Raw genomic sequence first — 121,489 nt, 5'->3', positions numbered from 1 at the left:
TGTATCATAGATACAGTCCCTTTCACTGTCCAGAGATGTCACTAAACCCGCCCAAAGATATAAACAACCATGCATGAGCAGCACCTATTAGATGGAGGGGGTCTGGCAGCCAATCAGTTTCAGTCATTCCACCAGGAAGTAGGTACACGGCTCATGTTGTCTGTAGTTCAACAATGCCTAGACGATCAATACCGCAGTTCGATCGCGTCTGTATTGTTACTTTGTGCCAGGACGGGCTCTCAACAAGGTAAGTGTCCAAGCATCTTTGAGTGAACCAAAGCAATGTTGTTTGGATATTGAGGAGATACAGAGAGACAGGATCTGTTGGTGACATGCCTCACTTAGGCTGCCAAGGGCTACTACTGCAGTGGATGACTGCTACCTACAGATTATGGCTTGGAGGAGCCCTGACAGCAACGCTACCATGTTGAATAATGCCTTTCACGCAGCCACAGAATATCATGTTAAACTGTGCACAACAGGTTGTGATGCGCAACTTCACACCCGACATCCATGGCAAGGTCCGTCTTTGCAACCATGCAGCACAGTACAAATGGGCCCAACAACATGCCAAATGAACTGCTCAGGAATGGCATCATGTCCTCTTCACCGATGAGTGTCACATATGCCATCAACCAGACAATTGTCGGAGACATGTTTATATGCAAGCTGGTCAGGCTGAACGGCTTACACACACTGCCACGTGAGTGAAGTAAGGTGGAGGTTCCTAGCTGTTTTAGGATGGCATTATGTGGGACTGACGTACACCGCTGGTGATCATGGAAGGCGTTGTAATGGCTATACGATATGTGAATGTCATCCTCCGATTGATAGTGCAACCATATCGGCAGCATATTGGGGAGGCATTTGTCTTTCTTCATGGACGACAATTCGTCCCCCCCCCCCCCTCATCATGCATATCTTGAAAATGACTTCCTTCAGGATAACGACATCACTTGACTAGAGTGGCCAGCATATTATCCAGACATTAACACTATCGAACATGTGTGGGATAGATGGAAAAGGGCTGTTTATTGACAACATGACCCACCAGTCACTCTGAGCGATCTATACCGAATCCCCCCTTACCCTTAACGATTTCACCCACTTCATTACTGTTTTCGTCCATTTTGTTTATGTCACCACACAATGGAGATGACACTTTTACCATCTCATGTGCAATATGACTTTTTGAAGTTACATTCATGTCTGTTAATAACTACTATTGTCTACTGAATCAGTCCCCATTAAGTCTTATTGTTCATTTAAAAACTCAACTCAACTCTGCAGCTTTGTCATCAATCACATAGCTCCCCTGTTGTCCATTCTACCCCATCACACTGTCTTGCTCGTTAAAGCATCTCATTATGTATCACTTAATATATAACGTCTTTGAATACGAATTACCTTATTTTTATTCACTCGTCTCCTGCTAATGCTGCAATTACTCTCACTCATTCAAAACATGCTTGTTTACGTCAGGTGGGTTGACTCCACCTGGAGGGAGGGGGGGGGGGGGGGCTTCTCTTCATAATGCCTGGCCCGATGAGCTTGATTCCTAGTTGGCTGCTGCAGCTGTCCTCCATAGTGGCTGTTCTGACGAGCTTGCTTCCATATTGGCTGCTGCATCCAACATTTGTAATGGCTGCCTCCATAACCTCAGCCAAAGATCTTCTGTTGTTTTGCAGTGTTGTTGACGCTTCCTATCGCACTCCTTGTTCATGTGCGATCAAACTTTTGGAATACTGTAATTACTTTTCACTGTCCTTTAGTGTGTCACTGTCCTCATGTACTTTAAATTCACTCCAATCAAACTGCAGTGTTCACTGTTCGAAGTTCACGAGTTTTTCTTTATTGTGTCCAAATACTATATTCTTCACCCGGGGCACCATATGTGACGTTCGCCTGTTTCATTTCTTCGTTGATAGTCTTCAATGTCAATGTACTGCATTGTTATACCGGCTGAAACTGGGGACGGGGGGGGGGGGGGTTTAGTTCCACATTGAATACTGTAAATGATACAGCTGACAGTTGCACAACTTGGCTTCACAGTTCTTCACTTTCTCTGTTCACAACCTCGTCCCCCCCCCCCCCCCCCCAAATTTTTACAATTATATGGCCAGTTCACTATTATTAAATGGTGATAAGCCTCATTAATATGTTGCACACATCATCATCTTACTGCTACAATAGTTTGCTGTTGAACATCTACGTCCAGTACAATCCTAACCACACAGTTCATAGTTCTTGCAGAATAATATGGTGCATGTGTCACTATTTTTCAAATAAACTAAACAGACATTGCCATTAATTATTCTAACACATGGCCTATTTGTGTTACACTTATTCCACTGTTAAGTTGATGCACTGTTGTTAATCTAACCGATACATGCTTCACATCTGAAAATTGGCCATGGACTGACTGTCTTGGGACCAAAAATCGGTCCTTTATATAGCCTCAGAATAACAGACACTGAAACTATACACTGTTCAATGTTTAAGTTACAGGAGTTACAATTAAAACATAACTCATTCAATTAACCAAATACATTGAAAAATTCCTTCTTTTTAACAGTTCCTTCTGCCATAAAGGTTAGGCCAAATTATTTGTTTAAATAATGAAATTAACAGATATAGTTATACAAACAATACTTTTCACAAACTTGCTAATTATTTTGGAATTAATTAAGGGCTGGCTTTGCTAATACATTTACGAATAGACCCAAATAAATACTTTAAGAATCCTAGTAGTAGTTCTTCCAAAAGTTTGTAATTAGTACAGAATTTATGTTTGTTTATAAGTCTACAATAGAATCTAAGTCACAAAGAAATTACTGATTTCACCCTATAATGATCTGTTGTAAAGGATATTAACTAGGAATGGTCATTAGGGAATTAGTTACATACACAAAAGTGAGCAAAAAATTAGACCTGGTGGTGTATTCCTTAAGCCTGAGGGCCAACCTTTCTCTTTTATGGAAATGCAGATTATATTCATACATGTTAATGGTAATTAGGCAAAAATGAAAATAAAATGAATTTAAGGGGGCAGATGGCAAAACGAGAGAGGAAGTAAATATATCCCATCTTGCGCACATACAAAATTTTAGAACTTAAACTGGAAGGATGGTGCACATACACACGATGTTTTGTTGTTAGTTTTTCGTCTTTCTTTGCTGTAAGTTTATAAATTACCTTGTACAAGACAAGGATGCAATTAAAACAGGAAGTTTTGTTCAAAAACACACTCCAAACTGAATCGTATCACACTATAGTATACCTACTCAACCAATTGTACACAAATGGTGTATGGAATTTTTTTTTTCTTTTTTGTTTCTTACAAATTTATTGATATATGTAGGTACATTGGTAATTCAGTAGTGGCACTGGCATTGCTAATCATAGCTCTCAAACAAAATCTGTATCACATTTTTACAGCTAATGACTTTCTACACTTTGATACTGGAAAAAGATCAATAAAATATTTTTGGATTACAGTTTCTTAGGAATCTTAGCAAAAACTGAAGTAATTGTACTATATTTTCTTTTCTCAAGATTTTTCTGAATGGTTTCCACCTCCTTTTCTTTCACTGGTTCTTCTACTTTCATAATTTATGCACCACCACACATTTGTCATAACGGCGAAGTGCATAGCTACAACACTAGAAGGAAGGATGATATTTACTATTCTGGATTAAATCTCACTTTGGCACAAAAATGGGTGAATTATGCTGCCCCAAAAATCTTTGGTCATTTGCCAAATAGTATTAAAAGTCTAACATATAGTCAACCAACATTTAAAAGCAAATTAAAAGAATTTCTGAATGACAACTCCTTCTACTCAATAGATGAATGCTTAGATATGAAGTAGTAACTGTGAAAAATAAATAAATTAATTAATTTGTGTAAATAAAACATGAGGTAAAGTGACATGTTCCAAATCATTTCAAAATGTCATGTTCATGATGTATGGAACAAGGATTAATGAATCTACATCTACATCTACATCCATACTCCGCAAGCCACCTGACAGTGTGTGGCGGAGGGTACCCTGAGTACCTCTATCGGTTCTCCGTTCTATTCCAGTCTCGTATTGTACATGGAAAAAAGGATGTCGGTATGCTTCTGTGTGGGCTCTAATCTCTCTGATTTTATCCTCATGGTCTCTTCGCGAGATATACGTAGGAGGGTGCAATATACTGCTTGATTCTTCGGTGAAGGTATGTTCTCGAAACTTTAACAAAAGCCCGTACCGAGCTACTGAGCGTCTCTCCTGCAGAGTCTTCCACTGGAGTTTATCTATCATCTCCGTAACGCTTTCGCAATTACTAAATGATCCTGCAACGAAGCGCGCTGCTCTCCGTTGGATCTCCTCTATCTCTTCTATTAACCCTATCTGGTGCGGATCCCACACTGCTGAGCAGTATTCAAGCAGGGGGCGCACAAGCTTAGTGTAACCTACTTCCTTTGTTGTCGGATTGCATTTCCTTAGGATTCTTCCAATGAATCTCAGTCTGGCATCTGCTTTACCGACGATCAACTTTATATGTTCATTCCATTTTGTATGTATGTATGTATGTACGTATGTATGTATGTACCCTGGGTCAGTTTTACATCCTTTAATTTTTTTCTTCTCTAAGTGCTTTCTTCAGTTCAGCTGAAGTTTCAAAAATTTTTTCTCATACCATCTTAGATACTTTGGGCTCTTTTTCTTTCTGAGCAATTGTCGCGAAATCTACTTTTTTTCATGTTATTTTTAATCTCTCCTTTAAGATGCCATTTGTTTTACTTTTCTTCTAATTCAAGTTTTCTTTTCCTTCCACTTTCTTCTTTATAGGCAGTATGATTTGCACATTCTTGCTAACCATATCGCATGAGCTGAGAGTCACTGAGGACAGAAAGAAAATGTGGTTATTGCCCAACCATCCCTCAAAGTCATAACACTGTTTAAAAAATCTTTTAGTCAGTGCTGCCTTGTCTTCTCCTACTTTGTGTTCCAAAATGGAATATCATCTCTCTATGTAAATATTTCCAGGGGACAAAGTAAGCGAAGTCTTACAGTTTGAAACAGTTGGATACTTTAACTCTATGGATAATGAGTCTGCCTGTTGTACTGCCGCCAGTAATTGTCAATACTTTTGCGATATAAAATTGGGTTTTCTTATTTTTTTTCTTTTCCGTTTTTTTTCCCAAACTACAAAACCTTTTACTTGTCCAATAAGTAATCTTGCTGGACATATTTTTTGAAATACATTTTCTGTTTCTGTTGCAACTTGTGAATCAAAGGGGTTCTACTTTAAAAACGTTGAGTGCATTTACTGAACAGTTCTGCTCTCATTGGAAGTTTTTTGAGAATTCACAATGGCATTGTGGGATTTGTACAGTTTTGATGTTTACAAGTTGTTTTGGGTTCCTTGGACATCTCTATCTAAAAGCCGAAACACTCTTGACTGTAGGCCCATCTGATTCCAGGATAAGACAAGTTGGCCTTAGAAAGTACTTCACATAATTTTTGATGTAACATCTTACTACCTGCTTTGCTGATAAAGTGAGTTCTTAGGTTACTTGTTCTTACCCAACATCAGCCAACATTTAATGCTTGTTTGTCATTCTTTCCTATGTTTAAAAACAAAACTCAATATGTAATATGATGAACGTGTGTCTTCTAACACGTTCCCAGATATATGGTGCCAGTCCATCAGTTATTAGGTATTTCACTTTCTTTGAGGAATGTGAAAAATATGGGTCATCATATTAAAAATGTTACAAAGATCAATCCTTGCTACTTAAACATTGGAATTGTTGGTGCTCATATCAAACTTGAAGGTTGTGTCTGAGATTAGAGTTCTAAATGAATTTTATGTGGTCCACACTTAATTTGAAAGATAGACTCATATTTTGTTGAAAGTAAGTGGTTACAAACTTCCTGAAAACCTTTGGTCTCAAAATTAATTGAGTAAGAACACACACTGCAAAATGGTTCACTTTTACAAACTCTTTTCCCCCAAGCAGCGACTTTACTTTTCAAATTGTCTTTTCAAGTCAGTCACTATTGAATTTGCATGTCAACAAGTTTATCAGAGCAACAGTTTTGTTACTACAGCAAAACTATACTCTGAACAAAAATAGAATCAGCTGTAATAGAGGAATCTTTGACACTAATAACAGCTGTGTAAAATATAAAATAAATAAATAAAAACAATCAAAAAGGAATAATCTTTATCAAATTTTAGAAGCCCCTCAGCTTAGATTTCATCTACTTTCATCATTGGAGCATTCCAAAAAGTTAAATGAATGAACAAGATTACATAAAGTTGGATATGAAAGTAAATAATTATTTTAACAATGTCTGAATAACTGCAACTGGTGACGATCTTGCAACTGTACTAAATTTACTTGTAGTTTTAGAATCTTTCTGATATTAGCTGCAGAAGGTTGACAATATTACCTATTGGGGACAAATGTTAATTTGTGCCAGATTGGCAGTTAAGGCAAACATTCACAACAAGCAGGAAATCCAGGTTTGAGTTCCAGTCTGGCACAAATTTTCATGTGTCGCCAACAGGTAACATCAATTATTGAGTTATTGCAACAAGTAACATCTTCATACCTAATGCAGGTAATGTCAGAAAGATTTCTAAATTGCTAAAACAAAACAAGTAAATAATTTATTTTCTTTTATTTATTTTCTTTTTAAAAGAACAATGTAGCTAGAAAAATGTTACAACATTTAAAAAACTGGCAATGTTTAAAAAAAAAGGGAGTGACTAAATATGAGAAAGGTGACTGACTCCTCACCTCCCATCTATCAAAAACATCTTGTTTATCTATCAGCTAATTTTGCTACTTATCCTTACACACAGCTACATGGAGCTGCCACCTCTGACATTAGTAATGACTCCAAACTAGCTGCGTATAGAGTTGAACTGACATGGGAATGGTCCAGTCCGACATGTTGAAGCCTACCCTGGAATTTTGTACACATGAAGAAACCACTAAATGAAACTCAATATCAAAATTTTAGCTGCTCAGATGCACTGCAAGTAATTTTTTAAAAAACGTTGAAGGTACTCATTTTTGCCACGTGAAAACTGGTTACAAAAGCTGTTTTTACAGCCCTTCCTGCCTTGCGTGCGACTCAATGAATAAGCCAAAGCAGTCTTTACAAGACAGTGTAGCGCAAAAATTCAGAGTGCGCACTTGCAAATTTTAAGCAACTAAACCATACCAGAAGTGTCACATATCATAATTTTTTTTGAGTAACTTGCAGGTTAACTGTTTCAGATGTAATGCTTACAAAGGCGGCTAGCACAAGGGAGGGAGGGTATAAAAATTAAGCCCTTGCTGTTTGATGTTACATTACAGAGGACTTCTCTCGATCGAGACTTTAATTTGTGGAAATGAAATATTTCTTACACATTCATCATTTTATAATAATTCCTGTTACGTAGTTCTTATGATAATATTTCATAAGGTATATTTTACTAATGATGACACAGTTTATTCCCAATAGTTGTCAAAAAATGTGAAGTGTCTATTAAAATGTGAAAACAAACATTTTCCTTACTAGAGGAACGTCGGACAAAAGAAAAATTAATGTGTTCAGGTCAGAATTACTGGTTTTATTTAGACAGATTGGGAATGGATGCTTTGGTTCTGCATATTTTGCTGTGCACCAGGCATAGTTGCTCAAATTTGTAAAACGTGGTGACACGGCTGCTAATGCACAAATGACTGAAGTTTGAGAATATCGTTCCAAACCAGAAATGACAAAGAGTTATTGGATATATTAGCCAACAATTTCCGGAAAAATGTTTTTTAGTGCCAAAAAAAATTATTTTGTGAGAGGTTCTCTCACATTGTTTGTTCCGTTTGGAATCCGAATTAGATCAACAGTCTTTTTATCGTTGTCTTCCTCAACGAAAGAGGTGTCATTAACTCCAGGCAAAACGCCCAACAAAAGAAATGAATGAATAGTGCAACTGTTAAGAAGACGTTTCGAATAAAATATCTAAAACTATTCTATCCCTAACCCCGCCCCCCCCCCCCCCACCCCCTCAAGTTTGATACGTCCATTACAAGATTTTTGCAGCTAAAGACTTATTTCTTGTTATTTGTGGTCCTAATTTGCCTTGAGGTTTCTAACAATACATATAAAGTCACATAAATAGTAATCCCATCACACTTATCACTGACATTACTGTATACAAATGTGTCATACCATTCATCAACTGCACAAATCTCCTTAATCAGGTTGAAGGAACTTGGAAACCATCAATTTTCATCTCACTTACAATTCAGGAGATGCGGTCTTGTAATATGAATCAACCACAGAGTTACTGAAAGCACATATTATCAGCATCCAACTCTGTCCTCTGTGTACTCACTTGTCCCGAGGCTTCACTATCACAATTTTCTGCAAGTTCCAACACACCCAAGTGCCATGCGCAACTCTAGACAAAATTTATGGGAAAAGCTGTTAGTTTTGACCTTCCAAATATGTTCATTCCTGCATGTAAGACTGATGCTCTGACCCAGCTCTCCACCAACTGAGTTATCCAGCCTCACCTCACAATAGACACCTCAGCTTCCACCTCCCTCTATAGTATTTACTACCCAAGGGATGAACTTACTGCAGTGTTAGCAGGATAGACTCTGCAACATCTGAAATTCACACATATGGCAGCACATTAAGAGCCTAGTGTCTATGAGGCTTGTCAAGGTGACTCAATGGGAAAGGACTGGCATACAAACTGAAGGTACCTTGGACTCAAGTCTTCACCTGAAACACGGTTGTAATGTCACTAATGATGAACTTAACAAATATTTACTGACTAGAAGCTTTCTCACAAATTAAACTTGGCAATATACCCTTAACCACTTTCAATGAATCACTTACTGTCAAGCATCTAAAACTGCCATAATATGAGAAACTTGTCTCCTATCTGTAAAATAGCTTTCTCACACTTTTCACCACCTGACAACCACTTAAGCCTAAATAACCAACTTCATCCCAGAATGATTCAAAGTTGTTTCTCATAAATTTAATAGAAGTTGCGAGAGTGGAAATTATCTTATTGGCCTCCTCCAAGTGTAGGGATTTCCTCTGTAGTGCTATGTTTACGGTATCAATATGAACAAACAGTTTTACCAAAAGTGATAACATGAAAAAGAAATCATATGTCTGCATATTAATCAAAAAGCTGTTTGCTTTGGCCCCAGTGTCTGAATTGTCATTTCTTGAAACATGAAGAAAAAAATTCCTGAAGTTCTGTATAGTCGAACAAAACTGAAGACATTGCCAAGTATCTTACGACCCACCTTGTAGGACAGAGTGGTTTCAAATTTGTAGAGGCATCTGCCTTCAGGTGAGTAAAAGGATCTAATATTTTAGGTGACTCTCTCACAAAATGTATTAAGTCCTTCATAACATTCAATGCATTTCGACATTCTGGAACTGCTTTCACAGAGTCTTGTAGTGTTAGATTTAAACAGTGTGCAAGGCAGTGCACAAACATAGCTCTCTTCTCCATTTCCATAAACGTTGCCTGGACACTGTGGTGTCACCACCAGACATCACACTTGCTAGGTAGTAGCCTTTAAATCAGCCGTGATCCGTTAGTATACGTCGGACCCGCGCGTCACCACTAACAGTGATTGCAGACCGAGCGCCGCCACACGGCAGGTCTAGAGAGACTTCCTAGCACTCGCCCCAGTTGTACAGCCAACTTTGCTAGCGATGGTTCACTAACAAAATACGCTCTCATTTGCCGAGACGATAGTTAGCATAGCCTTCAGCTACGTTATTTGCTACGACCTAGCAAGGCGCCATTATCAGTTACTATTAATACTGTGAATCATGTAATGTCAAGAGCGACGTTCACCATTAATGGATTAAAGTTAAGTATTCCACCAGCTACGTCCGTTTTTCTGAAGTCTAATTTCCTTGTCCTGTTCCAGACCTCACGCCAGCCTGCGTGAGCTAAAACACGTGCCTTTCGGTCTCCTCTAGTAACATGGTGTTGGCTCTCCTGCCAACCACAACAGACACTATTATATAATCCAGCCATATTAGATTAACTGTCAAAGCGTTGGCCTCTACAATTAGATGTAGGCAAATCAAATCGTCTTAAAATGTCGACAATAATAGCAAACAGAGCCTTAGCTGTGGTACTTTTTATTGAGTACTATCTCTAGTGCAGCATCAACAAATCTTATACATATACTAAATTTCTCTTTGGTGGCTATGTCTGTTGTTTCGTTTACTATTATTGCAAAATACTCTGCACTCTTGATATCCTCCAATAATGTTCTAAGAAGTGTATGACTTAAAATAGCCAAAATTTCATTTTGCCCATTATGGGATGTCCATTTGTAAGTTTCGCACTGTAGCCATTTTAAAAGTAGCTGGTTATTTTCACATCAAAGGCATAATAAAATGTCAAAGTTACTTGTTTCATCAGCATGCCCACGTATTGCAATCCCGTGCACTGCTAAATAACGGAGGGAAGATATGATTTTTAGTAAAAAAAACTCGGTTTTCTTTCATTTGTGTCAGTTTTTCTTTGGAAATCCGGCTAAATAAATTGACATTAAATTTTAAGGATTTGAATTTCAGTACAGCTTCTCTGTGGCAGCCCAATGCTTCATGCACTTTCAACTTTTCTACCCCTTTCTTCCAGTTTGAAAAACCAGTTTCCATGAAAGTTTTTTCCATTTTGTGAGAAAACTGAAAACGATTTTCTTCAAACATTTGACTGCAAATTTTGCAAAAAATAACATCTTTTACTTTATTGTAATCGATCCATGCAAATTGCTGTTTCCAAGAGGGCTGATAACAGCATTGTTTTTTTCCAGGAACAGTGTTTTTTGTCACCGCCACAATTCTGTCATTATCTGTGTCTTTGTTGTCACACACAGCACCACTAACACTGGGTCTAGCTTCACCATCGCTAACACTTGCCACATTGTCACGTTTCTTCCTAATTATAAACATGTCCATTTTAAACTGGATAGTAAAGGACGAAAGATTAAAATCTGAACCGGGTCACAGTGAGACTAACTGACCACTGGCAATGCTCAGCTGTGGAATATTTATGTTTGCTGCCAACATTAGCTGTGGCCTGTGTAACAGTACTGCGTGCCTAACAAGGAGTAGCTATGTAACAATAGGGGTGATTATTGTCAGGGCCAGCTCTAGGGAGGGGTGAACCTTGCCATCGCCCAGGGCAGCAGATTTTGGGGGTGGCAAATCAATCTTGCGTAAATGGAGGAATGTGAGTTGGAAATACAAGTTATTCATAAAATCAAGGGTCTTATTGAAAATTATCTCGGGTACAGAAACAGTGTGCTCCGATTTACGAAAGAAACATTTCCTCCAATAAAAATGGCTTAAAATGTATTGCACTGTAAACGTATCAGTGACTGCTGCTTTTATCTTAAAGACATATTCACAACAAAGAGAAGAATGAGTGTGATATGTGGAGCCGGTGCTGATTTGAGTGGTGTTGTACATAGTGATTGTCAATAGAATTTACAAAAATGAATGAAGAGTCTTTAACGTTACCTAGTCCTTCTATCGATCGCCATCAAATTAGGTGTCACTGTTGCTCATTAGTTTCTTTTACAACCTGCCAGCAGGCTGCTGTGGGAGGAAGTGGAGTTCGTCCTAGCAGCCAAAGCGCTGCGAGCTCATGGTGAGCTTTCGTTCCCACATACCTCCATACAGTAAAAGTGTGTGAATAGTACAGATGCAGGGGACAAACCCTGTCACAAATACGCAATAGCTCGTAAGATCAGTATTTTTTTCCTACATAATCACAACAGTGATTCCCAGTAAATGATGAGGAAAGGGGAGACAGTGGTGAGAAATGCATGTTTGAATATTAGGGGGGGGGGGGGGAGGCTCCTAATTTTAACTATTGGGGGGAGCACAAAGTACCTTGCGGCCTCCCCCCCCCCCCCCCCCCCCCCCCCAAGTCGGCGCCACTGTATGTATGTATGAAGTCTTCAACCCATTGCAGTTCCATAATGATTATTAATCGAACACATGTTTACAGGACTTTTTTGGTTTATTTTCACATTTAGAATGACTTCGCAAGTTATGTGACATTCCTCCTGAATAACCCCGTATGTATAGCAATCGGACTATGTTTAACTAATAGAAAATGTTGAAATGTGTGTGAAATCTTACGCTACTTAACTGCTAAGGTCATCAGCCCCTAAGCTTACACATTACTTAACCTAAATTATCCTAAGGACAAACACACACACCCATGCCCGAGGGACAGTGTGCGATTTGCAGGGGGGGGGGGGGGCTGGGGTTACTCCCCCCCTCCCCCCCTTTGCATCAGATCATCCCCTCCTCTGGTTTTAGTTTATCCGTCCCAACCTGGGATATTTATTTCCCACGCACTGGAGTAAAACTTTACATATAATTTAAATTTGTGGAGCCGAACACTGAAAGATTTTAATAAGTCTTACTATTAATATGTTTCAGTTTTCTATCATCAGAATAAGTACAGCTTTTCACAAATGTGCCTTTACTTTTTGTATTCCCCTCGTATAAATAGCTGTTTAACCATGCGTAACACCACGGTCCAAGCTAGTAACATATATAATTCTAATAACCCCCTAAGACATCCCCCCCACTGGTAAAAGCACAAATTGCCCCCTGACGAGGGAGGACTCAAACCTCTGCTGGGACCAGCCGCATAGTCCATGACTGCAGCGCCTTAGACCTCTCGGCTAATTCCGCGCGGCTTAACTAATAGATGCCACACTTATCTCTTATCTGTGCTTCAAGCACTGTACGTTATGAACAAATCTGGTGGTAACATTTTCAGTTTCCAGACATTTGTATCGTATGTATGCAAGTGCATGATCCATAAGATCTGTAATGATTTATTCTGGAAAGATTTTAAATGAACTATACTGCATTTACAATGTTTTCACATTTTTAACAAGCCTATGGTGGTCATTCTGAAGAAACTGGTTTATATAAATACTAAATAAAGTCAAACAACCTTTTATCCTCTGCATATTCATACAAAGGAACTGTAGATCTATTTATTCTACTTATTTTAATTTCCCCATCTCTGGGAATTAGTTTATGATTATAAACACTCGAAACACTAAAATTCAATAGGCTACAGAAACAAAAAAACTGTATTTTAATTACTGTACCTATTCAAGTTAAGCAAGAAAAACAAGATAGTGACTTAAATACTCTATTCCAAGGCAATCAAAATGTTTATCATTTAGAGTGGCGAATAAAGATGCTTTGCGCGATTCTATATATAAAACAAAACAAAAATGATAAATCAGGTAAAGCTGGGACACTAGTTTCCAAAAACTATTATGCTAAATAATTTCCATCATTTAGCAGTTGTGAGGAACTGTACACCTCTGGTCCCAAGTAGATTTACATGCAAAGACAGCTGAAATATGTGCCTACTTAAAACTGTCATTTTATTTCTCTCTCTTGAAATTATCTCATAGCTCACAACAAACTTTACTCTCTGTGTAAGGTGGTTTCATTGTTAGGATAATGGGTAAATATAGTCAGTCAAAGATGGAGATTGTTTCCAAGACACTAATGAGACCCATTGCAGAAATTTGCTCAAGTTTGTGGGATCAATACCAAATAAGAATATCACATACAATGAAGGGCATCACCAATTGTCACGAGTTTATTTGATCCATTGGAGGTGATCATGGAAATGCAGAGAAACCTGAGCTGACAGGTTGAAAATAGACACAAACTATCTCTCAACAGGCTACTTATAAATTATCAAGTACCGATTTTTAGTGAATCATCTAGGAACATATTACAGCCCTCCACATTTTGCTCTTACAGTGAGCATGAAGACAAGATTAATCAAATGACAGCTTGCAAAGAGGCATTTATGCTATTTTTCCTGTGCTCCACACGTGACTGGAATGGGAGGAAGTCTTAATAATACACACAATGGGAAGAACTCTCTGCCATGCATGTTGGTTTGTAGAGTACGGATGTAGGTGGAGACTTGGAAGTAGATGGATGGTGTTAGAGACTCCACTTTAACTATGCACAGTCATCTAAACAATGGTGGCACTAGAGTGACCTTGAAGTAGACAATTACAGCACAAGTTTCAGAATTGGTGGTGATGGTCGCAGCTCCAAATAAATCAGCTGATATCCTCACCTGGCGAGGATCACTGGGAGTGTGGTGTGCAGCAATGGTGCAGGTTAAGTGCAGCTGCAAGACAGTGAGTTAGATTCAACAGCACTGTGCAATGCTAGCAAGTATCTAGGTTGCAACGTAAATGCTTACTACCAAAAAATTACAGCTATGTTGATAGTACCATACACAATGTAACTTTCAAAACATATATCCCCTAATAACATGTGAATTTGTTCATAATAAAATAAGTTCTGGCACGCACTGTGTCATGGCTCTAGCACATTTCATCCAACAACACAGGTATTTAGTCAAGAGCTCCTATGTGACTCCTATTTAAGGCTGCTCAGCATCAAACCAATAGCAACTGTCCCAAGTTTATTTTAAGCATTATTTACCCTACCTTTCTTCAACTTTACAACAATCTCCAGTGTTGCAAGTTTCCTACAGTCAGAAGCAAAGATTAAGTATGGTCTGTAGAATATGCCCTTTCCCCCTTTATACATATCCAGTACCTCTCACAACTGGTTCTGATGTGTCTCTGATTGAGAAAGTCATGTTTTCTAACAATACTTACACTTTCTATCATCTGCAACTAGACCTGAAAAACCTAATGGAAACCATACTTAAGACCTTGCATGGTATGCTGTTTGTTGTGCGTATGAAAATGTATGTATAGTGATAGCTGCACAATTTGGCTGAGCAGGAGTCAACTGGCCACTTTTACAAAGTTGTTGAGGCAACCAGAAAGAGGTCATGTGCTATGAATGCTGCCATTCTGCGAACAAAATTTGCTACACTCTAGTATTCAAAAAGTCATGTAAACATTTGTATGCTCATACAAGTCTTATGTTCATAGAATTATATTAGTGTAATTAATGTGTTAAGACCACACCATGTACAGAACAAATATATGTCTACTGGGTTCACTGTGTGTTCACTACTTCTGCATGCATCAAACAATGCATATCACAATGCAATATTGCACTAACTGCTACACAAGTAACAAGTTCTTGATCAACTTGCCCAGTGAAATTCTTATAGCTCCAGATGATGATGATGATGATGATGATGATGATGATGATGATGGAAGAAATCCCTGAAAGCTTGGGATCTTATCTGAATTTGACACAACACATTAACCAAGAACTTTTTACTCAAGGACTCTGTCATGAAATGCTTCATATTCATGCTATACAAGTGTTTTTCTTGTGTCACAAAGCGGATAGAAAGCTGTTCTCAGGTACTGTTGTTCAGTTCAACTGTAAAATGTCCTATGTTTTTATTACTTACATGCAACACAAAATGTACTTCTTGTAGTAGAGACTTCCTTGTCTGCATCATTTAGAACAAGGTGTTAAATCATCACAGCCAAGCTCTTTGGCATTGTTAATGTCAAAAATGGACATCATCTTTTATAAATGGAGTTTAATGTAAAACCCCCAGTTTTTTAAAAGAAATTTGTTTTCACTGCTGTTGCAGCCTGCCATCTTGCAGTGATGCCATAAAAATATCTTGACTTCTTTCTTACAAATGATATATTTTACAACATTTTGTCAAAGAGAAATTTGTTTTGAAATTCAAGACATAAGTAATTCATCAAATATGCTCTACAAAAATTCACTCACACAGGGTTACATAAAAACTATTGGCAAAATCATCATAAGTCTTGTAACGCAATCCTCCGACACTATCAATGATTAGTACACAGTTCTAGTTTAGCAAAATTCACAAAAAATTAAATAGAAATATCTGATATTCAAACTATTATCATCAAATAATCATGTTATTTTCGAAAACTGGATCACCTCTAAAGTTGTTGAAATCAAATTGATGAAAGACTTTTCAAACATTAATAATGAGGCTGAAATTCCTACTTCACTAAATCACAATCCAATCGCTTTTTTCCTAAAATAATATTATTTCAGACATCCAATTAACCAACATGTAAAACTGTCAGTGAACACTCACTGATTTCCAAAATAGTACTTGTGAGAGTAATATTCATCACTTTGCAGGGAGGGTCTGATATTTTGTTGGCAGCCTTCCTGTTAATGCGAGTTTACCACAAACTATTTATACGGAGTAAATAAACTAGGATGGAATGCAATTATCTAAAGTAAATCTAAGTCATTGTCACCATTACCAATTATTTCAGACTGTTCGTCCGCCCCGGTAGCTGAATGGTCAGCATGACAGAATGTCAATCCTCAGGGCCCGGGTTCAATTCTTGGCTGGGTCGGAGATTTTCTCTGCTCAGGGACTGGGTGTTGTGTTGTCGTGATCATCATCATTTCATCCCCATCAACGCGCAAGCCGCCAAAGTGGTGTCAAATCGAAAGACTTGGATGAAGCGAAAGGCCTACCCGATAGGGGACCCTAGTCAGACATTATTATTATTATTATTATTATTACTATTATTATTATTATTATTATTCAGACTGTTCATTCACAAGAGCATAACAAGTTCACTTACGTCCATCTAGGACAGGCCTGGCAAAGCATGATTCCCAAGTCATTCCCCTGTAGCGAGAGCTCCCCCTCCAGCTCTAGTTGCACTGTGTGGTCATGGCCATGCCGCGCTTGTTTATCTGCAGTCAAGAGGGACTGTCTCTTCCTTCGACCATTTTCTCAAAGCATACCGGTACAGTTGATATCAGTAATAGGTTGTCATTTTGGTTGCTACTGTAGCTATTATGCTGGTTTTAAGTTCTGTTTATTACTATGGCTAAAAAAAAAACCACCCACTGAAATCTGTGTTTTCAATGATGATGTGGGGGGGGGGGGGGGGGGGGGGGGGAATGCAAGTTTGTAATGTACACAATTCCGATGAAAAATCCAGACATTTAATATGTAAAAAATGCTTAAGTCAAAACAGAGGTAGAAATCTTGCTCACCATTTCTCTTCACTCCATGAAGGAACACACAGGTGTTACTCTCATGATGAACAACATGGTTTAGCAGCTAAGTTGAAAATAAAAATAGAAAAGCTACCTGAACCATCAAGTCTTCGAGAAAAGTGTTTAACGACTTATGCGGTATGCTCAATATTCGGAAAAGATTTGAAATGCTTCAGTAACGGCACATTTGTGAAAGAATGTCCAATACATATGGCATAAGCATTTGGTCATGACTATGTTGCTAATATTTAAGATAGCTGCTTTGTGATGTAATGCTGTAAGAAGTCTAGTTTTTGATACGGGTCATAGCAGGAAACTAAACAATGTAACTGCAAATTGTTTGTCAAGAGTACTGATCAAACAGATCTTATTCAACAATTGATTTTTATTCACATAATAATAGACTACTTTCCTGTGTATGGAGAATCATTGCTTCAGTTCCGTTGTTACGAACATTAGCTTTGGATATTTTTAATGCTGTTAAAATGTATGCTGACAAAATTGGTGGCTTCAAAAAATGCTCTGCAGTTTCTATAGGTAGTACACCAGGTATGATCAGTAGCATAAATAGTTTCATTGGTCAATTATGGAAAAACTTAATAACTTACTTAACTTTTCGTTGCGTCATGAATCAGGAAATGCTACACGAGAAAAGCGTTAGAATGCCGTCTGCAGTGAAAAATGTAACAAAAGTAACGAATATAATTTGCTGAGGAAATCCATCACTGTTTCTTCAAAAGTTTAAGCAATTTTTGGTAGAAGATTATGCAGAACATGAAGATAGAATTCTTCATTCCAAAAACCATCAACAGTTGAGTGCAGGAAACAGCTCAGTTATCTTCTTCCCTTACAAGGTTTTGAATAAAAAGGTAAAATCTGATTCTTCAGAATGTTAAAAGGAACTTAAGGGTTTTCTTTCCTGGTTTGTAAGCCACACTTTGCCAGGCCAGATCTAGGATGTGAATGTCAGGATGTTATAAAATGAAGTACATTCCCCAAAATACAATTGATGAAACAACTGCAAATAGTCAATTATTATTGGTTTCCCCATCATAAGCTCACTGCAATTAATTAAAGAGAAATTTACGCCAGACACATTTTGCTGTTTATAAAGCATCTCTTGTGGTCATTGGTCTTTCTCCCTCTTGTTCACATACTCCTCAAACCATCACTTCTTCAGTCATCGTTAATGGAACAGGGGGCAGAAACATACCAATGACCATGGAAGATGCTTTGCAAATAAAAGTGAAATGCATCTGGTGTAAAATTCTCTTTAATTAATTACAGTAAGCTTAAGACAGAGAAACTAATAATAAACTGTAACAGCTGCAGCAGAAGATGGTCATGGAAACAAAACATTGTGATAGTGTTTTATTTTTCTGCAGAAATATGGTCTTCTTCAACTACAACTAATTCTGTACCATCTAGCCTTACATCAATTAAATCTAGTCTGCTGCTATCTGGAATGCTGTAACAAAACATGCAAAAGCCAATAAAATGCTTAAGTTTCATTACTTCCTCCCTCCTTATGCACGATTTTGTCATCTGTACAACACACATGTTGGTTAGTTGTGCTGTCAGCAGGATGAAACAAAACATTAAGGGGTTCTTTTTTCTGTCGAAGACATTGATTTCCTCCTAAACAGGATATGTTTTCACAGAAGTACACTGCAAAAAGAGTTCAATTTCATCTACACTGAAAATGTTCCTGGGATCATAGCTTTATCAGTCACTACAAAGTACTGATTTTACAGTAGTCCACACTGTCCAGATTCACAGGCTCACTCTCTCCACTTACATTATGCCACAAGAGGTTTTAACATCTAACATTCTAACAAACTCCACCAAAACTACATTTCATTTTAGTTTTTGGAAACTTTTGTATTTATTTTTGCAATGGGAACTTTTTTTTAGAGCAGTGTTTGTTCAAAATGGATTTAAGTAACATTGTTCTGGACAGTTTCATCGAGTCCTATTCAAAATATTCATTAAAAGCATGAATTTCTGACGAACAAGTTTGTAAATACTCACTCAAAGCAGGCAAATAACAAGGCTGAGTAACAAGGTCAAAGACAACCCCCCCTCCCCCTTCCAAAATGGGGGAATCCAGGGGACCACCCCACATTGGAAAAGAAAGAATAGGTAGTAATTTTGGAGGGGGGGGGGGGGGGGGGTGAGATCAAGCACAGTTACAGTGGAAACAAAAAGTAAAGAAAACAACACATATATCAATGTACTTCCATGAAAATTCTTGGCTTGTTGCCAGTAAGCAGCTGGATTTTGGACCTAGAAACCTGAATGTAAGCTAAATGAATTTTCATATATTCAAACTTTGCAGATCGCTCACAAACAGCTATAAGGAGGGATGCTTTATTCCCAGCAACATACCAAACTAAGAGAAAAGAAGCATTCTACTTCATGTACATTAAATTAGAGTAATATATGGACCATAAAACTATGTTCTTTTGCCACAGAATAAAATGTGAACTAATGCAACAAGGATTTCTTACAAAATTTATAGTTATGTGGGAAGGCGTGAGGAAAATTTTGTAAATGGTTAGAAAAGGAGACAAGTGTGATTTTTCAAAACAAATTAATCTCTCCATTTGTTTGTTTTCCAGCATTCTAAGAGAAGATCATTTAATTTACCCACATTGAACATCGGTTAGTAGTAGGACCAAATTCTACAGAAGAAGGAAAATTACACGTTAACATCCCAACAAAAATATGTTAATTAGAGGTAGAGCAAGATTTAAGATTGTCCTCAGACATGGAGGAAAATCGATCTTACTTACCTCAAGTTATTTAGAAAAACTGTTACTTGCCTGAAATTACTTAGAAAAACTACAGAAAACTTGATTTTGACAGCTAAATGAGAAACTGAAAACCAATCCTTTCAAATGTGGGATCAGTCTTAATCAGTCCAAAACCTCTCTGTTAGATTCAGCTGAACGAAATGAACTCTATCCAAATACTAAGAGTCATTTTCACTGGAGTTCATATTTTAACAACGATATTTACACATATTAAACTGTGTTTTCCAGCTTACAACACACTATGAAAAACCACTGTACATGTGTTCCTGAGTGAAAACTCCACAATATTTCATCAGCGCAACTGGCCGACATCTTCAGGTGCGACGAACACACTGCTAAGGCATGACTAGAGCCCCCTATTTATGCCAGACTTACGCAGGAAGTGCGCAAGCGTGGAGGCACCAAATTCGACGGCCAATAGCAACGATATCAACTGATAACTGGAAGGGCAGCAACGCCAACTGCAAGATGTAGAACCAAATACTTCTGCACATGCGAAGAGGCTGCCGCTGCTGCTCTGCACTGCCATTGGCCGCCCCAGCGACCTCTGTCAGAAGCCACAAGCAAAAATGCGCATCTGCATAGGCGCATGACTCTCCTCCCGTTATCAACAGAATATTTATGTTGCTGGTGAATTGTCATCCGTCGCGTGACCAATAGTAATCCTCTCAGCTCGATGTGACTTCAATATGGCCACTGCTGGATCCCAAGCTGTACTGAGCTGAAAGCCCGTGTCTCTGCTTCTTTAATAACACTTTCCCAGTATGAACTCGTCGACGCGAGAATTGATTGGCATCTTAGGAAGCATGGAACATTCCAGCTTATGACTCACGACTGGGGAAGACCTAGAACGACAAGGGCACCTGCAACGGACAAGACAATTCTTCGTGCAGTTGGCAATAACCCTAATGTCAGCGTCAGAGAAGTTGCTGCTGTACAACGTAACGTTGACCACGTCACTGTATGGAGAGTGCTACGGGAGAACCAGTTGTTTCCGTACCATGTACAGGGTGTGCAGGCACTATCAGCAGCTGATTGGCCTCCATGGGTACACTTCTGCGAATGGTCCATTCAACAATGTGTCAATCCTCATTTCAGTGCAAATGTTCTCTTTACAGATGAGGCTTCATTCCAACATGATCAAATTGTAAATTTTCACAATCAACATGTATGGGCTGACGAGAATCCGCACACAATTGTGCAACCATGTCATCAACAAAGGTTTTCTGTGAACGTTTGGGCAGGCATTGTTGGTAATGACTTGATTGGGCCCCATGTTCTTCTATCTACACTCAATGGAGCACGTTATCATGCTTTCATACGGGATACTCTACCTGTGCTGCTAGAACATGTGCCTTTACAAGTATGACACAATATGTGGTTCATGCACGATGGAGCTGCTGCACATTTCAGTCGAAGTGTTCGTACGCTTCTCAACAATAGATTCGGTGACCGATGCATTGGTAGAGGCGGTCCAATTCCATGGCCTTCACGCTCTCCTGACCTCAACCCTCTTGACTTTCATTTATTGGGGCATTTGAAAGCTCTTGTCTACGCAACCCCGGTACCAAACATAGAGACTCTTCGTGCTCGTATTGTGGACGGCTGTGATACAATAGGCCATTCTCCAGGGCTGCATTAGCGCATCAGGGATTCCATGCGACAGAGGGTGGATGCATGTATCCTTGCTAACAGAGGACATTTTGAACATTTCCTGTAACAAAGTGTTTGAAGTCACGCTGGTAGGTTCTGTTGCTGTGTGTTTCCATTCCATGATTAATGTGATTTGACGAGAAGTAATAAAATGAGCTCTAACATGGAAAGTAAGCGTTTCCGGGCACATGTCCACATAACATATTTTCTTTCTTTATGTGTGAGGAATGTTTCCTGAGAGTTTGGCCGTACCTTTTTGCAACACCTTGTATACACCACTGTACATTTCGATAACTAACTATGTGTTGTAAGTTTTTTTAATGCATTTTTATTGTAGTCTTTCCGAATGTAAAATGGTGGTTGTTTCAGTGAAATATAGGTATTCATGAAAACTGCTTTGGTATTTTGTTAGAACTTAATTTTGGCATCATGGATTTTTCCCCCTCTTCACCTCTTGCTAAGTGGTGTTCCTGCCACCCAAGCAACCTATGTAATGATGCCACTACTGTGAAGGGCCCCAGTTGTTAAGCACACCCCATATGTCGTATCGTCTCCTGGTCCTTTCTTGTCACCAGCATTTCCTAGTCCATCTCCAGCAGCAGCCCTGGGAAATCAGTTAAATCATCAACTAAGTTAACTACCATCACTGAAAAATTAATCTGCTCATGTAAGTCATCACCATCAAAGTTCTGCCAAAGGACAACTGGAGCATCCAGCTGTAGAACACGCTGTTCAGGACAGTACAACTGACAGGCTGATACAACGATCACAGCATTCAGATAAACAAGCACCCAAAAACCAGATTTTAAGAATTGTCAAGTTGATACCATCTCTCCTACAAATTCTTCACGTCTTTCTTTGCCTCACTCTCAATCCTCCACCTTCTTCCTGGTCATTTTCTTAGCTGTCCCTACCTTGCTCCTTGACTTTTAAGTAGATGTCAACTACCATACCTGTATGATCTATCTCAATGTCCTCCACTATTGTTGTTCTCTTCCTCACTCAACGTATTTCCATGCCTTTCCAAGTCCCCCCTCAACCCATCACAGCAAAGATCTCTACTAGACACAGTTGGGCCACAGTGACATGACAATCAGAGGGTCATCAGATAACACCAGAAAATCTAGAATAAGTGTCATAACAACAGATCTCTTCATTTCATTTTTCATTACAAATTTTCTTTTATACCACTTAATCTTCTGAGATGTTCTAATCTCACCACCTCAGACATTAATTTTAATGTAAGCATGCAACATCTGCACAGGGTGACAGAGAATAACATAAATGTTTGAAATAAGTAGTGGCAGCCATGGGCAGGTGGCAGCACTGTGGGTTCGTGACAGCAAGTAAACAGTCCGCCATTTCAGTAATCGTGGATCAGTAGAATGGACAGCAGCGCAGACATTTTTATAATTTAGGGCATTATGATGCCATTCTGTTGAAACACGTGATACAATGTTGGATTAATAACTTTGAAGAGACTGGATCTGCCTTCAAGAAGAAACCAACAGGACGATCAAGAAGTGTGTGTTCTCCAGTGAACACTGATGTTGTATATGGGTCTGCCTTATGGAGCCTATGGCATTCAATTCATAAGCAAGCTGCAGTGGTTGGAATGTCCCGGGAGTGTTCTCAGAATTCATCTTGATTTAAAATTTCATTCATACAAACTTACAAACTAAAGATGGTGCAACAATTGAAGGACAACGATTACAGGTTACGACTAGGATTCTGTCAACAAATGATAACAAAAATAAACAATGACAAATTTCTAAACAAGTTGCAGATGTTGGATAAGGCAAATTTTCACCTCATAGATTACGTCAATAAACAGAACAACTGTTACTGGGCGAACAAAAATTCCAATGACGATCATGAGCACCCTTTACATGCTAGTAAAGTGACAATATGGTGTGCTGTTTATCAAGTGGGATTATCAGACCATATTTTTTCACAAATAAACAGGGAAACACAACAACTGACAATACTGGTAATTATAGGAGATGTTACGAACTTTCATTACACATGCATTGAACAACTTTCCAAATGTTCAAGAAGCCTCGTTTCAACTGGACAGAGTGACATCACACACTGCACAGCAATCAATGGCATACGTGTGAGAATTGTTTGGCAACCTGTAACACTTACATCGATTAGAAGTAGTTTTATATTATGTAACTGTGTATCTGTAATTATGAAGTGTGTATTCTTTGTTGTTAAGGTCATTGATTTGTAACAGTAAATTTGAAGTATTGTAACTTTTATATGGAAAATACTCCACAATGTTTAAAATAATGAAATTTTATAATATGCGCATACTTAGAAGAAAAACAGTGTATATTGGAAGTTGGTTCATGCTTAGGGCACTTGCACTGTAAAATGTAAAAGATGTAGGAAAGTCCCTCCGCAACAGAAGTGGCTCAGCGCGATGTAAAGGGTGGTTTTGGCCGTCGAACTGGGCGGCTCCTTGGTGTGAACAGTACACAGTCAGTGGCTACCCGATGCACAGTACACATCGACGGTGCCAAGGGAGGCAACCGGAAAACGATTTGCAAGGAAGTTTGCCTCGGATGTGGATTTGGCTGTTGCTTGGCACTCCTGGCAATAAGGAATGGCTTTAAAACATTAAAAATCCATCTCCAAAAAGAAATTTTATAGAGCATTCAAACATTAAGGGCCGTGAGTACAGTTAGTTGCCACCACAACTTCGCCACTGCTCCACGAACTTCATGCACACAGGTATGTACAGGGTGTTTCAAAAATGACCGGTATATTTGAAACGGCAATAAAAACTAAACGAGCAGCGATAGAAATACACCGTTTGTTGCAATATGCTTGGGACAACAGTACATTTTCAGGCGGACAAACTTTCGAAATTACAGTAGTTACAATTTTCAACAACAGATGGCGCTGCAAGTGAAGTGAAAGATATAGAAGACAACGCAGTCTGTGGGTGCGCCATTCTGTATGTCGTCTTTCTGCTGTAAGCGTGTGCTGTTCACAACGTGCAAGTGTGCTGTGGACAACATGGTTTATTCCTTAGAACAGAGGATTTTTCTGGTGTTGGAATTCCACCGCCTAGAACACAGTGTTGTTGCAACAAGACGAAGTTTTCAACGGAGGTTTAATGTAGCCAAAGGACCGAAAAGCGATACAATAAAGGATCTGTTTGAAAAATTTCAACGGACTGGGAACGTGACGGATGAATGTGCTGGAAAGGTAGGGTGGCCGCGTACGCCAACCACAGAGGGCAACGCGCACCTAGTGCATCAGGTGATCCAACAGCGGCCTCGGGTTTCCGTTCGCCGTGTTGCAGCTGCGGTCCAAATGATGCCAACGTCCACGTATCGTCTCATGCGCCAGAGTTTACACCTCTATCCATACAAAATTCAAACGTGGCAACCCTCAGCGCCGCTACCATTGCTGCACGAGAGACATTCGCTAACGATATAGTGCACAGGATTGATGACGGCGATATGCATGTGGGCAGCATTTGGTTTACTGACGAAGCTTATTTTTACCTGGACGGCTTCGTCAATAAACAGAACTGGCGCATATGGGGAACAGAAAAGCCCCATGTTGCAGTCCCATCGTCCCTGCATCATCAAAAAGTACTGGTCTGTGCCGCCATTTCTTCCAAAGGAATCATTGGCCCATTTTTCAGATCCGAAACGATTACTGCATCACGCTATCTGGACATTCTTCGTGAATTTGTGGCGGTACAAACTGCCTTAGACGACACTGTGAACACCTTGTGGTTTATGCAAGATGGTGCCCGGCCACATCGCACGGCCGACGTCTTTAATTTCCTGAATGAATATTTCGATGATCATGTGATTGCTTTGGGCTATCCGAAACATACAGGAGGCGGCGTGGATTGGCCTCCCTATTCGCCAGACATGAACCCCTGTGACTTCTTTCTGTGGGGACACTTGAAAGACCAGGTGTACCACCAGAATCCAGAAACAATTGAACAGTTGAAGCAGTACATCTCATCTGCATGTGAAGCCATTACGCCAGACACGGTGTCAAAGGTTTCGGGTAATTTCATTCAGAGACTACGCCATATTATTGCTACGCATGGTGGATATGTGGAAAATATTGTACTATAGAGTTTCCCAGACCGCAGCGTCATCTGTTGTTGGCAGTTGTAACTACTGTAATTTCGAAAGTTTGTCTGCCTGAAAATGTACTGTTGTCCAAAGCATATTGCAACAAACGGTGTATTTCTATTGCTGCTCGTTTAGTTTGTATTGCCGTTTCAAATATACCGGTCATTTTTGAAGCACCCTGTATCAGAGCACAGGTCAGTTAATTTGTGTGAGCAATTTCAATAATAATCCAAGTGCTGTAAATCTGTGTTTGGAGCCATATCTTCTATCCTGATCATGAACCTATGCAGGGTCCTCTCCTAAGTGTTCAGAAAACTGAGTATCCTGTTTCAAATGAAGAAGTGATTTATTTATCAATACCAGAGAAGGAAAGTTGCTACTCACACCATATAGCGGTGATGCTGAGTCGCGGTGTACACAACTATAGCTTTTGGTCATTAAGGCCTTTGTCCGCAGTAGGAGCGGGCACGCACACTAGGTACACCCCTGCCACCTCTTACTATGGCAATGGTGATCCATCCACTACCATGTGAGACCCCCCCTGCGGGTCCGGGGGTTAGAATAGGCCCGAGGTATTCCTGCCTGTCGTAAGAGGCGACTAAAAGGAGTCTCTCCCCCTCAAGGCGGTAGTTAGCGCCTGCGTCCAGAGACGGACGGTTTCATGACCTATATTTGCGTTCATTCTGGTTTTTCGCTTCTTCTGGTTTCTTCCTTCCTTTGGTTGGTTCCTTTCTTTGTTCTTCTCCATCTCGCTGTCTTACTTACTCTTCTCCTTGCCTTCTTCTCCTTCTCTGGTCTCCGCTTCGGCGTTTGAGACAGTATGTCCTTTCTTTCCCTCTCTCCTTTCTTTTTCCTCTTCTTCCTTCCTCCCTGTGCATGCCGGAAGGCCGACCGACGCGTTTGCACGTGTAGTCGGGGACGGGGTAACGCGTAATTCCCCGCCCTGGGTAGACAAGTAAGGCACGCACGTACCCCCTGGTAAAGGCCAGGCCCAGGGAGGGGTGATTGCCTGAGCTGACACCTTCCGACCGTGCCGATTGGTCCCTCCGTCCGTTTCTCGGGAGGTGTGACCTGAGGTGTGAACAATCACCTAAGGCAGGAGTGCCCTCTGAGAGGGTCCCCACAAGGAAGGGGCGCGCCATCGGAGACACTGGCAATCATGGGGGATTTCTCCGCAATGGATTTCTCTTCTTCTTCTCTCTCGACTTCTGCCCACAAACGGAAACTTGACCAGCCACCAGTGACAAAAGTACTACTGCCTGCCCCACAGTTCCTCATAGTTTCTCGATCTGAGGACGGAAAGGATTTTTCCTCTGTCAACCCTTTCGTTATCCAGAAGGGTGTAGATGCCATAGCCGGATCTGTCAAGTCTTGTACCAAGTTGCGTAATGGTACCTTGTTACTAGAAACTGAAAGTGCCTTTCAGGCACAAAAACTGCTTCGGGCCACACTCCTGTACACGTTCCCTGTCCGGTGGAGGCTCACCGCACTTTGAATTCGTCTCGTGGAGTGGTCTATACTTGATAACTCGATGGATTGACTGACGAGGAGATTCGGTCTTTCCTCGCTTAGCAGGGCGTGATGGCTGTCCATAGGGACATGAAAAAGGTCAACAATGACCTTGTACCGACCCGGACACTTTCCTTGACCTTTGACAGTGTTCAGCAGCCGTCACGCATCAAGGCGGGCTACGAGGTTATCTCTGTTCGCCCCTATGTCCCGACACCTACGCGCTCCTACCAGTGTCAGCGTTTCAATCACACTCGCCATTCTTGTACCAATGCGGCTACATGTGTGACTTGTGGAAGGGCTGCCCATGAGGGTGACTGTCCACCTCCGTCTCCTCGTTGTGTGAACTGTCGCGGTGACCATGCAGCGTCCTCCCGCGACTGTCCCATCTACAAGGAAGAACGCGGTATCCAAGAAATTCGGGTCAAAGAGAGTCTCCACCTCGGCTGCTCGCAAGCTATTTGCTAGTAGGAAGCCCACGTTGCTCCCAGCGGGGAAGTACAGTACTGTCCTTGCCTCTCCTCGGACTACCAGGGAGGTGGCGACGCAGACATGCGATATGACCTTCAGCACTACCGTCGTCCGTTCGTCCAGTGCTAAGATCGCCCGATCAACGTCTCCTCTTCCTCCCGTCGCCCCTCCGACATAAGCACTTTTATCAGATTCTGCCAGGATGAAGACCCAGAAGTCAGAAGCACGGGCCTTCAAGAAAGAACCATCTCGTGCAGACCTTCTACATACCTCGAACCCTCAGCCATCGACCAATCCTTCCACAAAACGGCCTTCCAAGAAGGCTCATATGAAGCACAGTTCTCCTTCCCCGCCACTGCGCATTTCTCCTCCTGCGACCCCCAGCGGTTGCCGCCCCAGGCCGTCATCCATTTCGCCCGGCCGCAACACTGGTAGCCGAACATCTGGCCATTCACCAGCGGAGGAAGCTCCCCCTCCCGGCCATCTTCGCAAGATGGCCGATGAACCTATAGAACAAATGGACGATGACTGTCCGCCTCCTGCCAGCGGCGGCAGTGTTCGCTCGAAGCCGGGCCCTCAGTGGCCTTCTCGATGACCCCCTCTTGCACCTTCTTCTTCTCACGATGGCACTTATTCACTGGAATATTCGCAGCATTTGTTCCAACCGAGAGGACTTGAAATTGCTGCTCCGCTCGCACCGTTCTCTCGTCGTAGCCCTCCAGGAAACGAAGCTACGCCCATGTGATCAAATTGCCTTGGCACACTACACCTCTGAGCGTTTTGACTTACCCCCTGTGGCAGGTATTCCGGCTCATGGAGGGGTTATGTTGCTGCTCCGGGATGATATCTACTATGAACCCATCATATTGCACACCGTCCTACAGGCAGTTGCCGTCCGCATTACTCTCCCCAATTTTACATTTTCCATCTGTACCATTTACACTCCATCGTCGTCTGCCGTTACCAGGGCAGACATGCTGCAAATTAGTGCTCAGCTCCCTACACCATTTTTGTTAACTGGAGACTTCAATGCTCACCATCCTCTTTGGGGCTCTCCAGCATCCTGTCCGAGGGGCGCCCTGTTAGCAGACGTTTTCAACCAGCTCAATCTAGTCTGCCTTAATACTGGCGCCCCTACTTTCTTTTCAGACACCTCTCACACCTACTCCCATTTGGACCTCTCTGTCTGTACTACCCAACTTGCACGCCGGTTTGAGTGGTATGCGCTTTCTGATACATATTCGAGCGACCACTTCCCGTGTGTTATCCATCTCCTGCCTCATACCCCCTCTCCGTGCTCAACTAGTTGGAACATCTCCAAAGCACACTGGGGGGCCTTCTCTTCCAGGGCGACCTTTCAGGATCAAACCTTCACGAGCTGCGATAGTCAGGCCGCACATCTCACGGAAGTCATTCTCACTGCTGCTGAATATTCCATCCCTCACACTACTTCTTCTCCACGCCGCGTACCAGTCCCCTGGTGGACCGCAGCATGTAGAGATGCCTTACGTGCTCTTTACGCACCTTTAAACGCCACCCTACAGTGGCGAACTGTATCACTTACAAACAATTACGTGCACAGTGTCGTCGTATTTTTAAAGAAAGCAAGAAAGCCAGCTGGGCTGCTTTCACAAGCACCTTCAACAGTTTTACTCCTTCTTCTGTTGTACGGGGTAGCCTGCGCCGGCTATCTGGCACTAAGGTCCACTCACCAGTTTCTGGCTCGACGGTCACGAATGATGTCCTTGTGGCCCCTGAGGATGTCTCCAATGCCTTCGGCCGCTTTTTCGCAGAGGTTTCAAGCTCCACTCATTACCCCCCTGCCTTCCTCCCCCGAAAACAGGCAGAGGAGGCTCGGCCACCTAATTTCCACTCCTGGAATTGTGAAAACTACAATGCCCCATTCACCACGCGGGAACTCAAAAATGCATTTGCCCGGTCACGGTCCTCCGCTTCGGGACCTGATTCTATTCATATTCAGATGCTGAAGAACCTTTCTCCTGCAGGTGAAGGTTTCCTTCTTCGTACTTACAATCGCATCTGGATTGAGGGACATGTTCCCGCATGCTGGCGCGAGTCTATTGTTGTACCGATTCCTAAGCTGGGGAAGGACAAGCACTTGCCTTCCAGTTATCGACCCATCTCGCTTACCAGCTATCTCTGTAAGGTGATGGAGCGAATGGTTAACTCTCGTTTGGTTTGGCTGCTCGAATCTCGACGCCTACTTACCAATGCACAATGTGGATTTCGTAGGCGCTGCTCTGCTGTTGACCATCTGGTTACCTTGTCGACCTTCATTATGAATAACTTCTTGCGGAAGCGCCCGACCGCGGCTGTGTTCTTTCATTTGGAGAAGGCTTACGACACCTGTTGGAGGGCGGGCATTCTCCGCACCATGCATACATGGGGATTTCGCGGTCGCCTCCCTCTTTTTATTCGTTCCTTTTTAATGGATCGACAGTTCAGGGTATGTGTGGGTTCTGTCCTGTCAGACACCTTTCGCCAGGAAAATGGGGTGCCACAGGGCTCCGTTTCGAGTGTCGCTCTCTTCGCCATAGCGATCAATCCAATAATGGATTGCCTCCCAGATGATGTGTCAGGCTCCCTTTTCGTGGACGATTTTACCATCTATTGCAGCGCGCAGCGTACATGTTTCCTGGAGCACTCTCTTCAGCGTTCTCTTGACCATCTTTACTCCTGGAGTGTCGCCAATGGCTTCCGTTTTTCTGCCGAGAAAACGGTCTGTATTAACTTCTGGCGCTACAAAGAGTTTCTCCCACTGTCCTTACGACTTGGCCCCGTTGCTCTCCCATTCGTGGAGGCAACAAAATTTTTAGGTCTTACATTTGACAGGAAACTTAGTTGGTCTCCACATGTGTCGTATTTGCCTGCCCGTTGTACCCGTTCTCTAAATGTCCTCTGTGTTCTCAGTGGCACGTCGTGGGGAGCGGATCGAACCGTCCTACTTCGCCTATATCGGTCGATCGTCCGCTCCAAGCTGGATTATGGGTGCTTTGTATACTCCTCTGCACGGCCGTCCATACAACATCGGGGTTTACGGCTTGCGATCGGAGCATTTTATACTAGTCCCGTCGAGAGTCTTCGTGCTGAAGCCGGTGAATTGCCACTCACCTACCGGCGCAATATACTGCTTTGTCGTTACGCCTGTCGGCTGCTGTCAATGCCCAACCACCCATCGTATCATTCCTTTTTTGAAGACTCTCTTGACCGTCAATATGGGTTGTATGTCTCTGCCCTGCTACCCCGTGGAGTTCGCTTTCGTCGTCTCCTTCAACACCTTGATTTTTCGCTTCCTGCAAACTTTAGAGTGGGCGAGAGCCACACGCCACCTTGGCTCCAGGCTCAGGTTCGCATTCACCTTGACCTCCGCTCACTCCCCAAGGAGGTTACCCCCGGTTCGGTATACCACTCCCGTTTTGTCGAACTTCGTTCGAAGTTCATTAATATGACCTTCATTTATACGGATGGCTCTAAGACCAATGACGGAGTTGGGTGTTCTTTTATTGTCGGTGCACAAAGTTTCAAATACCGGCTACATGGCCATTGTTCGGTCTTCACAGCTGAGCTCTTTGCCCTCTATCAGGCTGTTCTTTACGTCTGCCACCACCGACATTCTACTTGTGTCATCTGCTCCGATTCTCTGAGCACCATCCAGAGCCTCACTGATCCGTATCCGGTTCACCCTTTCGTGCACCGGATCCAACGCTCTCTTCAGCAGCTGGTGGACGACGGGTCTCCAGTTAGCTTTATGTGGGTTCCTGGCCATGTCGGTATCCCTGGGAACGAAGCTGCAGATACCGCGGCCAAGGCTGCGGTCCTCCAGCCTCGGACGGCTTCTTGTTGTGTCCCTTCATCAGATTGCAGCACGATCATTTGTCGACGCATTTTATCGCTGTGGCATGCCGATTGGGCTGCACTTACGGACAACAAGCTTCGGGCCTTGTAACCTCTTCCCGTAGCTTGGACATCCTCCTCATGTCCTTCTCGGCGGGAGGAGGTCGTTTTGGCCCGGCTATGAATTGGACACTGCCAGTTCAGCCATCGCTATCTGCTGACGGCAGCGCCGGCGCCGTTCTGTCCTTGTGGGCAATTGCCGACGGTCCGCCACATTTTAACGTCCTGTCTGGATTTTACTATGCTGCGTCTTGATCTTGGCCTGCCATGTACTCTGGATGCCATTTTAGCGGATGACCCAGGAGCTGCTGCTCGCGTTCTTCGTTTTATCAAGCTGTAGTTTTTTAATCCTATGCCTGTTAATACGTCTTTCATAGTGTTGTCCCTTTTAGTTGCTGTTTTAACCTTGTGCCTCGTGGTACACTCGTGGTACATTCCTAAATTAGTCAGGGCGCTAATGACCATTGCAGTTGTGTGCAAAAAAAAAAAAAAAAAAAAAAAAAACCATGTGAGAAACTATCGTTTATATCCAAGCTGGAATTAAGAGAAGATAGAAGAAATACACAAGGTCCATCGATGAGGGCGTGGGCTGCAACACTCTTCACTGGAATACGATTTTTCTTGTCTCCTGACGTCGTCGTAAGTTCAATGTTTTCTATGGTTTTGTAAACAGTTGTGCGGGTATGACGACACCTCCTGTAGGGCATGTTGGCGGCATTCAATGCAGTTGGCTGTGCAGCAGCAAGACACAGACTGAGCGTAGCGCAAGAGCGCGCTCACTTATATGCTGTGCGAGGACTTTGACCTTAGATAAGGACTTAAGAGTTTTCGCAGTGGCCAGCGGAATGTTATCCCAGACGCACACACTAGTTGTTCTAGGTGTGCGCGTCCCGCTGGCGCGCCAACAACGTCAAGCAATAAGAGTGTTTACATAACGCGCGCGCGCACGCACACACATCTGCAGTCTCAGATAAATGAAAGCGCACTGTAAGTAGCAGCACCAGTGCATGATGGGAATGGCAACTGGGTGGCGGAAAGGTGGAGACTGAGGTGGGGGAGGGGGAGGGATGGTATGGTGGGAATGGCGGACAGTGAAGTGTTGCAGTTTAGGCAGAGGGCAGGAGAGAAGGTGCGGAGGGGGTAAATAGCGGAAAGGAGAGAAATGATATTAAAATATTGGGTGTGGTGGTGAAACAACGGCTGTGTAGTGCTGGAATGGGAACAGGGAGGCGGCTGGATGGGTGAGAATAGTGACTAATGAAGGTTAAGGCCAGGGGGTTACAGGAACGTAGGATGTATTGCAGGGAAATATCCCACCTGCGCAATTCAGAAAAGCTGGTGTTGGTGGGAAGGATCCATGTGGCACAGGCTGTGAGGCAGTCGTTGAGATGAGGGATACCATGTTTGGCATAGTGTTCAGCAACAGGGTGGTCCACTTGCTTTTTGGCCACAGTTTGTCGGTTGCCGTTCATGCGGACAGACAGTTTGTTGGTTGTCATGCCTACATAGAATGCAGCAAAGCGGTTGCAGCTTAGCTTGTAAATCATATGACTGGTTTCACAGTTAGCCCTGCCTTTGATGGGATAGTTGATGTTAGTGACCGGACTGGAGTATGTGGTGGTAGGAGGATGTATGGGGGCAGGTCTTGCATCTAGGTCTATTACAGGGGTATGAGCCCTGAGATAAGGTATTGGGAGCAGGGGTTGCAAAAGGATGGATGAGTATATTGTGTAGGTTCGGTGGACGGTGGAATACCACGGTAGGAGGGGTGGGAAGGATAGTGGGCAGGACATTTCTCATTTCAGGGCATGACGAGAGGTAATCTAAACCCTGGCGCAGAATGTAATTCAGTTGCTCCAGTCCAGGATGGTACTGAGTTACGAGGGGAATACTCCTCTGTGGCCGGACTGTGGTACTTTGGGAGGTGGTGGGAGACGGGAAAAGTAAGGCATGGGAGATTTGTTTTTGTACAAGGCTGGGAGCATAGTTACGGTCAGTGAGATCCTCGGTAATCTTGAGAGGAACTGCTCGTCACTGCAGATGCGACGACCAAAGGTGGATAGGCTGTACGGAAGGGACTTCTTGGTATGGAATGGGTGGCAGCTGTCGAATTGGAGGTATTTCTGGTGGTTAGTAGGTTTGATATGGATGGAGGTACTGATGTAGCCACCTCTGAGGTGGAGGTCAACATCTACAAAGTTGGCTTGTTGGGTTGAGTAGGACCAGGTGAAGCAAATGGGGAAGTAGTTGAGGTTCTGGAGGAATGTGAATAAGGTGTCCTCACCTTCAATTCAGATAACAAATATGTCATTAATGAATCTGAACCAGGTGAGGGGTTTACGATTCTGGGTTTTTAGGAATGATTCCTCTAGATGCCCCATTAATAGGTTAGCATAGAATGGTGCCATGCAGGTACCCATAGCCGTACTGCGGATTTGTTTGTAGGTAATTCCTTCAAAGGAGAAGTAATTGTGGGTGAGGATATAGTGGTCATGGAGACTAGGAAAGAGGTAGTTGGTTTGGAATCCATAGGGCGTCTGGAAAGGTAGTGTTTGATAGCAGTAAGGCCATGGGCATTAGGAATGTTAGTGTACAAGGAGGTGGCATCAATAGTGACAAGCAGGGCACCCGGGGGTGGGGGGGGTTAAAGGGACAGGAACTGTGGAGAGTCGGTCGAGGAAATGGTTGGTATCTTTTATATAAGAGGATAGGTTCCGAGTAATAGGTTGGAGGTGTTGGTCTACGAGAGCAGAGATTCTCTCAATGGGGGAACAGTAACCGGCCACAATGGGGCGTCCTGGGTGGTTGTGTTTATGGACTTTAGGAAGCATGCAGAAGGTGGGAGTGCAGGGACTGGAAGGGTAAGTAGAGAGATGGACTCTGGGGAGAGGTTGTAGGATGGGCCTAAGGATTTGAGTAGTGACTGGAGATACCGCTGGATTACTCGAATGGGATCGCAGTGGCATGGTTTGTAGGTGATTTATTTATGCTTGTCAAATGTTCAAGGATTAGCGCGAGTTGAAGTTAGTTAGAATGTTTCTAAAGTGCTCTCAGTTTATTGCAAAGTATCGTTTTGCAAAAATTTAGCGCAAGACTGTGTAAATGTTACTGTCTAAAACACCTGCTTCACAAGTGATGAAAAAGGTACACAAGTTAAACTTATTTGAAACATAATTTAGCCTTGATTAAGTTAATTGAGCTCAGTATTGAACAATTTGCCTTGAAAAGTAAGAACATAAACCATTCCAAGTGAAGCTAAGAATTAACTTTAGTTGAATTAAATTTTTCTACTGAAATAATCTTAGGGTTTGATTAGTGATACTATACCAGTTTATGGATCCCCACAATATTCTTCTCATATTAGAAAGATAATTGGAATATTATTGCTACTAAAGAAATCTGATATATTTCTTTAAAATGGTAGTATAAACAGTGTAACTGTGATATTTTTTTTTCTTTAATTAGTGGTTGTTACATGTTGGTTAAGTCAAAAGCCCCTCCTGGCCACTTTTAGTTCTGAAGTTCTGGCAGGAAGATGTCAGTACTGATCCAAGTAACAACATTTGAGTGTAGCTCTTATTAGTGTGAGTTTGGTAGTACAAGTTTTCTTTCTATGATTACTAGTATGTGCATTATTAGTAACTACTGCTACCTACGGCTCAGAATGCCCTGTGTCCATTTGTAGCCTGTGTACTATTCAAAGGGAATATCAAAGAAAGCAACTTCAATAACTGATGTTCAGTTTTCTTAAAAGTATATTTCCAAATTAATGTGCCTAATTAGGTTGGTGACCATTCGTATTTTCATTTACATATGCATTTTACTATTTTCATTAAATCCCAAAGTTAGAGCCTGTTTAGTTTTTCTGTTAGTTTCAATATATTCAAAATTACAGTCCGATACCTTTATCCATTAGACACACGCACGGTCAAAATTATAAATCCTCTCAGAGGGTAACAGTTTGTGTCACAACAGGTTAGTGTTATAAACTGTGTGATCTCACAATTCGTTAACATACCCCGGCCCCCCATATAGCCAGTGGGGCTACCTCAAGAGCAAAGGCTGTAAAACTCAATCAAGAACTGTGGACGAGTTAAAACATAGAATTCGGGATGCAATTCACGGTATCCCAGCTGAGATGGTGCAGCAGTCAATGTGGAATCTCTACAGCAGATTTCACGAATGTATTCGTACAGGACGACGCCATCTAAAGGATGTAATTTTTTTTAAAAATGAGAAATGCCATAAATGTTTCATAAATGCCAAGGATGTAAGGTTTCAGTTATTATGAATGCAATTTCTTTCCTTCATCACTTCTAGTTTTATTTTAGTTGTACAGTACCATTCAGCAAAATATGAGATACATCATTTCCATTTTCTTTACTATCTGCAATTTTTGACCCAAATTGCATAGCTCTCTTAGGTAGTCTTGCTATTTCATGGAGGCCAAGCTTGCAGGCTGCCAGTCTTAATAGGAGCTTGTCACCAACTCCTGGAGGGCAGTTCTCCACAGGAAAGCACCTGAAACATGGAAAGAAAGTTCACTGCTTTGCTTGCAACTTTGAAACATATTACACAATTATTTTAGTTTAAATTGTATAAATTAGAAATTACAATGCCTTGGCATCTAAAATGACCTTTATTTCTTTTTAATGGAGAACTAGCAGAAGGTAAAAAATTAAAATCTTCTTTTAAGCTGATTGTAATATGAGAAAATAGGGAGACTTCATTTAGGAAACTAAATCTATACACAGCAAATGTGTGGCAGACTATGTTATGTATTATCACCATTTATCTCCTTTTGTACGTGGATAGTGTGTAGGAAGAAAGAATGCTGATGAGTCAACTTAGAAGCTCAAACTTTTCTGATTTTACAGTCTTAGTAATTTCATGGGGTATTTTTAGAATAAATTAACACATTGTTAGGTTTAGCTTGGAACACATGCACTCATAATTCTTACAGTTATTTCCTCTGTAATGCTCAATGTCTCGTTTGTAGTTCCTGCCACTTGTGTTTCATGACCACATTTGTGATTCTTTCCAGTTTATTAGAAATAAATCACGTGAAATTCTTCTCCTTCCTAGCCTTATTCTGTGTCTTCACAGTGTCAACATCATATTTATTGGAGATGCCAATGTTAGATGTGGTCAGATGCCCTTCTTGTGACCACCTTTTCCCCTCCAGGATGTAACTTGTGGTGCACAATTTCTGTCTGGGCCTAGTGTTAGCTCATGTGAAACTGTGACAATGTTTTCTAAATTAAAAATCATGGGAAACATTGCTAAGCATTCACTTTGGATCTTACCCATCTCCTCTACTAATCCTACCTGGCAAAGGTCCCAGAAACTGTTGAACAAGTGTTTTGTAAGCTATGTCCTTTGTGGATGATTAAATTTCCTTAGATTTTTTTCCACTGAATCTCAAGCTAGCATTTATCTTCCCTACAATTAGTTATATGTGTATATTCCCACTTTACATTGCTGCTGATGCACATTCCCAGCCATTTAATGGTTGTGACTGTTTCCAGTAATAGAATACCAATTGCAAAATCAAATAATAGCAAATTTTCCTACATTTCACAACAATTTTCTAGTGTTGCAACATCCCTATATAAAACAATGTCATCTGGTAAAAAAGCATCATGGAGCTTCCGACATTATCCACTTGATCACTTATACATATCATGAACAGTTACAATGTTACTCTGCTCCAAAGATACTTTCACGCCTGACAATTTCATCTGATTAAAAACGATACACCAATTTCTACTGGGTAAGAAATCTTTAATCATCTTACAAAGTAGATCCATCAGTCTGTCAACCCTTATTTTGTTCATTACAAAAGGGTACATAACTGCATCAAATGGATTCTAGCAGCTAAGGAATACAGCATCAACCCCAGGGCCACAACTTACTGCCTTTTCGAACTCGTGAATGGACGGAACAAGTTGAGTTTCACTAGACAGCTGTTTATAATATCCCTGTGGATTCTTTGAGAGAAATTTTGGTCTCCAAAAAGTTATCAAAAATATTAGAACAACCACCACTACTTCCCTCTTATTTGTAATGCATCATTGCTCCAACAACCATTGATAAACATTTGCTAGAAGTGGAGCAAATTCTCTGTCATATTATAAATTTCTGGAAAACATTATGCATCACCCTCATGACTTGCATAGTTTGTGTTTACTTCTGACAATAGGAAAACACTATTTACAATCACCTGTGTAACGGAAATAGAAGAAAACCAGAATTCTTAGTGCAGTTCAGTACAGTAGGGTGGGCCTCCAATGATTACTGGGATAATGTGGCTTGTAGACAAGGTTCAGTCCATCCAAATAATACCTTGAAGGCTCATGTCAGACTTAAATCATGCATGCACTATCACTTAATGTGAAGGGTCGTCAGCATGAGAAGTTGCCTGCTGAGTCTGAACACCACGGTGACCCCGTACAAACATTCAACCACTCTCATCAGATCCAAAACACTTCAGATCTGCATGATAATGGTCTCCTGTGGTCAGCACCCACTGATGACCATTACCTACAAATTATGGCTCATATGTTCCCCAAGGAGAATGCAACAGAAATGGCTCGTATGTTCCCCAAAGAGAATGCAACAGGAAAGTGTGCTGCTTTTTTTGAGGCAAATAGGATTGCTTTGGTACTCCAGACATTACACAACCATCTCCACATGTTCCACATGTTTAATTCAGCCTCTTGGTGTCCATCATGAACAACACAACAAACCCACCACAAAATGATGAACAAAGACTGTCGGGAAGAGAACACCTGGAAAAAACCTCAATCAATTATGTCAGATTCCCTTGACAGCCAAGTGCAAGATTTGTCCAAAACCTGATAATTGTCACAGGAAAGTATGGAAGTGGTCAGGTATCAATGCACATGACAGGTATAGAGTCCCACAGGTTCAGCAGGGATATGAGTCAGTCATGTTTTGGGCTAGTGTCACGTACAGATGTTTGACACCTCTCATGAATATCTAAAATAATTTGAGAGCTTTGATGTATCGGGAATAGATCCTTAACCTATTGTCCAGCTATCCAACAATATTTTAACTACACATTCATCGTCACCTTGTGAACAGTGTGCCAAGGAAGATCTAAACATGTTACAATGCACAGGGTAAAACAATGCCGTATTCAATGTTACCCAGCAGCAGTGATTGATTTCACAGATTGGAGAGGCCAGAAGGATTAGCCCCTAGTTCCTGAAAAGGGACAGCACCCTATTCAGTAGTTTCAAGGGTAGCAGTTGCAAAGATTGACTGATCTGACCTTCTAGCAAATATGACTTTCCTATACTGGTGGTGGTTTTTTGGTGGTTAGTGTTTAACGTCTCGTCGACAACGAGGTCATTAGAGACGGAGCACAAGCTCGGGTTAGGGAAGGATTGGAAAGGAAATCTGAAGTGCCCTTTCAAAGGAACCATCCCGGCATTTGCCTGAAAAGATTTAGGGAAATCACGGAAAACCTAAATCAGGATGGCCGGAGACGGGATTAAACCGTCTCCTCCCGAATGTGAGTTCAGTGTGCTAACCACTGCGCCACCTCGCTCGGTTCCCTGTACTGGTAATGCAAACGGCTAAAAGCAAGAGGAACTACAGCCAGGATCATTTTCCCCCAAAGGCATGCAGCTCTATAGCATAGCTGAATGATGACGATATCCTCCTTGGTAAAATGTTATGGAGGTAAAAGGGTCCCCCCCCCCTCCCCTCCCCATTTGGATCTCTGGGCAGATGGTTACTTAGGAGGATATCATCAGGAAAACTAAGACTGGTATTTTACGGGCCACAGTGTGGAATTTTAGATCTCTTAATTGAGTACAAGAATTTACAAAGGGAAAAGGATAGGGATGGGTTGAAATTAGATATAGTACAAATTAATTACGTGCTTCGGTAGGATGAGCAGGACTTTCGGTCAGGTTAGTACAGGATTGTCAAAACAAAACCAGATGGGGGCATTTGCACGAGCAAGCCTAATAATGAAAACAGGAATGCAGGTAACCTCCTATGAACAGCATAGTGAAATCATCATCATAGCCAAAACAGTCAAGAAGCTGACACCCACGACAGTAGTCCAAGTTTTTATGCGCAACAGCTCTGCAGATGAAAAAGGGATTGAAAGAATGTATGATGAGATAAAGTAAATTACTCTGCTCATTAATTTATCGGTGATGAGTGACAAATTTGTTATCAGGAAAATGAAGGCAAGGAAAACTAATAGAACATGGACTGGATGAAAGGAATGAAAGGGAAAACCACCTGTAAAATCATGTACAGAGTATAATTTATGCAATGCTAACACTTGGTTCAAGAGTCATAAAAGGATGATGTATACATGGAAGGGACTTTGGAACATTGGAAGATTTCACACTGATTACACTGGGTGAGCCAAAATGGACTGTACAACTTTGGAATGATGTAGAAATTTACTGAGGTAACTTACAGAATCAGTAGATGTGTCACGTGTCACTTTGATCCAATGTGATTACCATTTGTGATGCGACAAACATCCAACCAGTAATCAATTTCTTCCCAGACTCAATGCAGCAAATCGGTTGTAACTTGTGCAATGGCACTGTAGATTCGATTTTTCAGGCCAGCTAAACTGTTTGGTAGGGGAGGAACACACACATGGTCTTTAATGCAACCCCAGAGAGGTGGCCATGCAACTGGACCTTTACGGTAAATCCACCAACCTGGGAAGCAATTATCGAGGAAACCTCAAACTTCCATGAGGAAACGACGCGATGCACCATCTTGCTGATAGTAAACCATCCCATCTCGGTCATCTTCATCAATCTGTGAAATTAAAAAGTTTTCAAGCATATCCAGATACACAATACCAGTGACAGTTTTCTCCATGAAGAAGAAAGGGCTATATACTTTCAATCTGCTAAGGCCCCAAATTAAAAAAAAATAACAATAAAAGAATTACAATAAAAAAATTAACTTCAGCGCTGTCACGAACATGTTCCTTGGTTGCAAGTGAAGTTTTGCTGCCCAATATTCTGCAATTGTGGGTGTTCACTATGCCATTGACATTAAATGTTGATTCATCGCTGAAGATTATTGTGTTCACGGATATCTCATTGTCCTCTATCTGATACAAAACTTCTGCACAGAATTCCCTTATGAGCAACCCCATCTGCATCACTAAGGTGCTGTGCCATTGTGAATCTGTATGGTTTCAAGTGTAAATATCTACATATTACTCACCAAACAGTCTTTTGTGGAATGCCAATCTTGCGAGAGGCAAGTTGCACTGAGTTATGTGAACTGCGGACAAAGTCCTTCCAAACCTTTTTGACATAATACTCAATATGCAGGTAACCTCATGATTTATCATGTCACAGCAAACAACCCACCTCAACCAAGTTCTCGTGCAAAGAGTAAATTGTAGGCCTGATTGGAGGTTCTTTAATGTATTGGGTAGGAAATTTATGCTGAACAGTTATTGCAGAGTTTGTTTCTTAAAACCGAAACACACAGCGAGCACACTGTGCACCAGCTAAAGTAGTCATTTTAACTGTGCACTGTTCTGGCACTCACTGTGGCAGAATGGGGTACTGATGTACTATGTGAATCAAACTTGAGGTTGTTTGCTATAAAATAACACATTTACTGATTCTGTAAGCTACCTCAATGAATTTCTATAAAGGGTGTTTCAAATAGACTTTATAACTTTAAAAATTCATATCAATTTATTGAAAGAAGATATAGAGGCGGGTTTAGTGTTTTTTTTGTAGGGAAACACATCAAGTTTTGTTTACCTTAAACTAAAGATGTTGTATGTGGCTTCCATTGATTATCCTGCACACATCCTAAATTGAAAGTCAGTTTCTTCCAAAACTCGCTGTAGCATTGCAGGTGCAACTTGCTCAGTGGCGGCATAAATTCTTGCTCTAAGTTCAGGTAGGGAAGCCAGCACAGGATGTACAAACACAGTATCCTTGATGAATCCCTATAAGAAAAAAAAATAAGAGTGGTGTCAGATCTGGAGAACAAGGGAGCCATGCAATTGTCACATCACAGCCAATCCATTGACCTAGAAACCAGTCCCAAAGAAAATCCCACGACGTAAGCCAGATAGTGGGGTGGTGCACCCTCTTTCTTGAAGTAAAGATTTTGTTCTTGGTCATCCTCCTCAATCTGTGGTATCAAAAACTGTTTGTTGTAGCATATCCAGGTACACTATCCTGTTTATGGTTCTCTAAAGGAAAAAAGGGGCTGTACACTTTGTTCTTGCTCAGTGCACAAAAAACATTCAGTTGAGGGTTATCACGAACATGTTGCAATGTTTGATGTGGATTTTCACCGCCTGAAATCCTACAGTTATTTGTGTTAACCTTGCCACTTAAGTGGAAAGTCGACTCATCAGAAAAGATGATTTTGTACAAGAAATGTTCATCCTCATGTAATCAATTTAACATATCCACACAGAAGTTCTTGGGAGCAATTTTGTGTGTCATTGCTTGTACAATCATCAATCTGTACAATTTCAAATGCAAAGTTTCTCAACACATGGGATTTGCAGTTCATGAGATGCACAGCGGGTCGATTTCGTAGGGCTGTTGACAAAACGTTTCTCACTCGCTCAACGACTTTGTCAGGTATGCTTGGGTGACCTGACTATTTTCCACCCTGTTTCTACAAAACATTTATGCCACTCATACATTGTAGGCCTACTAGGAGGATCTTTAGTGTACTTGGTACAGAAATTACACTCAACTATTTTTGCCAACTTTGATTCTCCACACCAAAACATACAGCTAGCACACTCGGGTCCAGTGAAGGCATCATATTTAATGCAACTTCCACTAGCACCCCTTACGGTGCAATTCTGCACAAGCGAACTACGCAAGTCAAGACCTGATGTACTTCCCTACAAATTGACACTACAGTCACCTCTGTAGGAACTATGAATTAATTTATATGAATTTTCGAAGTTGTTAAGTCCTTTTTGAAACATCCTGTACTATTCCATAGTTGGAAAGTCCTTTTTGACTATTAAGAACACATATTCAAAATAAATAAATAAAACCCCGATTAGAACCATTCCAGTACTGATAGTCAAGTGCTCGGCAGCTAAAATGCATCTGGCCCTACATTTGTAGCCCAGGTGCCATATTTAGGTTGAGGTGGTTGCCACTATGTATCGTCTTTACTGTGTGCAGCTTTAGATACGCAACAACAAAATGCACTCTGTCTCTCTCCTGTATTATTGTTTTGGCAAGGCTTTCAAAAAAAGAACAGCTATAGTGATCCTGAGTTTGACATTGAATTTAGCAGCTCAGACAGTGAAGAAGAATGATGTTACTTCATTAGAGACTGAAAGCATCAATAATTCATCAGTTGAGTGACAAATGCTCACCAGTGGTAAAAAAAAAAAAAAAAAAAAAAAAATAATTATCCACTGTGCTCCAGCCAGCTTCTCCAAGATTTATGTTAACAGGAAATAGTTGTGAAATACACGGTTAGACTTCATTGCTACACAGAAAATAAAAAAAAAAATTAATTCAAGTTTCAGGATATTTTATTCATGGTCCAGTGAACGTGCATACTCAGGATTTCATTATTGGTGGTCTGCAAAATTTAGTAACTCATTATTTTGAGTTTTGAAAGCTCTCTTTATATGTCTGTGTATAATGTCATTCATAATTTTTTCATTAATAAAAAATATTTTCTGGAACATAATTTGGAAAAATATTATTCTAAGGAGTTACAGAGATGGGACCTGGATAAACTGAAGGAATAAGAGAGAGCTTAGAGTTTCAGAGATAGTATCAGGCATACTGAATTGGACTGAATCTAAGGAAAGGAGTACAATAGAAGAAAAATGGGGTAGCTCTGAGAGATGAAATAGAGAAGGTAGCAGAGGTTGGATGTAAGTGATAAGACAAGGTCTAGTAGAAATCCCTGGTTAACTCAGGAGATACTGAATTTAACGGATGAAAGGAGAAAATATAAAAATACAGCAAATGAAGCAGCAAAAGAGAATGCAAGTGGCCTAAAAATAAGACTGACAGAAGCAGAAATTGCTATAGAACAAATGTAAGGCTGTAGAAGCATGAATAAGATTAATGCTGCCTATAGGAAAATTCAAAGAGACCTTTGGAGAAGAGAGAAGCAACTTTATGAATATCAATAGCTCAGATGACAAGCCAGTCACAAGCAAATAGAGGAAAGCTGAAAGGATTATACAGAAGGTATATATAATGGAAACAAATTTGAGGACATTATAGAAAGAAGAATAAGATGAAGAAGAAGAGGAGGAGGTATGTAAAGATGAGACAAAAGATGACATACTGCGAGAAGAATTTGACAAAGCATTGAAAAAGCTAAATGGAAACAAGGCCCTTGGAGAAGAAAACATTCCCTCAGAATTATTGAGGTCCTTGAGAGAGCCTGGTGTGACAAAATTATACCAATAAATTTGTTTTTGGATTAGTTCCACTTTGAGCAAACATAATTTTTCTTCTTTTTACCCAGACATGTTTGCTGGAGTTACAGCATCATTAGCAGATTTTTCATTTTCCTTCTATTTAATAACTGGAAAATTGCTATTTACTATCTGTATACATACTGAAATTTCAGTTTTTAAGAAAGGTATTCTCAAATTTAAAAATAGACAATTTTAAAAATATGACTTGTTCCTACATGCTGTGATTTATATGGTTTACTGTATTTTGCATTAACTTTTTGCTTTCAAAGAGTTTGTGATCTACAAATATACACAACTTAATGCAGAAGTTACTTACATCACTAATTTTAAAACTGGAAATGTTGTGGTTAACATTATTTTTGAGTGGAAGAACTCTCTCTCTCTCTCTCTCTCTCTCTCTCTCTCTCTCTCTCTCTCTCTGTGTGTGTGTGTGTGTGTGTGTGTGTGTGTGTGTGTGTGTGTGTGTTTTTTACGGGTTCTTCGAGGGCAGAGAACGTCGTTACAAGGCAGAGAGCTCTTTGTCCATTTATTTATTTTCCTTCAACTATGGCTTCCTGTATTTCATATTTTTCCTCTATTAGTATTTTTTGTGCAAGCTGTTGCCACATTTGAGAATTTTTGAGTTGGTGTCGATTTCTGTTGGTCTCTGGTCAAGACCCATGAGATATTCCGCAAATTTAGAATTGACAGCTGTTACTTTTCACTGCTCTTCTGTTTTCCGTGCACCTTATACTGAAACTTCTGCTTTTCTGACCAATATAAATTGAATTGCAGTCCTGACACGTCAGACAAACACTGCTCATCTGGTATTTATCAACTGTGTTTGTATTGGCTGTCCTTAGTTTTCTCTGCATTGAGTTACCTGTTCCGTAGGCTACTTTTAGTCCTTGATTTGTGAATTTGTTGCCTATCCTGTTAGCAGCTTTGTTGAGGTAATTGAGGTAAGTGGCAGTGTACCACTTTGTTTCTTCTTGTGGGAGCTTCTGGTTTGTGTGTGTGTGTGTGTGTGTGTGTGTGTGTGTGTGTGTGTGTGTGTGTGTGTGTGTTTTCTTTTCTTTTTTTTTTTGGGCGCACAACTACAATGGTCATTAGCGGCCTGACTAATTTAGGAATGTACCGCGAGGCACAAGGTTAAAACAGCAACTAAAAGGGACAAGACTATAAAAGACGTATTAACAGGCAAACACTATAAAAGACGTATTAACAGGCATACGATTAAAAAACTACAGCTTGATAAAACGAAGAACGCGAGCAGCAGCTCCTGGGTCCTCCGCTAAAATGGCATCCAGAGTACATGACAGGCCAAGATCAAGACACAGCATAGTAAAATCCGGACAGGACGTTAAAATGTGGCGGACCGTCAGCAATTGCCCACATGGACAGAACAGCACCGGCGCTGCCGTCAGCAGATGGCGATGGCTGAACTGGCAGTGTCCAATTCGTAGCCGGGCCAAAACGACCTCCTCCTGCCGAGAAGGACAGGAGGAGGACGTCCAAGCAGCGGGAAGAGGTTTCAAGGCCCGAAGCTTGTTGTCCGTAAGTGCAGCCCAATCGGCATGCCACAGCGATAAAATGCGCCAACAAATGACCGTGCTACAATCTGATGAAGGGACACAACAAGAAGCCGTCCGAGGCTGGAGGACCGCAGCCTTGGCCGCGGCATCTGCAGCTTCTTTCCCAGGGATACCGACATGGCCAGGAACCCACATAAAGCTAACTGGAGACCCGTCGTCCACCAGCTGCTGAAGAGAGCGTTGGATCCGGTGCACGAAAGGGTGAACCGGATACGGATCACTGAGGCTCTGGATCGCACTCAAAGAATCGCAGCAGATGACACAAGTAGAATGTCGGTGGCGGCAGACGTAAAGAACAGCCTGATAGAGGGCAAAGAGCTCAGCTGTGAAGACCGAACAATGGCCATGTAGATGGATTTGAAACTTTGTGCACCGACAATAAAAGAACACCCGACCCCGTCATTGGCCTTAGAGCCATCTGTATAAATGAAGGTCATATTAATGAACTTTGAATGAAGTTCAACAAAACGGGAGCGATATACTGAACCAGGGGTAACCTCCTTTGGGAGCGAGCGGAGGTCAAGGTGAACGCGAACCTGAGCCTGGAGCCAAGGTGGCATGTGGCTCTCGCCCACTCTAAAGGTTGCAGGAAGCGAAAAATCAAGGTGTTGAAGGAGACGACGAAAGCGAACTCCAGGGGGTAGCAGGGCAGAGACATACAACCCGTATTGACGGTCGAGAGAGTCGTCAAAAAAGGAACGATACGATGGGTGGTCGGGCATTGACAGTAGCCGACAGGCGTAACGACGAAGCAATATATTGCGCCGGCAGGTGAGTGGCAGTTCACCGGCTTCAGCATGAAGACTCTCGACGGGACTAGTATAAAATGCTCCGATCGCAAGCCGTAAACCCCGATGTTGTATGGAGTTGAGGCAGCGTAAGATGGACGGCCGTGCAGAGGAGTATACAAAGCACCCATAATCCAGCTTGGAGCGGACGATCGACCGATATAAGGGAAGTAGGATGGTTCGATCCGCTCCACACGACGTGCCACTGAGAACATGGAGGACATTTAGAGAACGGGTACAACGGGCAGGCAAATACGACACATGTGGAGACCAACTAAGTTTCCTGTCAAATGTAAGACCTAAAAATTTTGTTGTCTCCACGAATGGGAGAGCAACGGGGCCAAGTCGTAAGGACAGTGGGAGAAACTCTTTGTAGTGCCAGAAGTTAATACAGACCGTTTTCTCGGCAGAAAAACGGAAGCCATTGGCGACACTCCAGGAGTAAAGACGGTCAAGAGAACGCTAAAGACAGCGCTCCAGGAAACATGTACGCTGCGCGCTGCAATAGATGGTAAAATCGTCCACGAAAAGGGAGTCTGACACATCATCTGGGAGGCAATCCATTACTGGATTGATCGCTATGGCGAAGAGAGCGACGCTCGAAACGGAGCCCTGTGGCACCCCATTTTCCTGGCGAAAGGTGTCTGACAGGACAGAACCCACACATACCCTGAACTGTCGATCCATTAAAAAGGAACGAATAAAAAGAGGGAGGCGACCGCGAAATCCCCATTTATGCATGGTGCGGAGAATGCCCGCCCTCCAACAGGTGTCGTAAGCCTTCTCCAAATGAAAGAACACAGCCGCGGTCGGGCGCTTCCGCAAGAAGTTATTCATAATGAAGGTCGACAAGGTAACCAGATGGTCAACAGCAGAGCAGCGCCTACGAAATCCACATTGTACATTGGTAAGTAGGCGTCGAGATTCGAGCAGCCAAACCAAACGAGAGTTAACCATTCGCTCCATCACCTTACAGAGATAGCTGGTAAGCGAGATGGGTCGATAACTGGAAGGCAAGTGCTTGTCCTTCCCCGGCTTAGGAATTGGTACAACAATAGACTCGCACCAGCATGCGGGAACATGTCCCTCAATCCAGATGCGATTGTAAGTACGAAGAAGGAAACCTTCACCCGCAGGAGAAAGGTTCTTCAGCATCTGAATATGAATATGAATAGAATCAGGTCCTGGAGCGGAGGACCGTGACCGGGCAAGTGCATTTTTGAGTTCCCGCATGGTGAATGGGGCATTGTAGTTTTCACAATTCCAGGAGTGGAAATTAGGTGGCCGAGCCTCCTCTGCCTGTTTTCGGGGGAGGAAGGCAGGGGGGTAATGAGTGGAGCTTGAAACCTCTGCGAAAACGCGGCCGAAGGCATTGGAGACTGTCAAGCCAGAAACTGGTGAGTTGACTTTAGTGCCAGATAGCCGGCGCAGGCTACCCCAGACAACAGAAGAAGGAGTAAATCTGTTGAAGGTGCTTGTGAAAGCAGCCCAGCCGGCTTTCTTGCTTTCTTTAAAAATACGACGACACTACGCACGTAATCGTTTGTAAGTGATACAATTCGCCACTGTAGGGTGGCGTTTAAAGGTGCGTAAAGCACGTCGACGAGCACGTAAGGCGTCTCTACATGCTGTGGTCCACCAGGTGACCGGTATGCGGCGTGGAGAAGAAGTAGTGTGAGGGATGGAATATTCAGCAGCAGTGAGAATGACTTCCGTGAGATGTGCGGCCTGACTATCGCAGATTGTTAAGGTTTGATCCTGAAAGGTCGCCCTGGAAGAGAAGGCCCCCCAGTGTGCTTTGGAGATGTTCCAACTAGTTGAGCACGGAGAGGGGGTATGAGGCAGGAGATGGATAACACACGGGAAGTGGTCGCTCTAATATGTATCAGAAAGCGCATACCACTCAAACCGGCGTGCAAGTTGGGTAGTACATACAGAGAGGTCTAAATGGGAATAGGTGTGAGAGGTGTCTGAAAAGAAAGTAGGGGCGCCAGTATTGAGGCAGACAAGATTGAGCTGGTTGAAAAAGTCTGCTAGCAGGGAGCCCCTCGGACAGGATGCTGGAGAGCCCCAAAGAGGATGGTGAGCATTGAAGTCTCCAGTTAACAAAAATGGTACAGGTAGCTGAGCAATAATTTGCAGCATGTCTGCCTTGGTAACAGCAGACGACGCAGTGTAAACGGTACAAATGGAAAATGTAAAAGTGGGGAGAGTAATGCAGACGCCAACTGCCTGCAGGCCGGTGTGCAATGTGATGGGATCATAGTAGATATCATCCCGGAGCAGCAACATAACCCCTCCATGAGCCGGAATACCTGCCACAGGTGGTAAGTCAAAATGCACAGAGGTGTAGTGTGCCAAGGCAATTTGATCGTATGGGCGTAGCTTCGTTTCCTGGAGGGCTACGATGAGCGGACGGTGCAAGCAGAGCAGCAATTTCAAGTCCTCTCGGTTGGAGCGAATGCTGCGAATATTCCAGTGAATAAGTGCCATCGTGAGAAGAAGAAGATGCAAGAAGGGGTTATCTCGAAGGCCGCTGAGGGCCCAGCTTCGAGCGAGCACTGCCGCCGCTAGCAGGAGGCGGACAGTCATCGTCCATTTGTTCTATAGGTTCATCGGCCATCTTGTGAAGATGGCCGGGAGGGGGAGCTTCCTCCGCTGGTGAACGGCCAGATGTTCGGCTACCAGCAGTGCGGCCAGGTGAAACGGATGACGGCCTGGGGCGCCAACCGCTGGGTGGCGCAGGAGGTATGTAGAAGGTCTGCACGAGATGGTTCCTTCTTGAAAGCCCGTGCATCTGACTTCTGGGTCTTCGTCCTGGCAGAAGCTGATAAAGGTTCTTGTGTCGGAGGGGCGACGGGAGGAAGAGGAGACGTCGACCGGGCGATCTTAGCACTGGACGAACTGACGACCGTAGTGCTGAAGGTCAGATTGCATGTCTGCGTCGCCACCTCCCTGGTAGTCCGAGGAGAGGCGAGGACACTACTGTACTTCCCCGCTGGGAGCAACGTGGGCTTCCTACTAGCAAATAGCTTGCGAGCAGCCGAGGTGGAGACTCTCTTTGACCCGAATTTCTTGGATACTGCGTTCTTCCTTGTAGATGGGACAGTCGCGGGAGGACGCTGCATGGTTACCCTGACAGATCACATAACGAGGAGACGGAGGTGGACAGTCACCATCATGGGCATCCCTGCCACAAGTCACATGTAGCCACATTGGAACAAGACTGGCGAGTGTGACACTGACACTGGTAGCAGCGCGTAGGTGCCGGGACATAGGGGCGAACAGAAATAACCTCGTAGCCCGCTTTGATTCGTGACGGCAGCTGAACACTATCAAAGGTCAAGAGAAGTGTCCAGGTCGGTACAAGGTCATTGTTGACCTTTTTCATGACCCTATGGACAGCTGTCACGCCCTGCTCAGAGAGGAAAGACTGAATCTCCTCGTCAGTCAATCCGTCGAGTGATCTAGTATATACCACACCACGAGACGAATTCAAAGTGCGGTGAGCCTCCACCCGGACAGGGACCGTGTACAGGAGTGTGGCCCGAAGCAGTTTTTGTGCCTGAAAGGCGCTCTCAGTTTCTAGTAACAAGGTACCATTACGCAACCTGGTACAAGACCTAACAGATCCGGCTATGGCATCTACACCCTTCTGGATAACGAAAGGGTTGATAGAGGAAAAATCCTTTCCGTCCTCAGATCGAGAAACTACAAGGAACTGTGGGGCAGGCGGTAGTACTTTTGTCACTGGTGGATGGTCAAGTTTCCGTTTGTGGGCAGAAGTCGAGAGAGGAGAAGGAGAAGAAGAAGAAGAAGAAGAAGAAGAAGAAGAAAAATCCATAGCGGAGGAATCCCCCATGATTGCTAGCGTCTCCGATGGCGCGCTCCTTCCTTATGGGGACCCCTCTCAGAGGGCACTCCCGCCTTAGGTGATTGTTCACACCTTCCGAGAAACGGACGGAGGGACCAATCAGCACGGTCGGAAGGTGTCAGCTCAGGCAATCACCCCTCCCTGGGCCTGGCCTTTACCAGGGGGTACGTGCGTGCCTTACTTGTCTACCCAGGGCGGGGAATTACGCGTTACCCCGTCACCGGCTACGCGTGCGAACGCGTGGGTCGGCTTTCAGGCACGCATAGGGAGGAAGGAAGAAGAGGAAAAAGAAAGGAGAGAGGGAAAGAAAGGACATACTGTCTCAAACGCCGAAGCGGAGACCAGAGAAGGAGAAGGAGGCAAGGAGAAGAGTAAGTAAGACAGCGAGATGGAGAAGAACAAAGAAAGGAACCAACCAAAGGAAGGAAGAAACCAGAAGAAGCGAAAAACCAAAATGAACGCAAATATAGGTCGTGAAACCGTCCGTCTCCGGACGCAGGCACTAACTACCCCCTTGAGGGGGAGGGACTCCTTTTAGTCGCCTCTTACGACAGGCAGAAATACCGCGGGCCTATTCTAACCCCTGAACCCGCAGGGTGTGTGTGTGTGTGTGTGTGTGTGTCACATGTACCTTTGTTTTAATTTAATTCAATTTGTCTGTAACATTTGTGTTGTACCCATTCTCCACAGCTATTTGTTTGATTTTCTGTAGTTCAGCTTTGTAGTTGTCTTCGTTGAGTGGAGTATTATTCAGTCTGTGTGTATCTGCATTTTTTGTTGTTGATAATTTTGTGTTGGGTCAGAGGTTAGCTTTACCCTGTTGCTGTCTTCCAGAAATTTTAGGATTTTATTTTTGTATTCCTCCTGTTCCATTATTATCATGGTGTTACCCTTGGATGCTTTTGTGATGGTAGCTCTGTTGTTTCTAAGTTTATTAATTACTCTCCTGGATTCTTTTCTTCACTTCTTGTTCCTGTCAATATGTTTTCCTTTACTATGCATCTAAGTTGTTCTGCAACTAACTCTCTTGTCACACCTGCATCAAAGTGTAAGTTACTGTTCCTTTCATCATTCTCTTGTGTGTAGTGTGTGCGTGCTGACACTGTATTTAGGTCCTATTTCTAGTTCCTGGTTGGTGACTTGTATGTCAGTAAGGATGAGCGGATGTTTATAGAATGCATGTGGTTTGTTTGCCTTCTGTTTCTATAATAAACCATTTTGTTCTGTTTTAAAAGTGTGTTTAGTTTTCGTTGTTTTGTGTCCATTTTATTTTTATTACCATTTCTGTATTTTGTTTGCCTGTTTTCATAATGTCATTAAATATTTCAGAGATTCTGGTGAGATTCCCAAGTTCCAGATGAATTTTGAACAGTTTAGCACTAAGTTCCTGTTTACTGGTATGTAAGCATCAAACTTTCTTTTTCAGTGCAGCCAATTTCCACTTTGTGCTTGACTTGTTGAGCTACAGGTAACATACTGTTCACACTGACATCTATAAATATAAATATTACACTATGTGAAAGACAGATTCTCTTGAATCTTATGCTTAGAACACTTTGATGCAGTTTCAGAATTTGTTGTAGAACTTACTCAGAAATCTCTGGCATGGCACTGAAATACTCATCTTGAGCTTTAAGTGCACACTCGTGTTCATGTTTGCTTACAAATAAATTTGGTTTTCGATAAGTTCCACCTTGAGCAAATAGGTTTTTCATCCTTTTATCCAGACACGTTCTACTGAAATTACAGCACTATCTGTTGGGATTTTATTTTCTTTCTATTTAATAACAGGAAAACTGTTCTTTACTAACTTTATATATAGAAATTTCAGTTTCGAAGAACAGTTTTCACAAATTTGAAGACATACAATATTTTTTATATTTAAAGTTTTACCACGTTATGGTTCTTGTGGATTTCTGTATTCGGTATCTTTCTTAAAAAGTGAAATTTAAAGAACAATTGTCCTGATATTTAATCAGAAGAAAATAAGAAAATTAACTGGTGATGCTTTACTTCAGCGAAATATATCTGCATAAAGACAAGAAAAAATTGTGTTTGTTAAAGGCGGAACTTGTCCAAAAACAAATTTATGTCAGCAAACACAGACTCAACAGAGAGCTACAACTTGAATACCAAAGTTATTCCACTTGCGCAAGATATACGAGACAGGTGACCTACCCTCAGACTTCAGGATGAATACAATAATTCCTGTTTCAAAGAAAGCAGGTGCTGACAGGTGTGAATACTACCAAACCACCAGTTCCATTCATAATCAAGGTTGCAAATTCTCATATGAATTATTTACAGAAAATGGAAAAACTGGTAGAGGCCAACCTTGAGGAAGACCAGTTTGAGTTCAGAGAAGCAAAGCAGTTCTGACCCTATGACGTGTCTCATAAGATAGGTCGGTGGTGGTGGTGGTGGTGAGGGGGGGAGGGGGGGGGGGGGGGGGGAACTGTGGTTACTGCTTTTGTTGATTTTGAAAATGTTGACTGGAAAACACTCTTCAAAATTCTGAAAGTAGCAGGGCTAAAATACAGGTAGCAATTAACTTAACTTTCACAGAAATCAGATGTCAGTTATTAGTGTCCAAGGGTATGAAAGCGAAGTGAAGGTTGTATACTATTCCCAATGTTATTCAATCTGTATATTGAGCAAGCCGCAAAGGAAACCAGAGAGAAATTTGAAGCAGCAGCAGCAGCTGCTGCTGCTGCTGCTGCTTGTCGGCTGTACACAGTTTGTTTACATCATTTAGTCTGGTGCTGTGCTAACTTACTTCTGAACGGAAGTGAACAGTAACTGACTATTTAGCAGTTTTTAGTAGTGCTATATATTTTTGTTGCAAGAATTTGCATATTGTTCAATCTTTTGTTTTGAATGAGTTTACTTTCTAGTGTAGTTTTCTGCTGCAGAAGTCACTAGTGCCACTTTATTTACTCTATTCCATGATCCTTGCAAATAGTAAATATTCAGTACACCTCTAGCCTCAGATACTCGGAGTTTAATCTCGCATTTTGTATGTGTTTATTCAATTAGTCAGTAGCGCAGTAGTTACTCAGCTGTTTGTTTTGAGACTTGTGACCATTGTAATCAGCAGTTAGCCGGCCAGTTCAGTGCCAGCTATCACCAGTGACACATCTCCAACAAATCAAGTTACATATTTAGCTTGTTCTGTGTTTTCTTAATAGTATAATTTGTTTGTTTGTGTTTGGGTATTTAGGAAGTTTTTTGCTAGCTGTAAGACTGAATTCAAGCAGTATGTAGCTCAGCTGTCATTTCTTCTGAACAGCCAGCTATATAGTTCATTGATGTAGCAGCACCACTTGGTCACACATCAGGGGGGTAACAAGTTGCTTATCTAGTTTTCTGCCAGCATTTACTGTTTATCCTTCAGTTAGTACTGTTAAAACGAGTAGGATGTGTGCCTGCCAAATGCGGATGCAGGAGGAGCTGGACACAGTTCGCGAACAGTTCAATGTGTTTTTGACTGTAAAAGTCATATTCAGGCTACTGCCTCGAGGTGTAGTAGTGGCGGAGATTCTGGGGCGTTGCATGGGACACCTCAGGCATCACTTGTTTCGCCCACGGGCTCTACTGCCAAGTCACCTTCTAGTGTACCCACAGGGAAGTGGCAGGTGGTAATGTGTTTGCATCCCTCGAGACGGGGGGGGCCAACATGGAGGATGGCCGTATGTCCTCGCCTATTCACCCTGTGAGAGAGCAGGTGGCTGTTCCTTCAGCGGGGTCTAAACAAGCACACGTGGTCAGGGGTTTAATACTTATCGGGAGCTCCAATGTTACACGTGTTACAGAGCCCTTTAGGAAGATAGTGTTCGAAGCTGGAAAGAAAGCCATTGTTCTCTCGGTATGTCTGCCGAGGGGCCTCGTCTGCGATGTGGAGGCAGCCTTGTTGCAGCTACTGAGCATACAGGGTGTAATTATATGCAAGTTGTGGCTCACATTGGCAGCAATGGCACCTGTCGCATGGGTTCCGAGTCCATCCTCAGATCTTACAGGTGGATGGCAAAGGTTATAAAGACGGCTGTCCTCGCACGCAAGGTGCGAGCAGAGCTCGCAATGTGCTGCATTTTTACCCAGAGCTGATTGGGGTCCTTTGCTGGACGGTGTCAACCGAGGACTTCGCCACCTCTGCGACTGTCTTGGCTGCGGATTTCTGGACCTGCATTATTGGCTGGGGTTTGTAGGACTCCCCTTGATAGGTCAGGGTTGCACTACACAAAGGGAGCAGCTACTCGTATAGCAGAGTACTTGTGGAGTCCACAAGGGGTTTAATAGACTAGGCAGTAGTTTGAGGTACTCTCAATAACACACTCTGGTCCACACGCATCTGGGGAAATCAGATTGCATTCAGAGTAAAGACAGTTCAAATGAAAATGTTTTATCAGTAAACTGTTGAAGTATTCATAACAAAGTTCTCAAATTTACTGCTCTCCAGGAAAGTTCCCAACCTCAAATTATTCTTGGGACTGAAACTGGCTAAAACCCAAATAAAAAGCTCCAAAATATTTAGTGAATCTTGGAATATTTATTGGAGAGAGAGATTAGATGCTGTAGGAGGCGGGGTGTTCATTGCAGTTGGGAAAAATATTCTCTCTGAGGTTGAAATTGAGTGCAATACTGACATTATCTGGTCACACATAACAGGTCTAGGAGAAACCAAGTTAATTGCTGGATGTCTTTACTGCCTACACTACTCCACTGTGATAGTTCTAGAGATGTTCAAAGAAAGTCTATGGTCAGTTGTGCATAAATACCCAGATCTTGATATATTAGTTGGTGGCAACTTTAATCAACCGAGTATAGAATGGGACATGTATGGATCCATTGCAGCGCTCACAGAAAGACAATCTTGTGAAGTAGCTTTGAACACATTTTCCAAAAACTGTCTTGAGCAGCCCACACGCAATAGGAGTACCCTGGACCTTGGAGCTAAAAATAAGCTGGACCTTATCGATTGTGTCAGTATTGAGACGGGGATTAGTGATCACGATATCATCATAGCAACTATGGTTACGGAAATTAATAAATGAGTCAAGATGCCTAGGAGAGTGTTTCTGCTAGAAAGAGCAGATAAGCAGTTGTTAGTAGCACACTCAGACAATGAACAGCAATTATTTAGTTCCAGAAAGTTGCCTATAGAGGAATTGTCGGAAAAGTTTGAACAGATTGTAAATCATGCATTGGACAAGTATGTGCTTAGTAACTGAATTAATGATGAAAAGACCCACCATGGTTTAATAAAGAAATTCAGAAACTGCTGAGTAAGCAAAGGCTGTTGCACTCTAGCTTCAAAAGAGGATGTGCAAATGGCGACAGGCAAAGATTAGTACAAATTCATGTGTCTGTGAAAAGATGTATGTGTGAATCATCCAACAGCTACCACCATCATACCTTGACTAAATATCTGGCAGAGAACCCGAAAAAATACCCAACCTATGTAAAATCTCTATACCTATCCAAAATCTCTAAACGGGTCTAAGGCTTCCATCCAGTCACTGACCAGTCTGGTTTGACAGTAGAAGACAACAAAAGGAAGGCTAAAGTTTTAAATTCCACTTTTACGAAATTGTTCACGCAGGAGAAACGTACAAATATACCAACATTTTACCATCACACAGAGTCCCGTATGGATCCCATAGTAATAAGCATCCCTAGTGTAGATAAACAACTGAAAGAGTGGAAAACAGATAAGTCACTAGGTCCGGATGGAATCCCAATTCAGTTTTACAAGGTGTACTCTGTGTCACTAGCCACTTAATTTGCATATATCATGAATCTCTCGACCAGCACAAAGTGCTAAGCGACTGCAAAAAAGTGCAGGCGGCTCCTGTATATAAGAAGGGTAAAACAACAAGCCCACAAAATTTGGTTTGCTACAAAATTTTAGAGCATATTCTGAGTTTGAATATAATAAATTTCCTACAGATCAAAAAGCTCATGTTCAAATCGGCACAGCTTTAGAAAGCATCACTCATGCAAGACCCAGCTCGCTCTTTTCTAGTGATATACTGCAAATTATGGATGAAGAGCAACAGGCAGATTCCGTAGTTCTAGATTTCTGAAGACCATTCGACACTGTACACCACAGCAGACTGTTAATGAAGGTACATGCATAAGGAATAGGCTCCCAGATATGTGACTGGCTCCCAGACTTCTTAAGTAATGGAACACGGTATGTTGTCCTCGAAGGCGGGTGTTCATTGGAGATGGGCGGGGGAAGGGGGGGGGGGGGATATCAGGAGTGCCACAGGAAGTGTGATAAGGCCGTTGCTATTTTCTATATTCGTAAATGATCTGGCAGACAGGGTGGGCAACAAGCTGCAGTTGTTCACTGATGATGTTGTGGTGTACAAGGAAGGTGTCAAAGATAAATGACTAAGTTGATACAAGATGACCTAGACAAAATTTCTAGTTGGTGTGATGAATGTCAGCTGGCTCTTAATGTAAAAAAAAAAAAAATAAAATAAATAAAAAAATGTAAGTTAATGCAGATGAGCAGGAAAAACAAACTTGTAATGTTAGGATATAGCATTATTATTGCCCTGTGTTACATAGTCAAATTATTTAAATATCTGGACATAACACCCTGAAGCAAGATGAAATGGAATGAGCATGTGAGGATTGTGGTAGAGAAGGCAAATGGTCAATAATATGTAATAGTTCATCACCATTCTTGACATTATGTTGACTGCTACCTTCTTCCAGTAACAAAGTTCTCCTCTCATCCAAAAGTGGACAAGAAAAAAGTACTGGATTCTTCCCAGATTTCCTGGATAGAAAAACACTTCACTGGGTGAAAATACACTTTTCCACCATAAGTGACAGTATACATTCCCATGGTGATGTAAAACTTACGAATCATACAAATGGTACAGGTTTTATAAACCTGTGATGTACTTTTGTCAGCCAATTGTAATTCATGTCACATGAGCTCACAGCCAATGACAGCACATATTCAGAGCATAGGACACGTGATGTAGTCATCCAATAGCAATGCCACTGTTAAGTAACACGAACACACAAATAGGAAAAGTTCGTCGTTTATATTAATATAGCTACAAGAAAAGCTAAGATTTCACAAGTAACATTGTTTTTTTTTTTCTTGCAAGTGTTATTCATTAAGATATATCAAACATATATGTGCCAGCAAAATTTTAAATAATGACCTAAATAGCTGGTATTCTACACCCGAAATTTTTTTTAAGTGGCTGGTTCTCAAAAAAGTGCTAAGTTGTGAAACAGACTCAAATGATCTGTGAGTTAAGAAATTCATTGCATGTTCTCACACATAATGTAATTCATATTGAGTAAAAGGACATTTACTTTTAAAGTAATGCTTCTTGAATCACCAATCGCAATATTTTCCTGCAACCTGTTAGAAATAAATTCATTTGAGCAGTTGCCAGAGAGCATCAAAAAATAGACGTTACTGCGACTACACAGCTAAGATGATGTACTCTTCGTGTGTACTGGTGCATCATGTGACCATGTGCACCATTGCAACATGCTGTTTGGAGGGGACATACCAAGTAATTCTACTTAAGGCAATTGTTTTATCATGTCCTATCCAGACAAGGAATGCAAATTAAGAAAGCTGTCCTTGGCATAACATTTATTTCAAAACTACACTCTACAAGTCACAGTACCTTAATGTTTTTCTATGTGGCGACTTTAACGTAGGTCTTTTTTGTGCAACCTGAAATAACTGTTATATAGCATTTCCTATCAGGCTTACATCCTCACAGCACTGCAAAAAGATAGCAAGAAGGAATACAGCTTTCTTGCCAAAATAAAAAGTAGTTTGTATACACCAGAACTAAGGACAATGTTTGAGATGACTTTTCAATCTTTACAAAAAATTAAAAATTTTATCTGGGAAGCCAAGAAACTGTGTAAGTGGCAGTTTTTGTTTGACTCCAGCAGTAAATATTAAGCCTTGTGGGGAGTTACAATGATAAAACATGGTGTGCTGCCATGTCTATACTTTATTGAAGAATGGTGTTCTGTAAATTTAAGGCATAAACAACAGAAATTAAGGAATAACATCAAGCCTTGAGGAGATACTGAACAGGTGTTGAAACACGTCTTGTGATTGAAAAACAAGAGGTTCACAGAAAGCAGGTTTTTAAAATCCAGCTAGAGTTGTCAACATATTTGAAATAAAGCATTTTATTCAATTCTACTGGCCAAAGTTGCATGCTTAGTCACCTTCAGGTGAACACTTACATATGTTCATACATATATAGCATTGAGACATCTTACATTATTACATAAAAGAAACAGGACATCAGTGCATACTCCACAAGTACTGAAATGTGCGATTTGGCTTAAAGTGCATATTTGTCTGTCCAGGTTCACACTGATGTACGTCCCTACTTGGTATTAAGCTTTTCAGGACGCCAATTTTCTCGGTGTATCAGTACTACATTACCTCATGTTTGATTCTTTGTTATGGAGAATGTCATACATATCAGAAGATGAAAACATGCACTTGACATTCAGCAAACAGCTGAACCTAGCCAATAGCGTGTAACGAAACACTTCATTTCAAATAAACTGACTGTCTTTATGGAAAAGATCAATACAAGCAAACTTCCTTTAACGAACTGAAAAAAAACTTTTTTGTTCTGCAAGACAATTAATGCTTGATTGCCAGTAATGTGGAAATAAAATAAGAATCAGTAAACTGAAACTAACAACATATTTTAGCCTTCTGAAATTATGTGGATGTACTTTAATTCACTTAATAGCTCCCAGCCACAAAAATGTGTTTTGTTTTCATTTGACGTGAGAGCTGTAAACAAAGAGAAAACAGCATAAAATCACGAAACGTAAAAACGGGTCATGTGGCTACTACTCCCCATTATAACTCTGACTGCTCTGTGCTTGTGCAAATCTGGCAGACTGGGCATGGCAGAAACACATTTCTGGGTGGCATCTGACAGCTCGCTGCTATTGCTTATACTACTAACAGCCATACTTCAAGTAGCCAGAAGTGGGAGAAGGTGTCACCCATACGTAACTTCAGCCCTGTGCATGTGCATGAGCCTGCTGGCAACTGCTCAGATGAACCTAATGTAAACAGTTGTGGCGCCAAGCTCATCGGAAGTAGTTTCTAGTTATGAAGTATTGCACAGTCTTCGTCTTAAAGCCTTTGACACACTTTGCTGCCGACAGACATTTCTGTGTGCACTGTGTTTTGTTGTTGTAAATAGCATATTTTCATGGACATAACATTTTTAATTTATTGTTATTTGCTGATTTCTGTTTTATTGCTGCAGCATTATTCTGCACTACTGGGCTAAAGTAAAATTCATTGTTAGCATATCAATCCTTACCAGTCAAAATTACAAAAATTTAACTGAAAACTAAAACAACGAAAAATTTCTGTACTTCTAATAAACTCTCAAGTTTTTCCCAGTTTTCTCCCAGATGAAAGACTTCTCGAACATTTCCCATTTGTCCCAGGACACATATACACCCTGTCATAGCACGATCAGGGCATTCTGCAAACATTTCCTGAAGAATTTCAGCTACTATTACAGCTACTCAACCAACGATCAATAAAAGCACCCAATTACCATGTTTGATCTATCACTGATACCTCGGGCTAAATTATTTCAATTTCGGAATCTGTAAAAACCCTACTAAATATGAGGCCTTTTACAGCAATAATTAAGTTTCCACCACTAGAGTCTAGCCTATCTCTTAATGTATATTCCCAATGGAATTTAAGAATTCTCTACTATTCACTCCTTGTTTCAGCCTATTTTCTGATCCAATAACTGCATGTGCATAGTTAATACATGAAATTAATTCTGGGACATTATCTTGGATGCTCCTGCAGTTCATTAATGCTCTTTCTGAACTGTATGAGTGACTGTACCATTCTAGAAAAAAATCCTCCTTCCCCACTCAGATTAATAAAAATATAATAAATCAATACAAAGAAGTAAAATTTTCACCCAAAGTGTTGATCATCAATTTCTTAAGCACTTTTGTTCCATACACTGTGTTCCTTTCAGAACAATTACACTTAGTTTCAGAAACTAGATTTCTAATAAGTACATACTTTTCCCACGGGTGGAGTGATGTGAGGAAACTAACAACAGCCTCATCCAGAAAAGGGAAGCGAGCTTGACAGCCATGATCAGCAACAACCCGATCGTCTCTTCCAAGATTCCGAGACGAAATATTGTCTAAATCTGACTTCAACATCTCTTGCAATGCTGGCCATCCACCAGTCCTGAGTGCGGATCTGTGTCGACGATAACCACCCAGTTGTTCATCTGCACCCATGCCAACTAGAAGGATCTGCAACATTCAAGTTGAATCTGTTGGTCTAAATCACATCCTATTTACATAAAAATGTAAGCAAAATAATTTTAACATACTAGCTTTCCACTGTTACTTGCAGTATCATTTTCTGTGAGCTCATGAAAAAAGAACCCACACAGAACTTCAATCTGAAATAAACAGCTAATAGGGCAAAAATTCTTGACCACTTTTTAAATGTTCTCCACTACTCGTGTTATATTGTATTTTTTTATTTCTTCTACAACCCTTAATTAATAATCATAATAAAAGGAGAAGATATGCATGATGAGCAGTTTAAAAACAGAAAAGAAGGAAGAAAGAAAAAAATCATTGTACAATTTCAGTTTTAATTCTTATGTTACAAAATCGGGTGAGGAAATGGTTTCTTGAGTAATGTTTGGATGATACTGGTATAATCACCAGCTTTATTAATTATTTATTTACTTCAACCCTTTTAAAAATTACAGACAGAGTTTTCTCAAACACAAAAGGAATTATTCATATTGATTATCTTGCAAACAGGAAAAAATAACTGGTGAAAACCCATAGTTAGTCAGTCTCATGTGCCACGTGGATCATTTGTACAATTAATTGTAATGATGAGGAACAAGTCATTTACACACGCATTACACATTCATATCTAAATACAAAGGGTACTAAGAAAGTTTTGCAATATGATGCAACAATAAGTCGCAGGAGGATGATTGTTGCTGTGTTCTGGGAATACTTCATACTTTCATTGTAGCCGCTGTGCCAGTCTGTGACAACAGTCATTTAGCAGGGTTAGTTTGAAGTGCTTCTTATGGCATCATGGTCAAGAAGTGAGACTCTGGCAGTTCTGCAGTACAACTTCATGCTTGGTTTAAACGTAGGCCAGTGCTTTGAAGAAATGACTCTTGCACTAAGTGATGTGTGTCCAGATCGCACAACTACATTCAAGTGGTACAGAAAATCCCAAGAGGAAATTTCACTCTAGAGGACAAGGAAAGGACAGGTATGCCACGATCATCGGTTACGAAGGAAAACATTGATTCTATGAGGAAAATGGTAGACAAACACAGGCGAGTGACCTATAAGCAGGCAGAGGATATTTTATGGCTAAATGCACCAGCAATTTGTTCGATTCTGCATGATCATTTGCAAGTAAAGAAAGTTTGTTGTCTCTGGGTGCCACATAGACTGACGGAAGTGCAGATGACCACAACATGTGACTGGGTGCCAAGAGATGTTAAAGAAGTTTTCTAAGGGACAATCTCAGTATGCAAATAACATCATGACAGGTGATGAGACTTGGCTGTACTACTATAGCATGCTGACTAAGACTCAAAACGAAGTCTGGGTCTTTAAGATGACGACACACCCATAGCTGTCAGAAAATCCTGATCAGTAAAGAAGAAAATGATAGCTGTTTTTTATTTTTATTTTTTTCCCAAATCAAGTACATTTGTAAAGCATGATGTTTTGCACACACAGAAGAAGTCACAGCTACGTGGAACACTGAACAGTGTCTGCCCAAGTCATGCAATCTTTGAAGAGTCTGCAACCGAAATCAAGAATGGATACTTGGTTCCTCCACCACAACAATGCTCCAGCTCACCATGCCAAAGCACGCACTAAATAATTGCAAGGTACAGGACTGAAACTTCACACGTGTGAGTTAGAATTAGTAATTCCTACCCACCACATTTATACATTACAAAAATAGGAATTTTCAAATGGAATAGGAGGAGTTGTGAAGAATTTTTTTTTTTTTTCAGTTTGTTTTCAAATTTAACTTTCCTGTCTCTCAGACATTTTGTCTTCAATCAAAAACTTTGGTGACAGCATTGTGTACCTCTTTTTGTGCAAACAGTACCTTAATGTAGAGTAATGACTTTTTTTTCTCTTGGTATTCTACTTATGCATATTATTTTCCTTTTACTTACTTCACTTAACAGGGACTATTTATGGGTTCACAATAAGAAAAGAAAATGATTGTAAAAATCATCAGATGGCAAACAAATGACAACGATCAAGGGGGAAAAAAGCACATTACCAGGTAATGACGAAAGTAAAAATACTTGCAAAACTTTTAGGACGTGTGAGAATATTTACTGTTTCATGAATGAAGCATTAAATTTAGAAATAGCTTTACATAATTCTGATAGTGTTCCTTGTATTTGTACACTAGTACAAGGCCAATGAATTAAGTCTGATAAATGTAAGCAACATTAAATTTGCATCACATTATTGCTCAATGTTTTTAAAACAGTGGAGCATGCATTTACTGGCTATCTAAATACAGAAAAACATTTGGAATCATGTGCCATATAGATAAAGTCAGAGGAGAAGAGCAAAAAGTTCTCTCGTTGAACTGGAAGGTGGGGGGAGGGGGGACGGGGAGAGGGAGGGAGGGAGAGAGAGAGAGAGAGAGAGAGAGAGAGAGAGAGAGAGAGAGAGAGTTTGGCAGTTTCCTTTAATATCTAACTAGCTCTCTGCTTTCCTTTGTAACTATTCCTGATAGATTTTATTTTATTATCTAAACTGTTAATTTTAGATATTATACAGAACTTTTTTCATTTTTAATCACTTTCCTCAAGACAGCACAGAACGCCTTGCAATATGAATTTAGTTCTATCTCTTTGTTTGTCCTAAACTTTTCACATTTGATTTTATTTATCATACAAAGAATCTCACAATGACATACAATTAGTTGTCATAATGCACTGAAAATAAAAAGCTAGAAGTACACAAATACAAAACATATAAGAATGCTTTTAAGAGCACAGGACAGGTGGTCAGCTGTGATCATGATGAAAGAACCATCCCGACAATTGCCTGGGACAATTTGAGAAAACTAAATCAGGATGGCTGGACAGCGCACATTTCATTCTGTCAAATATCAGGTCAGTGTCTTAATAACTGCACTGATTCGTTCAGTTTGTTCCTACTATATAATGTTTTCTTTTCCTTGAACATAATATTTTGAATCCTTCATTAAGGGGGGGTTTATTATCTTTTGGTTCAAAAAAATCTATTTTTTTTAATTGCATATTTGGATCCATAAAAGTGTTTAGAATCCACCCCTGAAACAGTTTTTCCAAATACGGAATGGACATGTTTGTTATTCGCAGTTGAACAAAAAAATGCACCTGCCTGAATCGGCCTTTTTCATGCATCAGTTTTTTATATTGGAGGACGAGTTATTGCACCGTTGCTTGGGAGGCAACACCAAATTCAAATGACAATTTGAATGTGTGTGTTTGGAAGTTAGCCCCCAAGCATTTGCATTCTGGTGCAAAGACTGTGGAGATTGCAGCTTTCCTGTCAGTGAGCAGCTTCAACGAAGGGTATTAAGCAATTCTGAAGATCATGACAACGATGGACGTCACCCTGGGACTCTATTCGACACAGTTCACAAAGCATTCTGACGACCACCGGATTCCAAGAGCCAAAAACCGCTTCTCACCAGCCGTACAAGCGGCTCTGGAGCAGCACAGGATGGCCCAGATCGAGCAGAACACCCACTACGAGGACTAGGAAGGACTAATTTATGGAACCGGAACAGCAGATTGAATGTATGTTGCATAATGTTGCATTTATATGTAGTCAAAACTTCAAACACATTTTTTTCAAAATGACTTTTTTTATTGTGCGGTACGGTAACTTCAAGTCTACAGAACCAATTGGCATGATTCTTTGTTTCTGACAAAGCTAACTAAATTGTCTAGGAGTTGTGCCACTTTTATTCCAATCCATCAACTAGAAATATTTTTACTTGGTCGACGAAGTAGAAAAATTGATGAAAAAAACCTTTTTTTTCAAATGGCTGCCATTTTGTTTCCTATGGTCCAAATAACTTAAGAGAGGTACAACTCCTAAGGAATCTTATATACTTCGCTAATGTCAACTCAATTTTGATTTCAGACAAGCTGGCTGACCTGTGACATACCGTGCACTTAGGTCTAAATCGAAATTTTGTTTCGTTCCGATGGCACTTCCACCTTTGCTCTTTGACATTTCCAGTCGACAAAAATTCCAGCTTGTACAGGAAATATCATTAAACATTTTGATCAAATTTGACATTGATATCTATAACACATCCCAAGAAAAAAATTCTCAAAGAACATGCTTTTTTCAGGCCAAAGATAGTAAACCTCCCCTTAATCCATGTTTTTGTCTAGTGCTTTATGTTTCTGTACAGACAAATTGGGAGAAAAAAAATGTTTGTAGGTGCCTAGATTGCAAAAGAAGCATGTTGGGACATCCATACTATTCACTTGATGTGAAACTTAAGACTTTCACTGATTCCTGCATCTAAAGTAACTAGTAGCTCTCAAATACAATTAAAGGTTATGGTAAGCATAGGAAGATATTTTTCAGATCTTCCAGAACTGCACTTAAGGGATGGAATCATCTATTGGAGGAACCTTTTACAGAATTATATGGCCTAAAAGTGTGCTGCATCTAAAAACGTAAGCATTTTACGTAGGAAGTGAAGTATTTCTCTGTCAGGACAAAATATTTTATCCTTTGTACATGGTAGCACAGCTAAAATTAGGAGAGATATATATGCACTGTAGCCTGAAGTTCAAGTTAACAGTTCATGTCACTCCATTAAACCATTTATTAACTGCTTGTGTCGTAGGACAGTACATGTATACTAATCCAACAGATTAAAGTTATGTTACAGTTAGCATCCCCCATGCACAGAAAAGGCACTTGGCATAACTAATAATATATACTCATGTTTAACTGTATCTGGCTTATAATTAAAAAAAAAAGACAAATTATATTTACTCTGGATGGTGATGAACAGAGCATATTTTGGTCACAGTCAAGCAGACTTCCCTGTCCTCTACTGGCAAACCATAAAGCACAGCCCAGTGATTCATCTAAAACAGTTTTAAGAGGATGTATGAGATCAGAAATTCTTTGGAGACATCTGTCCTTCAACTCCTCTCTTGTCACATCCACCTACAATCAGAAACAAAAACAAATTAATTAAGTGCTAAACTATGTCAGGTTGTAACATCAACATTGATTGGTGGGCGTAGTTACGAAAAGCATGGTAGCGTTATTAACTTATAAAAAGCCATTAACAAACAAAAAAGAACAACAATAATAATTAACTTACTGACTGGAGTTTACACTTAACAATTTACTACTGACAATGCATGGCTAATAACAGAAATGTTTAATTAATGTTATTATACACTAGAAGCAAATGTCTCATCCACTAAAAGTACGTCCAGTGTCACATTTTTAAAAAATTGCACCAAGACGCTTATTCAAAGTTCCTTTACTTATGCTAGAAAATGAAGAATGAACATCTCTAACAAGTGACACAAACACATTACTTGCATGGGGCACTAACTGAGGGCAGCAAAGGCAATTCAAAGCATCATGCTGTGGGCTTCATGGAAGCAACATACGGAACCCATACCAACTGTACTCGACTTGAAAGAATGGTTTTTTGATGCAAATATACAACTGGGATAGTGACATGCTCCTACAGCATAAACAAAAACTATTAACAGAACTACAGTTAACTGGTAATATGAGATAAAATTGACTTTTTGTTCCATAGATCCATAGTGAGGAGGTGCTCAAGGATGCAGAACATGTCATGGCCTTAAGGAAGTTGATGGTCCTTCTGAAGAAATGGCCAACACATTGGAAATGAAGTTTAACCTGTGTATTAACACTAATATCTGCAGTCCAGGTAAGGTACATATGCTCTCAACAGCCTGGTTCCAGATACCCAGTATGTACATATTCACATCTGTATTATCACATCATAAAAACAACTATTCCTAATTTCACTGCAACCACTTTGTAAATTAGGACCAATGATGCACCTAGGACTATCAGGAACTATTTTCTGAAATCTGGTTTACAAATAAGGATTTTGAATGCCTACTTCTCTCTCAGTAGCTGTTACATACATTCCATCACCAATTGTACAGTGAATGAAAACTGAAAGGAACAATTATGCAAACATGTGTTAACTGTTAAGAACAGCTTCTACAGTAGCCTCATTTACGGCCATTTGCAGCTATGGCATTAAACAGGAGACGGACAACTACCCGATTTTATCAGGCAGTAATGTCCACAAGAAACTCTAACCAATAACATTAATATAAGGCGGTTTGTAGAATACATACGTAAAAGTAGTAGAGCCTTGTGTGTTGGACACAGTTTCTAGTGACCCTGAAACTCTGGTGTCAGTCATGTGGACACAGATGTTATGAGTTTTTTCCAGAGTGTCACACCTCCTATTACTATGTTGGGGAGATGTGCTCTTCCAATAAAATTACCTATCACACAGTCCAAGATTACCGTCAGCTTTCTTGGCCAACATGATCACCAGACCTGTTCCTAACTGAGATTGTAAGTGGCATATAACCATCTGGTCTGGTTTGCAGGATTGACGTAGTGAGGAATACCATCTTCTTAGGTGATATCATAAACCTTCAAGATTGTCTGGGCTGTTAATGAACTGTTTTGTAGCTGATTAAGACTACACAAGATACTAAAATTTTTTCCTTAGATACCTGTCCAGTTATGATTATTGCACTTGCACAAGTTAAGAATAAATCATCATTCACACAGGAAAATTGCTTCATTGAGTTCTAGTTTCATTTTCCATGGATGATGATGATGATTGTGGGGTACTCAACATTGTTGTCATCACTGCCTGTACAAGTTCCAAATCTTTCCATTTCTAGTCTTGGCACTTCCCGAATGATTACTAGGTTATCAGGACAACACAAACACCCAGTCCCTGGGCGAAGAAAATCCCTGACTTGGCCGGGTATCGAACACGGCACCTTGTGATCGAGAGGCAGCAATGCTAGCCAATAGGATTCCTGTGAAACACAATAGCTCTTTATTCACATGAAGTGTTGAATGCTATTGACAAGGAATTTAAGACTGATTCGGTATTTCTGGATTTCCGGAAGGCTTTTGACACTGTACCACACACGCGGCCTGTAGTGAAATTGCGTGCTTAAGGAATAACGTCTCAGTTATGTGACGGGGATTTATGATTTCCTGTCAGAGAGGTCAAAGTTCGTAGTGACTGACGGAAAGTCATCGAGTAAAACAGAAGTGATTTCTGGCATTCCCCAAGGTAGTGTTATAGGCCCCTTACTGTTCCTTATCTATGTGAATGATTTGGGAGACAATCTGAGCAGCCGTCTTAGGTTGTTTGCAGATGATGCTGTCATTTATCAACTAATAAATGTCATCAGAAGATAAACACAAATTGCAAAACGATTTAGAAAAGATATCTGAATGGTGTGAAAATTGGAGTTGACCCTAAATAACGAAAAGGGTGAGGACATCCACATAAGTACTAAAAGGAATTCGTTGAACTTTGGTTACACGATAAATCAGTCTACTCCAAAAGCCATAAATTCAACTAAATACCTAGGCATTACAATTACGAACAACTTAAATTGGAAGGAACACATAGAAAATGTTGTGGGGAAGGCTAACCAAAGACTGTGTTTTACTGGCAGGACACTTAAAAAATGTGACAGATCTACTAAGGAGACTGTCTACATTACACTTGTCCACCCTCATTTCGAATACTGCTGCACGGTGTGGGATCCTTACCAGATAAGACTGATGGAATACATCGAAAAGGTTCAAAGAAGGGCAGCACATTTTGTATTATCACAGAAATAATACAGGATTTGGGTTGGGCATCATTAAAAGAAAGACATTGTTCATTGCGACGGAGTCTTCTCACGAAATTCCAATCACCAACGTTCTCCTCTGAATGCAAAAATATTTTGTTGACACCAACCTACATAGGGAGAAATGATCATCATGATAAAATAAGGGAAATCAGAGTTCGTACGGAAAGATATAGCTGTTCGTTCTTTCAGCGTGCTATACGAGATTTTCACTCTGCAGTGGAGTGTAGGCTGATATGAAACTACCTGGCACATTAGAACTGTGTGCCGGACCGAGACCTTGGGACCTTTGCCTTTGGTGGGCGAGTGCTCTACCAACTGAGCTACCCAAGCACAACTCATAACCTGTCCTCACAGCTTTACTTCTGCCAGTATCTCATCTCCTACCTTCCAAACTTTACAGAAGCTCTCCCGTGAACCTTGCAGAAATAGCACTCCTGAAAGAAAGGATACTGCGTAGACATGGCTTAGCCACAGCCTGGGGGATGTTTCCAGAATGAGATTTTCACTCTGAAGCGGAGTGTGCGCTGATATGAAACTTCAGAGGCGAACCTCTGTAAAATTTGGAAGGTACGACATGAGATACTGGCAGAGGTAAAGCTGTGAGGATGGGGCGTGAGTCGTGCTTGGGTAGCTCAGTTGGTAGAGCACTTGCCCGCGAAAGGCAACGGTCCCAAGTTCGGGTCTCAGTCCGGCACACAGTTTTAATCTGCCAGGAAGTTTCAATTGTGAAGGTCGTTCGATGAACCCTCTGCCAGGCACTTAAATGTGATTTGCAGAGTATTGATGTAGATGTAGACCACGACCTGTGGACGATGAACATCAATGAATATCTCTTGTTTGTATCCATATTCTCTTTAAATGACCCTCACAGTGTGCTTTTGAGTCATCCATGTTTCATTTACTGTTGGATGGAAAGAAAAGGAGTGTGAATGGAATGGGGAAAATTCTGTTTCATTAACTCTTTTAATTTTTGGTTTGTCTTAACATCTCATCTGGTCAAATGGCATATTTTATTCCTTATTTTGCAGCCTAGAGAGACAAACACAATACATATGAACCTTTCTATTATCACTTTGTGTTCAAGATTCTTTATTCATTATTAACCCCATGTAACCAAAATGGCTTCCCGATATAATATTTACTGTTATTAAAAAGGTATGATAATTTTTAAATATGGATTCTTAAATATTCAGATTAATACTGCACATATCCATGAATTCTATTCCACTGCAAAATGGATGTGCCAACACCCAACAGTACAGTTTAACTCTACAAGCATTTAAAGGGTTTGGACTGTGAAAAAGGGCTGAGTTTGTTAACTGTAGTACACAGTGTGTAATTGGGATGTCTAACATAACTTTCCACGTGGTACTGTGTTGTTTGCTGTCGTCCTTTACGTCAAACTCCTTCATGGCAGTAACTAAGTATATTCAAATAGAGAGAGATAGACAGAGAGAGAGAGAGAGAGAGAGAGAGAGAGAGAGAGAGAGAGAGAGAGAGAGAGAGAGAGAGTAGCAGTATTCTGTGGGACCAACTTTGCACACCATTCTAACGAAGTGTGCAGGACAAAAAAATAAGTCACTCCCAGACTTCCAGGAGACACCACCCTAATACTGCGTAACATGCCTCTAGCCTTGATTACGATCCCAATCAGTCAAGAAAGAAAGCCCTTTAGTTTCTTTAGACATGCCGTACTCAATTGAACCCCAAGATCCTACAAAGCTACCAAATGGTACAGATGCTGACTGCTATGTTTCACCCACTATTCCATGTAGTCCCAGACAGTTTCTGTTCCGGCATAACCACAAACGCCAGAATGAAGAGGGGGAACACAAGAGCAGAGAAGGCTGTGAGGAAACGGTGGCCAATGTTGCGAGGAATCGGACCGCGCAGCACCAGGCATGCCAGCCTGCAACAAGTGCATACAAATGACACTCCTGCTAGTTTTGGCCACGCAGATCAGCCCAAGTCTGCAACGTGATTAGTGCTATGCTGTCATATCTGAATCAAGTGTTTCCTTGGGCTTTGCGTATAACAGGAACTGTACTGTTTTCATGTCACCTCTCCGTAACGACATTTGCTACAGTCAAGTTAAATACTGTCAATTTGCTTTCTGGAAATAAAACGACTAATGTTATGTGTTTGAGTTGTTGTGCTGCATTCCGGGAACACTGCACCCCATAGACACACTAAGTAGTGATGAGTGGGCAAGACACCACATTTTCTATGGGATTAGATCCGGTGATTTAGTAAATAAATAAATCGCATGTGACGAGGGCGTCCCGTCGGGTAGACTGCCCACCTGGTTCAAGTCTTTCGATTTGACGTCACTTCAGCGAATTGCGCGTCAATGGGGATGAAATGATGATGATTAGGACAACACAACACCCAGTCTCTGAGCGGAGAAAATCTCAGACCCAGCCGAGAACCAAACCCGGGCCCTTAGGATTGACAGACTGTCATGCTGAACACTCAGCTACTGGGGGCGGACAGGTGATTTAGTGGGTCAGGTGAGATGCAATAAGATGTTCAAGTGCCCGCCAAACCAGGAATTACACGTGTAGCCCTGGGAACACAGTTGGTGATACTGGATGAAAGAAGCATCCACTGCATACCCCTCATGAATATTTAGAAGAAGGGGGAAACATGTATTCACCAAGAATATTTAAACAAACATCTTGTTCATGTTCACAGCAACTTCAATTAGTGGGCCCAGGTCGCAGTACAAAAAACACCCTCAGAACATTAAAAAAACTGATTTGGCCTGAACTACACCCTCCACATCCCCCATTAGGCTATCGGTGCACTGAACACATTGCATCATTTCAGAAAGGCATAAATGTGACTTTGGTCCACATTATGTGCCCCCCAGTCAGCTACTGTCCAGTTTCTACACTGTTTGGCCTACTGAAGCCTTTGATATTCTCTGTCAGCTCTGTCCTATGACATAGTGGTGTTGTGGCAGGGTTGGATTATTTTGCTTGGGAATGCTGGTGGCATAAGCTAATGCAATGTTTTGGTTTGTAGAGGCCGTTGTGAATTGTGATGGTGTGGGTATATTATAAAATCTTTAAGTACTTTAACATAAGAAAGCAGGCTTATGCTCCTAACCAACACAAGCTAACACATAATCTTTAGTTGTCTTAGTAATGAGCATGAACAGTGCTCATAATTCAAATGAACTTGGCATTTTTTTATGAATACATTTTCATTTTAACACTATTTTTCTCAAATGGGAACAAACCTGCAACATGATGGAATTAATACTACTCAGTAAATAATAATATCACTGAACTAGAAATAGCTGGTACTTCGACAAATGTGTAATATGCAAGTCTGCAGAAGTTTAACCACAAATGATGACTGAATCCTTTAACATCAAAGTGTATCGAAAGCATAATTAATAACTGAAAGAAATGTACTGAGGTGTACCAGAATTAGATGAGATGGGGGCAGACAACATGTTCCACAGTGATAGACTAAAGTAAAACATGACTGCTTGGCTTGCCTTAGTGTGTACCAATCACATATAAATGTTATAAAGTGTAATTAGGTTCTGCAATTTTGAGAATTTTCAGCTAAGTACATTGCTACCTGTTTTTGTTTTCTGTACTGATATCCAGTTGAGCTACACAAGCCAAGTGATGTTTTCAATACCACATTTCTTTAATTGCCTCAAGTTTTGGGTAACTGTCTTGGCACCTGTTTTTGTCTTTCTGTGGCTGTAATTTTAGATTTAATTTGTCGCTGCTCAAAACCCCCAATTTCCCAAGGTTTGCACAATAAGTTCAATATTTATTATTAACAATTCGCACAGTTCCATAATTGTTGTGCCACAAGAAAGGGTGATAGCGATGTAACGGTCACCACTTTGAAATATGTTGTGATGCATTTTGGTGCCAGTGACGACTTAGCTGGTTACAGTCAACAGTTGGCATCAAAGGTTCTGGTTTACCCACTATACGTGCCACTGTGAACAACAGCCTTTTGGGAGGCACCTGAGTCAACATCCCCAATGTGTGAAGTTCCCTAAGTAAAGTTCACTTGGAAACTGGTTGAGATTAAATGCCGTCACTAACAGCAGCAATCACTGTCATGTTCAAAACCAACTGTCATTGCCAAGATGTGATACTGGCTTCTAGTTCTGTCAGTTAGAATCTTTTTACAATCCGTTCATACACCATGTTGCACAGCCATGAGTGGTACACCATACCTTGAACACATGTTGGACAGTCCATGTTTACACATCAACAAATAGCGCTAATTTATTCACAGTGTAACCATGAGCATGTCTACGGACGATTGTTCCTTTCAGCCATATTCACATCGATCCATCAGCACACAACATCCTGTCAGTAGTTGAGGATCAAGAGTGCCTTGTACCAGTTCTACAACACCTACAGCACTCCAAAGGCAACAGTATGCTCTTTTAAGGGGGTAATCTAGTGGATTTACTTATTGTGTGTTCTCAAAATTCTGATGTGGCAGGCATGGCCCATAGCAGCCAGTCATAAGGAACACGAGGCCGAAAGAATTATACTGATCTGTGACCCAATTTTCATATTGGAGAGGATGTTCATGCTATTTTCCTACAGACATGATTAATATGTCACTCCCAGTTTAGTTTGGAATCGATATGAATCCCTAAAAGTTTTAGTGGCTTCCTTTCTACCTCTCTTTTTTTAATCATAGCACTTTTGGGGCAGCCTGCACATAGTCAATGGGAGCAGCATTGCCAGTTTTTAGTTCAGTCAGTTATTTCATAAAGCTTGAAAATGAGAGAGCAGATTCCTTATAAGCCTCCATCGACTTTCGATGGATTTCTTTTTAGAATAATCCTTCAAAACGAATGAATTTTATGACAGCACAGTATTCCAGTATATCTATTTGAATAATGTCCTGTGTAGGGTCAAAAGCTGACAACAGTATGGGCATTTTGACAGCTGCCACCACTGGACACAAAAAATTTGCTCCCACACACCCTGGCCACCTGTGGACTGAATATCTGCAGTGATGAAAACTCCCTCGCCCAATATGCTGAAGGTTCCACAAAGACCTTCACAGACAGCCACTACACCCAAAACTAGACCGCTAACAAATTTCCTTTCCTACACCCTCGCACACCACTAATCCTTCCACTACCCCTGAAGAATTCGCTACAAAAACACGCACCCTCATCATCCAATATCAGCCCAGACTGGAGCAACTGAACCATACCCTTCGCCAGGGCTCTTATCTATCATCATGCCCGCATGCAGCCGCAGAGCGGAGCAGGAGGAGGACGACTGTCATTTGGGAGCCACAGCGACATTGAGGTGGGTCCTCGTGACAGGGTAGGTAACCATGCGTTAGCCACGTATGGCCAATGTGCAAATGGCAGAGGACGACTGACTCCCCGTGGGAGCCCTGCATGGAAGACTTCCACACACTCATAGTCTCCTTAATGACACACAGTTTGTTGTGGGTGCTATGCCATTCCATCTCCCAAAGCCAGAAAACCCTGCGGTGTAAGACAGAGCGCAGGTCAGCTTTAGAAATGCCTATCTCCAGAAGTGGTTTCCGCGTCGCCTGTTTGGCCAGCCTGTTGGCATGTTCATTGCCGGGGTTTCCGATGTGTCCTAGGGTCCACACAAACACCACAGAACGGCAGGACTGTTCCACAGCATAGATGGACTTCTGAATTAATGCTACCAGAGGGTGGCGAGGGTAGCAGTGGTCAATAGCTTGTAGGCTGCTCAATGAGTCAGCACACAGGAGAAATGACTCGCCAGGGCACGAGCAGATGTACTCAAGAGCACAAGATATGGCCGCCGGCTCTGCAGTGAAAACACTGCAGCCAACTGTCAAGGAGTGCTTCTCAATATGTCCTCCATGAAGATATGCGAAGCCTACGTGACCATCAGCCATTGAGCTGTCGGTGTAAACCACTTCAGAGCCCCAGCACACGTCAAGAATCAAGAGGAAGTGACAGCGGAGAGCGACGTGGTTAACGGAGTCCTTGGGGCCATGCAAAAGGTCCAGACGAAGCTGCGGCCGAAACGTACACCATGGAGGCGTATGTGAACGGACCGCAAGTACAGGTGGTAACGGGAATGACTCTAGTTCGGAGAGAAGGGACTGCACACAAACCGCAATCGTTAGCACCAATGCGGGAGATGGACTGCCGCAGGTGGGAAAAGGAGACAGTAATTTGTATCATCATTAAGGTAAAGTGCGGGTTCTGGATGAACGGTACGAGACTGACAGAAGTGCATGGCAGACGACCTTGAGGCTGAAAACTGGAAGCCGTGGGCTAGAGCCCATGACTGCGCCTTGTCGATGGCTCCCTGGAGGTGCCGCTTGGCAATAACAGTACTGGAGCAGCAGTACGAAATGCAGAAGTCGTCTGCATACAGAGAAGATAAGACGGAGGGCCCGACATCTGCTTCTAAACGGTTAATGGCCACTAAAAATAGACACAAACTCAATACAGAACCCTGCGGGACTCCATTCTACTGGATATGGATGTAACTATCTGAACCACCAACTTGGACACGGAAAGTACGGAGCGATAGGAAGTTTAGGATAAAAATCAGGAGTGGTCCCCGGAGACCCCACTCCTACAATGTGGCAAGGATATGATGTCGCCAAGTCATGTCGTATGCTTCACATAAGTCAACAAAGACGGCAATCAGGTGTTGTCGTCTGGAAAAGGCTGTTGGGATGGCAGACTTGATGGACATAAGATTATCAGTGGTAGAGTGTCCCTGGCGGAAGTCGCCCTGACATGGAGCCAGCAAGCCACGTGACTCCAGGACCCAACCCAACTGCCGACATTCCATATGTTCCAGCAGCTTACAAAGAACGTTGGTGAGGCTGATGGGCCGATAGCTATCCACATCAAGCAGGTTCTTACCGGGTTTGAGCACTGGAATGATGGTGCTCTCCCTCCATTGCGATAGATATACACCATCGCAACACAACCGGTTAAAGATGACGAGAAGATGTAGCTTTTAGTCAAATGAGAGATGTTTAATCATCTGGCTGTGGATGCAATCAGGCCCAGGACCTGTGCCGTGACAATGTGCATTGGCACTGAGGAGCTCCCACTCTGTAAATGGGGCATTATAGGATTCACTGCAGTGTGTAGTGAATGAGAGGACGTTCCCTTCCAGCCGTCCTTTGAGTGTGCGAAAGGCCGGGGAGGGGGGGGGGGGGGGGTTAATTCTCCGAGCAAAGTGCTTGGCAATCGCGTTTGCATCGGTACATAGCTTGCCATTTATGGTAACAACGGGGATAGCTGTTGGGGCCTGGTACCCGAAAGGACGTTTGATCTTCACCCAGACTTGGGAAGGTGACATGTGGCACCCAGTGGTGGAGACATATCTCTCCCAACACTCCTTCCTGCGTTGTTTGATCAGGTAGCGAACACAGGCACTGAGCCGTTTAAAGGCTATGAGGTGCTCCAGGGAAGGGTGCCACTTATGCCGACACTCCTTAATTGCTTCAGCGACTTCCGGAGACCACCAAGGGACTGTCTTATGCCTCGGGTACCCTAAAGAGCGAGAGATCGTGTTTTCTGCCACAGAAATGTTTGTGCTAGTCACCTGCTCAACCATCACATCGCTGTTACTGTGTGGCGGAGATTCAGCAGTGACAGCAGAGGCGAAAGATCCCCAGTCCGCCTTGTTCAAAGCCCATCTGGGCAGGCGTCCCGTGTGCCTGACGCTGGGGCAGTGACAGGAAGATGGGGAAGTGGTCACTACCACACAGGTCGTTATGTGCTCTCCAGTGGGTAGATGGGAGAAGTCCTGGGCTGCCAATTGATAAATCAATGGCCGAGTAACTACCATGAGCCACAGTGAAATGTGTGGCAGCCCCAGTATTTAAGAGGCAGAGGTCAAACTGCGACAGTAAAGTTTCAACATCTCTGCCTTGGCCAGTAAGAATGGTACCACCCCACAAGGTATTATGGGCATTAAAATCTGTTTAGGAAAGGTTTAGGGAGTTAATCAATCAGTGCAGCTAATACATTCAGGGGTACTGCACCATCTGGAGGATGATATACATTGCAGACAGTTATTTCCTGCAACGTCCTTATTCTGACAGCCACAGCTTCAAGAGGGGTTTGAAGGGGCTCAGATTTATTACAGACCAAGTTTAGGACATAAATGCAAACTCCACCAGACACTTGACGGTTCCTGTAATATCCCTTATACCCACGGAGGGCAGAGGTCCGCATTACTGGGAACCAGGTTTCCTGGAGGGCAATGCAGATAGCAGGTGTAAAGCTTGACAGTTGCCGTAGCTCAGCCAGGCAGTGGAAAAAACTGCCACAATTCCACTGGAGGATGACATCATGAGACTGGGAAGGCATGGAACATTCAATGAGACAGTTCAAGCCACAGTGTCGCCTGCTGCCACCGTCTTATTGTCTGAACAGTCTATATCCATTGTGTCTGAGGGTATGGCGAGATCTAGGTCCTCAGCAGACGCCAAAATCTCCACCCCATCCTCAACCGCAGAGCTTGTAGGTAGTGGTGGTGTGGGTGCCACCACAATTTCTTTGGTCTTCAAGGTTTTCTTTTTGTATTTCTCTTGCGGCTGCTTGGGTTTCCCTGGCTGGGAGGACTTCACTGGCTCAGTCTCCGGGACCGAGGATGAGCGTGAAGCCCTACGACCAACTGCTTTTGGGCTCTTCAGCCACTGGCGGGTTTCGTCTTTCCCACTAGAAGAAACCTGGGAAGTGAGTGACCCAAAGGACCCCTTACTAGTGAGAGAAGCCAAAGAAGACCTACGCTTCTCCAGCTTAGAACTGGGGACGGATGTCCCAGATGGTTTGGGGGAGGGGGGGTGCTCCCGAAATATGTGGTGCACGAGCAACAGGGAGGGAAAAATGCAGCCCACCATCATGGGGGCAGGTGTAGTCTTCCAGCACTGAGAGGTGACCTGGGTTGGCTGAGCTGATGGTGCCCAAACTGTTGTAGCAGTGGCGTAAGACTATGCCATACGCACAGGATGCAGGCATTCAAATTTTCTCTTAGCCTCAGTGTAGGTCAGTCTGTCCAGGGTCTTGTACTCCATGATTTTCCTTTCTTTCTGGAGAATCCTGCAGTCAGACGAGCAAGGCAAATGGTGCTCTCTGCAGTTGACACAGATGGGAGGCGGGGCACATGCAGTACTGGAATGTGATGGGCGTCCGCAATCTCGGCATGTGACGCTGGAAGTACAGCGGAAAGACATATGGCCAAACTTCCAGCACTTTAAGCACCGCATCGGGGGAGGGATATAGGGCTTTACATCACACCAGTAGACCATCACTTTGACCTTCTCGAGCAATATATCACCCTCAAAGGCCAAGATGAAGGCACCGGTGGCTACCTGGTTATCCTTCGGACCCCTGTAGACACGCCGGACTAAATGTACACCTCACCACTCTAAACTGGTGCACAAATCTTAGCTGGACTGCAAAAGAAGGTCTCTCTCAAATATGATACCTTGGACTATATTTAAGTTCTTATGGGATGGGATGGTTACAGAAATATTCCCCAATTTGTCATAGCGAGTAACTCCCGTGACTGGGCTGAGGGTGCTGTTTTGATCAAGACTGACCCAGATCTCATTTTGGACAAGCCTTCCACCTCCTCGAACTTTTCCTCTAAATGCTCAACAAAAACCTGAAGCTTCATCATCATGAAAGATTCCCCATCAGCTCTCTAACATGCAAGGGACCGGGGCAAATAAGATCTGATGCCATCGTTAGCCAGATGTTCCTCCCATTGTGTGGCCAGGGAGGGGAACGATTTGGGGTCATACTTCTGTGCGTTGAATTGAGCTTGTGATCGCTTACAGACTGCTGGTGTTTCATCACCCGCAAGAGATGATGGACTACGCTTCATCGCGTGTGATCTGCCCCGATGCCACCCACTCTGACCAGGGGCCCTCCCCACAGGCACCACCCAGCCGCAGCATAGGCCATAGGCCACCTGGCAGGATGGCCACTGCCGGGAGTCTCAATGCCCCAGGGGGATGGGCATCTACTCCTTGACATAAGTGGGGAGATAACAGTGAGGGCATCGGCAGAGGGATCCATGTGCTGTCATAGGGCTACAACCAACAGGGAACATGGCGGCCCCATCAGAATGGACTGGCTACCGTGCTGGATATCACGTGCAAAGAGGTCCACGGTCATCGTCGACGCAGAAATTGACAGTGCATAGTGCATGGTGGATGGTGGATGGTGGAAAACGCACCCAGGAAGGTGTCCTCGCCCAAGAGATGGAGAATGTGCAGGACTGCAATGCATCAACAAGAAAGCGGGCTAAAGATCTCAATGTAAGATGGACACGAAGCACCTTGTAAGGCACCCTTCCCCAACTGGCTCGCTCTTCAGGAAAATTTTGAAGAATGGAGGTTAAACCCTACAGGGGACCATCACATAAAGGCCGAAACATGTGAAACTCCTTTTAGTCGCCTTGTACGACAGGCAGGAATACCTCGGTCTTATTCTAACCCCCGGACCTGCAGGGGGAGTGCTGAATAGGTCGCTAGAATAAATGGTCATCTGCTGTTCGAAAATTCTTGCTTACTGATGCGTTTTGGGCACAGCCCATCACAAGAATATAAAAAATAAAAGCCTTCATACAAAGTCACATGTGTCAACTGTCAGCATCAGAGCTCAACTAAATCAACTGAGTTCCGATGCTGATAGATGCGTCTCCCTAGTGTGAATTAAGACTTATTTTTGAGGTTCTGATGAGCCTGTACCCAAAACACATCAGTAAATAAGAGTTTCTGACCAGCAAGTGAGTGACCAGTTACAATAGCAACCTATGCAGCAGTGGCATAAATCTCCCCAAATTTACATCAGGGTCACAGGCCCCTGTGCAAATTCATGTCATACCTTAAACTATATACTCATTCCCTCTTTATCATCACAAACCACTGCATTTCTCTTAATTATATTCACAGCTATGTTTAATAAAAATTTAGCATTCTTTTACAGAAACCTCACCTGAATAAAATTCCATTTTCTTTCTGGATAGAGGGCTTGGAGTTGTCTGTATGATTGAACTCCTGTCTTTCTGTCAGGAACATTATAATCTGCACGATTCACAGCTGCTTTTTTGTTTCCTCTACAAATTCTTTTCTTTGGTTCAAAAGCCACATTTATTAAATCAATAGGTTCATCTTTTGGAATACATTGACTTGCAAGGGCTGCTATAACACTTGAATCTAGACCTCCAGAGAAGAGAATCCCAACTTTTGAATGTTTACAGCATTTTTTACTGCTGAACTGCTTTACACAGTTTTTACACAGCTCACACTGTTTACCGCATCGCACTTTCACAGAAAAGTTCAATAAGTTTAGAAGCCTGTCGACATTCTTGCAGACTGATTCATCCATGAGTAGTGTTGTGAAGAAATCAGGTATGTTCTCACTGTTACACTTCAGCCAGTAAGATTCAAGTACTGAAGACGGGATGGAGTCAGTATTCATATAACAACCTGAGAGCGGTGATTCTATGAAACACTGATCAATATTTAAGTCGACGTGATAGAGATCCACTGCAGCAGACAGTCTAGTCTCAGAAATTCCAGACCATGGATAAAGTTTGATTGATATACTGCCTGTAAATAAACATAAACTTTCAGTAACAACTTGTTATTAGTAATTGTTTGCTTTGACTATATTTAAACAATTTGTAATAAAGTAAGTGATATATACCTCTCTCATGGAAATATTACAAAAGGTAAGATCAAAATATATTTATAAACAAAACCATTTTAAATTTTTTCAATGTACACAGTAACTATAGAACATAACCCAACATTATCTCATATCACCTGCACCAAATTTTGATTTATCAAGTTACTTCATTTAATTAAGATACTGATATAGTCAATCAGTGAGTGACACTGATTTGACAGGATGTATGCACTTTTTTTTTTTGATTTAGCTAGTTCACCTGACCTGAGGATTCAGGATTATCTTAATGCAGAGTGTCTAGTGTTTATGACACTGGCTATTTCTGATGCCAGACCGAGTCAACAATTTTTCTTTAACTTGCCGAGTGATGTAAGTAAACTCAGGATTCAGCTAAGTCTTCCACGATTTTAAGATTTATCCAAGTTCAACATGAATAAGCATTGTAGATTCTAATATGTTAAGATATAAGTTGTGTTTTCTGGATGGGCAGGATTTAAGCTGTGTATAAAGAGTAGAATGTGGTTTTCATACTGGGATATGTCTGGGTTATTCATAAGAAGGTGGTGAGGCATGCTTGCTTTTAAGCACTGTGTCAGTCTGCATGATGGTGATCTTTCTGCACGATGATCTATCTGCAGGTCAGACATGAGAAACATATCAGATTTGGGGGGATGTTAGTACATGGAAAGAGTTGTGTGGACTTTTTACATGCAGAAGTTATGCCAGTATGTGATGAAACACGTGGAGGAGCCGTGACTTCCCGAAAATGGATGCAGATACTTCTTTGTTGTGTGGGTGATACTGGATTCCAGACTGGTGCGGCCAACGATTTTTGAGTAGATCAGATAACAGTATGTAAAAACCATTAACAATGTTATGGATCACACAGTTTTAAAAGCTCACAATTGGATATGATTCCCATCTAAAATGTGGGAAATTAATATGGCTAAACTAGAATGGCAAAAAATATTTCAGTTGCCAACTGTCATAGCAGCTTTGGACTGCACCCAAATAGAAATTATAAAATCAACGATACATTGTGATGAATGCATCACAAAGGATATGCCTCTATTAACATGCAAGCCACCATAGATACTAGTGAGAAATTTACAAGCATAAGAGCAGTATGACCTGGTGGTGTGCATGATGCTAAAATATGGAGACTTAACCCACTCAAAAATATAATTCCAGGATACAACAGGGATGCTCGCTTACTTGGTGATTCAAGGTATGGAACATCCCCATTGTTAGTCACTCCATTTAAATAGCTATAAATACTGATCAATGATGATTCAGTTTGGTCCCTGCCAGAGAAACACCAATAGTGGAGAGAGAGCTTTTGGTCACGTGAAGCAACAATTTCCCACCATTGGTAACTGTGTAAGACTGTTTGGAGAGTGTTCCCAAACTAATACTAACATGTGCTGTACTGCACACTGTCAACACCTGAAAGATCACTTTGAGCATCATTTTAAGGACAGGAAAGATACAGAAGAAAAAGGAGACTACAAAAGTCAGAGTCCTGATGAAGACGAGCCTACCAACAGACAGCTGTAAAACAGTGGAAGCAGGGTACACGGTAAACATAACCAGCATTAAAGACACTGATTTATGTACATGTTTTTTCTTTGTTCAATTGTGTACTATACAAATGCAATAAACAATGATTATAATAGAAATTACAAGAGAGCAAGAAAAATGTACAAATTGCTTTTATTTATTTCTTTTTGACAATTAAGAAATGAATGGAAAGGACGATGATATGAATCATTCAACAATACAATATTTATGTTTCATATTAATAACCTGTTCATGTAGATTTGCCCTCAGCAATTATTTAGCTTTTCTTTTCATTTTCCATGTAGTCCCTGAAGCTGTGATAAGCAAGTCTTTTGTTCCTTCAGTTCCACATGCTGAACAGGTTTTTTGCTTCAGGTTGACTTTATGTTGAGGTTGTTGGTTTTGTTGTCACAGGAGCACCAACCAGGCATGTAAAGATTATCTCCAATATTCATTTGTATCACAGTTTTTAGCAATGTTTGACAACTGCTTGACACACACCGAAATAACTTCTGGGGCCTTTCCAAAAACAGGATTAACTTCCTGGGAGAGCAATACAAACAAACCCTTTCCCAATCTTTAGGTTTAACTGGTTTATTTTCCATTTCCTCCAGTTTAGGTTTCTTTCTTATTTGACTCTTCAAGCTGTGCAGCACTGTACTGCTTGTCACTTCTTTGGGAGTATTCCTGTCCAACAGTATTCCATGTATTATTCTTTTCTGACACTGCTTTTGGTAATCAATATTTTTGTAACAAAATCATGTGCTCAGCTATCAAACTGACGAACAGTGCCATGTTCACTGTTGTCTTGCAGTATTTCCACTTTCACTGGAAGCCAAGTAGCTAACTGACTTTTAAAACAGAATGACCTGCATATCACGAACCTCCACATGCAACTACTTGGAATGAGAATAATTCGTCAAGAGGCTAGGGGGAGGGGATAGATGCAAAATAGCTGTGATTTGTCATGAGCAGGTGAACACTGACCCAAAGTGTAAAACAAGATGTATCTTGACCATGGGTTGTATCTATCCCTGTACAATCTGCTTGCATATTCCAACTGAACGGGATACCTCTACCTAGACTTTGCTTCTAATTATTCACTTCACAAATAGTCGGTGCTAAATCTAGACCCTAGAGACTATTATGTGGACTCCATGTTTTATTCACATTGCTCACTGCTTCCCAATACATTTATTCCTTAATGAAATTTGTCATTAATAATGTATCTCTCTTTCAAACCTCCAGAGTTCATGGAACCAATATTAGAAATAAGAATAATCTTCACAAGGATTTAAAGTCATTTACTTTGGTCTGGAAAAACGTCCATCATTTTCAATAACTTGGCAGCAGCCAAAAAAAGTGTAACTACTAAGTTCACTTTAAGAGCAGCCTGAAAGATACATTTATGCCTCTACTCCACTGATGAATTACTTGGCAGAACAAATTGATGTGTTCATGTTATTAATAATGTCAAATAATGCAAGTATTACAAACAAGCTGACTCTTGTACATATTCAGTGCAGTAATGCAATCATTATAAGTAAGCCTTGTAAAATGATTTTTATATCTTATGCTGCACGACTAAAATAGCCTAAGAATTATCATATTACCTACATTACTGAACATATTTTGTGTCAAGTTTGGTACTATTTATTAAATGAAAGTATGTTAAAGACTTCTTGAATTATTCCACATCTTTGAGGACCATTTCACTTGGAACTTCTGGACGAAACATTAGCATAGTGTATTCTCGTTTTCTGATATTTTCTGCATCCTGGAGGATCTCCTCAGTATGGATCTACTGGAACGAATAGTGAATTTGATTTAATCTAATCTTATTTATACATGTCATAGTATTTCTTTCCTTATAGGAAGTTTGTTATACTGTCAGTCACAATGCTTTCAAAAATTCCTGACCCCCCTGCCCATTTGATTCAAAGCTAAGACAGTTTTGGATCTTTTTTAAGTCATTAATTAGTATAAGGAATCCTTAAGTTCTTGCCTTCATTCATGTGCTACCTGTAATGTGTCACAGAAAACAGAGAGAACCACATCTGAAAGTAATTAAAACAGAGTTAAAGAGGGATGACCAAGGCAGCTGGTAGAGAAAGAAGAATCTAGGGTCTCCCAGGTCTAGCATGTAACAGACACATGCACATTCCAACCAACATGCCCCTACCCTGAAAGTAATTTAAAACAGTGTATCCCACAACAAAAACCACTTTCTTAGAGAAAACGAAGAACAAGTTCAACTCTAAGTACATTGACTAATAGTACTTGAGACGAAGAATCTGGAAGACCATGCTTAGCATGGCAAGCCAGAATGAGGAGGCATTCTACCAGGATGTAAATTACTGTCTGTGAGGCTCAGCAATCTCCCTTCTTTTTTTTTGGAGGGGGGGGGGGGGGGGGGGGGGAATGGGGAGGGGGGTTGACTCACTATGTAAGATAAATTTAAGGGTTAATCTGGTACAAGGTGACATAGAATGGTGGATTACTTCTGGGAGGAACAGAAGGCTCAGTGGTCTACAGCAATAGTCTCCCTGATAGTGTGGGTTTTATTAGCAGACTTAACAGCCCATCAGATGTTGTTCTGTCTTCGAGTGAGGAGAAGTCATATTTGCACCCGCAAATCCGCACTTAGGACTGTCAAAGTGATTGTTGGATGAATAATCTATTCTAGCCACATTATTGGCCAGTTTATTCCCAAGGATACCCACATGACTTGGGACACAGAAAAAGACAATTGGGCAGTCACTGCAACCAAGGCCACAGAGATGATCATAAATAGCAAATATTACAACACAGGGTGACAAGTGTAACACAAGTCAATAAACTGGAGACTGCTCATTGAGTCACTTCAAATTGCAATATGATTGAGGAAGGTCTGCATAATAAAATTTAGGGCTCTGTTAATGTCTATTAGCTCCACTGTAAAAACATTACACAGTCCTGGCAGCAAATGATGTTCCTGTTCCTGGCCGGCAGTCAGGGACTGCATAGTCTAAGAGGTTATGTGGAGATCATAGCAGAGTGTCTCAAGGTTTAATCCAACTGTTACTCCCCCCACGTTTGGGTGTCAAGGGACTGATGCGCTTTGTTGCAAAAAGAATTCGATACGTTGGATGATTTTGAAATTGCTGGCTGGTGATTGTGTATGTGAGGAACTGTTGGCACATTCGGAATGGAAGACCCCCTTCAGTGAGTAAACTCAGGGGCTAGACAGGAAGGCACCATTGGCCAGTCTTACTCCATCAAGATGGAATGGATTCAGTAATTTCAAGACCAAGGTGCCACTGAACCATACACCTGGCAACCATAGTCCAGTTGTGTTCAGAGCAGAGGCCAGTAAATATGAAGTACAGTAGTGTGATCCACATCCCGAGAGGTGCGGGCAAGGAAGCAGAGGGTGTTTAGCTTTTTCATGCAGCTAGTCTTTAGTTGACAAACATGGGGTAGTCATGTCAACTTTTTCTCAAAGAGAAGTCTCAAAAATCAGGACTGTGCAACAACATCCAAGCACTGGGTACACAAGCAGAGTATTGGGTCTGGATGGACTTCAGGACAATGACAGAAATACATGAACTGTGTGTTCATGGGAGAGAACTGGAATCAATGGGCGAGAGCCCAAATGTAGGTCCTATGGACACTGGAGTTTAGCTGGGGCTATACACTGAAACCGTATCAAATGCACAAGTCATCAACACATAGTGTGAAAGTGACCACTGGACCCATGGAGGTCACTACCTCTTCTTGACAAGAAGGAGCAGTGTAACACTCAGCACAGAGCCCTGAGGGATGCTATGCTCTTGGGTCCACGAGAGGCTGAGTGACATAACAACTCTAACCCAAAACAACTGGTGGGATAAAAACTGACACAAAAATTGGTAGGGAGTCTCAAAAGCTTCAGTCACAGCATCAGGCCTTACGTAGGTCAAAAAAGACTGCAACAATGTGGTGTTTAGAAGAAGCCTGCTGGATGGCTGTTTACACTGATAGGGAGACAAAGGGCTCCATAATTTGAGAACCCAGCATAATCGCACAGCTACCATCCTCTCAACCAATTTACAGAGCATGTTCATCAGGCTAATCAGTCACTAGATGTCAATGGACAAGGCGTGTTAGCCTGGTTTAAGGATTGGAACAATGACACTGTTTCGCCACTGCAAAGGAAAAACTCCTAGCCAAATACAGTTGAAGATCCTAAGCAGATGGAGTCTGAGTCATGTTCAGATGAGGACCATTTAATTTTGAATCAAATTAGGGCCTGGGGCTGTATCATGTGAGGAGCTTGAAAGATTTCCCATCATTGTACCTCAGTGTCAGATGATCAGAGAGATGTCTTCAGTGTCTTTTATGTATTTGTAAGGTAGTCGGGCAAGAGGCACAAGGCAAAACTGTTGCAAAGTGGCTCGTAAGGTGTTGAAGCAAGAACCAACACACAGGCAGAAATACCACTATGAAGGAGCAAACTCTGAACAGCTGTTCATCCCTGGCTCAGTAGACCATGGTTCTTGGCCTTAACATGGGATGAAGAGGCACGCATTCCCAAGAGGACATAGCACTCCCAGCATTCCTTCCTACTCAGTTTAATTACATAAAAAGCCTAACCACAGAGCTGCTTAAAAGTGATGATGCTGATTTGAGTAGGATGCTGCTCAAGATGTTGCACGGTCCTTTCATAATCCCAAACAGCTGTTAAAAATGTCTTTTGTCCACCATGGTACTGGCCAGTGATGGATAGGAGATATATGAGAACAGCAGTTCCAGCTAGTGAGCATATTGCTGTGGTGGAGGAGGGGTGGGGGAGTGAAACAGAGGGAGGGATTAGGTAAGGGAGGAATTGGATAGGGGAGGGTTGCCCCTGAAAAGACATTGTACTATATGAATTTTCCTACAGATTTAATAAGAGAAACACGCTGGCCTTCAGAAATTATTTTACACACACACACACACACACACACACACACACACACACACACACACACACACCTGCATCTTGCCACACTGCCTAGATACTACTGCAGTGGTATGCCAGTTTGTCCAACACTTCAAACACCAGGGGGGTCCAACACAATCATACCGTGTCCCAGAACATGATCAACCAGCAACTTGTTAATGGCTGGGATATGGATCATTTTGCCTTTAAACCCATGGTTATGAGAAAAACAAATGCACTATCTCCAAAATCTTACAGGTCATTGGACAGGTGTTCTTCCAAAGACTCCACCCAAGTGGGTTCAGAGGTGCTGCTCATTCTCTCCAGTCTATGCCCTCTTTTACAATGCTCATCAGTACGTAGTCCACATACAGTAGTTTTCATTGTTGCTATTATATTTTTGCATATGCTAATGCCACCGTAAAAATAGTGAATCAACAATTTTAAACTACCTTGGAAGGGGGAATGACAAATACATCCTGGAATTGAATAACTGCAAAGCCAATTAACAAAGGCTGATATTTCGTGTATTTTACGGTATTGGAATATCAACAATTGGAGCAGGAAGAGGCAATTGACTCTGAACATAAATAAATGGGTGCAGGAACTGCCAGCTGAGCCCCAGACATAAATAAATGTTAAGTATTGCATACAAATAGACAAAGGAACCTGCTATTACTCAATTACATTATTGCTGATAAATCACTGGAAACAATAATTACCACAAAATATTTAAGATTAACCACATGGAGACACTAAGTGGAATGGCCACATAAAAGAAACTGTATGAAAAGCAGATGCCATGATGAGAGACACAGGGGATCTTAAGGAACTGTCTTCATCCACAAAAGGAGCAGCTTCCAAAATACTTTTTCATCCAAATCAAGAGCATCATCACTTCTGTCTGCACCTCTTAAATTAAGAGAAGCAACAGAGAAGACCCAATGATGGGACATTTCACCACAGTATTGTTTAGTAGGCGTGACAGCATTACAAAGCTGTTCATTGAGCTTCATTGGGAGGATCCTGCAAGAGAGGCATTGTTTAAATCCTCAAGATAGTACACTTAGAGAAGAGATGGGCAACTAATAACTTCCTTCAACATACGCCTCGCAAAATGATCACGAAGACAAAACAAGAGCAATTACAGCTCATATGTAGGTTTACTAAAATTGTTCTTTGCACGCACCATTCGTAAATGGAACAGGGAAAGAGAGAAAACTTAGTGGTACCAAAGGTACCTTCTGTAAGGTGACTTGCAGAGTAAAGATGTAGATGTAGATATACATGCACAAAATTAATCTTCCATCAATTCATTACAAACTGTTGACTCTGTATTAGCATATTATTTTCTTAATTATAACCAGTAATATGAAACTATTTTGGTTGGTTAAGTCACCTTTGTCAGTCAACTCCGCCAGGAAAACACCAACTGCTGGAACCTCTTGACAATGCAGTTCTTTTCTTGATACTGATGTTATCACAAGCGAGTTGTTACTGCTGTGTGAAAGTAAGCTGTGACGGCCCAGAACATCTCTGCCGAACCAGAGTTGTCTAGTTGTAGGATTCAGATACACAAATGAAAATGGACCTCTGAATTTGCTTATTGTTTGAATGATCATTTCATTGTTGTGGCACTTGCTCAAGTTTTCGACAACACTTAAAGTGTCTGAAGTTGAATCATCAGGTGCCTGAAAAAAGTGCAATAATATACTATTATTCAAGCTTAGTAACAGAATGGACTAAAGAGTGTGCGTGCAGCCCCCCCCCCCCCCCCCCCCACACACACACACACATACACACACACACAGACAGAGACAGATATAACAAACAACAATGAGTTAACAATAACAAAAAAATATTTTCTACAATTCTAGATGCATATGTAAATTTCAACAACTCATTTACACCATACTGTTGATATGTGGAGTGACAATACAGGCATGACACGTAATTATAGAACAACGTTGTTAGTAACTTACTGAGAGTAACACAGAACAGCTAACAAGTGACTTTAAACCTTGCACATAACAACATCTATACACACACACACACATATAGGCACCAAAATGGAGGCAAAATTTGAATCTCAACAACAATAACAACAAAACATAAAATCTACAGTCATTTCTTAGTTGATACTCAAGAACAGACATAAAACATACATAATTGTGGCTCCAAATAAATATACCAAGAAGCAGTATTACCGGCACTACCCAAAAGAATATGAATAATTAAATTATTGAAAATGCTTCTTTCTTAATTTAAACATTAAAACTTCTGATACTTACAGACAGACATTATGCATGTACACTGTATCTCAACCAGCACCCACCCCTAATATAGATAATGTGATGCAGATTCTCCAAAATCTGAGCAATGCAAGAATTATGAGTATTTTTGAAGACACTGAAATATAAAACTGCTTTCACATATAACAGTACAGCATTCTGAAAGAACAAACTGAGGTAAAGAAGAAAACATTCCTGGAGAGTCAAATACTATGTAGGGCCTAACACTTTCGAAGCTTGGTCTCTTAGTTCCAATACAATTTTAGGTCTCCATGGTGCTTCTCAATGCTGTTGCTGTCTCAATGCACAAAGCCTGACTCCTTGACCTCAAAGTGGCATACCTTGTTTCTACTTAAGGCATTCATTTTTCATATACCTTTGTGCTAATCATCCACCAAGGCCCATTCAATTTATAGTAGGACTGTGCAATTTGATCATGACAGATATACTACTTGTTATCTTCCTTTTATAATTCCTGGCCTTTTAATTTATAACATCTAGAATCATCCTGTAGATTGTTTGTGTGTTTCATTTTGCTTATCATGATAACTTCATATTCCAGTATGCATTAAATTATTTCAGCAGCCTTGTTCTATATCATTATATCTTTCCAACCCAAGCTCAAGTTGCCTCCTCTTCACTCTTGAGGGGGTAAAAAATCGCGGAAAAGTTTTCCTTTTCACAAACTACAAGCATGACACAAATGCATTTTTTGATAGTTCACTACAGCATAAATGGAGGTTCATGTATGTTGATCTCAAGTCTTTCTTACTGTGACAATGTGCTAGTCTTTGCTCTGTAATTTTGTTCCCCATTCTTCAAAAAAAAGTATCTTATTCAGCACTATATACAGGGTGAACATTAATAAAATTGAAAACTGCAGGGATGGGGTCCCCACTGGAAATGGAGGAAAAGACATCATATGAACACATGTCCAGAAATACAAAGTTGCCACGGTAGATGGCACTGACAAATGAAAGTTCCTTTGACCACCTGCCACGTGTTGCTTGTAGTGATGCAGGATGCGTGATTGACATAGCGTACTGTAAGGAGCAGAAAGGTCTGGTATTCATGTCGGGAACAAGTCGACAAGCCAAATTTTGAAAGAAAGGAAAAAAAAAAAGAAAAATAACAAACCTAATAATACAACATATGATTTTTTAGGTTTTTACTATGTTATGTTTATATATATTTCTAGGTTTGCAACTCAAAAATGGCTTCACAGCCATAACTGTTCTGTCAAGTAAATGAAAATGGAGTAAAAATGAATTTTTCTTCCATTTAATAATAGCTTTTGTGGAATAATGTTATCATTTACTATGACCTACTAAATCTCTGAGGAGCAGATATGCAAGTAGTTCAGGAGTACAGCCATGTAACTGAGAGCGGACATGTCATGCCAATCTTTTCATGGTTTTCTTGGATATAATATCATCAGAGTTAAGGAACTGTAGGTTAATTATCTTGCTCAAATACAATAGTGACATTTCACCACCAAAACTTGTGAGCAGATATTGAACATTCTTGGAAGTTCAAGACATTGTCTGAGATATGATTTGTTTCATGCTTTCTGTATCCCCTAACTTCCTCAATGTTGACTTCTATTTTTCTCACAGCTAATTCTAAACTCCCATACATTTTATGCCAACTGAAAAATATCTCACAAGTGAAAGTTGAGGAGGAGCAAATAGAGAGATGGGCAGGGAGGAGATGGACAGAGAGAGAGGGGGGGGGGGGGGGGGGCGGCAAGAGGAGGTGTGGGGAGAGAGAGGGGGAGGGGGGGAAGAGATGGACAGAGAGAGGAACAGAAGAAAATTATGATCTCCATCAAATTCCTATGTATATTTAGCAATTGCAAAGCACTGCCGGGTTCACTAGTTTATTATAAAGATAGAGGTTTTTGCTGAAATTCTGCATGGAATCTTGCTCTGTCCCTGGTCGAACAGGATGACAAGGTTAGTGCTAATTGTTCACCCCATTGCTAATAGATATTTCACTTTCAATGTCTTATGTTGAATGTCTTTGTGTGGTGGCACTATACATTAAGTGTGTGTTTTCTTCCTACGTACACTGCCTGGACTCCTGCTCTGCCCTGGTCAAACAACAGAGGGACAGAGATAGTGCAGTTTTCTCATTTATTGTTTGTTACTAAATGAATATAAAAAATATATGACAGTTATGCTACATCCAGTGACTCAGATAAGGAGAATATTATTTGCTCACCACAATCATTGTTATCACATACATGCAGCAAGCAGCAACACCAAAATGGAACAAAGACACACCCTCTTCCACCAAACACAGCATGTGGTGCGACCCTGATCTCCAGACAAGCATAAAGCTGTCCACACAGTACCAACAACTCAGCGTCATACTCATTACACATGTTGGCAACATATGTGCCCTTTACTCTCTGCTGATGACCCACATCGTGAGCCTGGACTATGTCAGGCTTTTGTCTTTGGCTGAATTTCTCTTAGTAATACAACAGACTTGAGCTTTATTCATGGACTTTTATTATTTCACAGTTTTCATTCCTTGTGTAACCACAGACTGCCAGAAATGTGTGTTGTGCCAAGCACTCAATCTGTACCAAACTTGTAATTAGTGTTTCTGATCAAATAAACGAAACAGAAGCACCACTCCAGTAGTGAAAAGGAAGGTTATATGTACCCATAATGTTGTACGATGGATCTTTGGTTCCTGAAATTATAATGATAATGACAACAGTGCAACACCAATGTGACACTATGTAATAGCAATCCATCACAGCAGCAGCCAATGGTATGTCTGGGTCATCCTCAGTGGAATCAGCTATGCCTCAGTTACTACCATTCCAATAGCTATGCTACCACTTCACAGTGTTTAAGGATAATAATGTAGAAATTCCAAAGTATCTTTTTGTTCTTGTCCTCACATGTATTTGAATTTGCTTCACAAGCTCCATTGATTAGAAGACGTGGATAGCATTTCATATTGTAGAATGTGGAAACTGTTGAGAGATTACATAATTGCAAGACCCACACAGTGTTCAATAAGTTTGAATTTTTACAGCATCACAAATCACTTCCGAGTCATATTGGGAGTGGATCACAGAACTAAAAGATTTAAGTTGGCTTTTCAATTTCATATCAACCAGTAAGAAATCCAAATGATCCTAGGCAGACACACTCATTTAAGACTGCTTTATTCGGTATGCCCCAGACTCTGAGGTTTGCAAGCAGGCTTTAAAAAGTTCAGATCCTTTTTGCACAAAGTTTTGAATTTGCACAGGAAAACAAATAAGATTGGCAAAAACATTCTGCAGTATTCTCCTTGACTTTGACAGGGACAGACATATAACCATCTTGCTCAGGGAGAGAACAGCTGACATGTATTGCTCCAAATAACCAACCCTGACCCTCATAAGACTCGCAGAGGCATAAGCAAACAACCTCCAGGCGAACTGGTTCAAGAGGTATCCTAACACACTTCATACAACTACAAACGGCAGCTGCTGTCCTCCCCCAATTGTTTTTGACACTATCCTCACTGCCAATGGCCCTTGTAAGAGTAACAGTGGTTTTTGTGTCATGTTTACCATATAGGTAGTGTCTGAATTTCCTCCATTTGTAGAATTACTGCAAATGATCAAGAACAACATTCTGTATATAAAACTGAAACCATCAAAAAACTGAGACACTGATAGTGGTTCAAGCTGACATAGGGACTGCAGCTTTCCTGATAAACTGGAACATATACACAGAGCTTGGGACACCAGTGTTGCAAACTTGTTCAAAAGTTACACTGTACATTGGGCACACACTTTCGATTCAAGGAACTTTCCAACTGGAAGTGACATACAAATTCCACCAACACATCACCCTTATTGTTATTAGTTCACTTGCAACAGACAATAGTTTTGGTCCCAACACATTTAATCAGTTTGTATTTCCACCAATGTAAGAGCACAGCTTGTTGCCAGAGTTCCCTTCCAAGCCATTGATAACTGCTGCATAATTTTTTTTAGTTATTTTCTACATCTAGGATACACCTCCAACCCAATACTAGCTCCCACTTTGTGCAGAACATCCTTTACACCACTGTCTGCTTGAAAAAATTAAAAACAGAGTTCATCTGCCTGCAAAGATGACATGCTATCTCACCTATTTTATCTATTTGAAGGCACTCCCTTTAATAGTGTTCCATAAACCAAACAGCTCAATCAGAATGAAGAGAGATTTTAAAGCAGTGAATTTGAGAGTGGTTGACACCTATGTTATTCTATACAACAAAGACTTTTTTTCACAATGAAAAGGTGGGAAATGTCACTGCAAAATTGATCAGTCAGATATGTGTAGACAACTAACTCTGTATCTGGACTCCAAAAACACCCTGTTTGACCTGATCAATAACAGCAGCCCCATTTTGGCATTTCTAGTGCACCTCCCCCCCTTTTTTTTTTAAATTAATGGACAACTGATCTAAGTGATTCTATCACATTTCGCTGTAACTATCTACATGATTTAATTCTCATGAGGTCTAACACTCATGAACATCTTTGAAACCTACACTCATTTCTTTCTGCCTTATAGAAAATCAAATTAACATGCTATTTCAAGAAGTCATTTTTTATATTCAGTTGAGTTTCATTGTAAACAAACCTAGGGTACTTCAGATTAACACCATCTACACGCCACTGACAACATGCCTACACCCACAACATAAAATAGCTATAAATCTTTCAAGGGAAAGGTGAACTGTTTTGGTAAGTTTATATCAAAAATAGTGTAGATTGCACAACCCCTCCATGCCCCTGAAAGGAGGGCGCCAACTTTGTTTGGTCGCCCACAAGTGACATGTTCCACATTCTAAAATGGGAATTATTATAGCAGTTTGGGGGTGTAGGACCACTCCTGTGGAGAGTTGGGTTCTGACAGTATGGCGAGGTCATGAGAACAAGCAGTTGGTAGCTCAAACATCACCAAAAGGCAAAACATTTTACTGACATTCATTTGACTACAGTGGCAGCATCTTTGTGACAATGGCAGCCACAATCCCTTGTAGCACATGGTGAGGACAGCGCATGGCTGTGGTATGCCACCAGTTATCGCAGGATGACATTAGCACACAGCATTGTCAACTGCTGTAGCTTACACAGCACCGTAGTATGGCCCGGTTAGCAGGACACAGCCGCTCACAGACAGATCCAGCAGCACTGAAGATTGCCAAATTGTTTGCAGGGTAGATTCCCCTCCTCCACCCCTTTTGTGGAGATTTTTAGTCACATGGCATACAGGAGCTCTTAACAGGTTCTTTTCATCTTTAATTAAATGGCTAATTGGAGCATTTTTAAGGAAAACATGAAGGGACAAACCCAGTGTTTTTCTAGCAAAGATGCTCTCACAGTTTTTTTAGAACTGTTACAGCACAGTTCTAGGCAAGAGGACAACTTGTTGCAATACATTGGTACTGGTATCGCAGCCCACCAGCTAGTCAGAGCCCAGATAATTACAAAACTAGAGTCCACCATGAGGGCACTCTGCTCCACCATCAGCTTGACAGGACCATCTGCCAAAGTGTCCAGCCGACACTCAATGGGCCGAGGTTTGAACTGTGGCCTTCCTATTCATCAAGCCACTGGGGAGCCTCCCAGCACCAGTTTGCACCAGCCAGCCATATTGCACTCAGCAGGCAGTGTCAGTCTGTTGCATCAACTCTGATGCAGCTCGGCTGGTTGCCTACTCAATGTTGCACCACAAATGGGCTGTGCTGATCATAGCACGGTCACTGATCTTCTACAACACTCCACTGTCGAGCCCATTGCATCAAAGCCTACTTTCCAGTGCTGCTAGATGTGGGACTGAGCTTGTAATATGAACTACATGAAAAATCAAGGGATTGTAATTCCTCTGAACTACTTATGACTTACCTTGACCCATCAACCTCCACCAGAGCACATCCACACCCTTTACAGTACATACAGGGCAGGCAACCTCTAACCACCTTAACCCCACTCCACTCATCCACTGGTAACGACGACAGCAACTTTCTGCCACACTGATATCTTCTGTACGGGAGACAACCATGCTCCACTTGTAGTGCCACACTAATGTCCGCAGTGCTGGCCTCCACCTGAGCCAAATGCCCCCAGGACCTGCGGCTGTCACCAGGAATGCAATAACTGCTGCCACCTCTGCCTCCTCCCCTGCCACTGCAGCAGCTGCAGCCACAGAAGGACGATCGTAATGACGGCATCCACTCGGCAGGGACCACGGAGGTAACCCCCACTCCTATTCCCACGCAGCTCATCCTGACGCCTCACTATGGTGCTCTTTTGACCACATCATGTCTGATGTACCACAGCATTAACCTAAATCTGACGCAGGGCAATCGCTGAGACTGACAGGAGTCTCTTCTTGTTCAGCTGCCTGTACAGTAGATCAAGATGGACACCCAACCTGATGCATTGCCCCTAGCACCTCATCCGAGTTGTTTGTGACCGTATTGTCTCCGAGGGGTTGGTAGGGATGCTGTAGTCGGTGAATGTGATTGAGAGACTTCACTTGCTCCCACAGCCATCAGAACCACATACGCTTAGCAACCTCAACAGGCTGGAGACACACCCTCATCCACCATGTCAAGTCACGTGTCATGATACCGTTGTCTTTGGACTGTGATAAAAGTGACTGAACAGTAAAAAGCCACTGTTGTACTAAGTCTACATGCTTACAAAATATGCATCAGCTAAATTCTCAAGTGTACACTGCAAATGTGGAATACGTTTGGTACCTGTCTGACTGAATTTCTTGTAGCAGTATTGGGAGACCTAAGCTTTATCCACACACTTTTAGTATCACACAGTGTTCATTCATTATGTTAACTGCAGACAGCCAGTAGATGTGTGTGGTACTCCAAACTCTCATCAGCCTTTACTGGTCTTGAAATAGCTTTGCCTTCCTAGTTAACTTAGTTTCACCCATCAATGGTTAAAAGTTGCCATGCAGGGCAATTAAGTTTCATTTCTGTGCCTCGAAAATGACATGATGAACACCTGTCAAAATATTGGCAACTTTGGAGATATTATATGGCTGCATTCATGTAAGTTACTTGACTATTACTTTTATTTTGATAGTTTTCATCCCTATCCACATCATCACTGCCATCTATAAATTCCTATGTTTCAAGAGTAATTTTATGCTTAACTCCTTACCGTATCAATCTTCACTTCCAACATTTGCTGTCACAAGCACATTTCCTAAGATTACTCGCCCGCCTTAAAATTTATGAATTTCGTCAAAACAATATGAGAGTTTAGACCTCATCACACAATTCTTTCCTGTCTTGGAACAAAACAATCAGCTTCTCAACTTTAACTACAATATTCTTAAAATCATTCCCTGAAAAGAAGATCACCCTGGCCACTGCTATTGCTACTCAATACAGAATATAATTTAATTGCAAGCTTAATGGCATCATCTTCCTCCCTGTCAGCTAATGTGCTTGTAACATTTATTAATTTATTTCATTTTTTCTCCATCTAGGGACTATGATAAGCTTGCACTCATAATGAAAATTCTTGTCATATTATTTACAGATCTGTGACCTTTCCCATAGCAATGTTTTAGTCTTATGAGCACTTTTACCTTTTCTTCCTCAAGTCTCTTTGCCCCGAAGTCCTAATCCAAATTTTACATAACTGACACAAACGCTGTTCAACTATCTATGTTGCTGTGCTTACTAGTACAGGTAAATAATGAAGTACAAGATCTGTATAAAGATCCCACTGACAAACATGCAACATGGCTAAAAGCAATAGCCATCAGATAATTCAGACTTTCTGTTCTGTCCCCCATCTCCTCAGGACTTAGCAAGTGGCAGTTTTTTTCCATAGCAATAGCAACAACTTGCCCCCAGCTCTGGACAGGCTTTTACTTGTATATCTCACTGGATCAATTCCTTTTATTTCACTTCCTTCTCTCTCACTCTTCAGATTACTTTGGGTACATTCATGTGGCTTGTACTTGCACAGAGCACATTATTCACCTCCCCCCACCAAGTCATTTATTAATTTCTTTGTATTTTTACATGTCGAGTAACTTTGTTTCTTTTTGTTAGTTTTAATTTTCCCCCTCCATTACTTGCCTCTTTCCTTTTTCACTTTCTTTAGTTTGTTTTGCCACATATGTGCTTCTCTTTTCAGTGTCTGTTTCCCCTATTTCTGACTTTTCAAAAGATGTCCTGTAAACTGAACTTCCAAGTTTTCCATTATCCTATTTGCTTATATTTTCTTCCTGTCCTGGATCAAGTGAGGTACAATCCTGGGTTGCTCTTTTACCACACCCTGAAATCCTACAATCCTTTTCCATATCAACAGACACAGGAATGCTGGGTTTGAAAGGGTAATAAATGTGGGAGTTTTGTGCTTTTATCAGTCTGCAGCCATACATGTAGACTTTTTTCCTTTCTTTATTTGGACAGTATCAATATGGACTATCATGTCATTTAATAAATGTTACATGGAAAAATGTAATTTGTTCAACACTACGAAACAGCCAGAACAAGAGTTCTAAAGAAAGATGAAGTATACAACAGAACATGAATGGTCTTATTTAACAATAAGGCATTTGCAAATGAATTTCTTTCTTCTGCACAGGAATGTGTGTCATTTTCAAATTTCCTGACAGATTGTCAGATCGGGATCCAAATCTGGGACATTTGTCTTTCAAGGGCAAATACTGACTGACTCCAAGCATGACTCACGATGTGCCCTCACTTTCAAAAATGGGGTACATTCATGTGGCTTTTACTTGCACAGAGCACATTATTCACCCCCCCCCCCTCCAAATCATTTATTAATTTCTTCGTATTTCGTACAGGTGGAAGTAGTGTGTGTGTGTGTGTGTGTGTGTGTGTGTGTGTGTGTGTGTGTGTGTGTGTGTGTGATGAGCTGTGCTTCAATAGTCAGTGAGCACTGGTCCGAGAATGGCAAAATTGCAGGTTTGAGTCTCAACCTGGCACACAGTTTTAATCTGCCAGGAAGTCTCAATAAGAGATTTGTGGGTGAATATTGATGCTAACGCTTTGTTATACCCAAACTGATTTTACTGATAATTCACCACCATCAGAGAAATACTTTTTTCTTTAATTTTGAAGATGGTTTTTTCCAGTCTTGACATTACAACATTAGTCGTATTTTCTGTTTCCACAAGCGCATTGTGTTGGTCTCTATTTATTTTATGACTGCTTTGAAAATTTCATCTATGGGAAAATCATATTAGTATAAACGGACTGTAAGTCATGTTTACTGAAAGAGTTGAAATATTTCTTCCATAATACCACTTTTCCAGCAGTTCCACAAAAACTTAAAGCAAAAAAAATTGGAACAACTGCTTTTGAACAAAGATTTTCTGATGGAGGGAAAAATAAATGTTTCACATTGCAATTGGCTACAATGAGCTTTCCCAGAAAGCAATGGAGCCTAATTTTCCACCACTTGTAATGATGGCATATAAACAACCATACATTTAGTTTTTCTATCTAAAGGTACAATAGTGTGGCACTTCGAGCAGCCAAACTTTTAAAATACTTAATACATTGAAAATATTATGTGATATTTCACTTTACCAATGATCCATAGAAGATATCCCCATTCCACAGCAGAATATTACCAGCACTGTCAACCAATGGTTGAGGTGTGGGGTGCTTCCCTTGCATCCACAATACACTTGCTGCACTGAATACAGCCCAGCCATCCATGTCATAATTCTGGACTACCGATGTTGTATCAGGGCCTCTGGATTCCAACTGGTCTTTCACATGAACCTACAACACCAGTTATAAACTTAAATACAAGCCTGAAAATGTATGCTGGGAAACTGATCACAACACTACTAAACTACAAGAACAAACAAAATCAAATTCAGTGCAATGCAGCAGGTGCACACACAATGGATCATTGTGAAATTTTACAAATGCTTCATAACTCTTTTACTTAAGATTCAAGTATATCCTGCACCATCTTCTCTATAAATTTCTTGACATTCAGAGCAATTGCCATTGCATCTGTGCTAATCTGAATTTTTCAGTCACTTCACAGAACAAATTGAGAAGAAAAACAGACTTGGAATATTCTGAGCACTTTGTGCTGCTATGAGTTTGAATAAACTGTTGACAAATCTCAGTTACAAGACTGCACTTGGAAATAAGAAGAGCAATGGTAAGTAACACAGAAGAAATAATTCTCAAAATAACATATATGCTACTCTTAATTCTGGATCTCTTCCTTGCTACTTATTTCGCTCCGATTCTAAAAATTATTTATATTACAAAAATAGAGTACACACTACACAAAGGTGTTATTTTCCAAGAATACTAATGGATAATTTCAAATATGCATAATTAGCAAGATACAAAAAAAGAGTGAAAATGAAACAGAGTTTCATTTATAGTTTTAGCAACAAATCACCCTTGAAAAAAATATTACAATAATTTGTTGTAGTAACAGCTGTGTACTATAGATAAAAGATGCAGAAGGTATTTATCATCCACAAAAAGTGAAGAAAATTTCACAAAAATGCAAATATTTATGGCAGTCCAGTTTGTTTCACACAGTTTCATATAAGTTTTCCAGTTCTTATCAATAACCACCATCCAACACTACTGGTTCACCAGGGCAAAGAGGAGAAACTGAAATTACTGAACCCTGAAGCTAATGCTTTAACTCTGAAATATGCATATATCAATAAAAATTGAAATATGGGCAGTTGACAGACTTCCATTAATACAAACTTGAAGCCTAATTCAACTAATACCCACTTAAAAAGTACCCTTTATGTGACAGACTTACAGTAAACATACTTAATGTACTTACGCTGTATCAGTTGCTAGTAGATGGTAATTTTGTAAAAATAATTTTACATAGTGTCTCCTGATTCATTAAATTTAAAACACAGTTATTTTTAGCACTTATAAGTACAGTTCAAATAGCATCTGTAGGTAGCATTAAAAACAATTACCCTCAAAGAAACTCCACAACTTAATACAAACAGTCTATTCCTATCAGTAGTAGTAGCAGCAGCAGCTTTATCTCACTATCAGTCTTCACCCCCCCCCCCCCCCCCCACACACACACACACACACACACACACACACACACACACACACACACACACACACACACAGAGCCAATTTTCTGTACTGCAACTCAACTTCCCATTTGCAATCCTGAAAATCTGAGTCAGCATCCCTCCATAATGAGTGAGAGGTTGAGCTCAGAGAGAGGTGTTAGTACTGTGCTATGAATAGCTTGGGGTAAGTATTTCTAAAACGGAAAAAAGAAAGTGAAGGTGTTATGTAGAATATTGGACATTTTCTAGTCATTATTATTTATTTGCACATTTTTTGATCAGACCCCTACTCTGTTTTATCTAAGTAATCCTTCAATGTATAAAATGTATTGCATAACAGGTACTTTTGGCTGCCTTTTTAAAGAAGTGTATTTTTGGAATTTCTTTAATCTCTCTTGGTGATTTATTGTGTACAGTTTTATTCCTTGGTAGAAAATGCTGTTTTGAGTTTTATGTTCATTTTTTCTTGGTAAATTAAGTTGAGTCTCTCTCTTGTTGCATGGTCATGGACAGAGCTATTTGAGCAGTAATTACCAATTTTATTTTTGATAAGTACAACTGACTGGTAAATTTATTCACATGGAGCAGTTAAAATACCCGGTATTTTGAACAGATCTTTACAATGAGCTCAACTAGCATTTTTTGTTATTATTCTTACGGCTCTTCTCTGGAGTTTGAAAATTGTGTTTATATTTTGTGTGTTTGCTCCGTAAAAAAGAATGTCACATTCTGTTTGCAAGTACCTTTGTGTGTTCACACCACTTCAACTAAGAATCAATAGTCTTCCTACAAATTTTGCATGTGTTACACAGTCTATAGAGGTGCCATCTACACTTAGTTTAACATTGTCATTTTTCCTCTTCAAACTGAAATGCATGGCATTAGTTTTCTTTATGTTCATTGTCACTTTATTGCTTATTGACCAATCAAACTTCCTTGAGAGTTTCATTTGCTTTCTCAGCAAGGAGTTCTCTTGTTTTCTCAGCAATTTTAATACTGCTGTCATCAACGAAGAGAATTTTTTCACCATGAGTAACACTACTGGGAAAGTCATTGATGTGTATGAGGAACAGTATTTGTCCTAATATGCTACCTTGTGTAATCCCTATATTAATGTATTTTGATTCTGATACCAAATGTTTGGATCTATTTGAAGTATGTCTTATCTCTACTCTTTGTGCGTATCTGTTAGGTATGATCAAAACCAGTCATTGGCTACCCCTCTTATTCCTAACACTTTTAATTTATTTAATAGAATCTTGTGGTAGACTGTATCAAACACCTTAGAAAGATCGAAAAATATGCCTGTGATACACTCATCTTTATCAAGATCATCAAGTACAACTTACGTGAATTCTACTATGGCCGACTCCGTATTTTTTGCCACTTCGAAAACCAAACAGTGATTCGCTTAAAACATTGTAGCCTATTTATTCAGGTAATTAATTAATCTGTCTTTCATAATTGCTTCTATTATTTTTGAGAATGCTGACTGCAGGGAAATGGGCCAGTCATTTTCTATGCCTTCTGCATTACCTTTCTTAAGCAAAGGTACAACTCTTGCCTGTTTTAACTGCTTTGGAAATGTCCCTGATGTGAAGGATTCATTTATTATATTTGTCAAGGGGCCTTGTATAATCCCTATGCATCATTTCAGTACACACACGTTGGTACTTCATCTAAGTCTATTGACTTTTTATTTTTTCATTTTTGAACAGTTTTATTGACTTCATTCTCTGTGGTTGGAAGTAACAACATTGTATTTAGTGCAACATTATTTACATGTGCTATATTTGTTTTGGGGAATTTTTGCTGTAACTTTGCTGTGATACTTGAAACATGCTTGCTTACGTAGTTTGCTAAGTGTTGTGGATCATTTATTTCCTTATCCCCCTCCCTTTACAGAATGGTATTCTGCATTTGTTTGCCTCTCCCCCTTTCCTTTTTATAACATCCCACACTGCTTTGCTTTTATTCTCTGCATTATATATTATTTTGTCATTAAATGACTTTTTTTGGAGCAAGCAGCAACTTCCTATAGATATTTCTGTACCTATGACAGGAATTTAATAATTCTGGATTATTGTGAACGTTTTTCATGGAACTGGGGTGTTTAAGTGCTTGGGAGGACTTCTTAACACCTGCTGTTATCCATTTGTTTTTGTGAGATGTTGACACAGACATGCATACTTTTGGAAATGCCTTTTCAAAGTTCAAATTAAACAATGTGGAGAATTTCATATTCACATTGATTCCCTTGTGCAATTCATCCCACGTTTGTTTTTCTAGTTCTTTTGAAAAATCTTTTAGCCGGCTGCAGTGGGCGAGCGGTTCTAGGCACTTCAGTCCAGAACTGCGTGACTGCTACGGTTGCATGCTCGAATCCTGCCTCGGGCATGGATGAGTGTGATGTCCTTAGGTTAGTAAGGTTTAAGTAGTTCTAAGTTCTAGGGGACTGATGACCTCAGATGTTAAGTCTCATAGTGGTCACAGCCATTTGAAACATTTTGAAAAATCTTTTATTTTGATGTCTGATAGATGCCATTTGTAGGCTTGTAGTTATGGAATGATTCAATGCCTGATTTTACTGTTGTTATTGGACAGATATGGCCATAGTCCAAGATCTTTTACAGCTACATCACATTTTTCCCAGTCCATATTTATGGTCAATTACTGATGCAGTCATCGTAGTAACCCTTGTTGCACTATTGACCAATAGGGACATGCCAAAACTTTGAAGGATGTTTAAGGTGCTGCTGGATTCATTCGTGATATTAGTGTTGATGTTAATGTCCCCACACACAATTATGTTGACCTTTGTACGTGAGACTTTATCTAGAATTTCTGCCAATTTATTGAAAAAAAGTGTCCACACTACCACTGGGAGATCTATACACACATATAATGATTAATTTCTTGGTGATATCAAGCCCTGCTAATTCAATAGCTGATATTTCAATGTGTTTGTCTTCACTTACTGTACTGAGGTCATGTCTTGATTTGAACTGTGTTTCTTTTCTGATATCAATGCATGATCCCCACCCCTTGAAGTAGTTCTGCAGTAAGGGTTTGCCTTTGCATACAATGATAATACTACATGTTGGAGTTCTTTGTATCTACACCAGTGCTCAGTAATACAAACTACTGTGTAGTTCAAAGATTGGAGCTCAAATTATAATAGTTTTATTTTATTTTCTTACTGATTGCATGTTTTGATGCAGGATTGTTAAGTCTGTGAAATGCCCCATGTTACTCTTTCCAACAGTTTGTTTTTCTTTGTGACATCTGGTATGTGTTATTTGAAGTGTTAAAATCTGTTTTCTGAGTGATTGTTTCAGAATTTTTTAAACTGCTAGAGATACTCTTTAGGCAGGGGAACCTGTTGTCTGGATTTCTTCTAAAAAATACCTACTTTTCCTACCTATGACAACAGGTATTTGACCATGTGTGGCCCAGGATCCACCTCCTACACTTTCATGAATCAGCTGTACCAAACATCCCTTCCCAGTCCTGTTTAGGTGTAGTCCATGCCTAGTGACACCCCATCTGTTGGTAGTCCCGATGGGCACCAGAGAAACATAAGCAAAGTTGGCTGTCCTCAGAGCCATCCCTAATTACACATTGATTCGCCTCACAGCTCCATCAAGGTGTGGTCGATCATGACGCCATAACAGTTCAGTACATGTTTTTTGTTATTGAAACTAGGCAATCAACTGACTTCCCTCCACTGCATATGAAGTTTACATCAACTACTTTGCAATATCAGAGTATCACAGTACTGTAGAATCATTAAAATTTCCTGTAATCTACATATCTTTATACAATGGCAAATTTCGTATAAAACTAACATTTATGGAAATCATGACTTACTGCTAAACTCAAAACTTATTATTATTATTATTTTACTTTCCTCCTCGAGATTTACCTCAAATAGCAAGAGGCCGCATATCTGTAAGTTAAACATGGTACTTTTCTTAAATACGCAATCCATTTCATTTCTGAAAAAATTTGGCATTAAAGTTGTTGAGCTAGAGAATTGTTTGAAGTCTTAAACGCTAAATGCAAAAATTAAAAAAAAACACACATATATTAATATAGTTTACATTACAAAAGAAGTGTTGCACGAATGTTGGAGGATCAAACTTATGCTTCAAGCTACCACAGTGTATTATAAGAATACACAGGCCTACTTTAGTATGTAGATTTTTTGCACTTTCTTTTAGACTGAACAATATAACAACATAGGACCCCACTATTAGTAACACATTAAGTTATCAGTCTCTTTATAATGCCATCCATCATGAAATATAATACAGCAGGCAGTAATTTCCAGCTGCTCATATCTGTTTCAATACAAAATAAAGCACTGCCCCAATAGTTAAGTAACTTAATGAAATTTAGGTTTCAGGTAATGTAGCAAATTTACTAACCCAGTTGTTACACCTTATGCTAATAATAATAATTTTTGTTCATTTACAGTACCTGATCTCCCAAGATCATTAAATTTTATCTGGATTGCATGAACTGTAACATGATTGTCTCCCACGGATGAGAACAATTTTGTAGGTGTATTTACATTACTGTTAATTCAAGTTTTATACTGATATTACAAAGTCCATATTTATATACTAATTTCTGACGAAGCACTTCATGTTAGCTTTATCCCCCTATACTCATTCTAAAACTAATATATAGTCATGGTACAATTTGTTGTATTTAACCTTCCTTCCTGTTTTTACTTGGTACAAGTTAATGAAACATGTGGCTATGTGCTGCATATAAGTGTAGGCAACATGGTGATGAAATTTACAGTTCCTGTACCCTCATGTCACCAAAAGCAATATGCAAGAACTGTTTGACAAACTGCGTAAGGAATTAAAAAGTTTCCGAGGCAGGCTCATAAATTTTCTGCCTGAAAACCCTTACTGCATATCTCTTATGTAATGAAAGCTTTAACTTAAATAAAATTTCACTGGACTGTAAGGTTTCAGACCTCTTATCTTTTCATCATCTTCATTATTATTATTAATATAAATGACAGGAGAGAAGAAAGCATTGAATCTTTAACTTATTAAATAGGAGCCAAATTTTAAGTGTAGGAAGTCTGATTAATTCTAATGTAAGCATAAGATCAAATTGCAATATCAGTAAATCTTGAACATTTTCTATTACAGAGTGTGTAAACATGATTGGAAGCAAAAGTAATTTCTTTTTCATGCGCAAGAGAAATCTGCCAGCCCTGTAAGAATATTAGCTTCCAGCAAATTCCCTTGAGCAAGATACACGCAGCAGCCTCCTGTTTGCACTAATGCTTGCCTACATTACCGGCATCTGCATATGCAGATTCAACACTCTTAAGCGTGTAGCATTAGTACAATAATAATACATATCAATGCTTTAAATTCTACTGATGAGGCCCAACAAAAGACGTCACCCCATCCATAAGACGTTACTATCTGCAATAACAAATGATTTTCATGTAACTTGCCACCATCCGCAACTAAATGTATTTCACACAGCAGCTCAGCACATTTAAAACGAATTGTATCAAAAACCCATTTAAAACGACAAGTTTCTCAGAAACCTGAAAAGTTATATACAGTTCCCAGACACTAACTTGTCAGTTACATATTTTAAAGTAACAATTTATTTATTACCTCATATACGGATCCATCACATTGATTATGGTCACAATTGGACCGCTGGCATTGATACACGTCGTTGCCTCTGTAAACAGCGAAATATATACCACACATTTTTTAAGTGATTTCAATCTTAATATTCACTTCCGTCGTAGCCCAAGCGCCCGTCAAAACGCTTACGTCGAACTGTTTGATGATGATTGGATTGTCGGTCGCTCAACTGCGCGGTCATCAGCGCCCATACAAAGCACAAATCTTTACACATTCCACTCTCCTAATTGCATTTAACATATAAAATGACCGTCGCACATAATTAATACCAACACAACATCGAAATTGAAATAGCCAGTCATTTTAATCTCATTCTTCTCTACACACACACACACACACACACTCTCTCTACATCCAAACACTAATTACTGCCAGAGTGCCAGTACATCTTTGTTGCTCCAAGCTTGCCAACACAGACGAGAGTCGCGCTACGATTCCTCGTTGTGAGACAAGCAGTCGCAGGTACAAATAGTGACCGATTAGCAAAGAGGTCAGCATCGCACATGGAACACGATCTCGGACTGAGTAAGAATAGGGAAGGAAAATGACCATGTCATTCACAGAACCTTCCAGGTCGATTCACACTAGACGTCAACGGAAGGGGAAGTCACACGAGGCCATGGTCAAGCAGTGGAAGAACGTCAACATAAATGTCAATTTGCTGATCTAGCACGGGACGGTGAAGTTATAGATATCATCCGAGATAAAAAAAACACATAATGTAATATCAGATTGAAGAAACTACCAATCATACAATTAAACTTCTAAGAAATTAAAAAAAGTTTCATAATATGGATATTTATTTGGTAATAAAAATATGTAGATATAAACAAATCAAACAATTTCATGTTGATAATTATTGCTTTAGATCTGTCTAACCACAGCTGAATGAAACAAATGTTTCTTGCCATACTTGTTAAGCCAACAATATTTATAAGGAAATACATAGAGCCTGTTTACCTTATCTACTGTGCTCGTTTTTTTATACATAATAAATAAAGCCAGCAATAATTTTATATTTCTCCTTCAACAAAACTGACTTTCTTAAGTAATGTAAACTGTTTCATCAGTTTATGTTCGTATTTATACACGACTATGTTCCAAGCTGTCAGTCGTCGTAGAGCATTTGAAATGTGTCACGAAAACAGAACAAAATAATGAAATAAAGTCTAGAAAGATGCAAAAGCATGGAGTAAAATACTACACCATAGCCTACATGGGTGAGAAGGGTAACTTTCCATGTTAAAGATGAGTAAACTTTCTTCCCAAAAAACCTTGACCTTGATGACCCTCGCATTCGAGAGGACGACGGTTCAATCCCGCGTCCGGCCATCCTGATTTAGGTTTTCCGTGATTTCCCTAAATCGCTCCAGGCAAATGCTGCGATGGTTCCTTTGAAAAGGGCACGGCCGACTTCCTTCCCCATCCTTCCCTAATCCGATGAGACCGATGACCTCGCTGTTTGGTCTCTTCCCCCAAACAACCCAACCCTTGATGTCGCATTCTGTTGACAGTCTTGCAAATCGTGCCATTTGAAATGCATTGTGGAACATTTTGACGATTCATTCCATTCTGTGAAATCTTCGTCGACCTTTTCGTCGACAGCGCATTAATAACTTAATATTTTCCACCAAACACTACATGCCATACCATTCGCTTGAGTTCACAACCAACTCCAACACTGTCCATGGAATTATTAACATGATCTATTGGGCCAATATTATAAGGTGCAGTCAAATGAAAACGAGAGATGGAAAAAGGGTACATAAACTGTTCATTATTTCAAAAGTAATCGCCATAACTGTTATTATTGTTAATACTGTTAATAAATTTATTCCACTGTGAGGCAAGAACAGTGCCTCCATGGAAAACGTTTGTTGTTGCCTGCAGAAACAATGACTTTACCTAGGCATGCCCCTTGTCCTCCAAATTATTAAACAGCCACAAATATCTTTCTTCAGGTCTCTGTTGCCAAGGTTGTCCTGTGAGAAGCCTGTACACATTCTCCATATAGTCCCGATCTCTGATCATGTGATTTCCGTATTTTTGGAGCCCTGAAGAAAGTCATTCATGGCCATCAATTTGTTTTGGATGAATAGGTGCATGGTTGGTCACAATCATGATTCCATGTGGAACTGCAAACATTTTGTCATGAAGGCATTGACCGTCTTGCCTTGCTGTGGGATAGATGTATTAAAGGTTTCGATGATTACTTCCGAAATAAACAGTTCACTTACTTTTTTCATCTGCCTTGGTGCATTTGACTCCTCTTTATATGTTTTTGTTGTCTTCAGTCCTGAGACTGGTTTGATGCAGCTCTCCATGCTACTCGATCCTGTGCAAGCTTCTTCATCTCCCAGTATCTACTGCAACCTACATCCTTTTGAATCTGCTTAGTGTATTCATCTCTTGGTCTCCCTCTACGATTTTTACCCTCCACGCTGTCCTCTAATACTAAATTCGTGATCCTTTGATACCTCAGAACATGTCCTACCAACCGATCCCTTCTTCTAGTGAAGTTGTGCCACAAACTTCTCTTCTCCCCAATCCTATTCAATACTTCCTCATTAGTTATGTGATCTACTCATCTAACCTTCAGCATTCTTCTGTAGCACCACATTTCGAAAGCTTCTAATCTCTTTTTGTCCAAACTATTTATCGTCCATGTTTCACTTCCATATAAACACTTTCAGAAATGACTTCCTGACACTTAAATCTATGTTCGATGTTAACAAGTTTCTCTTCTTCAGAAACGCTTTCCTTGCCATTGCCAGTCAACATTTTATATCCGCTCTACTTCGACCTTCATCAGTTATTTTGCTCCCCAAATAGCAAAACTCCTTTACTACTTTAAGTGTCCCATTTCCTAATCTAATTCCCTCAGCATCAACTGACTTAATTCGACTACATTCCATTATCGTCGTTTTGCTTTTGTTGATGTTCATGTTATATCTTCCTTTCAAGACACTATCCATTCTGTTCAACTGCTCTTCCAAGTCCTTTGCTGTCTCTGACAGAATTACAATTTCATCGGCAAACCTTAAAGTTTTTATTACTTCTCCATGGATTTTAATACCTACTCCGATTTTTTCCTTTGTTTCCTTCGTTGCGTGCTCAATATAAAAATTGAATAACATCGGGGAAAGGCTACAATCCTGTCTCATTCCCTTCCCAACCACTGCCTCCCTTTCATGTCCCTCGACTTTTACAACTGCCATCTGGTTTCTGTACAAATTGTAAATAGCCCTTCGTTCCCTGTATTTTACGCCTGCCACCTTCAGAATTTGAAAGAGAGTATTCCAGTCAACATTGTCGAACGCTTTCTCTAAAATGCTAGAATCATAGGTTTGCCTCTCCTTAATCTAGCTTTTAAGATAAGTCGTAGGGTCAGTATTGCCTCACGTGTACCAATATTTTTATGGAATCCAAACTGATCTTCCCCAAGGTCTGCTTCTACTAGTTTTTCCATTCGTCTGTAAGGAATTCTACATCTACATCTACATGACTACTCTGCAATTCACATTTAAGTGCTTGGCAGAGGGTTCATCGGACCACAATCATACTATCTCTCTACTATTCCACTCCCGAACAGCGAGCGGGAAAAACGAACACCTAAACCTTTCTGTTCGAGCTCTGATTTCTCTTATTTTATTTTGATGATCATTCCTACCTATGTAGGTTGGGCTCAACAAAATATTTTCGCATTCGGAAGAGAAAGTTGGTGACTGAAATTTCGTAAAAAGCTCTCGCCGTGACGAAAAACGTCTATGCTGTAATGACTTCCATCCCAACTCGTGTATCATATCTGCCACACTCTCTCCCCTATAACGCGATAATACAAAACGAGCTGCCCTTCTTTGCACCCTCTCGATGTCCTCCGTCAATCCCACCTGGTAAGGATCCCACACCGCGCAGCAATATTCTAACAGAGGACGAACGAGTGTAGTGTAAGCTGTCTCTTTAGTGGACTTGTTGCATCTTCTAAGTGTCCTGCCAATGAAACGCAACCTTTGGCTCGCCTTCCCGACAATATTATCTATGTGGTCCTTCCAACTGAAGTTGTTCGTAATTTTAACACCCAGGTACTTAGTTGAATTGACAGCCTTGAGAATTGTACTATTTATCGAGTAATCGAATTCCAACGGATTTCTTTTGGAACTCATGTGGATCATCTCACACTTTTCGTTATTTAGCGTCAACTGCCACCTGACACACCATACAGCAATCTTTTCTAAATCGTTTGCAGCTGATACTGGTCTTCGGATGACCTTACTAGACGGTAAATTACAGCATCATCTGCGAACAACCTAAGAGAACTGCTCAGATTGTCACCCAGGTCATTTATATAGATCAGGAACAGTAGAGGTCCCAGGACGCTTCCCTGGGGAACACCTGATATCACTTCAGTTTTACTCGATGATTTGCCGTCTATTACTACGAACTGCGACCTTCCTGACAGGAAATCACGAATCCAGTCGCACAACTGAGACGATACCCCATAGCTCCGCAGCTTGATTAGAAGTCGCTTGTGAGGAACGGTGTCAAAAGCTTTCCGGAAATCTAGAAATACGGAATCAACTTGAGATCCCCTGTCGATAGCGGCCATTACTTCGTGCGAATAAAGAGCTAGCTGCGTTGCACAAGAGCGATGTTTTCTGAAGCCATGCTGATTACGTGTCAATAGATCGTTCCCTTCGAGGTGATTCATAATGTTTGAATACAGTATATGCTCCAAAACCCTACTGCAAACCGACGTCAATGATATAGGTCTGTAGTTAAATGGATTACTCCTACTACCCTTCTTGAACACTGGTGCGACCTGCGCAATTTTCCAATCTGTAGGTACAGATCTATCGGTGAGCGAGCGGTTGTATATGAGTGCTAAGTAGGGAGCTATAGTATCAGCGTAATCTGAAAGGAACCTAATCGGTATACAATCTGGACCTGAAGACTTGCCCGTATCAAGCGATTTGAGTTGCTTCGCAACCCCTAAGGTATCTACTTCTAAGAAACTCATGCTAGCAGATGTTCGTGTTTCAAATTCTGGAATATTCCATTCGTCTTCCCTGGTGAAGGAATTTCGGAAAACTGCGTTCAATAACTCCGCTTTAGCGGCACAGTCGTCGATAACAGTACCATCGGCACTGCGCAGCGAAGGTATTGACTGCGTCTTGCCGCTTGTGTACTTTACATACGACCAGAATTTCTTCGGATTTTCTACCAAATTTCAAGACAATGTTTCGTTGTGGAACCTATTAAAGGCATCTCGCATCGAAGTACGTGCCAAATTTCGCGCGTCTGTAAATTTTAGCCCATCTTCAGGATTTCGCGTTCTTCTGAACTTCGCATGCTTTTTCCGTTGCCTCTGCAACAGCGTTCGGACCTTTTTTGTGTACCACGGGGGATCCGTTCCATCTCTTACCAATTTATGAGGTATGAATATCTCAATTGCTGTTGCTACTATATCTTTGAATTTGAGCCACATCTCGTCTACATTCGCATAGTCAGTTCGGAAGGAATGGAAATTGTCTTTTAGGAAGGCTTCTAGTGGCACTTTATCCGCTTTTTTAAATAAAATTATTTTGCGTTTGTTTCTGATGGATTTGGAAGAAATGGTATTGAGCCTAGCTACAATGACCTTGTGATCACTAATCCCTGTATCAGTCATGATGCTCTCTATCAGCTCTGGATTGTTTGTGGCCAAGAGGTCAAGTGTGTTTTCGCAACCATTTACAATTCGCGTGGGTTCGTGGACTAACTGCTCTAAATAATTTTCGGAGAATGCATTTAGGAGAATCTCGGAAGACGTTTTCTGCCTACCACCGGTTTTGAACAAGTATTTTTGCCAACATACCGAGGGTAGGTTGAAGTCCCCACCAACTATAACCGTATGAGTGGGGTATTTATTTGTTACGAGACTCAAACTTTCTCTGAACTGTTCCGCAACTGTATCATTGGAGTCTGGGGGTCGGTAGAAGGAGCCAATTATTAACTTAATTCGGCTGTTAAGTATAACCTCCACCCACACCAATTCGCACGGAGTATCTACTTCGACTTCACTACAAGATAAACCACTACTGACAGACACCAACACTCCACCACCAATTCTGCCTAATCTATCTTTCCTGAACACCGTATGAGACTTCGTAAAAATTTCTGCAGAACTTATTTCAGGCTTTAGCCAGCTTTCTGTACCTATAACGATATCAGCTTCTGTGCTTTCTATTAGCGCTTGAAGCTCAGGGACTTTTCCAGCGCAACTACAACAGTTTACAACTATAATTCCGACTGTTCCTTGATCCAAGCACGTCCTGTAATTGCCAAGCACCCTTTGACATTGCAGCCCATCCCGCACTTTCCCGAGGCCTTCTAACCTAAAAAACCGCCCAGTCCATGCCACACAGCCTCCGCTACCCGTGTAGCCGCCAGCTGAGTGTAGTGAACTCCTGACCTATTCAGCGGAACCCGAAACCCCACCACCCTATGGCGCAAGTCAAGGAATCTGCAGCCAATACGGTCGCAAAACCGTCTGAGCCTCTGATTCAGACCCTCCACCCGGCTCTGCACCAAAGGTCCGCAGTCGGTTCTGTCAACGATGCTGCAGATGGTGAGCTCTGCCTTCATCTCGTAAGCAAGACCGGCAGCCTTCACCAAATCAGATAGCCGCTGGAATCCAGAGAGAATTTCCTCAGATCCAAAGCGACACACGTCATTAGTGCCGACATGTGCCACCACCTGCAGCTGGCTGCACCCTGTGCTCTTCATGGCATCCGGAAGGACCCTTTCCACATCAGGAATGACAACTCCCGGAATGCACTCGGAGTGCACACTGGATTTCTTCCCCTCCTTAGCCGCCATATCCCTAAGGGGCCCCATTACGCGCCTAACATTGGAGCTCCCAACTACCAGTAAGCCCACCCTCTGCGATTGCCCGGACCTTGAAGGCTGAGAATGATCCTCTGAAACAGGGCAGGCGGCTGCATCTGGCTCAGCCAGAGACAGTGCCTGAAACCGGTTTGTCAGACGCACCAGGGAGGCTTTCTGATCAGCCTTCGGGGACACCTTTCGCTGCCTGCCACGCCTTGGAACGACCTCCCAATCAACCACAGGCGAGGGCTCAGCCCCACTGCGGGCAGCAACCGGGGCAACCACAGCGGCAGACCGATCTGGGGACAGACGGGATGAGGTTGACATCCCCGTGATACCCGAGTCCGGCTCCCCACAGTGGTGCCCATTGGCAACAGCCTCAAGCTGCGCGACCGAAGTCAGCGCCGATTGCAGCTGTGAGCGAAGGGATGCCAAGTCAGCCCTCATCCGAACACAGCAATTCACGTTAGTATTTTGCAGCTGTGGCTTATTAAACTGATTGTTCGGTGATTTTCACATTTTTCAACACCTGCTTTCTTTAGGATTGGAATTATTATATTCTTCTTGAAGTCTGAGGGTATTCGCCTGTCTCATACATCTTACTCACCAGATGTTAGAGTTTTGTTAGGACTGGCTCCTCCATGGCTGTCAGTAGTTCTAATGAAATGTTGTCTACTCCTGGAGCCTTGTTTCGACTCAGATCTTTCACTCCTCTGTCAAACTCTTCACACAGTATCATATCTCCCATTTCATCTTCAACTACATCCTCTTCCATTTCCATAATGTTGTCCTCAAGTACATTGCCCTTGTATAAACCCTCTATATACTCCTTCCACCTTTCTGCTTTCCCTTCTTTGCATAGAACTGGGTTTCCATCTGAGCTCTTGATATTCATACAAGTGGTTCTCTTTTCTACAAAGGTCTCTTTAATTTTCCTATAGGCAGTATCTATGTTACTCCTAGTGAGATAAGCCTCTACATCCTTGCATTTGTCCTCTATCCATCCCTGTTTAGCCATTTTGCACTTCCTGTCAATCTCATTTTTGACACGTTTGTATTCCTTTTTGCCTGCTTCATTTACTGCATTTTTATATTTTCTCCTTTCATCAATTAAATTCAATATTTCTTCTGTTATCCAAGGAGTTCTACTAGCCCTTGTCTTTTTACCTACTTGATCCTCTGCTGCCTTCACTACTTCGTCCCTCAAAACTACCCACTCTTTTTCTACTGTATTTCTTTCTCATATTCCTGTCAATTGTTCCCTTATGCTCTCCCTGAAACTTTGTACAACCTCCGGTTTAGTCAGTTTATCTAGGTCCCATCTCCTTAAATTCCCACCATTTTGCAGTTTCTTCAGTTTTAATCTACAGTTCATAACCAATAGATTGTGGTCAGAGTCCACATCTGCCCCTGGAAATGTCTTACAATTTAAAACCTGGTTCCTAAATCTCTGTCTTACCATTATATAACCTATCTGAAACCTGTCAGTATCTCCAGGCTTCTTCCATGTATACAGCCTTCTTTTATGATTCTTGAACCAATATGAATAAGTTGTGCTCTGTGCAAAATTCTACCAGGCAGCTTCCTCTTTTATTTCTTAGCCCCAATCCATATTCACCTACTACGTTTCCTTCTCTCCCTTTTCCTACTACGAATTCCAGTCACCCATCACTATTAAATTTTCGTCTCCCTTCACTATCTGAGTAATTTCTTTGATTTCATAATACATTTCTTCAATTTCTTCGTCATCTGCAGAGCTGGTTGACATATAAACTTGTACTACTGTAGTGGGCTTCATGTCTATCTTGGCCACAATAATGCGTTCACTATGCTGTTTGTAGTAGCTTACGTGCACTACTATTTTTTTATTCATTATTAAACCTACTCCTGCATTACCCCTATTTGATTTTGTATTAATAATACTGTATTCGCCTGACCAAAAGTCTTGTTCCTCCTGCCACCGAACATTACTAATTCCTACTATATCTAACTTTAACTTATCCATTTCCCTTTTTAAATTTTCTAACCTACCTGCCTGATTAAGGGATCTGACATTCCACGCTCTGATCCATAGAATCGCAGTTTTCTTTCTCCTGATAACGATGTCCTCTTGAGTAGTCCCCACCCAGAGATACAAACGGGGGACTATTTTACCTCTAGAATATTTTACCCAAGAGGTCGCCATCATCATTTAATGATACAGTGAAGCTGCCATGCCCTCAGGAAAAATTACAGCTGTAGTTTCTCCTTGCTTTCAGACGTTCGCAGTAGCAGCACAGCAAGGCCATTTTGGTTAGTGTTACAAGGCCAGATCAGTCAATCATCCAGACTGTTGCCCCTGAAACTACTGAAAAGGCTGCTGTCCCTCTTCAGGAACCACACGTTTGTCTGGTCTCTCAACAGATACCCCTCCGTTGTGGTTGCACCTACGGCTATATGTATCGCTGAAGCACGCATGCCTCCCCACCAATGGCAAGGTCCATGGTTCACGGGAGGAGGCCTCTTTATATGTAGAACGTCAAATGTCATCATTTTAGTAACATTCCTAACTGAAGAACTATCAAGAGAGACACACAACCTAACAAATGTCAAACATTAGTTAGGAAATAAAAATATAAAATTCCTCTCTTTCATGATTTTATTAAGCAGGTGTATGAATATCAAGAGCTCAGGTGGAAAACCAGCACTAAGCAAAGAAGGGAGCACTGAAATGTGGAAGGAATTCTGAAGGGGCTACACAAGGGTAACGAACTTGGTGGTAGTATTATAGAAGGGAAGAGAGCCACGAAAAAATGCCACATTAAGCAACAAAGGCTGTTCCACTTTCCTTACAGAAACAAAAGATGTTGCAAGAAACAAAAAACGAGATTTACTGTGCTCGCTTAAAGAAAGGCTATATGGAACAAGAAGTACAAAAAATCCTGTTGGGAGAAAATCCACAGCTGAGCATCATAATAGACACAGAAATCACTGCATCAGTTGTAAGGCTCTTATTTTAAATTCACGACCAGTTTTCGGCTAACAAATGCCCATCATCAGGTGCTATTATTGAAAAAACAAGAGAAGTTCACTAAAAAATAATCCTTACCTACGCTTGTATGTATAAAATAAAGCAAATGAGGACCACCGTTTATAAAATTCTAATGACAGCTGGGCTAGTCAGTCTCACGCCATTCACTTCCAGTCGTCCTAACAGATGGGCATAGTATACTTTTATCTATGTCTCTCGTGTTGCTCACATCATTTTATAACATTTTCTTTCCTATTCTGTTCTTAAAATTGTCAATTTGAATGTGAACAGTGAGGTTAGTCGGTCTCATGCCACTCACTCCAGTCCTCTTAACAGATGGCCACAGTATCATCACACCAAAGTTGACCAACGAAGTCTTTTGTGACGGCGGTGTTGTATAAACAATTCTCGGATTTCTTGCCGCGTCAGTTCTGGATAAAACCCCGAGCTTTTGACGATTACCTTCATCGTCTTTGTCAGGAGCGAGTGACTGTCAAAAGTGCTACTGTAGTAGCCTTGTGTAGCCCATAGACGGCTTCTGATTGGTCAGTAATTATGAATTGCCCTCGCAAAAACTCTCAGTGTCCGCACTGGTGTCGCCACCGCTTCTTTAGTAGCGTAAACATTGCGACAAATATCCCTGCCTGTTCTGTGTGTCAAGAACTTGCTTCCATGCAATGCTAAGATTATATCTGCTGTCACAGTCGAATTTTTTCTCACACATTCTTATGTCCCTCTTTAATTACAAAGCAATGCTAAGATTATATCTGCTGTCACAGTTGAATTTTTTCTCACAAATTCTCATGTCCCTCTTTAATTACAGAATCACAGGCCGTAGGAGCCTGGGACAAAACGTTTGTTTTGTCAAACAATATTTTGTGCTTGTGACACTGTGCTCAGCAACTGCAGATTTGTCCAGTTCTCGATTTTTAATATGCCTTTGGTGTTCTGCATAGCAATCGGAAACGGTACAACTGGACTGACCAATGTAATTGCTTCTGCAATCACGAGGAATGTTGTAAGTCCCAGGGATTCTGAGGCCGAGACTGTCTTTAACAGGGTGTAGCATCTCCTTTATCTTCTTAAGAGGTCGGAAAATGGGTCTTATACCTCGTCTTCCCAAGAATATGTCTATTTTGCTGGATGAAGCGCTCCAGAAAGGAAGGAATATAATCAGTGCCTCACCACATGAATTTTCACGTCCCCTTTCATTGAGAAACCTGACTTGATGTAACCATAGCCAGTTCTTCAAACACGCATGTCATATGGTTAATTTTGGAATCCAAGTGGTCATCATCAGAAGCAATTTTTCTTCTGTGTACCAATGTTTCTGGACTGGATGACATAAACTCTGGATACTAAGATATAAATCAGTGTGCATCGGCTTACGGTACACACAGTGGTTGAGACGTCCATCCGACTTTCGTCATATGCCATGTCTCTTAATCTAGGCGGTCTCTCTGTTTTGTTATTAGTTGTCGCCATGGTGTAAGGGTCCCACACAGACGAACAATACTCTAAGACTGGACGAACTAACACATTGTAAGCTATTTCCTTTGTTGAAGGACTGCATCGCTTCAGGATTCTACCAATAAACCGCAATCTAGAGTTTGCCTTCCCTGTTACTTGTGCAATTTGATCATTCCATATGAGATCATTTCGAATAGTCACACCCACATACTAGACGGATGTTACCGCTTCCAAAGACTGGGCATTTATTTTGTACTTGTACATTAATGGGGATTTTCGCCTTGTTATACGCAGTTCGTTACACTTACTAATATCGAGGATAACTGCCAGTCATTACACCACCCATTAACTTTCTGCAAATCCTCATAGATTTGTTCACAACTTTCGTATGACTATTTCGTAGACTACAGCATCATCGGCAAACAGTCTAAGGCCACTGTCAGTACCATCAACTACATCGTTTATGTAAATCGTAAAAAGCAGAGGACCTATTACGCTGCCCTAGGGCGCACCTGAAGTTACGCTTGTTTGTTGAACACCGTGTTCAGGGCGACATACTGCTCCCTGTCTGTTTGAAAACTTTCTATCCAACCGCATATGTCATTGGACAGACCGTAAGCGCGCACTTTTTGTAGCAAGCGACAGTGCGGAACTGAGTCGAACGCCTTTTGAAAGTCCAGAAATGTGGCATCAACCTGGGAACCGGTATCTAGAACCTGTTGTATATCATGCACACAGGACTGCTGTTTCCTAAAACCATGCTGCTTTCTGCAGATGAGCTTCTCAGAGACTAGAAAGGTCATTATGTCTGAACACAAAATATGTTGCATGATTCTACAACAAATCGATGTCAGTGAAATTGACCGTTAATTTTGTGCATCCTATTTTCTACCCTTTTTATATACTGCCATGACCTGGGCCTTCTTCCAGTCCCACGGAACTTTCCGCTGTTCCAATGATCTCTGATAGATGATGGGTAAGAATGGTGCTATATTTCTAGCTTAGTCAACATATAATCTTACAGGGATACTGTCTGAACCAGATGAATTCCTGGCATCTGAGTATCTTAACTGTTTTACAATCCCAGATATACTAAACACTATATCAGTCATCTTTGCTTTTGTTCGACAATTGAAAGAGGGAATGGTGCTGCAGTCCTCTACCATAAACGCGTTTTTGAAAGCTAGTTTAGAATTTCGGCCTTCTGTTTATCACCAAAAGTTACATTATCCGTACTGTCAGCAAGAGAAGGTAATGAATTATAAGTAGCGTTCAAAGATTTTACATACGACAAAATTTTTTTTTTTTTTTTTAGAATCTGCAGATAAAATATTGGTTTCAAATTCGTTGACAGAATCTCTCATTGTCCTTCTGACAGCTGCTTTCATTTTGCATAATTTCTGTTTGTCAGCGGGGCAGTGACTACGTTTAAAATGACTGCAAAATTCTCTGCTTTCTCAGTAGCTCCCTAATATGTTTGTTGCACTAAGGTGGATCCTTTCTCTCCCCTATATTTTTGCTAGGGACATACTTCTCTAGCACATGGTGGACAATACCTTTAAATACCGACCAAAGATGCTCAACATCTTTGTGTCCCACGTTGAATGCTTGGAGCTGACTATGAAGATATTCAGTAATGACACTTTTATTTGCTTTCCCAAACAAAAAAAACTCTATGCTGTTTCTTTGGTTTTTTTAAACTGACATAAAAGCCATAACGACATTATGCTCGCAGATACCTTCTTCTAGATTAACTTCCTCAAAAAGATATCTAATACGTTCCCATTTCGAATTGGTTTTCTCACCAATTGCTGAAGGTTGTATGCTGAGAGTGCTCTTCGAATAACTTCACATGATTCTTTACTTCTGCCCCCTGTGATAAACGTGTAGTTTTCCCGGTCAATGGATGCCAGAATAAGTCTCCACCTATAACTAATGGATAATTTGGATATTATTTCTTATGTACTCAAGACTTTCCTTGAAACATTCTGCGACATTTGTTGCGGATGCTGGTGGTGTATAAAAACATCCTAATACAATGGTCAATCCTTATCTGATTGATCCATCCGTACTATTTCACAGTCCGACCCAGTATCGATCTCAACTGCGTTTAAACAGCTTTGAACTGCAATGAACGCACCACCTCCCATAGCATCAGTCCTGTCCTTCCTAAACATTGTCCAATCCGAGTTCAAAATTTCACTGCTGTTTATGTCTGGTTTCAACCAGCTTTCAGTGCCTAATACCATATTGATATTGCAACTGTTTATTTCGGAGATTAACTTGGGGATCCTGCTACAGACACTTCGACAATTTACTAACATGAGATTAAGCATATTTAAATCCTTTGGAATGACCTGTTTAGGTGAACGAACAATATTTACACTTTGCACACTCGCATCAGTCACATGAACTGGTGATTTTTCAGGCCAACGGTTTGTTTCCCATGGGGAGGAACCTAATAAAGCTCGGATACTAATTCAAAACTTCTGGAGAAACAAAAACGATATAACTGTATTGTTTATATGACGAAACAAAAAGTAAACAAAGAACTAAGCCTACACTATATCAACGTTTCACTTATTTCAGAACTTTTCACTTCCACTACTTACTAGAGAATCAAATGGGTAGCGTATAAGAATACACTAACTACACAGACTTTACTTTATTGAAATAATCATGTAACTTACAGTATATGTCATTGTAAATAAATGCTAGTCCAGAACTCAGCCTATGAAATGTTTTCTTTTTTCAGAAAATACTCACAAAATGTGAAACCTTCAATTGATAGCTTACAATAGGTATTATTTACTTAATTATGATGTAATATTGCCTTAATTATTTGTTATTACTCAATTACACACTTGTCTTTACGAGCTCTGTGAATGTGCACGACTTGCCAACCAAAGATGTTACCTGGTCAATATTTTAGAAGTAGCAAATACGAAAGCCAATGTTAATTGTGAAGCCTCAAGAGTCATTCACCTCAAGGACAAGAACTACATATTATTAGGAAAATCTGGTGTGTTATCTGCTGCCAGTGAAAGACTACCACTCCAAGACACACTTGACATTCTCTCAACACTTGTTCGCTCACCAGCACAGCAGCCATCTCCTTCTTACACAGAAGTGGTGTACATGTCAGTCACAGGAAGGGTTAGGATTCCAACAACACAGAAGAAGACTTCAAGCTCCCACACAGATGATCTTTGTGGACAGATCCCTACCAAACAGGAATGAGATAAGTGATGTAATAAAAATGCTCTTAAGTAATTCAAATTTTAATTTAAGGAACAGCACCAGAAATAAAACAGATTACAGCAACAAAAGTCTTTCCGTTTGTCATCAAAACGTTCATCAGTCACAAAGTCATGGATACAGAGATACACAGAACTCCGACTTATTAGTGTTCTGTGCATTACAGATCACAGTCTAAAAGAGTATAGAAAATATGACGTCAGTAGCGGATGTTTTGAATTTAGAGCTTCGCGAAAATAGTGTTATGAACTGTCAACCGTGTGAAAAGTGTTAAAAGTAACTTAGTATGCATTCAGTGTAATCAATAATTTCATTTTCTGTGCGGAAAGGTCGGCCCTTAAATGAGAAGTGGCGATAACTATGCGACTGTGTGTGTGTGTGTGTGTGTGTGTGTGTGTGTGTGTGTGTGTAGATTGTAAACAAAAAGCAACGACGGTTAATGGTGAAGAAATGTGTACTTGTGAGTCAGCGAGGACGTTCGACAGTATTAAAAAGGAAAATCTATAGTTTATTTCAATTATTAGAGTCTTACAATAGTAGATGACAAAACTGTACGAGAAATACGAAATAAATCCGTGTAAGTCGGACACTCGTAATTCTTGTATTGTACAAGCAGAAAATTTAATAATCTCTAACAGCAATTCCGGATGGTCTACGCAGAAATGGCGCGGTAAAACAATGTGCAAAGATGTGAAAGAAACATAAGTGAAGTGTCTACACTTCAGAGTCATAGATCGGCTGCAAAGTGGAAAATAGGATCTAGATCTTCACTAGAAGAGGCAAGGCTATTAATAGAAGAGGCCATACCTGCACAGTTTGAAACAGCTGTAATTCCACCAACCTCTCCCTCTGAAATCAGTAAAATAATAAACTCACTGAAAAGTAAAAGCTCTTACGGAATTGATGGCATTTCCAGCAAAGTACTTAAAGCTTGTTCCCCACAGATAAGTAGAATTCTCAGCCACGTATGTAATAGCTCTTTGGAACAGGGTGTTTTCCCTGATAGACTGAAATATGCCATTATAAAACCATTGCATAAAAAGGGGGATATGTCGGATGTCAACAACTACCGCCCAATCTCTCTTCTGACAGCTCTATCAAAAATTTTTGAGAAAGTAATGTATTCAAGAGTAGCCTCCCATATTTGTAAAAATAAAGTACTAACAAAATGTCAGTTTGGTTTTCAGAAAGGCTTTTCAACAGAAAATGCTATATATGCTTTCACTGATCAAATATTAAATGCTCTGAATAACCGGACATCACCCATTGGTATTTTTTGTGATCTCTCAAAGGCCTTTGATTGTGTAAATCATGGAATTCTTTTAGATAAGCTAA

At 41.1% G+C, this 121,489-nt stretch overlaps 1 protein-coding gene across 6 annotated transcripts; it reads right to left on the bottom strand.

Annotated features, from left to right (window-relative positions):
- Positions 1-35,835: 35,835 nt before the first annotated feature.
- Positions 35,836-106,157, bottom strand: LOC126297880 (asparagine synthetase domain-containing protein 1). 6 transcript variants are annotated; one of them, XR_007552583.1, is made up of 10 exons: positions 105,679-106,076; positions 105,514-105,583; positions 98,355-98,552; positions 87,857-88,148; positions 79,260-79,876; positions 65,358-65,534; positions 60,334-60,575; positions 40,259-40,361; positions 40,006-40,167; positions 35,971-36,059 (listed from the first exon to the last, which is right to left on the bottom strand). XR_007552583.1 is itself a non-coding variant. In XM_049989173.1 (9 exons), exons 1-9 carry the CDS (start codon positions 105,738-105,740, stop codon positions 36,021-36,023), a joined length of 1,800 nt encoding a protein of 599 aa, XP_049845130.1. In that variant the 5' UTR covers positions 105,741-106,075; the 3' UTR covers positions 35,920-36,020. The 6 variants fall into 6 exon arrangements, 5 of the variants coding, with proteins under 5 accessions (XP_049845126.1, XP_049845130.1, XP_049845127.1 ...); XM_049989173.1 differs by lacking the exon at positions 40,006-40,167 and having other exon boundaries at positions 35,920-36,059; positions 105,679-106,075; XM_049989170.1 differs by lacking the exons at positions 40,006-40,167; positions 40,259-40,361 and adding an exon at positions 41,333-41,523 and having other exon boundaries at positions 35,972-36,059; positions 105,679-106,075.
- Positions 106,158-121,489: the final 15,332 nt, after the last annotated feature.

The sequence above is a fragment of the Schistocerca gregaria genome, chromosome X, assembly GCF_023897955.1.
Source record: "Schistocerca gregaria isolate iqSchGreg1 chromosome X, iqSchGreg1.2, whole genome shotgun sequence".
Taxonomy (NCBI): domain Eukaryota; kingdom Metazoa; phylum Arthropoda; class Insecta; order Orthoptera; family Acrididae; genus Schistocerca; species Schistocerca gregaria.
The sequence above is the reverse complement of the archived record's forward strand: the minus strand, read 5'-3'. Positions and strand labels throughout refer to the sequence as shown.

What these genes read in the sequence shown, in the direction of transcription:
- LOC126297880 (XM_049989169.1), bottom strand. Translation starts at nt 105,740, where the DNA reads ATGGGCGCTGATGACCGCGCAGTTGAGCGACCGACAATCCAATCATCA. An exon ending in GTGATGGATCCGTATATGAG is followed by an intron (nt 98,553 to 105,513) that starts GTAATAAATAAA and finishes CTGGTGTTGTAG; the next exon opens with GTTCATGTGAAAGACCAGTT. An exon ending in GAAAATGGAATTTTATTCAG is followed by an intron (nt 65,535 to 79,259) that starts GTGAGGTTTCTG and finishes TTCTGATTGTAG; the next exon opens with GTGGATGTGACAAGAGAGGA.